Source organism: Aquarana catesbeiana, linkage group LG10, assembly GCF_042186555.1.
Source record: "Aquarana catesbeiana isolate 2022-GZ linkage group LG10, ASM4218655v1, whole genome shotgun sequence".
Lineage (NCBI taxonomy): Eukaryota > Metazoa > Chordata > Amphibia > Anura > Ranidae > Aquarana > Aquarana catesbeiana.
The window spans coordinates 141,403,386-141,547,564 of record NC_133333.1 but is presented as its reverse complement, the minus strand read 5'-3'; the positions used below and the strand labels follow the sequence as shown (position 1 = coordinate 141,547,564).

The 144,179-nt window shown below is 43.6% G+C and overlaps 1 pseudogene; it reads right to left on the bottom strand.

The window, feature by feature from the left end:
• Positions 1–38,828: 38,828 nt before the first annotated feature.
• LOC141109862 (uncharacterized) lies at positions 38,829–99,644 on the bottom strand (annotated as a pseudogene).
• Between the last annotated feature and the right edge of the window lie 44,535 nt (positions 99,645–144,179).

Here is a 144,179-nt window from a genome sequence, read left to right as displayed (position 1 = left end):
TCCCATATCTTCCAAGCCAATGGCCCATCTAAAAAGAGAGGAGTAGCAATTGCTTTTAAGAACTCTATTCAATTTAAACACCTGGATATGCATTTGGACATATCAGGCAGGTATATAGTCCTAGTCTGTGAACTTAACAATATCAAATACACATTAGTTAATATATACCTCCCCAATACAAAGCAACTATCATTTTTGAAAAAGATTTGGAAAAAAGTATCCTTAATGTGGCAAAGAAATGTGATCCTATGCAGTGACTTTAATGCAATCCCCGATAAGGAGCAGGACTTATTCAATGTCACACGTCACCAACAGCGAAGAGTGACCTTGGCTCAATTCATCTCCTCCACGGGATGATGTATGGAGATGTTAACACTCATCAGAAAGGGACTTTACGTTCTTCTCTAATGTGCATCATACATATTCTCGTATAGATCTATTTTTGGTAGACAAATTTCTGTTACAAAAGGTTGTTAAGTCAGAATTACACTATATCACGTGGTCAGACCACGCTCTGATTTCCATTAGTGTGTGGGAGCATCACACCGAAGCCAGGGAAAATAGATGGCAAAACGACATCTACACCATATCCCAACCCGAAAATTCAAATCACATACTTAATGCTCTTAAAGAATTCTTTGATCTTAATACGCCCTCAGTTGATGATCCCTTCATGCTGTGGAATACCCACAAAGTCTACATTAGGGGACTTCTTATGCAAATGAGTGCTAAAATAAAAAGGCAACAGACAAAGCGGCTTAACGACTTGCTAGCCAAAATACAATATCTAGAAAACCTTAACAAACAAAACACTATGCAAAAAATTCGGGAACAACTGTTCACTACTAGACAGTACTTACGATCCCACTTAATAGCCCAACCCGACAACCAGCTATGCTCCTTAAAAGCCCACTCATACCGCTGTGGGAATAAAGCGGGGAAACTATTGGCCAATCAACTAACAGAAAAAATAGTCAAGCAAAAAATTTCTTACATCACAAACCCCAAAACGAAACAAAAAGTCACAAACCCGAAAATAATAGCAGACGCTTTTAGCGACTACTATGAAGCACGCTATAATCTCAAAAATGATCCAGAAACGTACCAGCCAAACTACAACATCATATTAGACTTCCTAGCTTCGTTAGACTTGCCCACACTCTCACGAACTGATTTATTCCAACTGAACCAACCTTTCACTATACCAGAAATAGAAAAAATAATCAATAATTTACCCCACAACAAATCTCCAGGACCAGATGGATATTCCCCTGAATATTACCAACTATTCAGCTCCACCCTGTCCCTACATTTGTTGAGTCTTTGATGCAGCTATGTCCACTGCCAGCTTTCCACCTGAAATGCAGCCACGATAATTACCCTACCCAAACCAGGCAAGGAACCCAATACACCACAGAATTTTAAGCCGATATCACTGTTAAATGTGTATGTGATTGTACGCCAAATTAATTGCAAATAGACTGATGAACCTGCTACCAAAACTGATCAACTATGACCAAGTAGGATTTGTGCCAGGTCGCCAGACAAGAACGGGGGGGGGGGGGCATTCTCTGCTTCTAACATTGGACGCAGAGAAGGCTTTCAATAGGGTACACAGGGGATATTTCAACAGAGTTCTGGAGAAATTTGGACTGTTAGGGCCAATTCAAAAAGCAATCCTAGCATTATACTCATCTCCCTCAGCATATGTATTTTCTAAACAATTCCAAATTACTAATGGGACTAGACAGGGTTGCCCCCTGTCCCCATAGATTTTTGCCCTAATTATGGAACCCCTGGCGGAAAAAATTAGATCGAATCCAAACATACAAGGCATCTCATCCCATGATACCCAACATAAAATATCACTATTTGCAGATGATGTCAAACTTTCATTATCTAACCCGGCCACCTCCTTACCTACAGCCCACAGAATACTTAGATTATTTAGCAAGGTGGCCTATTACAAGGTTAATGCTACCAAGTCAAATATTTTAGGCATAGCAATGAATAGAAATCCTAAAATGTCCTTGCAACAAAAATTACCATATCCATGGACCACAAACTCTATAACCTATTTAGGAATCCAACTCACCTCACCTCTTTCAAATCTATATAGCGCCAACTACATTCCCCTCATTAAAATTTTACAACAAGAAATATCTAGAATTCAAAAACACTTCCTAACCTGGTCAGGCTGCCTAGCAGCATACAAAATGCTTCTACTGCCAAAGTTGCTCTACTACTTTAGAGCACTCCCAATTCACATACCCACCTCTTTCTTTACAACGATGCAAAAACAACTATCACAATTCGTATGGGCAGGACATAGTGCTAGATGCTCACCCTGAATACAAAGCAAACACAAATCGTCAGGGGGGATGGGCATGCCAGTCCTAAAAGACTACTTCACAGCAGTTGTCATAGACCAACTTAAATATTGGTTTACCAGACCCATTATTAAACCCTGGTGCCAACTAGAACTGGCATGGTTACACTCCAAATCCCCACTCTCTCTTCGTATGGCATCCAGTCTACCCAGTACTAGCAACATAATGGATCATCCCACCATGCAAGCAGCAATCTTAGCTTGGTCTGAACTAAGATCAACAAAGTACGATTATTCTCCGTTTGTCAATATTCCCATTCCCTTAGAAACCCCTAAATGGGTAATTCCCAAGATAGCACTACATAAATCGATAGGTAAAAACATCTGATCCTTAGCGGACATGGTCGTAAGGGGCGAACTAAGGGCCTTTGCAGATATCCAAAATAAATTCCAAATCCCAGCTACAGAAAACTTCACATATACCCAAATATCTTCATTCTATCAACGCACAAAACTCTCCTACATACCTGTTCCAGAAAAGGTGTGGAAATTTCTCCATTCTAATATCCCAAAAGTTAAAGGTATAATTCTAATCTACAATGTACTCAAATCAAAAGGATACCTTCATTAAGTACAACCTCCTAATCAAATGGGAAAAGGAATTGGGCAAACATTCTTAAACCAGCAATGGCTAAATGCAATCAAATGTAATTGTCAGTTCTCCAGATGCTCAAACTATGAAGAACTAGCGCAAAAACTCATACTGAGGTGGTACTTCACTCCATACCTAGTAGCCAAATTCTCAAAGACAACTCCAATCTATGTTGGGGGGATGCGGGCAGGTGGGGACCTTAACTCATGTGGTCTGGACCTGCCTCCATCTTCGCAGCTTCTGGTTAGAAATTTTCAAATTGATATCAAAAGTAACAGGAGTCTTTGTAAGACCAAACATCGAACAGGCCATCCTTAGCATAAATATGACAAACTTCCCAATCTCGGTCAGATCAATAGCCACACATATACTACTTGCTGCACGCGCAGCAATAATGTGCAGATGGAAAATCAACGAAATTTCTAGCATAAGAGAAATCACAACAAAAATAACCACGATAGCTGAATATGAAAAATATTCTTGCATACAGAGATGGGAACATTTCTAAATATGAATCCAACTGGTCTATCTGGAAAACCTTTTCACCTATATTTAGATATTAGCACATCTTTGTGTAAAATTACAACTGTTATCTTTGTTAAACGTTAAAATTTATCTATAACATCTTCTCAGATGACCATCTTGAGTAAATAGATGAAAGACAACACCACGCGATACGTTATATTGTTTCGGTGTAAACAAATATGTTTCTCAACTAAAGTAAGATATTCAACAATGTCTCATTGCACCCAAGGTATTGGCAAACATACATCATTGGTACATAGGAATAAGTAAAAATTGTTCTTACATACCAAATTGTATCTGCATTGCTTTAAACTATGACATGTATTCAAATTCCAGGAGTACTGAAGAGGTGAGTGCTGCCCCCCCCCAGGGCACAGTTTGTCCTCCCCATTGGGGTGTCCGGGGGAGATACCAGCACCCTCTACAACACTTATCATATCATCCTAATAGGAACTCCGATATACATTATCATTCATGTATACATGACCTTTATACCTTGTAATTTGCAGATAACAGAAGCACTGTATTAAAATGTTAAATTGTATGGAATTCATAATATGTTGTTTACACCCCATGTAAGATTTTCAATAAAAACCACTGAAATTAAAAAAAAAAACAGCCTTCAGAATAATGGAGGAAAAATACTTAATATCAAATATATATTTTAACTTAGATATTTACTATTTTTGTGTAAAAGCATAGTGTGGGCAAGGGCAACTCCTCTCCTTAACATCACAGAAACAATAAATAGGATCACCAGAGCCATTGTTAATGCCAAAGTGGAAGCAGTCTTATTAGACAGGGTCAAAAAATGTGAACGCTTGTGGAAACAATGGGTGGATCACTATCTCCCTGCTGACTTTGATGAAACATTACTATCCCCTTAATAAAGGTAAATAAAGTTGCGCTGATAAAAGTGTAGTGGAAACTGCAGAATTGAGTGCCTCAAATGATAATGACATAGAATATCTCAATATTGAATACCAAAATAGCAAACATTTAAATCAAAAACGTGAAAACATAAATTCATTGAAAAAATATATCCATACAATGAACACACAAAGAAGTGAAGTGGTGATGATTTTAAATAAAAGAGTCCATAAAGTGAAAAATGAATTCCAGAGTGATGAGTGATATAAATTCTCATTAAAGTGCCAAGTGCATTGATGGGACCTCCACCTTAGAAAACACTGCCGCTTACCAGAGAGCGATGGTCCCTTGTTACAGGGGACCACGCTAAGCAGATGGCTGTAACCCCAGCCCGGGATCTCACAGGCAGGCACTAGATACCGCAGCGTCCGTGGGGATCCTCACCATCAATCACAGCAAGATGATGTGGTTACCAAGAAATAAAACACATAGAGTGCTCCACATAGCGTAAATCCTTTTTATATTTATTAAATTGATAAAAGTCAAATGGACACTTACATGTCGAAGAAATAAAAACAGCAAAACAGAATGGAAAAGCCGGCCGGCTCCGAATCAGCCCGTAGCTTCCGGGACTGGATGGCTCCTCCTCCCTACGTTACATAGTTACATAGTAGGTGAGGTTGAAAAAAGACACAAGTCCATCAAGTCCAACCTATGTGTGTGATTATGTGTCAGTATTACATTACATATCCCTGTATATTGCGGTCATTCAGGTGATTATCTAATAGTTTCTTGAAGTTATCAATGCTCCCCGCTGAGACCACCGCCTGTGGAAGGGAATTCCACATCCTTGCCGCTCTTACAGTAAAGAACCCTCTACGTAGTTTAAGGTTAAACCTCTTTTCTTCTAATTGTAATGAGTGGCCACGAGTCTTAATAAACTCTCTTCTGCGAAAAAGTTTTATCCCTATTGTGGGGTCACCAGTACAGTATTTGTAAATTGAAATCATATCCCCTCTCAAGCGTCTCTTCTCCAGAGAGAATAAGTTCAGTGCTCGCAACCTTTCCTCATAACTAAGATCCTCCAGACCCTTTATTAGCTTTGTTGCCCTTCTTTGTACTCGCTCCATTTCCAGTACGTCCCTCCTGAGGACTGGTGCCCAGAACTGGACAGCATACTCCAGGTGCGGGCGGACCAGAGTCTTGTAGAGCGGGAGAATTATCGTTTTATCTCTGCAGTTGATCCCCTTTTAATGCATGCCAATATTCTGTTTGCTTTATTAGCAGCAGCTTGGCATTGCATGCCATTGCTGAGCCTATCATCTACTAGGACCCCAAGGTCCTTTTCCATCCTAGATTCCCCCAGAGGTTCTCCCCCCAGTGTATAGATTGCATTCATATTTTTGCCACCCAAATGCATTATTTTACATTTTTCTACATTGAACCTCATTTGCCATGTAGTCGCCCACCCCATTAATTTGTTCAGGTCTTTTTGCAAGATTTCCACATCCTGCGGAGAAGTTATTGCCCTGCTTAGCTTAGTATCGTCTGCAAATACAGAGATTGAACTGTTTATCCCATCCTCCAGGTCGTTTATGAACAAATTAAATAGGATTGGTCCCAGCACAGAACCCTGGGGAACCCCACTACCCAGCCCTGACCATTCTGAGTACTGCCCATTTATCACCACCCTCTGAACACGCCCTTGTAGGCAGTTTTCAATCCATGTACTCACCCTATGGCCCATGCCAACGCACCTTATTTTGTACAGTAAACGTTTATGGGGAACTGTGTCAAATGCTTTTGCAAAATCCAGATACACCACGTCTACGGCCTTCCTTTATCTAGATGGCAACTCACCTCCTCATAGAAGGTTAATAGATTGGTTTGGCAAGAACGATTCTTCATGAATCCATGCTGATTACTGCTAATGATATCATTCTTATTACTAAAATCTTGTATATAGTCCCTTATCATCCCCTCCAAGAGTTTACATACTATTGATGTTAGGCTAACTGGTCTGTAATTCCCAGGGATGTTTTTTGGGCCCTTTTTAAATATTGGTGCTACATTGGCTTTTCTCCAATCAGCTGGTACCATTCCAGTCAATAGACTGTCTGTAAAAATTAGGAACAACGGTCTGGCAATCACCTGACTGAGTTCCCTAAGTACCCTCGGATGCAAGCCATCTGGTCCCGGTGATTTATTAATGTTAAGTTTCTCAAGTCTAATTTTAATTCCGTCCTCTGTTAACCATGTAGGTGCTTCCTGTGTTGTGTCATGAGGATAAACACTGCAGTTTTGGTTACTGAAGCCCCCCGATTCACTCGTGAAGACTGAGGAGAAGAATAAATTCAATACCTTTGCCATCTCCCCATCCTTTGTAACCAGATGTCCTTCCTCATTCTTTATGGGGCAAATATGGTCTGTCCTCCCTTTTTTACTGTTTACATACTTAAAGAATTTCTTGGGATTTTTTTTGCTCTCCTCCGCTATGTGTCTTTCATGTTCTATCTTAGCCATCCTAATTGCACCCTTACATTTCTTATTGCATTCTTTATAAATTCTGAATGCTGAGGATGATCCCTCAACCTTGTATTTTTTGAAGGCCTTCTCCTTTGCTTTTATATGCATTTTTACATTGGAGTTAAGCCATCCAGGATGTTTGTTCGCTCTTTTAAATTTATTACCCAATGGGATACATTGGCTAATGCCCTTATTTAATATGCTCTTAAAGCAAACCCATCTCTCCTCCGTATTCTTTGTTCCTAATATTTTATCCCAATTTATGCCTTTTAGCAAGGTTTGTAGTTTAGGGAAGTTGGCTCTTTTGAAATTCAGTGTCTTTGTTTTCCCTTCATGTTTCCTATTTGTGTGATTTATACTGAAACTAATTGACCTGTGATCGCTGTTACCTAAATTGCCACGTATTTCCACATCTGTTATCAGGTCTGTATTGTTGGTAATCAGTAGATCTAGTAATGTTTTATTTCTAGTTGGTGCGTCTACCATCTGACCCATTAAATTGTCCTGCAAGACACTAAGGAACTGGCGAGCCTTAAATGAATGCGCGGTTCCCTCCGCCCAGTCTATGTCTGGATAATTAAAATCCCCCATTATGATAACACTTCCCATCCTTGCTGCTAATCCAATTTGTGATAGGAGATCCGTCTCCACTTCCTCCCTCAGGTTAGGGGGCCTATAGCATACTCCCAGTATTATTTTCCCCTTAGCTTCATCCCTTTGGAGCTCTACCCATAACGATTCCACCTCCTCCCTAGCCCCCTCAGTGATGTCATCTCTCACATTCACTTGTACATTATTCTTGATATATAGGCATACCCCTCCCCCTTTTTTACCCTCTCTATCCTTGCGGTATAGGGTATACCCTTGAATGTTTGCCAGCCAATCATGAGAGCTGTTGAACCAGGTCTCTGAAATTCCCACAAAATCCAAATCCTCCTTGTACAACAGTATCTCTAGTTCACCCATCTTGTCCGCCAGGCTCCTGGCATTGGTGAACATGCCACATAGTTTAGACCGGTCGCATATTGTCCTCGTATTGGGTGTTTCAAGATTGCAACTAGGACTTGCTACTATACTCACCTTGTGTTTTTGTGCTTTGGTTAACCTACCACTAATGCCCCCAATACTACCCTCTGGAATATCTTCCGCGCTGGCTATCACTGTCTCTGGACCCTCCCCCCCATCGCCTAGTTTAAAAACCCCTCTAACTTTTTGGCCATCTTCATTCCCAGCAGATCTGCACCCTCCTCATTTAGGTGCAGTCCGTCCCTTCTATAGTACCGGTTTCCGACTGAGAAGTCGGCCCAGTCCTCCAGGAACCCAAACCCCTCCTTACTACACCAGCTCTTCAGCCACTTGTTTACTTCCCTAATCTCCCTCTGCCTTTCTGGTGTGGCTCGATGTACCGGTAGTATTCCTGAGAACACTACCTTGGAGGTCCTTTTCCTCAATTTAGCTCCTAAGTCCCTAAAATCGTTCTTTAGGACACTCCATCTGCCTCTGACTTTGTCATTGGTGCCAACGTGCACCATGACAGCCGGGTCTTCCCCAGCCCCTCCCAGTAATCTGTCCACAAGATCCGTGATGTGCCGGACCCGAGCGCCCGGTAGACAACATATTGTTCGGCGCTTCAGGTCTTGGTTACAGAGTGCCCTCTCTGTCCTTCTAAGAATTGAGTCCCCTACCACCAGAATCTGTCTTTCCTTTCCCTTTGCTGCCCCCCCACTCTCACTGGAGGAGTTCTTCCTCTGGCAGCTAGGAGAGTCCCTCATCTCCAGCAGTGCTGGTCCCTGACTGGTTTCACCAATGTCACTCAATGGAGCGTACTTATTGGGATGCTCCAGTCCTGGATCGGCCTCTCTGGCACTTCCCCCTCTACCCCTCCTGACTGTCACCCATCTACTCTTTGCTAGTGCCTGCACCTCTTTGTCTCCACCCGCCTCTGTGCTGGCCCCTGCCGGCACCTACCGTGTATGTTCCTGGCTCACCTTTATTATGGAGGGACTTCTCAGTGCTGACAGTTGCTTCCCCAGATTCAGAACCTGGGCTTCCAGGGAAACAATGTGCTTAAATTTTGCACAGCAGTATTCGCCCTCGATCGGATGATCAAGGAACGCATACATGCGGCAAGATGTACAAAGAGTCGCCTCTCCACACCCGCCGGGCATCGTACCTATTAAATTTAGTGAGGATTTGGGGATTTTCCCCTGTCCAAATTACCTAACAGCTAGCTTCCTGGCACTAATACTCAAGACAATACACAGGTACACGACAATACACAGGTACACAACAAGACAATACACAGGTACTCACAGACCTACGTGCACTCGCAATACACAAGTACACAATACACAAGTACTAACGATCCACACACACTACTCAGACAACACTCAGATACTCACACTACACAGGTACTATGACCCCTGTTATAACCTCCTGTTTTAAACTCTGGTTTTTAACTCCCACTTATTCCAGCTCCACAGCTTCAGACTGAGCACGCTCAGACTGAGTCCTACAACCAGTTAAATAGGCACCTGTGAGCAATTAACCACACCCCTTAATTGATAGACTGATGAAACCAGAAAAAAAAAAAAAAAAGCTATTTAAAAAGTGACAGCAAAAGGCAAATTAAAAACTAAAAGGAAAAGCCCCAAAAATGCAACCCAGCAAACAGACAGCAAACAGCAAACAGACAGCAAACAGACAGCAAACAACAAACAGACAGCAAACAGCAAACAGACAGCAAACAGACAACAAACAGCAAACAGATAGCAAACAGCAAACAGACAGCAAGACTTGTATACTCTAACTCTGGTTTTTAACTCCTACTTATTCCAGCTCCACTTACACCAAGCTCCACAGCTTCAGACTGAGCACGCTCAGACTGAGTCCTACAACCAGTTAAATAGGCACCTGTGAGCAATTAACCACACCCCTTAATTGATAGACTGATGAAACCAGAAAAAAAAAAAAAAAAAAAAGCTATTTAAAAAGTGACAGCAAAAGGCAAATTAAAAACTAAAAGGAAAAGCCCCAAAAATGCAACCCAGCAAACAGACAGCAAACAGCAAACAGACAGCAAACAGCAAACAGACAGCAAACAGACAGCAAACAGCAAACAGACAGCAAACAGCAGACAGCAAACAGACAGCAAACAGACAGCAAGACTTGTATACTCTAACTCTGGTTTTTAACTCCCACTTATTCCAGCTCCACTTACACCAAGCTCCACAGCTTCAGACTGAGCACGCTCAGACTGAGTCCTACAACCAGTTAAATAGGCACCTGTGAGCAATTAACCACACTCCTTAATTGATAGACTGATGAAACCAGAAAAAAAAAAAGCTATTTAAAAATTGACAGCAAAAGGCAAATTAAAAACTAAAAGGAAAAGCCCCAAAAATGCAACCCAGCAAACAGACAGCAAACAGACAGCAAACAGCAAACAGACAGCAAACAACAAACAGACAGCAAACAGACAGCAAACAGCAAACAGACAGCAAACAGACAGCAAACAGACAACAAACAGACAGCAAACAGCAAACAGACAGCAAACAGCAGACAGCAAACAGACAGCAAACAGCAAACAGACAGCAAACAACAAACAGACAGCAAACAGCAAACAGACAGCAAACAGCAAGCAAACAGCAAACAGACAGCAAACAGCAGACAGCAAACAAACAGCAAACAGCAAACAGATAGCAAGACTTGTATACTCTAACTCTGGTTTTTAACTCCCACTTATTCCAGCTCCACTTACACCAAGCTCCATAGCTTCAGACTGAGCACGTTGTTTCGTCACTAGCGGACGTGGTCATGTCATTATCATTTGAGGCACTCAATTCTGCAGTTTCCACTACACTTTTATCAGCGCAACTTTATTTACCTTTATTACTTTGGTGTCGTATAACACTTTTTAGTTGCAGCTATTTTTTATTTTTGAGTGTTAGCGCAGTATTCTTCTTACAATTACTATCCCCTTGATCACCTCGCATGTGTGTCATGAGAGATCCTTTGCAGAAGATCTCTGATCCTCTCCTACCCCCCCTCCCGGGACCTGTTCTTGCCCTTTTTGTCCTCCCCTCCCCCTATGTTTTTCTGGTCTTCTCTCTTTTCCCCTCCTCATTCTTTCTGGTTCACCCTTTTCTTCTTAACTTTCTGTCTTCCCCCTCCTTTTTTTTCTTTTATCTTTTCTTTTCTCTTCCTGGTTGATTAGCCCCTTTTACCCACTGACTCTCCTGTGCAAGGGTAGCCCATCTAGGTGATATAATTTGACAGGACGTCATCCACACTCGATTATGTGCAAAACCAACGAAACCCTCACAACCCAAGGAGCAGTTTATTCAGTTTCCCTAATTTGCTATCCTCTAAACCAGTGGTTCTCAACCTGGGGGTCGAATGACGATTTGCCAGGGCTCACCAAATCCTGGGCTGTTCCTGAAGCCTGCACTGCTGTCCCAGCCTTTTCGTGCCCGCCCAGCAGGGCTGTCCCTGGAGCCTGTGGCCGCCCAGCTGGGCTGTTCCTGGAGCCTGCGGCCCCCCATTCAGCCTCTTCGCAGCCACCCATTCAGCTCCCGGCATGGCTGGGGGACAGAGACTAGAGGTCAGCTGACTGGTGAGGAATGTGAAGTGGGAGGGGCTGGAGGAGACCCTATCTCCTGATTTCAGCATAGGTGTCACTGCTACGAGACACCACAAAGTCGGAGACACAGTGAAACCGGAGACACAGTGAGTAACACTACCTGTGATTATAGTTGCCATTAAAAGTCCCCACTACAGTTCTTCGATCAGCAGATGACCTTGATCAAGGGCACCTATGTAGGCTGATCAGAACCCCCCCCAGCACTGCCACTGATCCCATCCCCCCCCCCCCCACCAAAGAGTAAGAGAAGGAATAAAAATAGAAAATACATGGAAGGGAGAGGAAAAGAGGGGGAGGAACAAAGAAAAAGGAAGAGGAAAAAATAAGAGAAAGAAAAAGAAAGATGGCTAGAGAGAGGGATGGGGAAAAAAACAAAATTAGGATAGAGAGACATAAAAGGGAAAGAAATGAGAACAAAGAGAAAGAGTGGTACATCCTAAAGTGTACCATAAGGGGTTATAATACTGTATAAGTGTAAGGGACTCAGGGGCCCAAATTACTTGTCTTGCCTTGGGTGCTGACAATCCACTCTACGAAAATAATTTTACTGTTAGAGGCCCCCACAAATTGGGAAATTTTATTGAGGAGTCACAGCACTAGAAGGGTTGAGAACCACTGCTCTAAACCCTTTAAAACCTATGGCTGTGAAAGTTGGACCATAAGAAAGACTGAATGTCGAAGAATTGTTGCTTTTGAACTATGGTGTTGGAGAAGACTCTTGAAAGTGTCTTGGACGGCAAGAAGATCAAACCAGTCAATCCTGAAGGGGGTCAACCCTGAATATTCACTGGAAGGACAGATCCTGAAGTTGAAACTCGAATACTTTGGCCACCTAATGCAAAGAAAGGACTCATTAAAAAAGACCCTGATGCTAGGAAACATGGAAGGGAAAAAAAGAAGAGGACGACAAAACAAAAGAGCATCATCAAAACAATGAACATGAAATTAATTAAGCTCCAGGAGGCAGTGGAGGAAAGAAAAGCCTAGCATGCTATGGTCCATGAGGTCACGAAGAGTCGGACACGACTAAATGACTTAACAACAACAACAAACTCTTAGTTCCTCATTCCATATGATAACTGCTGCCCCTCGAATGCTACATCACAAGATATTACTCGTAGGTTTGGCTGCTGAGAAGGGCTGCCCTTCTCCTCTTTCCTTCCTCCACACACCACCTAGTCTGGGAAAAGAGGTTAACTACATTTCTATATATAGTGCTGTGCTGTCATTAAATGTTTTATATAATGGTTTTTGATGTTTTTCCTAACATGCTAAAGGATAAGGATAAGGATAGAAGGATTTCGCGCATAAAATCTATCATATAAATAAATAAAATTCACATTTAGCACTAATGATAAGTGAGTGTGGAAAAAAATTATTTATTTATTTATTTATTTATTTATTTCCTAACATGCTGTTGTGGGCTGTGTCCCAGTTCATTGAGTGCATTTTATTGCACCCTGTTTTACCCCCTTTTTTCCTTGGGGTTAATCTGTAAGAGTTGCTATTCTTGGTATGTTACCCTTTTTTGTACCAATAAATTATTTGAACAAGAGAAACACGGTGTGGGCTATCTAGGGCAAGGTTCTGCCAATTACAGCCTGTTTCACACCCCTCCAGCCTGTGTCTATTGTTTGCATGTGCTTAGGATTACAGGAAGGTGATGCCTCCATTGGTTTCTTGTCCCCATAGTGTAGAACTGCTTAGTGGGCATGAAGGAAGTGGGAGAGAGTGGTCTGTCAGTTATCCATAGTGTATACGCCCCCACATGTTTGACTCTATAGTCATGTGGGCTGCATAGATAAGAAAAGGGAAGAAATGAACAGCTTATAAGGGAACTGAAACTGGAGCATGCTTATTAGATGTGACATTGGCTAGTCTACGCAATCTCAGACTGCAGCGGGGACTCAGACATGGAGGGAGGGACAGTGAACAGCAGGATCAACCAGGTATTTTGTATTATACAGAAAATGAATCCCATAGTGACTGAGTATGAACATAATGTAATACAGCATTGTACTGCCAGTTTTTAATGATACTTCAAGGCATTTGATGTTGCATATTTTAATTATTTCTTCTCATACAGATTAGTTTATTCACCATCTACAGGTCATCTATAAATGAGGGAATCTTATCAACATTTTGGAGGATTACCTTCAGCTTTCCAGGAACTGAATAGTCCATAGAAATCTGCCACCCTTAGTTTTAGTCCCCTTGAAGCTGGGGGATCCCTCTAATAGAAACTGCAGTGGAGAGATCAATTTAAACCAGCATAGTTACTTTTAAGCGTCTACCGCATGAGTGATCCTGTGGCTGGCAATAACTCGCCAATAACAGGACCTCTAACTTACCACTTACCTGTTTTGATGAAGTGGCTGCCACGTCAGCCAGACTAGTGAAGTATTGCTCTCTTGATCCGCTATTCGTATGGTATAAATATACAATTTCAGGTCAGCGATCGGGCGATTCAATAGTGATAAGGGAAAGCCTCTACTAGGTGATTCTGCTGCTGGCGACATCAGAATAAAATAATTTTTTGATTAATTTCTACTTTCATTTTGATCATTAGGCTTCTACTAATCTTGGAAATGATGACAGATTGCTGAGGATAATGCAATCATTTTTTCAAGCTTACAAAACTGCCACAAATTTGTCATGTGTATGACTAGTGTTAGAGTACCCATAGTCAAGAAGTGAAAACTGTTCAATCCATCTGTTTCATTACTGTACCGTCCACAATTTCTTGTCTATGGGAGGACACTGACAGCTGGTTACTGTGGGGGGCTTAAACAAACAGCAAAAAAAACCTCTCCCTCTCACTTATAAAATGGCATTGATAGGATCCCCTATTATGCACCCTTCCCCTCCTTACTCCTTCCTTTCTAACCTTAAACATGACAGAGCAAAAAATGTACATTTAAGAAGCGCCCTCACATGGTTTGAGAGTTAATATGCTTGAGGGATCTGGAAGGTGTCAATACATCTGGCAGCTCTTTACATAGACTTGCATAAGAAGAAATGAGCAGTAAAACATGGTCATTGTATACTACTACTACTAGTAAAAACTATAATTAAAGTGACAACCCCTTTAAGGCTTTCTGGGCCTCACTCTTTTAGCAAATAGTAACTTATTTAAACCCATAAGTAACTTTCAGTAATATGGCGTTGCTCTCTCCAATATTCTGTCCGTTATTGCTATGCTGCTATAGTTATGCATCACTTAGTTCTCTTTTCTAGACATCTGGCACTGTTTTTGATGTTTGCATGGAATCTTTGAGGTATGAAAAATCAAGGAAAGCCAAACTTGTCATTAAAATAATGGCATTTTATGCAAATTCTGCACAGAGTCTCTGAAACTCTACAATAAAGAATTAACAATACAGCAGGCACACACATCACTTGGCAGTACCATCTGTCATCATCAGACACAGTCTTATCTGAAATGGAAAGAATTGTGCACACACTCAATACTGTGCCCCTCTGCTCCAACCCAAGGGACCTAAATCTCTTAAAAAGTGTCTGGTACAAACTAGACTTCCATAAAAGTTTACAATAATCTGAGCTTCAAAATAGGCATTTATGTACACTGAGATGCAATAAACTATTTACAGTGATGTCTGATGTTTCTAAGCATACACTGTAGTCAACACGGAAAATTATTAATTGGAATGCATACAAGGAGCACAGATTATGTGCTTGGCCTTTCAGTTTTTCGTCCAAGCATTGAGGTACATAATCAGGCCAGGCCCTTTCATTTTTCATCCAAGTATTGCTGTAGTTAACCTGGTCAAGCCACCCCAACACAGGCCCCTATGTTGGTAATCAAGCATCCTGTGTACATCTTCTTGGGATGCCAGAACATCCCCGCTACAGGTGCTTTGCTGCCACAGAAAATTTGATGTAAAAAGTATCATTATCAAACACTTTTTAGAGCCACCAATCATATTCATACTCACCTTTGAAGTTTACAGTGCCTTGAAAAAGTATTCACACCCCTTGTAACATTCCACATTTCATCATGTTACAACCAAAAACGTAAATGTATTTTTTTGGGATATTATGTGATAGACCAACACAATGTGGCACATAATTGTGAAGTGGAAGGAAAATGATAAATGGTTTTTAAAATTGATTACAAATAAATATGTGAAAAGTGTGGTGTGCATTTGTATTCAGCCCACTTTACTCTGATACTTCTAACTAAAATCTAGTAGAACCCATTGCCTCAGAAGTCACCAAATTAGTAAATAGTAAAAAATAAATGTCAGAACTAGTACCAAGTAGTCCTGAACCCAGCGCTCAATCAAAAAAAGTTATCTGCACTTTCAGCCGCTAGTATAACATACAAATCTATATAAAAATATGCCCAATTTTAAAAAACAAGCATTAACAGCACTTCATATGAATAAGAAGTATTCACCAATATAATATCTCATATAGTGCAATAGTCAAATACTCTCATATTTTGCTATTTACAACCAAAATTAAGAGATCCAACATCTACTAAAACTGTCCATCAATCCATTAGAAAACTCATAATGATAGGTGTAGAGTAGTATAAAAAATCATCTCCTCCTAATGACAGTTCAGTGCAGTGGAATACATGAAAACAAGGCTTCTGATCCCAAAGTGATCTAAGTGCATGAACCATAAGCTGCTACACCTTCACCAATCCACCTCATGTACACCCATTTGTGTATCTGCTTACCGGAGGTACATGTTAACAGGGCCTGTAAGATCCTTCACAGTGTGAGTCTGCAGCTCTCTTGCTGGAAACTTCAGTGTTAAACCGTTTATTGAAAACAACAATCCCCCCTAATACAAGTTAAGCTTACTAGAATGATGTGAATAATCAGCATGTCACAGTGTTAGCATCAAGCTCACTGCTGATCGGCGTTCCAAACGAACCACCCGCCGCGATGAGTCCTGGGATGACGCTTGCTGTGTGGAGCTTGTAATTCACATGGTCACGCTCTGATGCGTTTCGTGATTCCGTCTTCAGAGGGCGCCCTCTTTCAGGAGCTGTGATTTTAATAATGCTTAAAGTGAAACAATAAAAATGAAATATTCCTTTAAATATTATGTCTTCGAGGTGTCTATAGTATGCCTGTAAAGTGGCACAGTTTTCCCATGTTTGGAACAGTGCCACGGTAAAATGACATTTCTAAAGGAAAAAATGTAATTTAATACTGATCGTGGATGTAATGAATTGCCTGATCCCTTCAATATAGATAAAACTCATTGAAAAAAAGGGCATGGTTTCCCTACCAGTCCATTACCAAGCCCTTTGGTTCTGGTATGAATATTAAGGGGAACCCAGAACCAAAATTAAAAAAAAAAACTGTGTGGCATTCCCCCCAAAATCCATACCAGGCTCTTCAGGTCTGGTATGCATTGCAAGGGAAACCCTGCGCCAAATTTTTTTTAAAAATGGCGTAGTGGTCCCCCGCAAAATCCATACCAGACCCTTATCAGAGCACACAACCTCGCAGGCAGCAGGAAAAGAGGGGGGGGACGAGAGAGAGCGCCCCCCCTCACATGCCCTCAACATGGGGAGGATTCTTTGGAGTAGCCCCCCCAAAGCACCTTGTCCCCATGTTGATGGGGACAAGGACCTCATCCCCACAACCCTTGCCCAGTGGTTGTGGGGGTCTGCGGACGGGGGGCTTATCAGAATCTGGAAGCCCCCTTTAACAAGGGGACCCCCAGATCTCGGCTCCCCCCTATGTGAATTGCTAATGGGTACATTGTACCCCTACCAAGTCCTTTATTAAAAAATAAAAATGTCCCGCAATGGAAATCCATCTCACTCCGCCTTATGAACCGAAAAAAGAAAGGTGACCCTCGTCATGTGGTGTCAGAGGGGGGTAGGGTCACCTGTTTACCTCACTGGGTGGCCTCGCCCTCAGCTAAATAACAGCTGTCATCGAGAAGAAGCGTGCAGTGTGAGAGAGCCTCCCATGGAGGCAGGAACTGTTGCGTTTTTTTTCGGTTCGTTGGGCGGCGTGAGATGGATTTACATCGCAGGACATTTTTATTTTTTAATAAAGGACTTGCCCCAAAGTGTCTCCTGTCATTTTTGCTATTTTTGACACTTTTTTGTGAATTAGTAGTGGTACAATTTACCCGTTATCAATTCACATGGGAGGGGGCGGGATCTGGGGGTCCCCTTGTTAAAGGGGGCTTCCAGATTCCGATAAGCCCCCACCCGCACACCCCCACAACCACCGGACAAGGTGCTTTGGGAGGCTACTCCAAAGCATCCTCCCCATATTGAAGGCATATGGCCTGGTACGGTTCAGGAGGGGGGGACGCTCTCTCAACCCCCCTCTTTTCCTGTGGTCTGCCAGGTTGCATGCTCGGATAAGGGTCTGGTATGAATTTTTGGGGAGACCCCTACGCCTTTTTTTGGGGGGGCGCAGAGTTCCCCTTAAATTTTGGTCGGGGTTCCCCTTAATATTCATACCAGACCCAAAGGGCCTGGTAATGGACTGGGGGGACCCATGTCATTTTTTTCAATGATTTTCATCTGTATTGCCGTGACCCGACAATTTATTACAGCCGCAATCAGTTTTTATTACATTTATTCCTTTAGAAATGTAATTTTGCTGTGGTACTGTTCTAAACAGGGGAAAGATGCGCTACTTTACAGGTATCTATAGACACCCCCCAGGCATGTCCATTTTTAGAACTTTTTTTTGCATTGATACATGTCCCCTAGGGCAGGACCCGGGTCCCCAAACACTTTTTATGGCAATAACTTGCATATAAGCCTTTAAATTTAGCACTTTTGATTTTTCATGTTCGTGTCCAATAGACTTTACCGGAGTTCACACGTTCGTCCAAATTTTTTGCCTGTTTGCTGGTGCGAACTGAACTGGGAGTTCTGGTGCAAACTGAATCGGGAGGTGTTCGGCTCATCCCTATTGGTGATACTCCAAATAAAAAAGTTAGGCAGAGCAAGCTACAGATAGTGCAGTTCTACTGCGCCTGTTAGGTGGTATGTGCACCGCAGAGGGCTGAGATAAGGTAAATTGAGTCAATTTGATTTTAAGACAGTGTGTTTTTGTTTCATAATATTAACTGCTTATGAATTGCTTCTATATATGCTGCCTGGAATGGCTTTTTAACATTAATACAGAAAACTTTTCCTAAGAGAAATAATAAGGCTGTAACTGACTTATTATGCAAATAATTGCCTGGTTGTTACACTTTAGGGGTTATTTACTAAAGGCAACTCCTCTTTGCACTACAAGTGCACTTGGAAGTGCAGTCGCTGTAGATCTGAGGGGGCCATGCAAGGAAAATAAAAAAACAGCATTTTTGCTTGTACATGATTGGATGATAAAATTAGCAGAGCTTCCCCTCATTTCAGAGCTTCCCCTCAGATCTACAGCGATTTAAATAACCCCCTTTGTGTCATTAGCCAAGAAAAGTGTGCAATTAGGGGCCCTATTTAGAATAAACCAGATTACACACCACCATACCTCAAATCCTCTCCGTACAATAGAGGTACCTCAAAAGATTTGGAATATTATTATATATAATTATATGGTACCAGTCAAAGGCTTCTCCTTCTTCTATAGTTATTGCAATCATCACCCTATACATAACAAAACTTTCACCCATGCTAAAATGGGAGACGGAACTAAATAAAATATTTTATTTAGCACAATGGAAGCAAGCCATAAAGGTTAATAGCAGGTCTTCAGCCTGTGTAGACCATTGGGACAATGCACAGAAGATTTTTCATAAGTGTATACAGGGCTTTTTTTCAGCAGGAACTAGGGGGAACTCAGTTCCACCACCTCTGGCTCAGGTATTCTGCTCCCTGCTCACCACTATCACTTGGTAACACTGAAGACCAGCTTCTGCGTTTACAAGTAATAGCTTATCTCCCAGTAGCTCCCACAGGTCAGATCTCCTGCGCAGATCTCACTGAGTGCCGGACAGGGACAAGGGTGATACAGAACAGGTGCCCAGGGTTCAGTGCAGTCATGGGCAGGAGAGGGTGCCTGGTAGGCTGCACCCTCTGTGGTCTCCATTATTTTCCCTGGTGACCAGTTGTTGATGCTCCTACTGCATGATCTCCCTTGCAAGTGACTGTAGTATAGTATAGTATGCTGGGAGGTACTACAAACGGATAGGTGCTTCAGCTTAATATTGCAACAAAGGTAAGACTTATGACAGATGGTGGAGCTTTTAAGGAGGGGAAAAGATGAGGGCATTGGAGGGAGGGGGTTGTATGCAGAGGGAAGAGCTACTATTTGATGCCATTTCACAGGTATGTGTGTGTGGCGGACATGGTTGAGTTCCTGCACCTATTCTCTGATAAAAAAAGCCCTGAGTGTATACATAACATAAGTGTATACATAACAGGCACACGCTGGCATATTGTTTTTAATTGTGCCACACTGCAATTAATTTTTTGCCGTTGTTATTGTGTGGTCTTTAAATCTTTTTTTTTTTTCTTTTTTTTTTCTTTTTTTTTAATGGTATGCTATGTGCTGCAGCATATTCTTCTAAGGTAGTTTAACACATCCTGGAGGTATGTTTTGGGTCATTATCTTGCTGTAGGATGAACCCCTGACCAACTAGGCATTTCCAGAGTGTATTGCATGGTGCTGCAAAATGCTGTGGTAGTAGATTTGGTTCCAAGTGCCACTCACTCTGTGCAAGTCACCAACTCTGGATCTAGTAAATGAGCACTAGACCATTATGTTGCCTCCTCAAGGATTGACAGTTTATGATACTTGACTGAAAGTATCCCTGCTCGCTATCCCTGATAACAAAGTATCGGTGCAACTCTAGTCCAGTGTTTCGCAACTCCAGTCCTCAAGGCGCCCCAGCAGGTCATGTTTTCAGGATTTCCCTCAGATGAAACAGCTGTGGTAATTAGGCAGTGAAACTGATCAAATCACCTGCGTAAAATAATGGGGAGCCTGAAAACATGTCTTGTTGGGGCACCTTGAGGACTAGAGTTGAGAAACACTGCCTTAGTCAGTAGTATGTAACATACAGAGTACATAGTTGCCAACATTGTAAAAAAAAAATGTGGGACACTTTTGTGGCTGTAGGCGGGGCCGTACAATAATTAGGGGGCGGGGCATTTGTTTGTAGGCGTGGTTTTAAAATACACAAGTGCGGCGCGCGAAGCGCGGTGAAAAATGGGCGTGGTTTACGCGACATAGTGGGCGTGGCTTAAATGGGACAGCAGCCCCAGATCCTACACAATAAAAATATGTGTATTCTAGAAAGTTTAACAATCAGCAGATAAAGATACTCCAAGCACCTGGTGTTAGCACTTCAATCATCCTGGCACCATGGTTGTTATGGTGTCAGGATGATTGAAGTGCATTATTTCTATTATTACATTGTAATATAAAATGAAATCATTCAATTCACCATAATGCTGAATCAGGAAATGAATGGCCTATGTTATACTAACAGTTTTTTAAGTAGGTACAAGTACCATCATCCCAAAATAATATAATCAAGGAAGGTAAGAGGGTAGAGCGATAGCCGCAGTTGCTGCTACTGCCAGCTAGCGTCTCACCCCCAACAAAAGAAAGAGAGGAGACTATTACGGTACTCAATATCAGTATACAGTAATGGGTATGGAACAGAGAAACATATAAAATTTATTGGTAAAAGTTCACTTTTAATAGAAAAAACTCATAAAAAATGCAATTCCGCATACAGTTGCGATTATGAACAACAACACTACATACAACCATAAAAAGGGAGATACCACATAGTCTGAGCCAGTGGATTCCACACAGTTTTGGATGGCACATGCCCCCCCCCCCCCTCTTTTTCTCTCTTTTTTCCATCCCCCCCCATCCCCCTTTCCTGTCTTTAATGATCTCCACGTTCCCCTCTATACCGGCCTCCTTCCCCACCCCTTATTCCTTTTTCCTTGTTTCCCTGCCCTGTCACTCCCTCACCGGGTTCCACACAATTTTTCCTCCCGACACCACTACTTCGGGTTATCTCAAATTGCATGGCAATGGCACACCTTTTTTGATATCACAGTATGGTGATGTTCATAATCAGTTAATCAAATATTTATCCATCAGAGGCTGTCTGTTATCCCCTGTGTCCGCCGCAGGGGGATCTATATGGGGTCCTGCATGCCCACAGAAATCTCCTGAGTGGGTGAGCTTGTCCTTAATTTTACTCTTTTGTATGGAGTGTTTTGATATATGGTGTCAATGTTGCTGCAATAATTCTATATACATATATTTATATGCTTGCATATGTTAAAACTACGTTATGTCATATTGTAGATATGGTTCTCCTGAAGAAGCGGTGCTAACCGCGAAACCGGTCGAGAATTAAAGTTTTACATACATGTGCCATCCAAAACTGTGCGGAATCCACTGGCTCAGACTATGTGGTATCTCCCTTTTTATGGTTGTATGTAGTGTTGTTGTGCATAATCGCAACTGTATGCGGAATTGCATTTTTATGAGTTTTTTCTATTAAAAGTGAACTTTTACCAATAAATTTTATATGTTTCTCTGTTCCATACCCATTACTGTATGCTGATATTGAGTACCGTAATAGTCTCCTCTCTTTCTTTTGTTGGGGGTGAGACGCTAGCTGGCAGTAGCAGCAAATGCGGCTATCGCTCTACCCTCTTACCTTCCTTGATTATAATGCAGAATCAGTGGGATCCCTGAGCGTGTCACTAGCCACGTCGCCTGCCACCAGCCGTCCGTCCTTGCATCAGATGTCCCAGCAGAGTCCGTCCTTGCATCAGGTGTCCCAGCAGAGTCCGTCCTTGCATCAGGTGTCCCAGCAGAGTCCGTCCTTGCATCAGGTGCCCCCAGCGGAGCACCCCTTACATCAGATGTCCCCGGCGGAGCCCCCCTCACACCAGGAGTCCCCAGTGGAGCCCCCCTCACACCAGGAGTCCCCGGCGGAGCCCCCCCTCACACCAGGAGTCCCCGGCGGAGCTCCCCCTGACATCAGGTGTCCCCGGCGGAGCTCCCCTTCACATCAGGAGTCCCCGGCGGAGCCCCCCCTCACATCAGGTGTCCCCGGCGGAGCCCCCCCTCACATCAGGTGTCCCCGGTGGAGCCCCCCTCACATCAGGTGCCCCCGGTGGAGCCACCCCTCACATCAGGAGTCCCCGGTGGAGCCCCCCTCACATCAGGAGTCCCCAGCAGAGCCCCCCCTCACATCAGGTGTCCCCGGCAGAGCCCCCCCTCACATCAGGTGTCCCCGGCAGAGCCCCCCCTCACATTAGGTGTCCTCAGTGGAGCCCCCCCTCACATTAGGTGTCCCCAGTGGAGCCCCCCCTCACACTAGGTGTCCCAAGTGGAGCCCCCCCCCTCACACTAGGTGTCCCCAGTGGAGCCCCCCTCACATCAGGTGTCCCCGGCGGAGCCCCCCCTTACATCAGGTGTCCCCAGTGGAGCCCCCCTTACATCAGGTGTCCCCAGTGGAGCCCCCCTTACATCAGATTCCCACAGCGGTGCGGTGCGCCCCCCCCACCTCAGAGGTGTCCTAATGTGTCCGCCGGCCGCATGGCTAAAACCCCCGCCCCTTTCCATAACAGACTGGCAGCGGGGCGGGGGTAGGTGGGGCGAGGCGGAGCGGCGACGCAGGAGCTCCGTCTAGCCCCCCCCCAGCCGTCTTCCTGAACTTCTTTAAGATGGCGGACCTCTAGCGGCGGCGAAAATCGAGAACCGGATTTCTCGGGACATTTCCCGGGACACCACAAATTGGGGAATGGAGTCTAAGTCCCGGGAATGTCCCGGGAAATCCGGGGCTGTTGGTAACTATGTGAGTACAGGGGTCATGTGTGTATTTTACATAACAGTGCAGGTGTATGTAATGCACATAGTGCGGGAGTCAGTTGTATAATGTACATAGTGCAGGTGTATGTAACGTACATAGTGCATGGGGTCAAGTGTATGTAATGTACATAGTTTAGATGTGCACACTATTTTCTTGTCACTGTTAGCCTCTGAGGTACTGAAAACTGCACTGTTCTTGCTTTTAGGTACTATCCCCAATGTGTGCAATGAGTGCACGCTGGGCCCTATTCTCCTTGGTGCCCGTGTTCACCACACATTCTGCAGAAATTATAGATATGCCACTGGTATGCTTTGTAATTGAGTGGTCATTTAAAGTCTTACATAGTAAAGAAATAACGAGACAAGACACACTGGAGTCGATTTAAATCTGGTGCAGCTGTGCATGACTGCTGAGGCACAATGGGCCTAGGTAGGAATGAACTGTACATAATGGGATAAACTCGCCCCCCCCCCCCCCCCCCCATATCCTTGCCCCCTCACCCCATTTAATAAAATAAAACACACTTACAACCATTAAGTTGGAAAGGGCAAGGCCACAGCTTTATTTAAATTCCAACACATAACATATTAACACTTTAAACCAGTGCCAGTCACACCATAAGTGCTGGACAGACAGCCTACTTCCAATTTTCCATCAAGGGCTTAGCCCATTACAGCAACTTTACTGCTGGCAAGGTCAAGAAAACGCAGCAAGCTGTGACATACCAAGAAAAAAGGGGCGTGAAGGTGGGCAGCTTTTCCAGCCACGTTCTTCTAAAAGGCCCATAGGACAATAACTTTTCTGAGCTCTGTCCCAGCCCATCCCTCATAGTTTGATCAATCCCGACCATACACCTAAATTGTCCAGCACCTGGCCATGCCCCCATCAGTCAAGGCTCTCTTTCCCTATAGGGGAGTCAAGAGGCCTTCATAGTAACCAATCAGCTTCTAACTTCAGCTAGCTCAATTAATCTTTAACAATAAAACCTAGAAGCTGATTGATTACTATGCACAGCTGCACTTGATTCTGAGTGCAACAGTTTTAGTAAATCTCCCCTACTGTTGTAAAGCTTTAATTGTGTTAAGCCAGCAGAGTTTTGTGTTCCGCAGTTCTGTATGCATGTTGTGAAGAGATAGCTGCAGCGTCACATTGGACCCGTCTTGCAGCTGACAAGGCAAGAAGTGATGTCATGTATGTGCCATAGGAAACCCTTGTTTGAGCCAGCACTGTCTTTTATCTTGATGACTGAATACATCTGTGGGGGAAGCCTGCAGGCTCATCAGCTGCTTGTACTAGGTCATCATTAGCAGGTGTTGCCCTGGCAATGGAAAAAAAATTGTGTGGGATTTAGGAATATTTAAATGCTTTAGAAATGCGGGGGAAACAGCACCTCCATTGGCTGTGACACAGCAGCCATCTAGTGGCAAAAACAGATACATCACCTATTTTACAGATATTTGGCATTGCACAAGCAAAGCCATGTTACAAAATGAGAAAGATAAAAGTTGTCCTTGGATAACAGGTTCTTGAGGCAGATATTAAGTGCACATCAAGTTTTCAGCCCCACCTATTTGAAATTCGGTAGCTTATAATACAAATGAGCACAAATTAAACCCAGACTACATTAACCCATAAAGTCAAAACCTATTCAGGGCCCATGTACACGGGGCAGTTGAAAACCTTTTCCGAGCGCTGGAAATTGATGGTGAAAAATGTTGATTTTTACAGCTTTTATGTAGCACCCTTTACCTTAGGTGGGTAGGTGCTAGTGTAGTGTTTGTGTTTTTACTGCCAGTGCAGGTAAATTTAGGCAGGCCTAGCTGTGAGCTAGACCTGTTTGTTTTTGATCTGGGGGCAGGGGAGTGGTTTAGTGTAGCAGTAGGCATAGTTGCCAACAGTCCCGATTTTCCCAGGACAATCCCAGTTTTGGGACCCTAGTCCCGATCGGAGGCATGTCCCGATTCGGGATTTTGCCCAGGGAAATCGGGAATGTTTGCTTTTTCATTTTTAGAGCATCTGGCTTCAGTAAAATGGCTGCCGGCGCCGCCGCTAGATCGTTCCCCCTTGTGTTCAGTGGAGAGAGGAAGGGGGCTCGATCCGTGCAGCCAATGAATCGGCTTCTCCTCTCACAATACTGAAGCCGGTGTTAGCGTCACGGATCGGCCCCTCCCCTTTCCACTGAACACATGGCGCCCACGCTCCTTCTGCTCTTGTCTCAGTGCAGCAATTTAACTTTAATGTACAGAAGGGGGGGGTTAAGTATATACGGGAGGAGGGGGGTTAAGTATATACAGGAGGGGGGCTTAAGTTTATACAGGAGGAGGGGGGTTAAGTATATACAGGAGGAGGGGGGTTAACTATATACAGGAGGGGGGTTAAGTATATACAGGGGGGTTAAGTGTATACAGGAGGAGGGGGGTTAGCTATATACAGGAGGAGGGGGGTTAGCTATATACAGGGGGGGTTAGCTATATACAGGAGGAGGGGGGTTAGCTATATACAGGTGGAGGGGGGTTAGCTATATACAGGTGGAGGGGGGTTAGCTATATACAGGTGGAGGGGGGTTAGCTATATACAGGTGGAGGGGGGGTTAGCTATATACAGGTGGAGGGGGGGTTAGCTATATACAGGTGGAGGGGGGTTAGCTATATACAGGTGGAGGGGGGTTAGCTATATACAGGTGGAGGGGGGTTAGCTATATACAGGTGGAGGGGGGGTTAGCTATATACAGGTGGAGGGGGGTTAGCTATATACAGGAGGAGGGGGGTTAGCTATATACAGGAGGAGGGGGGTTAGCTATATACTGGAGGAGGGGGGTTAGCTATATACAGGAGGGGGGGTAGCTATATACAGGAGGAGGGGGGTTAACTATCTACAGTAGGGGGGTTAACTATATACAGGAGGGGGGTTAACTATGTACAGATGGGGTGAGGGTTAACTATGTACAGGAGGGGGGTTAACTATATATAGGGGGGGTTAACTATTTTCAGGAGGGGGGTTAACTATGTACAGGAGGATACTATGTACGGGGGGGGGGTAAGGGGGGTGTAACTATGCACAAGGGGGTAACTATGTGCAGGGGGGTAACTAGGGGGAGAGGGGAAACTATGTACAAGGGGAGGGGTAACTATGTACAGGGGGGATAACCATGGCTCTGCCTGGGACACGGATGTAAGGACTGATGCTGGGAACACTGGTGTAAGGACTGACTCTGCTGGGGGCACCTGATGCAAGGAGGGACTCTGCTGGGGGCACCTGATGCAAGGAGGGACTCTGCTGGGGGCACCTGATGCAAGGAGGGACTCTGCTGGGGGCACCTGATGCAAGGAGGGACTCTGCTGGGGGCACCTGATGCAAGGAGGGACTCTGCTGGGGGCACCTGATGCAAGGAGGGACTCTGCTGGGGGCACCTGATGCAAGGAGGGACTCTGCTGGGGGCACCTGATGCAAGGAGGGACTCTGCTGGGGGCACCTGATGCAAGGACGGGCTCTGCTTGTGGCACCAGATGCAAGGACGGACTCTGCTGGGGACACCTGATGCAAGGACGGACTCTGCTGGGGATACCTGATGCAAGGACGGACTCTGCTGGGGACACTTGATGCAAGGACGGACCCTGCTGGGGACACCTGATGCAAGGACGGACCCTGCTGGGGACACCTGATGCAAGGACGGACCCTGCTGGGGACACCTGATGCAAGGACGGACTCTGCTGGGGGCACCTGATGCAAGGACGGACTCTGCTGGGGGCAGCTGATGCAAAGAAGGACTCTGCTGGTGGCAGGCAACGTGGCTAGTGACACGCTCAGGGATCCCACTGATTCGGCATTATGGTGAGTTGAATGATTTCATTTTATATTACAATGTAATAATAGAAATAATGCACTTCAATCATCCTGACACCATAACAATCTGGTGCCGGGATGATTGAAGGGCTAATGCCAGGTGTTATCTTTATCTGCTGATTGTTAAACTTTCTAGAATACACATATTTCTATTATTGTGTAGGATCTGGGGCTGCTGTCCCTTCATTCCTCTCTCTCTCTTTCCCTCTCCGTCCCTCATTCATCTCAGACTCTAACCACACCCCCTTTGAGCCACGCCCATTTAAGCCACGCCCACTATTTCACTAAACCACGCCCATTTTCGCCACAGCGCACCTTGCGCGCCGCAGTTCTTATTTGTTCCCTATGCCACACCTACAAACGCATGCCCCGCCACCTAATTATTATACAGCTCTGCCTACAGCCAAAAAAGTGTCCCACAAATTTTTTTTGCAATGTTGGCAACTATGGCAGTAGGTGACTGACGTGCTTCAGCTCTCTGGCGTCTCCTCCTCTGAAACACGCAATGACCCCACAGGTGCACCGCTACATTTACATACCACGTTTATGCGAGTTTGGCAGCGGTTATGAGCGTTTGAGGTTAGAAGCGTTTTATAAAGATGACCCTCCCAAATGCCCACAATGCATGAAAAACAACGGAAAATTTCCTATCAAATACTTACCTTAATTTTCCTTTCCTGATAGACTCCATGGCAGCATATGTTAGGTTAACCCTGCCTGCACTCCTCTCCTATAGGACCCCTCTCCCAAATCTTTGCTCCAAGCCAGGAGCTGTGTTCCGTAACTAGCCTACTCCAGACATTTGTGAGAGAAATCCTGCTGCCATGGAGTCTATCAGGAAAGGAAAATTACGGTAAGTATTCGATATGAAATTTTCAGTTTTCCTGACAGACTCCATGGCAGCATACGCGTGGGAAATAAATCGCCGTACACACCAGGGTGGGCAAAATGCTGAGCAAAGTAAGTTTAACACCATCAACCAACAGTAATTCCTGTAAACCAAAATTAACTGAAGATAGGGCAGCTGGTGCAACACAGTAATGGGACAAAACGTGTTCATAGAAGACCAGGAAGCCACCCTGCAAATTACTTTGGGAGCTACATGACACAAAGCTGCCCAAGATGTAGACACACTCCTGGTCGAGTGAGCAGACACTACCTCAAAAGGAGCCAAGCCCTTGGCTCTGTGAGCCTGTTGGATGACCTAAGCAATCCGTGTTTGATGTGATGTAAGTAAAGACAGCACAAGCCATTACTGTACAGAGGCCATGTTCAGCACAAGCCATTACTGTACAGAAGCCATGTTCGTTGAATAATAACCAGCAGGAACAGGAAACACCACACAGGAAGTTAGTACAACAGAGATGCACCATAGAGTTGCATTTAAAGAAACACAACATCCATGACAATCCATGCCACAATCGCCCTAGATGAGGCATGTTTCTCTGTCCTTTCTGGCAAAAGAATGAACAGGCATTCTGAAGCCTGAGGAAGCTGTAGCTTGTAGATATGACTTTACAATATCTGAGGGATTCCCTAAAATGTAAGGAAGGCACTGCTGGAAGTCAAATCAGGCACTTTAACCAACTAAACCACAGTGCGAGTTCTCCCATGCAAGTTAGAACTCTAAGGTTTGCAGAACAATTGCTTGGCTCCCACGAAGACTGATGCACCCTTGGGAATTGAGTCAAGCATAGGTAACAGCACCGCTTGACTGGAAAGAACGTAAGAAAGTTCTCCATGACCAGTGAACCAATCTCTAAGGGTTTTTATGCCAACTTGATAACTGGGAAAAGGCGAACTTGACCAAGAGGGCTCAGAGACAGCCCTAGATCACTCCACTCCAATTCCCAAGGGGGAGTTGAGAACAAGAGGGAGACTCCATTGGAAAACCTCTGCTTACTCTGAGGTATGAGCCTAGCTGCTTCCTTGAAGAATTGTTGGACAGGAAAGATGCCTAGACAGGAAAACATCAGTGAAGGCTGATAAAGCTGACACTTGTACCCTGAGGGAGCTGAACTAGAACTAAATCCAACTGGAGGAAGCTTAGAATATCTAAAACTTCTAGATCACCACATGATCTGTCAGCAGCAGACATGTATTGAACAACTTTGACCAGATACTCTCGTCAACTTTGTCAACGTTCATTCTTCTAGTATTCAAGAGACCAGAGATGACTCTGGAAGAGCAGCCAAGGACCTCCAGTCTCGAGAACTAGACTGTCAGACGCAATTTGACATGGATGAAGAATTGTACTCAGTGACAGAAGGCCTGGCCTGAGGAGAAGGTGAACTGGGTTCCAGAAGCTGAACTGTGCTAGCAAGGGGAACCATGACCTAATTGGCCGATAAGGCATCATTGCCACTAACACCCCAACCTCTGTTTGGAGTCTTCGTAGAAAACCTGAGGTTGACCAGGACTGGAAGAAATGCATAGGTCCTACCGCATTTCCAATGATCCATCAGGGCATCTGCACCTGAAAAGGTAAGTATCTTAAGTATATTGGAAACAAGCCAGTCACCTGGCTGGACCCCCATATGAATCAGGGACGATGTTTCCACAGTGAACTTCTCTTTTACTGAAAATTGTCTCAGGTGTGCAAGGTCTAAAACTGGACTCCGCAAGCTGTTCCTCTTCATGACCATAAGAGGGGTGAGCACCTGCCCTAAAATCTCCCGCATTCAGAGACTGGCACAGCAGCACTTTGCGACACCCGTGACTTACGTAAAGCATGAGTATATGCTTTCTTTACCTCAGCGTGAGTCAAAATCCATGGAAATGAATCAGAGAAGATGGAGGAAATCTGATGGACCATTCATGTCCCGAAAAGGACCACTTCGACATCCCAATAGTCTGAAGCCCAACTCTGTAGCTTCTTAGATTCCGAGTTCAAGCTTTAGCATGCTTCTGAGGGGATATTAGGTCCCCTCACCACCTCTTCCTAAAATCCCGACCTGGTTTGTAAAAATGTGCGACCCTCACATGCTCTGAACTTTGTTCTCTAGACTGTCCTCTTCTGGCCTAGCCAGTACTGGTCCTGAGGTAGGACCTAAACTTTCCAACTGTGGCCTGGGTTACGGTGCTATCCAGCTTGCCAAAAGATGAAGCTCCCTAAAAGGCAATGCTACACTATGCCTATTAAAGGCAGGAACAGCAATCCCAGGCCCCAGCCATAGCACTCACTTTGCCGTAACTGACGAGAGCATAACCTGTGGCACTATGCGGCTGATGTCATTTGGAGCCTTATCATGGAAACCGACACCAGCTCCGAAACTGAACTACAGATTTTCTGAAAACGCTCATGAATACTGTGTCCACATTCTCCATCCGCATTTCCATCCTTTTCGATATGGCCACAAGAGCCCATGCCGACTTTCGGGTTATTCACTGCATCTTCCAAGGAAGAGCGACATGCTTGCTCACCTCATCAATGCCTCAGCCATTTAGAGAGGCAGCTTTTAGATGCTTCACATCCTTATCTCTGAATAGAGCTTGGCCATCTTGCTCAGAAGGGGGGGGATATCTTGCGACCTTGCTCCACTTATCCAAAATGATGTCCCCTAGTTCTGTTAAGAATGAGAATTTAGAACACTCTTCTCTATAGCTATGTCTCCAAGTCGTACGATTCAGAGTGCGACCCTGATCCGACTCCGAGTGCAGCCCTTATCCAACTTTACAGTCTCTGGATCAAAGTTGCATCAAAAGTTGCATCAAAGTAGCGCAGGGACCCCTCAAAGTCGCTGCAACTCTAAGTTGCATAGATTGGAACGGGTGTCAGAACTTAATGGACTATGACCAGCCATGCGACCCCATGTGTCCAAAGTCGCATGATTTGGAAAGTGGAAACGCAGCCCAAAAGGTGCTTACAGAACTTCCTCTTGCTTTGCAGGAGACTCTACCTTGGTTGGGAGAGTTCCAGTTCTTCCTGGTCATCCTAGTGGGAGAGCACGCCAAAATGGCTGTTGGACTTCGTGTGTGGTTTGTATGCCACTCTTTAAGGTATTCTTGCACCACGTGCCTCACTAGGGATTCCATTTGCTGGAAAACACCACTGCCTGGGCTTAGCATGGCTCACACAGAGACTTGTCCTATGGGACCGGAGTCCCGCATCCCCAGCAGGCTACCTACTTGGAGCAGCTGACATAGCGGTGGGTGCGTAGAGGAGGATTTAGAGCTTCTGCTATGAAGGCTGGACCTTGACGGTGACTTATGACAAATCCATCTGAAGGAAAATGTTGTGACCTAATGATGTCTTTATCATCTGTATTGTCAACCTGACCTAGAAAGACTCACTAAAGCAAAAAAAAGATAGAAAGGAAATGGTAAAAGAACTCAAAGTGTACCCAGGTCAGCAAGAAAAGGGTTAAACCCACCCTCTCATACCTGCTACACCAGGGCTAGCCACATGGGGGCAGTGATACATCCACAGTGTGAAACTGCAAATGTGATCAAATCATAGCAGAAACACACAGAGGCAGCATTCCAGGGTGTTAGTGCAGAGCATACCCTGTGAAGATTGCACACAGCACTTTGGAAAACTGCTGCAAGCTGTCTACAGAGAAATCCCTACATCAACCGTACTGACCGCCAATTGAATTTATCCACTGAAATGATGCCACCACCACCCATGCACTGGGCCCCTTGGGTGGGAGCAACCCAGGGATGCCCGGCTGGAAGAGAAAGCAGCGGCTTTGTCGTAGACTGGAAGACACTAGAGCCAAAGAGGAAACAGAAACACACAAACTGCTGCCATGGAATATGTAATATAAAAGTATACATCACCGCTAAGGATTTGCTCCGGCATGTTCACATGCTGCATGGGCCGAGCCTGCACAGCGCTAATTACAGGCAGTGAGACATTTCCCGATGTGCGGCTGCAGCGATCAGGAAATGTCTCACTGCCTGTGATTAGAGCAGCGCATTGCCGTCTTCCTGGCGGGCTCGGCACGTGCAGCCTGCGAACACGCCAGAGCTCATCCTTAATCACCGCACACGGCAACTTCAATTCTGCTTCCACGATCAGACTGGGCCAGGTAAGTTGATCACACCGGCTTGGGGCATATAGCCCAGCTATTAGCGGGTGGCCCTATCTGACCATTGCGCCGCTTGCCTGCCAATAGCCAGGCTTTAGCTCTTCTAGCGCCTCCTTCGCTTGCCCTCTCTATACCCTGCTAACAGCCAAAGCTTATCGGAGTATCTTCCATTTAGCTTGCTCCATACCCTGCTAATTAAGGATGAGCTCCGGCGTGTTCGCACACCCCACGTGCAGAGCCCACCAGGAAGTCGGCACTGCGCTAATCACAGGCAGTGAGACATTGTCCCGATGCGCGGCTGCAGAGAACGGGAAATGTCTCACTGCCTGTGATTAGCGCAGCGCAGTGCCAACTTCCTGGCAGGCTCTGCACGTGGGGTGTGCGAACACGCCTGAACTCATCCTTACTGCTAATAGCCAGGGCTTATTGGAGTATCGCGACCTGTCTTCCCAGTGCTCGCCACCGGTCTTGATCGCGGAGAGAAAAACTGCAGGTAGATGAATAACCAAAATGGTCGTTAGGAGGAGGACAAAAAAGGAACATGGCAGCTGGCTTGGAGCAAAGATTTATAAGATAGGGGGTCCTATAGCGGAGGAGTGGAGGCGGGGTTAACCCACACGTATGCTGCCATGGAGTCTGTCAGGAAAAGTAAATTATTAACTATTTTAGCCATTCTGTGAGAGAAGAGAGAGCAGCAGCAGAGAGAGTGGTGTGCTTGTAGATAGCTTGCTAATGTTTTGTGTTTTCACTATGGATGCCATCATGAGCATGCGTGAGGATGTTGCTGAGAGTCTGAAGACGTGGAAAATTACATGACCAGAGGTCGTCACTACTGGACTCATCTATTGATACAAGCAACAGCATGTGGTGAAATTTGTGTTTTTACATCATTTTTATATGTTCAAAAATCCTAAGAAATTTTTTCCCCTTTAAAAATTATTCTAAAGCAAATGCGCATGAACGCAGTTCACAGCGGTTACAAGTATTTGGCATTTTAAATGCAAGTAAACTACAATTCAGAACGCAATATTCTGTTTTAAAAAAAATGCCTGTAACCTCAACTGCCCTTAAACTACTATAAACGACTGCGTGTACATGTACCCATAAGATAACATAGAGGAGAGTTTAAAAAAAAAATGCTCAACTGCTCTTAAACTTCAGCTTAGCAGCTGTAGAGTACATGAGGCCTTATTGTATTTACATATTCGTTTTGGCTGCAGCTCTGAGAAAGGAAAATTAGTCCTCTCAAATATTTGTGGTCTGCAGTATGAAGCCTTTGTTTCCTTCTTTTTTTTTTTTTTTTTTTTCTTTCTTCGGAATAGGATAGAATTGAGTAGTCTTTATTGTCATTGTTTAATGATACAACAAAATTTAGGTGGCACCCCTATAAAACAAATGCCATAGAACCACATAACCCAACATCACACCCACAAAACCCACTCGCTCACAACAACTCTCTTTATTAAAACAAATTGCTACATAATATAATATTATTAAAATAATAAAATAATAAAAATAATAATACTATATACTGTGAACGTAGCCTCACACCACTGCACTAGTCCAACATATTTTACATTCTAAAAACACAAGCAAATGCGATATTCAATATTTGAATGCGTTTATATATGCTAATTGCCATAGGATAGAATCTATCCCGATATCTATTGGTCCAGGCTTTAATGGGTTACATCCACTCTTGGGCCTTCAAACCCCTTACCAGTTCAGAATCTAGGGCAGGGGTCAGCAACCTTTTTCCACTTAAGGGCCAGATTCAATGTATGTAAATGCATGGAGGGCCGCATTCACCTACTAATAAATGAAGATAATATCCTAACATAGTAATAATAACAGTACAGGTTTACCTCACTTTAAGATGCTTCACTAACAGTGGCGTTGCTGGGGGGGGGGGGGGGGGGGTGTGCGGTCTGCTGGTGGGATGAAACATTCCCGAGGCTGACAAAAGCCCTGGCTCCCTTTTAGGCAGTTATTTTTTTCGGCTGGCCCAGAACACACCTCCAGCACCGCAGCCTGTGTCTTCCTCCTCCTCTCTTCACTCCTGCGCTGATGCCTGAACCTGTGTCACTATCTATTCTCCGCCCGGGAGACACAGCTGCACACTGTTTGTCCTCTCCAGCTGCCGCCCAGGCGTTCTGTGTACCTGAGCCCCGAGCTGGTGCGATAACAGGCGGGTGGGATGTCCTGTCCTCCACCGCCGCCTGAGCCGAGGTGTTGTGATGGGTGGGTTGAGCCGCTCAAGGTTGGTCGGATAAGAGCAGACTCCGGCATCCTGTTCTGGTTTGTTAGTGTGGGGTGGGAGGGATGCTGGTGGCTTGATGATGAGATGGTGGGGTGGGCAGGTCAGTCAGCTACTATAACTATATATATATATATAATACAGATGTGTCCAGCAGCATCCCAACCCCCCCCCCGCCAGTTATCAGATCGTCTGTTAAAAGGAGGGGGGGTGGGGTGCTGCTGGACACAGCTATATTATATATAGTTATAGTAGTTGACTGAGCTGCCCACCCTGAGCTGGTCTGATAACCAGGAATGGGAGGGGTACTGCTGCATCCGCCACCCATGTATAGTAGCTGAGCCACCCTAAGCTGGTCTGTTAAGGGGGGATGGTGTGGCTCAGGTGTAGATAGACAGTGACCTTTACCCACATCAGATCCGTCCAGCGAGCAGAAGGTCACAGCAGCATCTGGCCGCAGTCATCAGATACCATCCACCATGCCCACAGTCCAGCAAGCAACTCACCTTGTTGTCGGCAGGTCACTGCATCTTGCCATCTTCCCTGCGTCCTTCAGATCCCATCCAGCAAGCAACACACTGTGTCAGCAGGTCAATTTTCAAATCATCATTGCCAAGGATGCCATTGTCTGCTGCCCCAGGGCAGTGTTATATGGGAAAAAAAGTATTGGGGGGGTGACACAATGTTTTACCGCACCAGGTGACACCGACCCTAGTGACGCCACTGTTCACTAATACAAAGCCAGTTCACCCTGAGGGAGCGTGTGGCTGGGGATTCGGATTTTACTGCCCCATCCTGGCCCCCAAGGGTGGCTGACGCCAGCCAGCATGGTCTGGAGATGGTGTTCCTGTCCCCAGGGGTGATGGGGTCCCTGTCCCCAGGGGACAAGATATACCTGTCCCCAGGTGTCCCTGCCCCAAGGGTGATGGGGTCCTTGTCCCCAGGGGTAATGTGGTCCCTGTCCCCAGGTGAGAAGGGGTCCTTGTCCCCAGGTGAGAAGGGGTCCTTGTCCCCAGGTGGGAAGGGGTCCTTGTCCCCAGGGGTGATGGGGTCCCTGTCCCCAGAGTTGATGTGGTGCCTGTCTCCAGGGGAGAAGGGGCGATGTGGTCCCTGTCCCCAGATGAGAAGGGGTCCTTGTCCCCAGGTGAGAAGTGGACCCCCTATTGCAGTGTCCTCTGTATCCCTATAGCAGTGTCCTCTGTCCCCCTTAACATCACTCCCATATCGTCCTCTGCTCCCCTCCCCCCATAGCAAGTTTCCTGTGCCCCAAAAGCAGTGTCATCTGCTCCCTGCACCCCCCCACTGTAGTGTCCTCTGTACCCCAATAGTGTCCTGTCCCCTGCCCCCCCCCCTCACTGTAGTGTCCTCTATATCCCCATAGTGTCCTCTGTCCCCTGCACCACCACCCCCCCACTGTAGTGTCCTCTGTACCCCAATAGTGTCCTCTGTCCCCTGCATCACCCCCCACACCCACTGTAGTGTCCTCTGCCCCCCCTCCTGTAATGAAAAAGTTAACTCCAGTGGTTCCCACCCCCATCCAGTTCTGTGATACCGGCCGCTCACCACTGTCCAGTGAAGAGGACAGCGACTAAAATGTCCGCGGGGTGGCTGCCCGTGATTTCATCATAGGCACCGATGGGCCGGACGTCTCGCAGTGGTGGGCCGCAGGTTGCCGACCCCTGGTCTAGGGTAACTTCACATCAAGGTATCAAATCGATACATCTTTGCTAGTCTGCAATGAGCATTTTTCGATAATAATGTATCGAAGGCCCCTTTCACACTGAGGCAGTTTTAAAAATAGCAGCTGTAAAGCGCCTCAAAACTGTCTCTCATGCCTCCCCAGTGTGAAAGCCCGAGTGCTTTCACAGTGGGGCGGTGCACTAAGCCCTGCAAACAGCATTTTTGGAGAGGTGTGGGAGCAGTGTATACAGCGTCCTACACCGCCCCTGCCCATTGGCATTAATTAGCAGCACTTCCGAAGTGCCTGAAAAGCGCTTTGGAAGCACAGCAACACAGGTGGTTTTACCTCTTCGTCAGCTAGCGGGGGTTAAAAGTGCCCAGCTAGCGGCCGAAAAGCGCTGCTTAAACAGCAGTAAATCGCCACTAAAACTAGTGGTGCTTTACCACTAATGGACCTGCTGCGCCAGTGAAAGCACTCTAAATATACACTCACCGGACACTTTATTAGGTACACCTGTTCAACTGCTTGGTAACACAAACTGCTAATCAGCCAATCACATGGCAGCAACTCAATGCATTTAGGCATCTAGACATGGTGAAGATGACTTGCTGAAGTTCAAACCGAGCATCAGAATGGTTATTGGTGCCAGAGCGGCTGGTCTGAGTATTTAAAAAACTGATGATCTACTGAAATGTTCTCTATCTCTAGGGTTTACAGAGAATGGCCCAAAAAAGAGAAAATATCCAGTGAGCTACAGTTGTGTGGACTAAAATGCCTTGCTGATGTCAGAGGAGAATGGGCAGATTGGTTTGAGATTATAGAAAGGCAACAGTAACTCAAATAACCACTCGTTACAACCAAGGTATGCAGAATACCATCTCTGAATGCACAACACATCGAACCTTGAAGCAGATGGGCTACTGTAGCAGAAGACCACACTGGGTGCCACTCCTGTCAGAGAACAGAAAACAGGAGGCTACAATTCGCACAGGCTCACATAAATTGGGCAATAGAAGATTGGAAAAACATTGCCTGGTCTGATGAGTCTCGATTTCAGCTGGTAGGGTCAGAAATTGGTGTAAACATCATGAAAGTATGGATCCATCCTGCCTGGTATCATAGGTTCCGGCTGGTGGTGTAAAGGTGTAGGAGACATTTTCTTGGCACACTTTTGGCCCATTAGTACCAATCGAGCATTGTTTAAACGCCACAGCCTACCCGGAGTATTGTCTCTGACCACGTCCATCCCTTTATGACTACAGTACAGTGTACACATCTGATGGCAACTTCCAGCAGGATAATGCACCATGTCACAAAGATCAAATCATCTCAAAGTGGTTTCTTGAACATGACAATGAGTTCACTGTACTCCAATGGCCTCCACAGTCACCAGATCTCAATCCAATAGAGCACCTTTGGGATGTGGTGGAATGGGAGATTCACATCATGGATGTGCAGCCAACAAATCTGCAGAAACTACGTGATGCTATCATGTCAATAAGGACCAAAATCTCTGAGGAATGTTTCCAACACCTAGTTGAATCTATGCCACAAAGAATTAAGGCAGTTCTGATAGCAAAAGGGGTCCAACCCGGTACTAGCAAGATGTACCTAATAAAGTGGCTGCTGAGCGTAAATATCAAACAACATTAATTGCACATCAATACTACAATAACTATGTCCCCAATTGAAGACCATTTTTGGTACAAAAACTATATACCATGGTAAATCAATTTTGGCATTGCCACCCACCCCGTCTCCCTAGAAGAGCACGCTAATGTATAAATTTAACCATGCTGCAACTTTAATTTTCCAGAATAAATGGAGTCCAGGAAAGCGAAAGGTGAGGGAAAGGGCATGAGGTCGCTTAGACACAGAAGACCCAGCACGGTCAAACACACATGAATCATGATGCCCTATAAACCAGAGACATATGTTATAAGATACAGTGTTTCTCATAAATATCCCAATCCAAAAATATGACAATAAAATGTGTGTCCTATGACATCAAACAATAAATATCATGGATTGCACATTGCCAGCAAAAAAAATAAAAAATTATCTCTACCACTGCAGCATCATTAACCATTATGCTTTATGAGGCTATCAAAGTTTTTAAGGGAGTATTCATGAACCTTCTTAAGATATGTACTTCAAAAGGGTCCTCCCGTTAATGGAAAGTAGTGACAGATAGAAGATCATGATCATATTTAAGATGGTGGTATAAATTCAGCAATTTAGGAAGTGAGACAAGCCAGCTGTTTCCACGCAGTAAATATTGCATACTTCCAAGGGAATTAAAGAAAACCACCTCAAATTTTCTTTATTATATTCACGATATAACGCAATTGTTAACATGCCAAAATGTATCGCGGGGGTGCTTGCAACATATCCAAATTACTGTAAGCATTCATTGGGAAAAGATGTCCATGTTCACTAAGCATAGAAGCTTAGATGGGTTCATCAGGGGCTATCCTCCACCAAGTCCCTTATATAAGATGGTGAAATCTACCTAGGTGTTCAAGGATATTTAGGGTCGTCTCTACATTTTGGACTTGAGCGACAGAAGTAATGTAACAGACCACCCACAGGGACATTATCATCATTTGTATATAAAGGATTTGGTGGGGGATAGTCCCTATTAACTGTTACATTTTTTGAGTCAGGGAAAACACTGGAAAAAAGAAAGCAAATCAAAAACAGAATAAAAACTATTAAAAATGAGGAAATCAGAAACAAATCCAATTATTTTGATCCATGTTTATAAAGAAAGGGCGATGTTGGTTGTACTGCCTATGTGAGTGCAAACACAGTGAACTAATCAGGCAGAACTTTCTTGAAACATAGTTTATTCTGTTAATTAGTTCTGGTATTTTCAAAAAGGCTTATTTGCATATAAATGAAGCCAAGTGAATCTGCTTTCTCTAAGTCTACTACTGTGCCCAGCCATTAGGTAATTCCTTCATTAACAGCCTCCGTAACGATACCAGTTTACTTCTTTACTCTGTGTTTTAGAGAATAAACAGTGAATTAAGGGGAACCATCTTTAAAAAAAACAAAAAAATGGGACTCAGCCCTTGCATTTAGTATAGTGTTAAAGAAGAATTGAATTGACTAGCACACTGTGTTGCTGTGTGATATAGAGTACATTCTAATGACTCATATCTACCACCTTAAGCCCTCATTCACATTGGAGCGATTTGACATGTCGCAGCCTATTGCCGGCAATGGTACCGTCCCAATCGGTGTGACGCCGACTTTGTGGCACCGCACCAATTTGCAAAAGTAGTCCTTGCACTACTTTTGGCAACTTCGGGTGCGACTTCAATAGACATCTGTGCATGAAGCCACGCAGATGTCTTTCAAGTCACACCCAACGTCGCATTGAAATGTAGCTTTGAAATTGTGGGATTTCAAATGACGTTGCGCAATGTGAACAAGGGCTAAATCCTTCAAAACATTTGATGGAATACTGTAATGTAGCACTCACCCCCAAAGGGGCTGCAGGAAATTCAGAGGTTTCCCTTACCTGTTCAAAGGCTACCAACCCTGCTACCTGCTCCGGAACCAGACAGACAAAGTTCAGGCTCAGTCTAGGAGTGTCTTTTGAAGTTTTAATGCAGATCTTGAACATGGGCAGGAAGGAGGGATGAGGGTGCAGGATACTTAAAGCAGAACTCCAGGATTGTCAAAAAATCCCCCATTATTCCCCCCCACACACACACACACACACACAACACTAAACAGTTATTACATTTGTGAAATTCCTTACCATTGAAGAGAAAAGTCTAATTGAATTTTCAGGAAGTCAGCTCTCTAATTCAAAAAATGCAGCATCTATTCTGCCAAGGAGGAGCTGTTAGGCTCCATTCACACTAGCGCGTTTTTGGTGCATTTTGCGTTTTGCAGAAATGCATGGGAATTTTTTAACATGGGATCCTATGGAACATGTTCACATCAATGCCTTTTTGTACCTCTGCGTTTTTGGAAAGGGTCAGGGACTTTTTTTCATGCAAAATGCAGCGTTTTGCATGTAATAGAATTCAATGGGCATGCAAGAAAAACGCAAGTCCATAATTTTAGATGCGTTTTTGATGCGTTTTGCATTTTGCTTTTTTTGAATCACCATGTGATCAAACACCTGCCCTTTAAAAATAAACTAACCAGGATGCCTTGAGAACCAGCAAATCCCAGTTTGGACTATAGCAAAAATGGTGAGAACTGAACATCTTATCAGCCTGGTGAGGCCAAGAACATATCTGTATACTCCTTCTGATCCCCAATACAAGGATAGTAGAAAACGGGACCAGGGGTGGCTTGAAATTGCCAAGGAGCTTTATCCACAATGGGATCTTTTCTCCAAGAAACAAGCAGACCTCAAATGTAAGTAATATAGAAAAAGTTTACACACACTTGTTAAACTTTGAGTTTTCAGTGATGTTGAAAAATTAGACAAAGAGAAATCATTGCTAGAACTTTTTAAACCTTAATGTGACCTATAAACTGTACAAACTCAACAGAAAACTTACTAAAATCTTTTATTGGGTAGTCAATATAAGAAACTCAAATAATGTTGTTTTATAAGTGTGCACATCCTCTTCTAACTGGGGATGCACCTGTGTTCAGAATTAAGCTATCACATTCAAAATCATGTTAAGGAGTCAGTCCACACCTGCCATCATGTGCCTCTGACTAACCCCAAACAAACTTCTGCATTAATTAAAGATGGAACAAGTTCATCAATTATATATGTTTGTTTCATTTTTAAACATCACATAAACCTGACATTTTACCAGGGGTCTGTAGACTATTAGATCCACTGTAATTATGTATGTGTTCATGTGCATGATCCAAACATTTTTGACAGTTTATGTTTTTAAAATTATTTAGTTACCTAAATACATGTATTTAAATTGGCTACATTTTTAGGATGGAGTTAGTGGAGTTCTGCTTTAGATTTTGGCCAATATCCCTAAAATTGTGCCAATTTCCCTCAAATTGGGTAAAATTTCCCTCAAATTGGGTAAAATTTCCATAAAATTGGGTTAAATTTCCCTCAAATTGGGTAAAATTTCCCTCAAATTGGGTAAAATTTCCATAAAATTGGGTTAAATTTCCCTCAAATTGGGTAAAATTTCCCTCAAATTGGGTAAAATTTCTATAAAATTGGGTTAAATTTCCATAAAATTGGGTTAAATTTCCCTCAAAATGGGTAAAATTTCTATAAAATTGGGTTAAATTTCCATAAAATTGGGTTAAATTTCCATAAAATTGGGTTAAATTTCCCTCAAATTGGGTAAAATTTCTATAATATTGGGTTAAATTTCCATAAAATTGGGTTAAATTTCCATAAAATTGGGTAAAATTTCTATAAAATTGGGTAAAATTTCCATAAAATTGGGTTAAATTTCCCTAAAATTGGGTAAAATTTCTATAAAATTGGATTAAATTTCCATAAAATTGGGTTAAATTTCCCTCAAATTGGGTAAAATTTCCCTCAAATTGGGTAAAATTTCTATAAAATTGGGTTAAATTTCCATAAAATTGGGTAAAATTTCTATAAAATTGTGTTAAATTTCCATAAAATTGGGTTAAATTTCCCTCAAATTGGGTAAAATTTCTATAAAATTGGGTTAAATTTCCATAAAATTGGGTTAAATTTCCATAAAATTGGGTAAAATTTCTATAAAATTGGGTTAAATTTCCATAAAATTGTGTAAAATTTCCCTCAAATTGGGTAAAATTTTTATAAAATTGGGTTAAATTTCCATAAAATTGGGTTAAATTTCCATAAAATTGGGTAAAATTTCTATAAAATTGGGTTAAATTTCCATAAAATTGGGTTAAATTTCCCTCAAATTGGGTTAAATTTCCCTCAAATTGGGTTAAATTTCCCTCAAATTGGGTAAAATTTCTATAAAATTGGGTTAAATTTCCCTCAAATTGGGTAAAATTTCCCTCAAATTGGGTAAAATTTCTATAAAATTGGGTTAAATTTCCATAAAATTGGTCCAATTCTTCCAAATTTGTTTGGAATTATTCTGAAATTTTTTTTCTTATTCTCAATTTCATTAAACTGCCTAATTTATAAAAAATAAAAATAGAAAAGAATAGCAAATAAATTAACTGAGAATGTAATAAAATATAAAGCCTATAACCGTTATTATCTTTCTATTTATTTTTTCTGCGTTTATTAGCGTTTTACTGCGTTTGCGTCTAGAAGCGTCTGTAGAACACAGAATGGAATTTAGCAACTCAACTTTGGGGACCCGAGATATTGGTCCACAAAGTCGGATTGCAAAATGTCAAGCACTTCTGCAGCAGAGAATGACATTTTCCGACCTGACTTTGGGGCCCCATATCTCAGGGTCACTTGGGGCTAGGAACCCCAACTTTGGATATGTTGTAGTGTTATTTCCACTGTGTTAGCAAACCAAATTTGTGATTCCTCGAACCAAGTGGCCCCGAGATATAGGGCCTCAAAATGGGGTCGTAAAATTTCATTCTCTGCTGCAGTTTAGCATCATATTTCTGTTTTCTGGTATAAAAAATAGTGTTCTTTCAAGGCCTCATGCACACAGGATGTTAAATTAACGTTATGAAAACGCCAGTAGCTTAGCATGTTTTATTTTTTTGCAACGTTTTAGCAATAGCGTTTCCTAGCATTTATTCGCGTTTTTAGCATTTTTGCAGTTATTTTTTTGTGAGCGTTTTAAGCGTTTGTGAACGTTTGTGGGCGTTTATGAACGTTTGCGAGCGTTTTGAGCGTTTGTGAACGTTGTGAGCGTTTGTGAACGTTGTGAACGTTTTGAGCGTTTTATACGTTTGTAAGCGTTTCTAAGCGTTCCTGACCGTTTTGAGCGTTGTATGCGTTTGTGAGAGTTTCAAAGCGTTTGTGAGCGTTTGTGAGCGTTTGAAGAGTTTTTTTCTGTTTTTTTGTCCGTTTTGAGCGTTTGTGAGCGTTTTTGTATGTTTGAACGTTTATGGTCCAGGTTTTTTTTACACCTTAAAAACGCCTATGCCATTTGCATCTCAAAAATGCCTAGGTAGGCATAAAGCCATAGACTAACATAGACAGGCGTTTTAAAGCTGGCCAAAAGGCAAGAAAAACATTGTGTACATGGACACATAGGATAATATTGAATTAGTTCAGGGGCAGTTGGAAAAACTGTGCAACTGCCTCTGAATGCACGTTTATCAGCGCCTCATGGGCATGAGGCCTAATGTTCATTTAATACAATTATTACACAAACAATTTGACAAATTAGGATATTTGTTTTTAATAGTATCTTAATGTCAGATACACATTTTTCAATGCCTAAAAAAAAGTACAGCATAGGTTGCAAAATTTGACAAACATAAGCTTCAAAAAAACACACATTCACAATGTTTAGAAGATCTGTTAAATTTGGTCTATCTAGGCTATTGCATCTGCATCCTTCTGGAGACATGAAATATGAACAGAAAGTTTCACGTAAAGCAGCACCACTCCTGCTGCCCCGAGTGGATGTCATTTCAGCTCTTGTCATGGCCTGATTGGCAAGGGTGTCCTCTAATTGGAAACCGTCATGCTCTCGAATAAAATTATGGAGAGCACAAATAGCTTTCACTGCCTGTATAGCGTGTTGCATCTTTAGATATATTGGTGTGTGCAACAAACGCCATTTGTTGGCCAGTATGCCAAAAGCACATTCAACAACTCTCCTGGCCCGAGTGAGTCTGTAATTGAACACTCTTTTTTCTTGGCTCAAAGAGTGGCTTGAATAGGGTCTGAGAAGGTGTTCCCCTAGCGCAAAAGCTTCATCAGCCACAAACACATACGGCATTGCAGGCACAATCGTTCCAGGGAGTGGTGTATTGGCTGGTAGTCCCAGCCTATTTTCTTGCAGAAGATGCCCTAAGGTTGAGTGGGTAAATATACTAGAGTCTGACCTTCTGCCATAGGACCCTATATCAACATATATAAAACGGTAATTGGCATCTGCCATTGCAAAAAGCACAAAAGAAAAATATTTTTTATAGTTATAAAAGCTGCTGCCACTGCCTACTGGCTTCTGGATGCGTATATGTTTTCCGTCAATAGCACCCACGCAATTTGGGAAATTGCACTGCTACCAGAAGATATCTGCTATCTTTGCCCATTCATCAGTTGTAGGTTTCGGGAAGACAACCTCTTTAAGAACGTCCCAAATGATGGAGCACGTGTCCCGGATTAGGTAGCTAGCAGTTGATTTCCCAATCAAGAACTGAAAATGTAAACTAGAAATGGAGTGTCCAGTTGCCAGGTATCTGAAATTAAAACAAAAATATGTTTTCATTGTTTTGCAGTAAAAGCTTTGCAAACCAGATGGCGGAGCGCAAAGGATAGTTTTAATAGTCATTTGAAAAAGGAACGGAGTATGAGAAGTGGTTCAGCTGCAATGTCTTTCACACCATACTCCTATGCCAAAGACCTTGAGTTTTTGAGACCCATTCTAGAGATGCGAAGGTAATTATTTTAAAAAGGGTATTATGATTCTGTGTTTCTGTGCAATTATTACCCACACACCCTAAAAACAATGGTCTGTTTTGTTGTGATTTGCAGCACAGACACCTGCTGGGAGGATGAACCTGCAGAAGAAGAATCATCAGCGAAAACACAGGAGCCTACAAACCCACAATCTCCAAATCAGGAAATGGCTGAGATAGCTGGAGAAGAGGAACAGGAGGAGGGGGCTGCTGCACCATTGCGCACTACTAAGAGGGGGGGTGCCACCAAACGGCAAAATCAGAAAGAGTCAGAGAAAATGTACAGTTTATTAAAGGATCTGTCAGATCGTTTTACAGGGCAATTGTCTCTATCACAACAATTTGCCAATACCCTGGTGCCCTATTTTGATCAGGTGCCTGATGCAATGAAAATGGATATGCAAATTTCTGTCATGCAGACCATCAAATCATATATCCCCAGTCCCCAAAATATTTACCAGACAGACAGAAGTCTTCCAATGCAACCAACACAGACAACCAATTATGCTTCTTTCCAAAATCACCCTTTATATTACCAGATGCCTAGGCAACAAAGTTACAGAGCAGAAAATCCTTACCCATCTAGACCAACAATTCGACGGCTTGACCACCACCAACCTCCTCTACCTCTACCATCTGCACTTGGGCCACCAGGATCAGGTTTTGGAGCACCAGATGTGGGCAATAGGGGTCCACCTTACCATTTCCAAAATGCCCCAAGTCTTGCTCAGGACCAGCAGTATGGAGAAAGTGCTCCTTGTTTGTCATCCCAGCAACCTGAATCATGCCAAGACCCATTTACTTATCATACTTTATAATTTGAAATGCTAGTTATGTTTTTGTTATATTTTTAAAAAAACATATGGTGGAAACCTAACTGAACTCATTTGTATATTGAAATTGGGATGAGCCTAATACTTCGTTACTTATTTTGTTATCTGAACATTGTTATTTTGAAAGAATGAAGCAATTCTACACATTATATGTTTTGTGTTCAAAATTACAATTAAAATCATTATTAAATTATTTTGCGGAAATATAAACTTTGTGTGCCTGTTCATTTGATTAACACTTTGTGTGTTAAAGTCTAAAAGCAAAAAGTTAACATTTACCTTAATGTAATAATTAGCCTTTCAACTGGTGGAATACAGTCCCTGAAAGATGTGTTCTGACGTTGCAGCTTGCTGCTGAGTAAACCAAGCAAAGCATCAAAACTGTGTGGGCAAAAAAGGACATTGAGAAAACCACAAGCACAATGTCACCTAGACAAGCACCTACATTGAGCCTATTTAGTCATTAGATTTCACTTAAAAAATTTGTTTAGGGGTTAAGACTAACCCTAACCCTACTTTAAATCCTAACCCTAACCCTAGTTTAAATCCTAACCCTAACCCGACTTTAAATCCTAACCCTAACCCGACTTTAAATCCTAACCCTAAATATACTTTAAATCCTAACCCTAAATATACTTTAAATCCTAACCCTAAATATACTTTAAATCCTAACCCTAACCCGACTTTAAATCCTAACCCTAACCCTAGTTTAAATCCTAACCCTAAATATACTTTAAATCCTAACCCTAAATATACTTTAAATCCTAACCCTAACCCGACTTTAAATCCTAACCCTAACCCGACTTTAAATCCTAACCCTAAATATACTTTAAATCCTAACCCTAAATATACTTTAAATCCTAACCCTAAATAGACTTTAAATCCTAACCCTAACCTGACTTTAAATCCTAACCCTAACCTGACTTTAAATCCTAACCCTAAATATACTTTAAATCCTAACCCTAAATATACTTTAAATCCTAACCCTAACCCGACTTTAAATCCTAACCCTAACCCGACTTTAAATCCTAACCCTAATCCGACTTTGAAACCTAACCTAACTCTAAACCAGAGTAGGGCTAGCTAATGGTACTAAATCAAGAACTCACCTTTTAATAGACATCCGTGTGTAATCCATAAACTTGTCTTCATGGGCTCGGAAGTCGTTGTAAATTATCCAGAATTGCCCTCTCTGCTCCCTATTGGCAATCACTGGATGCACCCAAAATCTTCGTTTTCTCCTTTGTTCTTCTTCTTCAGCTTCCTCTTCAAGCAAAACTGCAGCAGTAGCTGTGGCTACTGCTAGAAAAAAGGACATTGAAGCCAGGATAATCTAAGCACCAAAAGACAGCAAGACTAGGGAGGAAGCAGGAAGTACTAATGTCAGCTGACATTCTGTGATATAAGCAGTGATGTTTTCCAATTGGTTCTTTATAAAACGCATAATGAAAACCGCAAAACGCGGCAAAAACGCGTCAAAAACGCGGCAAAAACGCGTCATAAACGCCGCAAAACGCGTCAAAAACGCATGTTAAAAAACACGGCAAGCATGACAAAAAACCTCCAAAAACGCTCAAAAGCAACATGCATAGGTGTGAATCGAGCCTTAGAACAGTGATTGCATCACATCCTCTCCCTTCTCTCGCTCTACACTGTAATCAAACTACATTTTGCTTGAATCTTTGGGCCTGTACATGTAAAATGTGAATAAGGCCACTTCAGCATAAATCACACCCCTCATTCTGCAGCCAGCCAGTCACACTACTCAGTAACACACAGCAGGATAGGTACGTTACAGCCTTATAAATGCAAGTATGTTTGTGCTCTCCCCCTCCAGCCAAAAGAGTAGATAAACATATTGCCCTTACCTGCCTTATGTAATCATGAACTGTAGACACATTTCCATAATTATATACACTGTACTCTGCTGTAATTCAGTATTAGAATTATTTCTCCTCCTGCTGTAGCTTTGATATCTTTCTAGCAGCAATCAGTGCTTGTATGGTGTATGTGAGAACATCCCTATATGCACCACAGAAAGAAAGAGCCGGGGCATGCTGCTTTACTTCGGCTGTGGCATGTGGCACAAGTAAATGTCAGCATGAGAAAGATACAAAAAAAAGTGCAGCGATAACTTACTAATCAATAACACAATAATGGTGGAACCCTCTAATGTATGGAAATCTCAATAATCTTCAATATTACCACAATACCGGTCTCTGTGATCTGTAACGTCACATATAATACACATCAAACTAAAAATAAGACAAAAAATGACTGCAAACTTTGCAGGGATGGTGGAAACCCCTTCTACAGATATTTGGCAGTGGACAGTGTCAGTAAAGCAGTGGATGGTGTCCACAGCTTATCAGTGAAGCCTATCAGTGCTCATATGTGTAGCCTCATCAGTGCTGCCTTATCAGTGCAGCTTTTCAGTGCCCATAAGTGCATCCTTAGTTTCCATTAGTTCAGTTTATCAGTGCAGCTTCATCAGCGCTGTCTCAGTGCAGTTTATCAGTGCAGCCTCAGTGCAGTTTATCATTGCAGTCTCATCAGTGCCGCCTCAGTGCAGTTTATCAGTGCCCATAAGTGTGGTCTCATCTGTGCCCACTAGTGCAGCTTATCAGTGCCCATCAGTGCGGTCTCATCTATGACCATCAGTGTGGTCTCATCTATGCCCAACAGTGCGGTCTCATCAGTGTCCACCAGTGCAGCTTATCAGTGCCCATCAGTGCGGTCTCATCTATGCCCACCAGTGCAGCTTATAAGTGCGGTCTCATCTATGCCCATCAGTGTGGTCTCATCAGTGTCCACCAGTGCGGTCTCATCTATGCCCATCAGTGCGTTCTCTTCTATGCCCATCAGTGCGGTCTTATCAGTGCCCATCAGTGCAGCTTATCAATGCGGTCTTATCAGTGCCCACCAGTGCATTCTCATCAGTGTCCACCATTGCGGTCTCATCTATGCCCACCAGTGCGGTCTCCTCAGTGCCCATCAGTGCTGTCTCATCTATGCCCATCAGTGTGGTCTTATCAGTACCCACCAGTGCAGCTTATCAGTGTGGTCTCATCAGTGCCCACCAGTGCAGCTTATTAGAGCCCATCAGTGCGGTCTCATCATTGCCCACCAGTGCAGCTTATTAGAGCCCATCAGTGCGGTCTCATTAGTGCCCACCAGTGCAGCTTATTAGTGACCATATGTGCAGAGCAGGGATCATTACCAGAAATCATCCGAATGACAGAGTGGGGATCACCAGCTGTGACAGGTCTTGTATCTGAAAACACTGATCGCTGTAACATCCAGCCTCCTGGACCGACATTGTGATAGACAATGCACTGTTCCAATGCCAGTACAGGAGGCGGGACATTACAGCGATCAGCATCCCTAGATCTGTCACAGCCCGAGATCTCCACTCTGTCATCCGGATGATTTCTGGTAATGATCCCGCTCCGCAGTGAGAGATGGTGGGCGGGGGCTGAGTGGGGGCAGTGCTGGCAGGGAGCAAAGGAGGAGGAGGGAGGAGAAGGAGGACACCACCTCCATTGGTGGCACAGACCAGGGGCTGTGAGACCCCTACGCCCACTACAGAGAGCAGGGAGGAAATAGAAATCCCTGCTCGCGTTAGAGAACTACAACTGGGAAGTGATAGGACTGCTGGCTGAGGATACGGGAGGAATAGCAGCCAGAGGTCTTACAAACAGGATATCACAAGGCAGTAACGGTTTTTCAGCAAGATCAGCAGGCTATTGCAGAGGAACTACAAAGCTCAGAAGAAGATGGATGGCATAGTTGGTGAATGTAGGAGATCAGCAACAAGGACATGTAAAAACGTTTTTCCCAGAGTTCCGCTTTAAAAGCACACGCAGGTCTTGGAGGTCAGATTCTAAAATATAGTCCTGTTACACAGTATTGGGCCCTACAGTAGCAGCCCACAGTTATACTGGAAGTAGAAGGAACAGCCAGTAAGCCTGAGACGCTATATGAGCAATCACAGTCCTTGCAGCAGCCTCTGATGTCTCACCCCCAAAGCACTTTTATACCTGGAGCTTTAGGTGAAAGGTTCTACTCACAATGTCCAGAGGCAGTCCTCAACTAGCACTCCTGCAACACTCTTCAATGAAAGGTTTCCCTCTCCAGCCCAGCTTCTACAGGTAGTGTCCTCCAGGAAATTTCCTTATAGCGGAGTTCCAGCCTGTAAAAAAAATAAAAGTCAGCAGCTACAAATGCTGTAGCTGCTAACTTTTCATATAAAGTACACTTACCTGTCCAGGGATCCCACGATGTCGGCACCCCAAGCTGATTCGTCCATCAGCTTTGGGTGCAGGCGCTGACATTGCAAGTAGGGGAAACCAGCAATGAAGCCTTCAGGCTTCTCAGCTGGTTTCCTACTGCGCCTGTGCAAGTCACGTCGTCTTCTGGGACACACACAGGTCCAAGAAGGCAGCGAGGAGAAGGAGGAGGGGCCATGCATGACGCAGATCGCTGTTCGGCGATCTTACCAGGAAGTGGGAGCGGGTACCTGTCAAAACCAGGGAGGGTGTGAACAAGCGGTGCTCCACCCAAAAGGGAAAGCTCCGCTTGTTCACTCCCTTGTTTTGATAGGTACTAGCTCCCACTTTCTGGTAAGATCGCTGCACAGCAATCTGCGTCATGCCTGGCCCCTCCACCTTCTCCTTGCTGCCTTCTTGGACCTGTGTGTGTTCCAGAAGAGGACGGGACCATTCAGAAAGCACAGCGTGACCAGCACATGCGCCGTTGGAAACCAGCTGTGAAACCTAAAGGCTTCACTGCTTTATGTCCAGCTTCCTTCAAGCCCTCAGCCATAGCTTATTCTGAGGCTAGCAGCTGTAGCTCTTATGTATCACACACAAGCTGCCTCCCAGGGAAGGAGACCGCAGGAGAGAAAGCTCTAATCAGACCCTCACAAACATTCATATTACCCCCAGCCACACCTTCTGGGCCTCCCTCCTAAGAATTGGCCAATGTCTGATAAATACTTGTAATCCAGTGACTGACCCTCCTGCACTATTTCTGGAACATTCTTCCTGAGGCAAGCAAAGGCAATCAACCACCAGGTTTAGGGATGAAACTAATCAGATCTAACAAGCAAAAGTCAGCTCAGCTGGCTACAGCAGCGTTATTTACTAAATTAGGCAGCTCAGTGCAGGGGAACTACTTTAATAAATACTTAACTAGCCACAGTTTCCTCTTTCTGGGTTCATATGGTGGTCTTGGTTGCCAGGAATTGGTCTGTTATATTGGAGCCTTGTGGAACAGTGGTGGGAGAGCTGGTGTTACACTGGTAAGAAAAAACACATATTTTCCACAAAATGCAAGTCATTTCATGAAAACTAAAGACACACAGTTTTTAAACGTTAATCGGGAGTATCAAAGGCTAGTTTGGGTCCTCCTTAAAAACTTTTTATGGCAGACACTTGGAGGATGAAATTACCGCTAGTGGTACTGCAGCTTGCATACAATAGGTGTATGTGCAGAATGGCCTGTCTGCAATACCAGCCACAATTCCTTTGGGCCTCCCTGGCAGGTTCTGTTGGCATTTGTCATTTCAAGATTTCATCCCATTAACGCCATATGTGAGTTGCTAGAGTCCAAAGTGTTGTGCAGGTACTACTTTAAATTGCATATCTTTGTATACCAGCCTGAATACTGCATATTTATTGTTTAAATGTTGTCTAAATTTGTAGTCATATAGTAGTGGAATGATACTATATGACTACAACATTTCTGCCCATAACTATACTTACTAAGAATTAAGCCTCGTACACACGGTTGGATTGTTGGCCAACAGAGCGTCAGACTTTTGTTCAAAGGGCGTGTGCCAGGAACTTGTCTTGCATACTAATGGCACATAATTGTCAGCCAACAAACACAAACGTAGTGGCGTACTACGTGGAATTTCAGCTCTTGAGCACCACCCTTTGGGCACCTTCTGCTAATGTCGTGTTTAGTGAGCATTGATTCCAAGCATGCGTGTTTGTACTTTCGACTTTTGTGTGACGGACTTGTGTAGACATGATACGAAACCTGACAACAGACCATTGTCCGCCGAAAATTTACTAGCCTGCCATCCAACATTTGTTGGCCGAAAGTTGGACAACAATTGTCCGATGGAGCATACTAATGGGGGAGGGTCCAGAGGTAGAGATCAGCGTGGAACATATTCCAGAGGGCAGTATTGGGGGCATTAGTGGTAGGTTGATCAAAGCACATAGACTCAAGGTAAGTATAGTAGCAAGTCCTAGTTGCAATCTCGGAACACCCAATAAGAGGATAATATGCGACCGGTCTAAACTACGTGGCATGCTCACCAATGCCAGGAGCCTGGTGGACAAGATGGGTGAACCAGAGATACTGTTGTACAAGGAGGATTTGGATTTTGTGGGAATTTCAGAGACCTGGTTCAACAGCTCTCATGATTGGCTGGCAAACATTCAAGGGTATACCCTTTATCGCAAGGATAGAGAGGGTAAAAAAGAGGGAGGGGAATGCCTATATATCAAGAATAATGTACAAGTGAATGTGAGAGATGACATCACTAAGGGAGCTAGGGAGGAGGTGGAATCCTTATGGGTAGAGCTCCAAAGGGATGAAACTAAGGGGAAAATAATACTGGCAGTATGCTATAGGCCCCCTAACCTGAGGGAGGAAGGGGAGACAGATCTCCTATCACAAGTTGGATTAGCAGCAAGGGTGGGAAGTGTTATCATAATGGGGGATTTTAACTATCCAGACATAGACTGGGCGGAGGGAACCGCGCATTCATCTAAGGCTCCCCAGTTTCTAAACGTCTTGCAGGACAATTTTATGGGTCAGATGGTAGACGCACTAGAAATAAAGCGTTACTGGATCTACTGATTACCAACAATACAGACCTGATCACGGATGTGGAAATACGGAGAAATTTAGGTAACAGCGATCACAGGTCAATTGGCTTCAGTATAAATCACACAAATAAGAAACGTAAGAGGAATACACAGACACTTCTATATGTATGCTTTCTATACGTTTGCCTCCGAGCTTTGCAGTCCCACCCATGCCTCCCTCACCTCCCATGCCTCCTGGTACCGAGTCGGTCAGTGAAGATGAACCCATGCACTTGGGCTTCACGCGTCTCTCTGTGGATGAGAGAGCCTTTAGGAGGAGGGAGAGATTGTGCCTTTATTGTGGCCAGGCAGGTCACTTTTTGAAGTCTTGTCCTACCTGTCCAGGGAACGCCCGAACCTTGAGGTCCTGTCATGGACAGACCTTAGGTGGCGTTGTTTTGTCCCCAGTTATCCAGAAGGATAAGCCCCTGGTTTAGGTCACCCTTTCTTGGGCTGAGTCGTCCATCGAGATACAGGCTCTAATCGACTCTGGGGCTGCAGACCTGTTCATTGATGTCATTGTATTCCAACACTCGATTCCGCTGCAACTGCGTGACACTCCACTTGCCATTGAGGCTCTTGATGGGAGACCTCTACAGCCTGCCCATGTGACTCATGAGACGGTTCCATTGTCTATGGCCGTAAGGGCTCTTCACAATGAGATAATCCAATTCCAAATTATTTCCTCACCTAGGTTTCCGCTGGTTATTGGTTATCCTTGGTTACAGAGGCACAACCCCTCTTTTGATTGTCTCCGTGCTGAGGTTCTCTTCTGGTCACCACAATGCAGTGAGACATGTTTCCAGAAGGTAGCCAAGGTCCTGTGCACCTCTTCACTCTCCTCCCTGCCTACACACCGGCCTTATGATTGCTCAATTGACCTTCAACCTGGTGCGGGGTTTGTTGGTCTTGGAGGATAAGGCCATGGAGGAGTATGTTGCAGACGCACTTTATTGAGGTTTCATCCCCAAATCCTCGTCTCCTGCTGGTGCTGGTTTCTTCTTTGTGAAGAAGAAGAGTGGTGAACTGAGACCTTGTATTGATTATAGGGGTCTCAATCGTTTCACGATTAAGAATGCCTACCCGATTCCATTGATTACAGAGTTATTTGAGCGCCTCAAGGGAGCAACAGTTTTCACTAAGCTTGATTTGAGAGGGGCATACAATCTCGTGCGGATTAAGGAGGGCGACGAGTGGAAAACTGTGTTTAATACCAGAACAGGCCATTATGAGTACCTCGTAATGCCTTTCGGCCTTGTAACGCCCCAGCAGTTTTCCAGGAATTTATTAACGATGTCCTCCGAGATTTGTTGCAGTTATGTGTGGTGGTTTATCTCGACGATATCCTCATACTTTCCAAGTCCCTGGAGAGCCACCACACAGATGTCTGTCGTGTGCTTCAGCAACTAAGAGAAAACAATCTCTATTGTAAAATGGAGAATTGCGAGTTCCATCGTGAACAGGTTAAATTCCTGGGCTATGTCATTTCCACTGCTGGTTTTTCGATAGACCCAGAGAAACTTTCGGCAGTCCTACAGTGGCCCCGACCCATGGGTTTACGTCCTCTGCAGCATTTCCTGGGCTTTGCCAACTATTATAGGAAGTTTATTTCTAACTTCTCGTCTCTGGTCAAGCCCCTGACTGATATGACCAGAAAGGACGGTAACCCACAGAGTTGGTCTCCGGAGTCCATTAAGGCCTTTGAGAGTCTCAAGGCTGCCTTTGTTTCTGCTCCTGTGTTGGCACATCCTGATCCAACGTTGCCTTTTATCCTAGAAGTTGATGCTTCTGAGACTGGAGTTGGCGCCCTTCTGTCTCAACGTCCTAACTCTGAGAGCGCTATGCATCCGTGTGGCTACTTTTCCAAGAAATTGTCACCTTCAGAGTGCAATTACGAGATTGGTGACAGAGAGCTGTTGGCGATCATTTTAGCCCTGAAAGAATGGAGACATCTTCTTGAAGATACCACTGAGCCGGTTCTCATTCTTACTGACCATAAGAATCTCACATTCTTGTCTGAGGCTAAGCACCTCTCTCCCAGAAGGGCGCGATGGGCTCTTTTCTTGTCGAGTTTAAATTACATTGTCTCATTCTTACCCGGTACTAAGAATGTAAGGGCTGACGCCTTGTCATGACAATTTTTCTCCACTTTCTCAAGTTGGAGTCGGTTCCAGACCCTGTGATTGCTCCTAACCGTATTCTGGCTACGGGTCGCACCAGTCTTACTTCTCCTTTGGGTGAAAAAAGTAAGATTCGACGACACCTTCCAGTGGGCCTCCTACAACCCATACCCAATGGAGAGAGGCCCTGGACCCACCCGTCTATGGATTTCATTGTGGAGTTACCCAACTCCCAAGGCAACATTGTGTTCCTTATGTTGGTTGACCGGTTCTCAATGATGTGTCATTGTATTCCACTTAAGAAGCTGCCCACTTCTAAGGAACTGGCTTCCATTTTTGCTTGGGAGATCTTTCGCTTACATGGGCTACCCAAGATGATTGTCTCAGACAGGGGTAGTCAGTTTGTCTCCCGGTTCTGGTGAGCCTTTTGTGTACGGTTGGGAATTCTTCTCTGCGTATCACCCGCAGTCTAATGGGGCCGCAGAATGAGCCAACCAGTCCTTGGAGCAATTCTTACATTGCTATATTTCTGACCATCATAACAACTGGTCAGACCTCTTACCATGGGCAGAGTTTGCTCACAACAGTATAGAATTCTGCTTCCCGATTGTCCCCGTTTATGGCGAATTATGGTTTCCAACCTTCCATGTTGCCTGACTCGTTTGTTCCGCAGAGTATTCCTGCGTTAGAAGAGCATCTCCGTGGTCTTTGTTCTACTTGGGCACAAGTTCAGGAGGCTTTGCAGCATGCTAACGATAGGTACAGACTCCATGCTGACCGCAGGCGTCTGCCTGCAACTTCCTACCAGGTTGGGGACAGAGTCTGACTGTCGTCTCACAACCTCCGACTTCGTGTTCCTTCCTTGAAGTTCGCACCTCCGTTTATCGGGACTTACAGTATCCTTCGCAGGATTAACCCAGTGGCTTATGCCTTGGACCTTCCTCCTAGTATGCGATCTCAAATGTGTCTCATGTCTCCTTATTGAAACCTTTGGTCTGCAATCGTTTTACCACCTTGGTGCCACGTCCTCACCCTATACAGGTTGAGAACCATGAGGAGTATGAAGTACAGTCTATTGTTGACTTCCATAGGTTCCGTGGGTGCACCTGGTGCATTGGAAGGGGTACGGTCCAGAGGAACGCTCTTGGATCTCATCCTTGGACATACATGCCCCTGTCCTCCTCCGTGATTTCCATAGAGGGGGAGGGGTCATTGAGAAGAGGGTACTGTCAGGGCTGGGCTCAGCCCTTCCTTCTCTGAGCTAGCCGCTCTGCTGTCGACTAATTGCCAGCTCCCTCTCTCTCCACAGTTACCCAGCTGTTGTTGATTCTGCTCATCAGTCCTGCCTACTTAAAGTCATCCAGCTCACTTGATCTCTGTCTTCGCTTTTGTCAACATCACAGAGACTTTCTCCTGCATTCCTGTTGAAGACTTGCTCAGCTGATGTCCCTTCTGGCTCCTGATCCTGCTTGCTGTACTGCTACTTTTATCTCTGGCTCTCTGACATTGGCTTGGCTGACTAACCGATGCGGTTACTGAACTCTGGCTTGTCTTGACCACGCTTACTCTGTTTACCTTTTTATTATTATTATTATTATTATTAAACAAGTGTGATTTAACTATACTTCTGTCTTGATCTGATTTATGGTTCCTGATAGAATGCAACAAGAAATGTAAGGGTGCAATAAGGACAGCTAAGATCGAACATGAAAGACACATAGCAGAGGAGAGCAAAAAAATTCCAAGAAATTCTTTAAGTATGTAAACAGTAAAAAAGGGAGGACAGACCATATTAGCCCCATAAAGACTGATGAAGGACATCTGATTACAAAGGATGGGAAGATGGTGAAGGTATTGAAATTATTCTTCTCCTCAGTCTTCACGAGGGAATCAGGGAGGGCTTCAGTAACCAAAACTGCAGTGTTTATCCTCATGACACATCATAGGAAGCACCTCCATGGTTAAGAGGACAAAATTAAAATTAGACTTGGGAAACTTAACATTAATAAATCACCGGGACCAGATGGCTTGCACCCGAGGGTACTTAGGGAACTCAGTCAAGTAATTGCCAGACCATTGTTCCTAATTTTTACTGACAGTGTACTGACTGAAATGGTACCAGCTGATTGGAGAAAAGCCAATGTAGCACCAATATTTAAAAAGGGCCCAAAATACATCCCTGGGAAATACAGACCAGTTAGCCTAACATCAATAGTATGTAAACTCTTGACGGGGATGATAAGGGACTATATACAAGATTTTAGTAATGAGAACGGTATTATTAGCAGTAATCAGCATGGATTCATGAGGAATCTTTCTTGCCAAACCAAGTTATTAACCTTCTATGAGGAGGTGAGTTGCCATCTAGATAAAGGAAGGCCCGTGGACGTGGTATATCTGGATTTTGCAAAAGCATTTGACACAGTTCCCCATAAATGTTTACTGTACAAAATAAGGTCCGTTGGAATGGATCATAGGGTGAGTACATGGATTGAAAACTGGCTACAAGGGCGAGTTCAGAGGGTGGTGATAAATGGGGAGTACTCAGAATGGTCAGGGGTTAGTAGTGGAGTCCCACAGGGTTCTGTGCTGGGACCAATCCTATTTAATTTGTTCCTAAACGACCTGGAGGATGGGGTAAACAGTTCAATCTCTGTATTTGCAGATGATACTAAGCTAAGCAGGGCAATAACTTCTCCGCAGGATGTGGAAACCTTGAAAAAAGATCTGAACAAATTAATAGTGTGGGCAACTACATGGCAAATGAGGTTCAATGTAGAAAAATGTAAAATAATGCATTTGGGTGGCAAAAATATGAATGCAATCTATACACTGGGGGGAGAACCTCTGGGGGAATCTAGGATGGAAAAGGACCTGGGGGTCCTAGTAGATGATAGGCTCAGCATCAGCAATGGCATGCAATGCCAAGCTGCTGCTAACAAAGCAAACAGAATATTGGCATGCATCAAAAAGGGGATCAACTCCAGAGATAAAACGATAATACTCCCGCTCTACAAGACTCTGATCCGGCGGCGCACCTAGAGTATGCTGTCCAGTTCTGGGCACTGGTCCTCAGGAAGGATGTACTGGAAATGGAGCGAGTACAAAGAAGGGCAACAAAGCTAATAAAGGGTCTGGAGGATATTAGTTATGAGGAAAGGTTGCGAGCACTGAATTTATTCTCACTGGAGAAGAGACGCTTGAGAGGGGATATGATTTCAATATACAAATACCATACTGGTGACCCCACAATAGGGATAAAACTTTTTTTGCAGAAGGGAGTTTAACAAGACTCGTGGCCACTCATTAAATTAGAAGAAAAAGAGGTTTAACCTTAAACTACGTAGAGGGTTCTTTACTGTAAGACCTGCAAGGATGTGCAATTCCCTTCCACAGGTGGTGGTCTCAGCGGGGAGCATCGATAGTTTAAAGAAATTATTAGATAAGCACCTGAACGACCGCAACATACAGGGATATACAATGTAATACTGACATTTAATCATACACATGGGTTGGACTTGATGGACTTGTGTCTTTTTTCAACCTCACTTACTATGTAACTATGTAACTATGTAACGGTCGGATTTTAAGCAAACAGTCTGTCATCACACAATTAACGGCCGAAAATCCGATCATCTTCCGAAATTCAAATTTTATATAGACTGAAATCAAATTTGAATAGAAAAGATTAGAATAGAAAATAATAGAAAATGTTATATATACCGTATTTATCGGCGTATAACACGCGCCGGCGTATAACACGCACCCAAGTTAAGGAGGGAATTTTAAGGAAAAAAACTTTTAGGAGTAAAGTTTAAGGAAGAAAAACTTACATTAAAATGCCCATCAATGCAGCGTTATCAGTGTCCATCTGCAGCCTTGTCAGTGTCAGTGCAGCCTTGCCCCAGTGTCCATTGCAGCCTTGTCAGTGCAGCCTTGTCAGTGCAGCTTTGCCCCAGTGCAGAATTGTCAGTGCAGCCTTGCCCCAGTGTCCATTGCAGCCTTGTCAGTGCAGCTTTGCCCCAGTGCAGCCTTGTCAGTGCAGCCATGTCAGTGCAGCCATGTCAGTGCAGCCTTGTCAGTGCAGCAATGTCAGTGCAGCTTTTCTCCAGTGCAGCCTTGCCCCAGTGCAGCTTTGCCCCCATGCAGCCTTGCCCCAGTGCAGCCTTGCCCCCCCGTGCAGCCTTGCCCCCGTGCAGCTTTGTGGGATCGCCGCGATCCCTGCCGTCATACACAGCCCTGTGTAAATTTAAATATGGCGCCGAGACTGCAGGGACTCTGCGGAGCGCTGATACACATAGCCGAGAGTCCTCGGGTTTTCTCGGCGCCGCTTACAGTCCCGCCCAGTTCCGCCCTATGGGCGGGACTGTAAGCAGCGCCGAGAAAACCCGAGGACTCTCGGCTATGTGTAGCTCCGCTCCGCCGAGTCCCTGCAGTCTCGGAGCCGTATTTGAATTTCCACACGGCTGTGTATGTCGGCGGCGATCGCGGCAATTGCCGCGATCGCTCCGATCACACACAGTTGGGGGGGGATCGGCCTATAACACGCACCCAAGATTTTCCCCTGATTTTCAGGGGAAAAAAGTGCGTGTTATATGCCGATAAATACGGTATATATTATTCTATTGTTTTTCTAGTCTATTCTTTTCTATTATTTTCTATTGGATTCTAATTTGATTTCATTCTATATGAAATATTGAATTTCGTATAGAATGATTGAATTTGAATAGAAAATAATAGAAAAGAATAGAATAGAAAAACAATAGAACAGAATAGAATTAAATACAATATATGTTTTTATAGTTTATTCTTTTCTATTCTATTCTAATCTTTTCTATTCAAATTCGAATTCATTCTATACAAAATTCGAATTTCAGAAGATGGATGTATATATGTATATATATATATATATATATATATATATATATATATATATGTATGTATATTATATATATTATATTTTTTTTCTGTTCGATTGTTTTTTTATGCTATTCCTTTCTATTCTATTGTAATGTTTTCTATTCAAACTCGATTTCATTCTATACGAAATTCAAATTTCAGAAGGTGTTTATATATATATATATATATATATATATATATAAAATATATTTTTCTATTCTGTTCTATTGTTTTCTATGCTATTTTTTTCTATTCTTTTCTAATTCGATTTAATTCTATATGATATTCAAATTTTAGAAGATGTATGTGTGTGTGTATATATGAATATTTATATATATATATATATATATATATATATATATATATATATATATATATATACAGTATATATATATATATATATATATATATATATATATATATATATATATATATATATATATAATATTTTTCTATTCTGTTCTATCGTTTTTCTAGTCTATTCTTCTCTATTCTTTTCTATTCAAATCTTTTCTATTCAAATTCATTCTATACGAAATTCAAACTTCAGAAGCCATGTTCCGAAATTTAAATTTCGTATAGAATGAATTCGAATTTGAATAGAAAAGACTATTATAGAATAGAAATTGATAGAAAAGAAAAGCGTAGAAAAACAATAGAACAGAATAAAAAAAATTATATATATATATATATAATTTCTGAATAATGAAAAATGTGTCCGAATTTTGATTCGGAATGAAACAATGCACATGTCTACTCACGCCAAGGTGCCAAGTGTGCTCTTATGTGCGTTTACAACATATATATTTCCTCTTGCATTGACATTTCTTAAAACTTCTTAAAACCTCTAAAAGCTTGTTAACAAGTAACATCTGCAGTTTCTCAGTTTTCTGTCTAATTTATCAGCTTCTAAGCTGCCGTGTATCCTGGCTTCACAGGAAAGGAGGGGAGGAAGGGGGGTTAGATGCAAGTGTTTGGAACTTCTTAATGGTCTGCTAGTCACACTTACATCTCTAAAAGCTTACTTAGAGCTTTTACAAGTAAAAACATTTTATCAGAAGCAACCATTTTGTTCAAATTCAGCCATGTTAGCCGCTTCCACGTTCCCCCCTTTGATGCTATCGTAGCAAAAACTTGAGCGGAGACAAAGCATCATATAGCTTCATTATGTACACAAGTGCCAGTTACTATGCCTTTGCATTGGAAATGAGAATGCCATAGTAACATTTTGGTGGACATGGGCCCTACTCAAGTTGTTTTGATACATAGGTCACATGATTTACTCTCCCCCTTATGGGTCTAGCCAATATCTTAACTATGGCTACCAGTAATCTTATTAAAACATTTTTGGTAAACGTCATATCACTGAATATCCTCAAGCTTCAGCTGTGCGTCCAGTCAGCTTCCAAGAGTGTGACTGGAGCAGAGCTGCAGATATCAGATGCATCCCTTTCTTCTGCTGTGCGTTGACCCAGCAGTGCTGGGAGCAGGGCTGCAGTCCTTCCCTCTGATTTCTCTGATCAGTTTTAACTTTAAGGGGTCTTGAGGGTCTACTGTACTCTGCCAGGAGTCTGTGTGGTCAGCAGCTCGCTTTGCCCTGGAGTGGTGTATCCAGGGGTCATCTCGGCCACCTTATTGGCTGTGGGGATAGACAGCAGAACAGTGTAAGGACCTCTCCATCTGGGCCCTAAAGGGGTTAGGTTCCACTCTTTTACTCACACTGCATCTCCTGGTGCAACGGGTTGGACTGGGTTGGACTGGATTGGACAGACTTCTGGGGAGTTTCTCCTGAATCCATTTCATTTCGGTTTCCTAACAGAGTTTGGCCAATTGCAGTTTTAGGGTTTCTTTCCACTTTTCCAGAGCTTTGAGGCCTGTATGCGGTATGTAGTTTCCAAGTAATCTTGAGTGCTGTTGCCAATTCTTTGAGCCACTTATGAACAAAGGCAGGGCTATTGTCTGAGCCTATGGCGGAGGGGATTCTATAACTGGATATAATTTCCTGGATCAGGTATTGACCATTTCCTTTGTAGTCTCATGTCTCAGTCCGCGTAGGCCAGGCTTCTACCCAGCCTGAATAGGTACAGACGGCCACCAACAAATATTTGAATCCTCCTGAGGGGGGCATGACAGTGAAGTCAACTAGTAATTCTTCCATTGGTGAGGCTCCTACAGCTTGTACTGCAGAAGTAGGTACAGGCCCTTGTCTTGGATTGTTTCAGGCAGATTCTACACATTTGCTGGCTGCAGTTTGTGCCAGTATAGGTAGCCAGGGGACGAAAAAATGTCTCTCATAGGGCCTTTTCAATGGATGTTTTTACCCATGTGTGTTCCCTTTTTGGAATTGTGTGACTAATTTGGTTGCTACAACAGCTGGGATGACAATTCTCCCCTGTACTTTCCAGGTTCAATCTCTATTCATTCTTGTTCTGCCTTTTTATAGACCGGATCCCATTCAGAGAGTGGTACTGAGAATAGGGGGGCCATTATAAGTGGTGGGGGCCGCTGGAGTGCTGCATACCTGGTACCTGGATGCTTGATCTTCTTTTCTATTTCCTCTAGCCACTTGGGAGTCTCCCATCTGATGGCCTCTAAAGTGGATCACTGCAACTTCAGAGGGGGCCCATACTGCTTTCAAAAGCTCCAATATTTCTGTCCCATATTTGATGCTCTTCCCTCCAGATGTAACGAGACCTCTTTCCTTATACAGGGCTCCATGAGCATGGAGAGTAAGAAAGGCATACTTATGCCGCGTACATACGACCGGACTTTTCAGCATCAAAGGTCCAACGGAACGAATCCGTCTGACAATTCGATCGTGTGTGGGCTTCATCGGACCTTTTCTGTCTAAAAATCTGACGAACCTTAGCAATAGAACAAGTTTCATATCTTTCCGATGGACTTGATTCCTATCGAAAAATCAGTTCATCTGTATGCTAGTCCGACGGACCAAAAACAACGCAAGGGCAGCCATTGGCTACTGGCTATGAACTTCCTTGTTCTAGTCCGGTCGTACGTCATCACGTTCAAAACGATCTGACTTTGGTGTGATCGTGTGTAGGCAAGTCGTTTTGTTGGAACTCCGTCGGAACTCCGTCGAAAAGTCCTTCGGAGTTCAGTCCGACGAGAAGTCCGCTCATGTGTATGCGGCATTAGAGTCTACATAAACATTCAGTCTTAGTCCTGCAGCCAGCTGTAAGACTGGTTAGTACAATCAGTTCCGTTTTCTGCGTGGTAAGGCTCCTGCCTCTATCACTATATCCTGTGTAACCACTGCATAGCCAGCATAGTGGACCCCATCTTTTACAAAGCTGCTACCATCAATGAAGAACTCTACATCTGGCTTTCCCAAGGGACTGCCTTTCAATATGGCCGGCTTGCATAGACTTCATCCATTACCTGGAGGCAGTAATATGCTAGGGGTTCTTGTGAGGTGGGAAGCAATGTGGCTGGATTTAGGGTCTTAACAGTCTCTAAATTGATATGAAGATTACCACACAGCATGGCCTGGTATTTGACCATTCAGCTGTCAGTGAACCAGTGACTTCCTTTGTAATCCATCAGTGCATGTATCTGGTGGGAGACTCAAACATACGTCTCCTGATACAGTGAATACACCCTCTCCCTGCAACATGCACATAAACTTCTTTCCAGTTTCAACACATACTTTTCACCTCCTCTCCCTCTAGCCTTGGTCTGAGCGTTCTCTACTTCTCTGAACTTTTTCCGACAGGGCTTCTGCCAGTAAATCAACCTTCTTTTTTTTTCATTCTCCGATCTTCTTCCCGTTTTTGTTTATCCCCTCCTGCTTCTGTAATTTCCTTTTGATGTCTCTTGCAGACTGACTGACAAGGGCCGTATTTATCAAATTCTTATTATCATTTGCCTCTGGATCGAGGAGGGTATACAATCTGAAAGCTTCACATAGTTTCTCATAAAGCAGTCATGGACTTTCATTGGCCTGTTGAAGGATTTCTGCCATCTTACTAAGGTTTGTGGGTCTCTTGCCAGCTGATTTCATACCCTCTATAATAGCAGTCCGGTACATTCTAAGACTGTCCATATCTTCCTTAATGTTTGGATCCCAATGAGGTTCTGTCTTTGGATAATGATCTTCAACCCACACCAGGGGGTCTCAATCATATTCTCCTAACTTCTCAATATGCTTTGAAGCTGTCTGGCTTATCCTTTGTCTCTTTTCCAATTCAGTAGGTCCCTTGTGATAAAGGGGGTGTAGACTAGAGTCCGGTATCCCCTCACAGTCAGTTTCCTTAGAGGCATTTGCATAGCTAAGTTGAAGGACGGGGCAACAGTCTGGTTACTGGCATTGGATTCTTTGGGGTGGAAGTGGACACTTAACCTGTGCGCCTATTGCTTGCTTCCGTTATCAGAGCTTCCATCCTATTTATAATGAGAGTATCACAACTGGGGGTACCTATTGGAGTGTGTTTGCTGAGATTAGGCATTGACAGAGTCTGAATATCCGACTGGGGGGAGTAACAGCCTGAGCTTGATTCCCCATTTTACAGGGTGGGGCATTAGGACCTGTATTTTGTCTTTACCCGCCCGGGACCTGTCCTCCCATGTATTGGGGGGGGCTGTGTATGGGATCTGATCATGCTTCTGTGAGTCAGACCTAACATGTTCATAAAGTCGGTCAATAATCTCTAAGTCAAATGTTACCTGTGAGGGCCACCGTGTTCCATAACGAGGCCAATCTTCTTTTCACACAATATTACTAGCCTTTTAGGACTAAGTTTCAGCTTGCAACCTTTGCAGAAACCCTTCCTAAAATTAGCAATCAAACACTGTAAGGGGGACACCACTAATGACTGCAACCCACCCATTATGTAGCCTACAGACACCAAGATAGACACAGAGGGTAGGGTAAGGTTTTGAGAATCCAGTAATGGGGCCGAATCCTCAACACAAGTAGGGTTAATAGACAACACTTCCCCCTATCAGCGACTCAAATGCGGTCTCCCAGCTGAGAAATGCGCTTACATGGGGTCCACACTCACTTTGTTGCTGAGCAACGTCTCATACAGACACAATTCTCACCAAACTCTACCACCCAGTTATTACTGACTAGAACTAAACGAGGGTGCGCTTCCTTACACACCAAAAGGCCACTTAACTAAAGCTTAACCTTTATTGTAAATCATAAAAAGTATGTAAATTACCATAACAGGTATACTTATAGGATGAGGTCAATGTCATTATATATAAAAATAAATGTTCTATTTCTATATGGTAATATTAACATCTACCAAGTTTAAATGGTGAAAACTTCTCTTGAAAATATACATATAGACAACATAAGGGTTTAAATTTCCTCCTATATTCAAAATAAAGGCTCCAGGGTGTATTAGAGGATATGTAAATTGAAGGTCTACTCACCAACACCACCTGGTATCAAGAGATGGGGGTATATCTGTCTCTGCTCCCATCTATTGGCCACATATAACAATGAGATGAACAGAAAAAAGAGGTATGCTAGTAAATACTGTCTTACTGAAGATATGGGCTATCTGTCTTCTGCCCTATGAAATTATCTATCTCTCAGATATGCAATACGGCTACACTCATCTATGTGGACACAAATAATTACTGATGGATGAACCCCATATATCAAGTCCACAAAAAAGCTTCTTTCTTAATCAAGACTACATTGACACAAGACCTATCTCACCCCCACAAAAAAAAAAAAAAAAAAATAGAGGGGAGGGGGTAAGGAATATGTCAGGACAAAAATTAAATCATGTGAACCTAAATTAAAATAAAGTCAGAAGGTGCTCCCAAAATCAAATCACCCAAACCTAACATGTTTCACTCTTCAAATAGAGCTTCGTCGGAGGCGAAAAAAATTAAGAGGGAAGAAAATGAGCAAGCAAGAATAGCAGAGTGTCATCTTGGTGAAAAGAAAATAATTTTTACTAACAATTATTTAATATTATTACTGACAATTACAATTATTGCTGACTGAATGAGGTCTGCCTGAGATGCGCAATGATCCAGTGGGTTTTTCTCAGGAGATGATCAGGCTCCCCTTCACTTAAATATCGTTGAGAGGCCCTGTCTGACGGATATCCCAAATCAAAAAGCAGAAATCTCACCTGTTCTTGAAATTGGAGTTCCAGTTGTTTGGTTCCTGAGTCCAGGTTCGAGATGCCGACAAGGTGGTTCTGGAGCAGATGGCCGATTTGTAGCGCAGTCTCCCAGACAAATGTGGTCCAGTGGCGCCTGAGATAGCGCAACAATCCAAGAGTTCTGGGAAGCCAGTGATGGACTCCGGACAACAGACTTTCAGGAAAACAAACCATTTACTTTGATAGCAAGAGACATTCAGCCCCGACTCACGCCAAGATGCCAAGTGTGCTCCTATGGGCGTTTACAACATATATATTTACTCTTGCATAGACATTCCTTAAAACTTCAAACCTCTAAAAGCTTGTTAGCGAGTAACATCTGCAGTTTGTCAGTTATCTGTCTAATTTATCAGCTTCTAAGCTGTCGTGTATCCTGGCTTCACAGGAAAGAAGGGGGAGGAAGGGGGGTTAGATGCAAGTGTTTGGAACGTCTTAATGGTCTGCTAGTCACACTTATATGTCTAAAATCGTACTTAGAACTTTTACAAGTAAAAACATTTTATCAGAAGCAATCATTTTGTTCAAATTCAGCCATCTTAGCCGCTGCCACAAACTTACCTGTAAATTCCATATCCTGGAGTACAGGACATAGACTGAGGATTCATAGACCTTGGGATGTCCCCAAGGAATGAATGAGAAGGGTGGGTAACAGCTAGACAAACAGAACTGTGCCATCAGGCCCAACAATGAAAAAGTGTCAACAGACCCAAATTAGAGTGTCTTTGCAAGCATCCTTTGAAGATTTTATAGCTACCTGGTAACAGAGATGGGTCGAACACCCCCTGCATGCACTGGTTGGTGACATCACAAGATGACAGAGCCACCAGGTGATGGCCCCAGGTTGCTCCGCCCCTTACCTATATAAGAAATGGCCTGCAGTAGGTGGCCAGCCTTTATTGACAAGGGAGTGCTTTTGTTTTTTTCGGGTCCGGCGGTGGCAGCTGGCGTCGGATCTAAATCGGGGGACATTGTTTTTTTATTTTATTTTTTAATAAAGGAATTGTCAAAAACCAGTCTACTGTTTTTTATTTTTGCACTTTTTTTGGTGAATGAGTAGGGGTACAATGTACCCAACACTCATTCACATGCGGGGGGGGGATCTGGGGGCCCCCTTGTTAAAGGGAGTTTCCAGATTCTGATAAGCGTTCTGCCCACAGACCCCCACAACAACAGCTTAGTGTTGTGGGGAAGAGACCCTTGTCCCCATCAACATGCGAACAAGGTGCTTTGGGGTGGGGGGCATGTGGCCTGGAATGATTCAGGAGGGGGGGTTTGCTCACCCCCCCTTTCTGGCATGCCAAGCTGCATATTTTTTATTAACCACTTCAGCCCCGTACCATTTGGCACTGCGTCGCTTTAACTGCTAATTGCGCGGTCATGCAATGCTGTACCCAAACGAAATTTGCGTCCTTTTCTTCCCACAAATAGAGCTTTCTTTTGAAGGTATTTGACCACCTCTGCGGTTTTTATTTTTTGCGCTATAAACGGAAAAAAAATTAAAATTTTGAAAAAAAATATTTTCTATTTTTTGTTATTAAAAAAATCCAATAAACTCAATTTTAGTCATACATTTAGGCCAAAATGTATTCAGCCACATGTCTTTGGTAAAAAAATGTCAATAAGTGTATATTTATTGGTTTGCGCAAAAGTTATAGCGCCTACAAACTAGGGTACATTTTCTGGAATTTACACAGCCTTTAATTTATGACTGCCTATGTCATTTCTTGAGGTGCTAAAATGGCAGGGCAGTACAAAACCCCCACAAATGACCCCATTTTGGAAAGTAGACACCCCAAGGAAATTGCTGAGAGGCATGTTGAGCCCATTGAATATTAATTTTTTTTGTCCCAAGTGATTGAATAATGACAAAGAAAAAAAATTACAAAAAGTTGTCACTAAATGATATATTGCTCACACAGGCCATGGGCATATGTGAAATTGCACCCCAAAATATATTCAGCTGCTTCTCCTGAGTACGGGGATACCACATGTGTGGGACTTTTTGGGAGCCTAGCCGCGTACGGGGCCCCGAAAACCAATCACTGCCTTCAGGATTTCTAAGGGCGTACATTTTTGATTTTACTCCTCACTACCTATCACAGTTTTGAAGGCCATGAAATGCCCAGATGGCATAAACCCCCCCCCCAAATGACCCCATTTTGGAAAGTAGACACCCCAAGCTATTTGCTTTGAGGCATGTTGAGTCCATGGAATATTTTATATTTTAACACAAAATGCGGGAAAGTGACACATTTTTTTTTTTTTTGTCACTAAATGATATATTGCTCACACAGGCCATGGGCATATGTGGAATTGCACCCCAAAATACACTTAGCTGCTTCTCCTGAGTATGGAGATACCACATGTGTGGGACTTTTTAGGAGCCTAGCCACGTACGGGGCCTCGAAAACCAATCACCGCCTTCAGGATTTCTAAGGGTGTAAATTTTTGATTTCAGTCTTCACTGCCTATCACAGTTTCGGAGGCCATGGAATGCCCAGGTGGCACAAACCCCCCCCCCCCCAAATGACCCCATTTTGGAAAGTAAACACCCCAAGCTATTTGCTGAGAGGCATGATGAGTATTTTGCAGCTCTCATTTGTTTTTGAAAATGAAGAAAGACAAGAATAAAAATTTTTTTTTTCTTTTTCAATTTTCAAAACTTTGTGACAAAAAGTGAGGTCTGAGTGCTTTTTTATCTTATTTTTAAACTGTTCCTTTCATTTTTTTTTTAATCATTTTTATTGTTATCTCAGGGAATGTAAATATCCCCTATGATAGCAATAGGTAGTGACAGGTACTCTTTTTTGAAAAAATTGGGGTCTATTAGACCCTAGATTTCTCCTCTGCCCTCAAAGCATCTGACCACACCAAGATCGGTGTGATAAAATGCTTCCCCAATTTCCCAATGGCGCTGTTTAGATCCGGCGAAATCTAAGTCATAAAATGCTCGTAGCTTCCGGTTTCTTAGGCCATAGAGATGTTTGGAGCCACTCTGGTCTCTGATCAGCTCTATGGTCAGCTGGCTGAATCACCAGCTGCATTCTCAGGTTCCCTGTTGAGACAGGAGAGCCAGAGAAAAACACGGAAGACGGTGGGGGAGGGGGGGCATTCCCTCCCACTGCTTGTAAAAGCAGTCTAGAGGCTAATTAGCTGCTAGGATTGCTTTTACATGAAAGCCGACCGCTGGCTGAAAAGAAGGATACCAAGATGATACCTAAACCTGCAGGCATCATTCTGGTATAACCACTCAAAGTCGTGAATGGCGTACCTGAAGACAAAAAAATGGTTAACAATAAAGCACAGTAAACGGTAAAGTATAAAAAAATTGCATACCTGAAAAGCAAACATGATAAAACATAATAACAATAAAACATTGCAGAATAGAATACAGTAAAAAAGAGCAGAACAATAGAGAGAGAATAGAGAGAGAGAACAATAAAACGACAACTATTTTTTTTTATTTTAAATTTTTGTTTGTGTTTTTTTTTTTTTTTTACACTTTTTTTTGTAACTAACTTTTATAACTGTAACCGGTTCCAGGTTCGGGTCTCTCAAAATGCGATGGCATCTTGGGAGACCCTGTGAAAGTGTGATCGATTGATACTGCACTTGGGTGGGCTGGGCCGGGCAGAGGGGCAAAATGCAGGGGCTAGCAGGTATCTGGGCTGATCCCCCTAACACTGCGTTTTTGGGAACCCTAAACTGCTGGGGACGCTAGTATAAATCTGATCGGATCAGATATTGATCCGTTCAGATACTATACCACTAAGGGAGGCGTATGCTGCGTGCGTGGGTGTTAGCGGTACTGGCGCTAACCTGACGCTGCCTGGGGTTGGTGCTTGCCAGTTCACCAAAATGCTACCAAAAAAACTGTTAGCGATCGCAGGGATCAGGCCTGACTCTGCGAACGCTGCAGTTATGCGTTTAGTGTTTTGGTGTTAGCGGTACTGACGCTAATCTGACGCTGCCTGGGGCGACGCATATCACCGCCGGGTGATCAGGGGGCTAAACCTTTATTCGGTAATAAACGACGGGTGCCCTGACACTATAAAAAATAAACGAACTAACCAGCGTCACCCATAACAGTTATATGGTGATCAGTGGTGAAAGGGTTAACTAGGGGGCAATCAAGGGGTTAAAACATTTATTAGATAGTATATGGGGGTCCCTGTCGCTATAAAATGCTGACGGCGAACCTAAATATTTAGCTCCCTAACTAGCGTCACCAGCGACACTAATACAGCGATCAGAAAAATGATCGCTTAGCGACACTGGCGACGGGGGGGTGATCAAGGGGTTAAACCTTTGTTAGGGGGGTACCCTAGACCTAAAGAGGGCTAACAATAACTGTCCTACCACACTAACTGTCACAAACTGACACCACGCAGTAATCAGAAAAAAAAACAAAACTGCTTGGTGTCAGTGTGACGGGGGGGTGATTGGGAGTGATCGGGGGGCGATCGGGGGGGGATCGGGGGTGTAATGTGTGGCTGGCATGTTCTACTGTGTGTGTATGTGTTGCGCACTCACAGTGATGTCTTCTCTCCTCGGCGCCGGAACGGAAAATACCGAGCCGAGGAGAGATGACATCATTTCCTTTGCTGCTGTTTAGCATACAGCAGCAAAGGAAGATTCTCATTGGCTGGGAGCGATCGCGAGGGGGGGCCACGAACGGATGGTCTCCCCCTCACCTCTCATCGCTCCCAGTCACAAGGCGACCGCCTCGGGCACGGGAGGATCCGATAGGACCTCCGCGCGTGGGAGGCAGATCACGTATATATACGTGATTCTGCCTGCCCGTGCTATTCTGCCGACGTATATCGGCGTGAGGCGGTCGTCAAGTGGTTAAGCTGTCAGTGGGGAAGCCCATTGACAGCTGATGACTCATCGGTTGTTAGGACGCCACAGCCAGCTTTCAGGTCTCGCTTCTTAACAACCAGCTATTCGCTGCACCCTGATTGGATAAAGCTTTGCCCAGTCAGGGCTTACAATGCACTGTGCAGCATGCAGTGCATTACAGGGCGTACAGAGAACCGCTCGCCCAACTCTACCTGGTAAAACTTTGAAAAGGTAGGAACAGAAGACCAAGTGGTAGCCTTACAGTGCTGGGCTACAGAGGCCTGTAGCACAGACCCCAGACAAGGCTAGGCTAACATGAAGCTTTGCACACTCATGGAGTATCTCAATGCCAGATGTTTCTTTGACCTCAATTCCAAAGCATGAGTTCTGAGAAAGAATTTTCTTTTCTGGAAGGAAAAACTTTGCTTAGGATATATCCAGGATCAGACAATGAGAAGGCTGGAGAGGTTTGTGGAAATGAATCAACCAGCCTAACACCTGGAGCATCTGACTTGCCCTGTGGATGTTGGCAGATAGCTGGGAAATTAATCTTTCAGGAGAAGGTTGGTCAGAAAACTCGTATTTGGTCAGGTCTGAGTCCTTACATGAGTAAGGGTAAATCTGGTAAAGTCTCTGGAAATCGTAGACACTTGGCACTGTGGACTAGTAATGAAACTGCAGCCATTAACTGTATCAGGTCTATATCAGACCTGATATAGTTTGTGTCTGCAGTTTTATGTATAACCCACAATGCCAAGTGTCTATGTTGGACTTTACCAGGTTTATTAGTTTTGCCCTTCCTTATTGTGGAAATAAATGACAGTCCTGTTCTGTGAGATTCTTCATATGTTGATATCAGTGTGTCAAATGGCAGATCACCCAGAGGCCGTCCACTAGAGACAAATCGCTAGTGAGCCACTGCAGCAGAATTTCTAAGAGGCTGCCCAGTAGAAGTCTGTTTTTGTCCTATCCCTGGATGCCCTAGCTCCAATGGATACCCCACCACCTGTATGCCACTGGCTGCAATTTTCATTTCTGTCTATGATTTCCAGGGACTTTACCATGTTTATAATTTTTGCCCTTACTCATTGTTGAAGCAATGGTTCTGTTCTCCAGGTTCTGGTCCGTCAAACTCAGACCTGATACAGTTCATAGCTGAAGTTCCATTTCTAACCCACAGTGCTAGGTGTCTATTTCCAGGCAGAGACTTTACCAGTTTTTATAAGATTTATAAGTAAGGTCTGGAGAATAGGACTGTCATTTCCACACAATGAGTAAGGGCAAAACTTTTAAAATCTGGTAAAGTCTCCGCCTGTAAATTACACTTGGTACCACACAGGTTAGATATGAAACTCCCCCTCCTGGCGAGGGGGATTCCCCCATCCACCTCATTTGTGTGGATGAAGGAATCTGTAAGTTTTTTTGTTTTTTTTGTTCAGCCCACTGGCTTAAAATGTCCTGCTGCTAGCCAGTTTCACACTGCTGTATCATTTGCTGCCTCTCAAATCTTATAGTAAAACATTTCTTGTACTCCCCGTCTCTAGTACATTTTGGCTATTTCTCCCTCAATACAAATGTCCTGTAGCTGGCAAATTTCACCCAGCTGTATCATCTGCAGTCTCTCAGTTCTTGTAGTTACAAAGTTACATAGTAAAGCCTCGTGCACATGATCCGATTGTTGGCCAACAGAGCATCAGACTTTTGTCCGAAGGGCGTGTGCCAGGAACTTGTCTTGCATACTAATGGTACACAATTGTCGAAAATAAACATAAAGATTGCCTGGATCTACCTAAATTAAGTACCAGGTAATATAAGAGGTAATAGCAAGTGTGTAAGTAACCTTTATCCAAACAATCCTCGTAGGATGCAGTTCTGGTTGCCCCTAAAGCATACAAAAAAGACTAAGAGAATAAAGTTCCCTTAAGAGGGCCAAGACAGAATCACTATGGTAAATACAAACTTGCTTTATTAATACAAAAATTCCACAACAAACTAATTAAACAAAAGGTGGGCACAGATAAGTGGCTGACAGAGACCATTTAAAAGACCATTTTTTTTTTTTAAATGGTCTCTGTCACCCACTTACCTGTGCCCACCTTTTGTTTAATTAGTTTGTTGTGGAATTTTTGTATTGATAAAGCAAGTTTGTATTTACCATAGTGATTCTGTCTTGGCCCTCTTAGGAGAACTTTATTCTCTTCTATAGTCCTTTTTGGTACACAATTGTCGGCCAACAAACACAAACGTAATAACGTACTAGATGTACGAGCCGATAAAGAGGAAGTTCAATTGTCAGGCACCACCCTTTGGGCTCCTTCTGCTAATTTCGTGTTAGTATAAGTTTGGTGATTGTTGATTCACGCTTTTCAGTTCATGCTTTTCAGTTAGTTTCTGAACGGCCGTTCATCAACCAACCATGTTGCGGAATCGGAGGAGAGAACGTGCTATTATTGGCCTTGGAGTTATTGCTTTGACCAGTCCAGTCCAGGAACAGGAGGAGGAGGATTTCTTGGACCAAAAATTGGTTGCTTAATCGTGACCAATTATGTCATATGCCTTTGCTGCGGGAGCTCCAGGAATAATCCGGATGATTTTTGGAATTATGTCCGGATGATGGACCCCTGCTTTCACCAACTCTTGGCATTGTTGACCCCCTATATTAAGAAGCAGGACACATGCATGAGGCTTGCCATTACTCCTGAGCAAAGGCTCATAGCCACCTTGTGGTACTTGGCAACGGGGAGAAGTCTCCAGGACCTCAAGTTTACCATTGGGATCTCCCCCAGCCTCTGGGACTTATTATTCCAGAGACCTGCTCAGCCCTTATTCAAGTCCTGCAGAAAGACTATATTCGGGTAGGTTTTTTCCTTTAACATCACATTCTATGTATTTAATACTTGCTAATGTTTTGTATTAATTTCTTTATTCCATAATTAACATTATTGTAATATGCTGTGATGTCCTCTTTGTCCTCATGCATGCTGTAAGATATTCCTGCACCTTTTCTGCCCTACATGCATATTTTCCTTCACTAACCTCCTCAGCATGCTATCCTGGGCCCATACACACCCTAGCTTAGTAACTTAACAATGTTTTTTGTCAGCTACATTTTTGTGCTTACCCTAAACACCCCCTAAAATGTGTCAAAATGTTATTGTTGTCTTCCCATTCCTCACACAGTGCAAGAGACCATTTTTTGGGGCCCAAACTCATTTGTAACCCTCCCCCCCAAAATGCTAAGTCAACAGATATAAATTCTCTATCTGCTGTCTTTGCAAAACCCATACACACTATCCCTCTTTTGTGGTCATGTTTCTGGATGAATTTGCCAAAGCATGTAGTGCAAAGACTTGCCTGATTACCTTTAAATTGTAATATAGAAAGTTTTTGTCTCCTATTATCTTGATAGTTTATTTCTGAATGTCAAAATGTGCTGCAATTTGGACAGTGTGTATCCATATTTTTTGATTATGACACATCTTAACTGCCCACTGGGCTGCCAATAGTGTAAGTAAGGAGGGGCTGGCCAAAGTATCACACATTATATATGCAAACAGCTAACATGGAAGTGGGGAGGGTTACCTGTCCAAAACATCTACCCATTACCTCCCCTCACCATAACATTTTTAGAATGGACCACCAGAGGGGGTGAGGAATCAGATAAGTTGACCTTACACTTTTGTCTTTAAATACTCATTTAAGTTTTATACTTATGTTGGACAAGCATGTTTGTGTCAAATCTGCTTGCAATGTTATGTGCAGAAGTAGTAATTTCTTTTTCCTTTTTTTAATCCACAGATTCCTTCCAACCCACAGCAATGGCAGGATGTTGCAGCCCAGTTCCCTCATCAGTGGGATTTTCCCAACTGTGGTGGTCCTATTGATGGAAAACATGTCCGGATTGTCTTACCACCCAACTCTGGCTCATATTATTTCAATTATAAGGGCTTTTGCAGCATGGTCCTGCAAGCTGTAGTGTCTGCCACATATGAGTTCTTGTTTCTTGATGTTGGGAAGAACGGCTGCAACTCTGATGGAGAAGTCATTTTGCAGACAGAGTTCTACAAGCAGCTCCAGAATGGCACCTTAACCTTGCCACCTGCTAAGGAGAATGTTGAGGGCCTCAATTTTGTTTTTGTTGCAGATGAGGCCTTTGCTCTGGGGGAACATCTTATGAAGCCATTTCCTATGAGGAACCTCACCCCAGAGCAGAGAACATTTAATTACAGGCTCTCTTGTGCCAGAAGGGTGGTTGAAAATGCCTTTGGCATCCTCTCCAGTTAGTTCAGGCTGTTTTTAACACCAATTAAGCTAGCACTATACAAAATCAACCATGTGGTATTGTGCTGCTGTATACTCCATAATTTTTTTATGGAGGAATGCTAGCAGCTACCTTGCCTCAGTGCCAACTGATACGGACCCTGCAGTGGCAGGCCCAGCTGAAGAGGTTGCAGCTCGGCCATCTGTGGGGTTGATGGCAGCTCTAGAAACTGGCCATGCTGGATTACCCTCCCAAAATGCCAGAGATATACCTCAAAAATACCTTGATTTTTTTTTTGGGTAGAGGGCCAGTGTCTTGGCAGCAAATTTGAGCTGATCCTGAATAATATTTTTAAACTACTGTTGTCTGTGTTTCTTATCTGTATAATATGTTCTCAAATGGCCTTTATTTTGGCCACTTGTTACAATAGTGCAAACGTACCTTATTTGCTACATGAGGTGACAATCTCTTCATCAGCTAACTATTATGGTGTTCTGTGGGTCTGCTACACACACAATGTTTTTGTCCTTAATGGATCTAATGCATGAATTTCAAAAACATTATGGCTTTTCAACTCCTTTAATTTTTTGGAGGCCGAAAAATTGCCGGAGTTGGCCACATTTAAGAGCACATTGTCACTGTAACTACAACAACTTAACAAATACACTGGTATTAAGCATTGAAATAAAAAGCCACACATTGATTAGTAAAAAACATTTTACTCAAAGCACATTCACATGTGCGTTTTAAGGTTTTAAAACAAACCAACATCTTGGTGTATAACATGTATGTTTTGCATTATTTACCCTTTTTTGGGGTTAAACAGGCATATTCAAAAACATTAGATACACAACCCAAACTCAGGAACTTACAATGTTCGATTTTGGTAAAGTGAAGGCCAAATGAGACATTAGTATCCCAAGATCTTGCCTTCCTCATATGGGGTGATCTCACCCCTTTAAAAGCGAAAATTTGAAGCCACGTACACGTAAACAGCATAGTAATTAAATTACCCTTATGATCTCATGCTGCAAATGTGTGTAGACAATGTTTTTCCTAAACCCACAAGACACACAGTGTGTCAACATGTGCTAGCTCCCATCACAGGGTATCAATGGACGTGCAAATCCTTCCTCTGAGCTTCTATAGTTATGAGGAAGGGGTTGCACCCCCAAAATGCGTCCATTGTGTTGCCTTATGAGTTTATGCAAAATCTCCATTAACCACTTAACAACCGGCCCATAGCCGAATGACAGCTACAGGGTGGTTGCTTAACGCTGGGAGGGCGTACAGTGACGTCCTCCCAGAATCCCGCTCTCGCATGCCCCCTGGGGCGTGCACCCAATAACATCCTTGACCGCTGGGTCCAGAGGACCCGGCCCATCACGGATCACGGTAAACAGCCAGTGATCGCAGCCGTTTACCATGTGATCGCTCCGTCAAGTGATGGAGTGATCACATGTAAACAAACCGGCATCTGCAATACCCTGCCATACTCTGCAATACCTCTGTATGTGGCCAGGCTGTGGAAGTCTCACACATGTGATATCGCCGTACTCAGGAGGAGTAAGAGAATCTATTTTAGGGTGTCATTTTTGGTATGTACATGCTATGTGTTAGAAATATTGTATAAATGGACAACTTTGTGTTAAAAAAAATGCGTTTTAACCACTTCCCGCCCGCCGGCCGTCATACGACGTCCTTGACTTTGTGCGGGGATATCTGAATGATGCCTGCAGCTACAGGCATCATTCAGATATCAGCTTTTTCAGCCGGCGATTCCCCACACCATAAGAATGATCATAGCAGCTGTTCCACTGCTTGATCGTTCTTACGGGAGGCGAGAGGGGACGACCCCCCTCCTGCCGCCCTCACCGCTACGATCAAAGCCAGGATCTTTTTTTTTTTATTTATTTTAGGCTTCCCAGCCTAGAGGTGAGATGTGGGGTCTTATTGATCCCATATTTCACTGTAAAGAGGGCCTGTCATGCCATATTCCTCTTACAAGGGATGTTTACATTCCTTGTAATAGGAATAAAAGTGATCAAAAAATGTATTTTTTGGAAAAAAGCGTCAAACCAAAATAAATAAAGTAAAATGAACAATAAAAAAAAAAAAAATTTTAAAGCGCCCCTGTCCCTGTGTGCTCGCATGCAGAAGTGAACGCATACGTAAGTGCCGCCCACATATGAAAACGGTGTTCAAACCACACATGTGAGGTATTGCTGCGATCGGTAGAGCCCTAGCCCTCCTCTGTAACTCAAAACATGTAACCAGTAAAAAATTTTAAAGCGTCACCTATGGGGATTTTTAAGTAGCGAAGTTTGGCGCCATTCCACAAGCGTGTGCAATTTTAAAGGGTGACATGTTAGGTATCTATTTACTCGGTATAACTTCATCTTTCACATTATGCAAAAACATTTGGCTAACTTTACTATTTTGTTTTTTTTTTAAAGCACAAAACTGTTTTTTTTTTTTTTTTAAAGTGTTAGAAAAATTGCTGCGCAAATACCGTGCGAGATAAAAAGTTGCAATGACCGCCACTGTACTCTCTAGGGTCTTTGCTAAAAAAAATATATAATGTTTTGGGGTTCTATGTAATTTTCTAGCAAATAAATGATGATTTTTACAAGTAGGAGAGAAATGTCAGAATTGCCTGGGTGTTCCAGAACGCCTGAAGGTGCTCCGTGCATATTAGGCCTCTGTATGTGGCCATGCTGTGTAAAAGTCTCACACATGTGGTATTGCCATACTCGGGAGTAATAGCAGAATGTGTTTTGGGGTGTAATTTGTGATATGCATATGCTGTGTGTGAGAAATAACCTGCTAATATGACAGTTTTGTAGGAAAAAAAAAAAGAAAAAAAAAATCTTGATTTTGCAAAGGATTGTGGGAAAAAATGACAACTTCAAAAAACTCATCATGCATCTTTCTAAATACCTTGGAATGTCTTCTTTCCAAAAAGGGGTCATTTGGGGGGTATTTGTACTTTTCTGGCACATTAGGGTCTCAAGAAATTAGATAGGCCGTCAGTACTTCAGGTGTGATCAATTTTCAGATATTGGCACAATAGCTTTTGGACTCTATAACTTTCACAAAGACCAAATAATATACACCGATTTGGGTTATTTTTACTAAAGATATGTAGCGGTATAAATATACTCTGTATTCCTTCATGTAATTCTCTTATTTTAACCTAATATTTTCTTCCTTGGTATAGACTATACATAGATGGATAGATTTTCTGTGTATTAGATAGACTTTCTACTACTTACCAATAAATATTGTTATTGTGTTTCACTCTTGGTGAACTCTCATTTAACCCACATCATATCTTTGAGATATTAAATCTTAAATATAATAAACGGGTAACAATTGATACCCAGTGATGGTAGATAGCACACTGTGTTTTGTGGCTTTTGGCAAACTATATGTATGGAAATACACACATTTTAGGCATGGGATCATGAGGGAAATAAGAATGTTAAGGCACAATTTGGGATCACCTTCAAATTTTGAGTTTTATATTATTAAAAACACTGGAAAATTACAATTCACATTAGTTAGGGCAGTGTTTCCCAACTCTCCTCCTCAAGATGCAAACCCAGGTCATGTTTTCTATACTTGTAGAATTTGGCACAGGTGATGTTGTCATGTTCAGTGTTAGTAATTCGTCGTTTTTTAACTGAGGAAAATACAGAAAACATGATCTGGTGGTGCACCTAGAAGAGTGGGGTGGAGAAACACTGAGTTCTGTCCCTAAACTTTAACATTTACAAGTCCAAAAAACATGGTAAATCATAAAAGGGCAAACAGGAGCCAACAAGTGTTATAAAAAAACTTCATACCAGGCAAGAGGAAATTAAAATTTGGCAAGCATGTTCACACAAATCTCTGATTCTTTGCTGTAAAGCAGTGGCAGCCTCCTTGATTTTCTCCAGATCGTTCTTGATTTGTTGTAGCCGTATTAGTGCAATTGTGACAGAGAAAATTGAGTACTGTCCGTGATACTTTTTTTATTTGCACTAACATACAATTTTTCAGGACAAGCTTTCGGGGTATGTCCCCTTCTTCAAGGTCCAAGCAGTACTGATTCACACATTTTTAAGCAGAATGTTAAAGAAAAAAAGGAAAAAAAAAAAAAAAAAAAAAAAAAAAAAGAAAACAAAACACATACAAATCAATGGTAATAAAGATAGCAGCAGAGTTAGTGAGATAAGACAGAGGGAGAGCTAGGAGGGAATGCAAGGGGGGGAAATACTAATCACAGAGCGGTCGTAAAACTTTAGCATAATGTGTAAGGAAACCAATGTCTAAATTCAGGCCATTATTCTTTGTGTCAAAAAGAAGTATCATTCTTAGTTCAAACGTTTTCCTTTCCTGGATAGTTCTGAAATTCCCTTTAAGAACTAAGACATTGAGGTCTTCTATAGTGTGGTTCGATTGTGAGAAATGATGTCCCACAGGGGTGCATAAACTGTCTTCTTTATGTTCTTTGATGGTATGTCTGTGCAAATTCATCCTCACTTGCAACTTCTGTCCTGTTTCACCAACATAAGATCCTTTGCTGCACCTTTTGCATTGGATGAGGTACACAACATTACTTGAGGTACAGCTGTAAGATCCCATGATATAGAAGGTCCCATTTGTGTGTGTAACACTTTTGGATAAATTTATCTGGTTGCATAGTTTGCAGCGTTTTTTATTGCAGGGTTTGCAGCCATTATTTTTGACTTCATAATCAGAGTGAAGTTTCCTGCTGATTAGTTTGTGTCTGAGGTTGGGTGGTTGTCTGAAAGCCAATAATGGGGGTTGTTGGAATATTCCTTTCAGAGTTTCATCCTCTGTTATAATGGGTTGTAAATCTTTAATTATCTTTTTGATCCCTTCAAGTGCTGGATTGTATGTGGTCACTAGAGGTACTCGGTTATTTGTTTTTTTCTCTGTGTATTGGAGGAGATTTTCTCTTCGGGTTTTCAAGGCTGTGTTTATGCTGTTGTTTATGGTTTTGTCTTTGTAACCTTTCTTATGGAAGGAGTCTGCCAGTGTTCTGAGATGTTTATCTCTGTCTTCTGGGTCTGAACAAATTCGGTGGTATCTGATGGCCTGGCTGTGTATGATGGCCCGTTTGGTGTGTTGGGGGTGAAAACTGGAACTATGAAGATAGCTGCATCGGTCAGTCGGTTTTCTGTATATTGACGTGTGTAGCTTGTCATCCCTGATGTATACTGTAGTGTCCAGGAAGTTGACATGTGTGTTCGAATAGTCCATTTTTAGTTTGATAGATGGGTGAAAAGTGTTGATCAATGAAAAGAATTGGTTTAGATTTTCTTCACCTTCAGTCCATATCATGAATATATCATCAATATAGCGATAATATCTGTATGGCTATCTGCAAGTTTCCTGCAAGACACCACTGATTTTCTGAACAAGCTTAACAATATACAACAATTACCACCTAATACTCTTCTAGTCACTATGGATGTAGAATCTCTGTACAGTAACATCCCTCACAAGGATGGGTTGGCGGCATGTCACAGATTCTTATCATCCTCACCAGACCACAAATACACTGCTGAGGATGTGACACGGCTCATTGAATTCATTCTTACACACAACTACTTCACTTTCAATAATGACATCTATCTCCAGTGTATGGGTACTGCTATGGGAAGCAAAATGGCACCCCAATATGCAAATTTATTTATGGCTGACCTGGAGGACAAATTTCTGAACAGCATACAACAAAAGCCATACAGATATTATCGCTATATTGATGATATATTCATGATATGGACTGAAGGTGAAGAAAATCTAAACCAATTCTTTTCATTGATCAACACTTTTCACCCATCTATCAAACTAAAAATGGACTATTCGAACACACATGTCAACTTCCTGGACACTACAGTATACATCAGGGATGACAAGCTACACACGTCAATATACAGAAAACCGACTGACCGATGCAGCTATCTTCATAGTTCCAGTTTTCACCCCCAACACACCAAACGGGCCATCATACACAGCCAGGCCATCAGATACCACCGAATTTGTTCAGACCCAGAAGACAGAGATAAACATCTCAGAACACTGGCAGACTCCTTCCATAAGAAAGGTTACAAAGACAAAACCATAAACAACAGCATAAACACAGCCTTGAAAACCCGAAGAGAAAATCTCCTCCAATACACAGAGAAAAAAACAAATAACCGAGTACCTCTAGTGACCACATACAACCCAGCACTTGAAGGGATCAAAAAGATAATTAAAGATTTACAACCCATTATAACAGAGGATGAAACTCTGAAAGGAATATTCCAACAACCCCCATTATTGGCTTTCAGACAACCACCCAACCTCAGACACAAACTAATCAGCAGGAAACTTCACTCTGATTATGAAGTCAAAAATAATGGTTGCAAACCCTGCAATAAAAAACGCTGCAAACTATGCAACCAGATAAATCTATCCAAAAGTGTTACACACACAAATGGGACCTTCTATATCATGGGATCTTACAGCTGTACCTCAAGTAATGTTGTGTACCTCATCCAATGCAAAAGGTGCAGCAAAGGATCTTATGTTGGTGAAACAGGACAGAAGTTGCAAGTGAGGATGAATTTGCACAGACATACCATCAAAGAACATAAAGAAGACAGTTTATGCACACCTGTGGGACATCATTTCTCACAATCGAACCACACTATAGAAGACCTCAATGTCTTAGTTCTTAAAGGGAATTTCAGAACTATCCAGGAAAGGAAAACGTTTGAACTAAGAATGATACTTCTTTTTGACACAAAGAATAATGGCCTGAATTTAGACATTGGTTTCCTTACACATTATGCTAAAGTTTTACGACCACTCTGTGATTAGTATTTCCCCCCCTTGCATTCCCTCCTAGCTCTCCCTCTGTCTTATCTCACTAACTCTGCTGCTATCTTTATTACCATTGATTTGTATGTGTTTTGTTTTCTTTTTTTTTTTTTTTTTTTTTTTTCCTTTTTTTCTTTAACATTCTGCTTAAAAATGTGTGAATCAGTACTGCTTGGACCTTGAAGAAGGGGACATACCCCGAAAGCTTGTCCTGAAAAATTGTATGTTAGTGCAAATAAAAAAAGTATCACGGACAGTACTCAATTTTCTCCAGATCGTTCAAACAATGCAACATATCTGCACTCATTCTGCCAATACTGCATCGTGGAAGTTCATGACCTAGTAATAAGAGTAAAAAGTATTAAGGTAACGATGGTCAAAAGGGGTGAGGCCCTACATAGTGAGTTATGGTCAAATTCAGTTAATACTTACCTACCCAGTCTATTGTTGCTTGCAACCTGCTTGCCCTTCAGACACCTACACTACTAGGAATGTACACACTGCAACTACTCTTTAATCTTGGCCCTGGTGCCTGGGTCTCCAAAACTCGGGTACCTAGCAACACTGCCAGCTCCTTCCACCTCTTCCTTCTCCATGCTAATGTGTGGAGTGGGTGTTTGGCTTCAAATGTGTATACATGTCGAGTGTTTTGATGTCCACACAAGAGTCCAACAATACTTACTTGCACAAACAAGCGGCTCCCAAATACTTTCTTCCTCTTCTGGGTCGCTTTGGTCCTCAGTGTGACTCGCATAAGGGTATTGTACATCTGTAATGGGTCCAGGAGTCAGATCCTATGCCTCCAAGACAACATCCTGGGTGACCTCACCACACACTCTTTCCTCTAAAAAGAAACAATACACCATTCATTAAGCCACTCATCTGTTTTTAGCATCCATTTTACTACATTAGTTGACCAACCTTGCACTTGGTCTGATGTCAATATTTGCTCCTGACTTGTTGACTCCACCATGCTGCACTGGTTGTTTTCCTGTGAAAAATGCATAGAAAAGGGATGGTGATGTCATTTTACAGAGGGCAAATACTGGGCAAGTGCCAACATTTAAAAAGTCCAGCAGTTGCCCCCCACCCCTCTTGTCTCCTATGGGAAAGGCGATATATGATGATCATCCTAGCAGGCGTGTGTTACTGTGATCCCCGGGGCCTCTCCCCTACCCATGTCTACACTGGCAAGGCTACATTAATGGGCACTGATGAGGCAGGCAGCAACCAGAAAGTGTTCTTTACCCCTTAAGTTCTAACCTAAGCCCATGGCCTTTGATCCACCTAAAAGCACCCCTGTCGGTGGGGGAAGATGCCCTTGTTGCCTCCCTTCTTGCATTGTGGTGGCTTTGCATGTGCCTCCTTTTTTGTGCCTCCCTGTTGAAAGAGGATTAATAAAATAGTTACAAAAATCAAGAAATGCCCAAAAACATGACCAAATAAGAATGTTCATATCTGCTTTATATTTACCTTCATCTTTTGAATACCGAGTCATACAAAGATTTTAGATAGCCTTATATATAATTCTCTAGCGCTACTTGGAGAAAGAACATATACAGGCAGCTAATTTACAAATATTCATATTGGTTAGATACAATACTTCGTTTTCTGATTTGGTCCTTTGATTGTTCCACCGAAAAATCACTCTGCAAAACGGTGATGACCTTCTCCAAAATGCTGTCCTTTTGGCTGTTGGGCCTTTCGTAATTGCGCAGCTTGTAGTCGTAGTTGTGCTTCTATATAATGTGCACCATCTCCACCATCTCATCCTTGCTCATGGGGGTTGCTTTATGCCTCCTATGAGCTCCACCACTGCAGGGCTGCCTGGAATCTGCGGAATCCACCACGTTGTCCCTCTCGAATGTTCCGCCGTGTGTGTCACATGCAGAAGAGATATGGTCACGCCCCAGCGTCATGGCACTCTGAGAGCAGAGTTTCACGCATGTGCAGTGTATGTAAAGCCATAACGCACGGTCGATGGAACGGCCGTAGGAACGATCTTGGAGTGGAGGACGAACGATCGCCATCGCCAACACACGAAAGGAGCCAGAAAACAAAGGGACAATTGAAAATTGGGGCATAGGTGTTTAGTGGCCTATACTGCTTGAATTGAGGCCTAGATTGGGAGCAGGTTAAGAGTTAAGCCAGACATTATGTTTTGTCTTGTGTTCTGTCTTGCAGGCATCATATCATTTATCATGACGGAAAAATTTACTGTTTCTGATTTTTTTGCCCCATTTCATTGACCTGTACCGGGAGCTGCCCTGTCTCTGGAAGGTCAAGAGTCGAGACTACTCAAATAAAATCTTGAGGAAGGCAGCATTGGAGAAACTGCTTGAGTTGGTGAAGCCAGTGTACCCCAGGGCAGACATCAACTATGTCAAGACAAAAATATCAAACCCGAGGAGTACTTTTAAAAGGGAGCTCAACAAGATGATGGACTCACAGAGATCTGGAGCATCAACAGATGAAATATATATGTTCCTAGGCTGTGGTATTACCACAGCCTGCGGTTTTTGTCCGACCAGACAGAACCCAGGCCATCCCTGTCTACACTCCCTTCAACATCTGCTGAGGCCACAGCTCTAGAGGTCCACACGGGTCCTGCTGCACAGGATGAAGATGTGGAGGAGCCCAGCTTGACCCAGGTATAGCATTGTTGAACATATTTGTATCCAAAAATACAATGATGATAACTAGACGTTATTATTAAAATATTTCTACCTTAACAAAGTAGTTTACATATCAATAGACAGTAGTGACCAAAAATTATTTGTACAAGAATAAAAAATGCTGGGGTCAGAATGATAGTCTTTTCTATTTGTCCACATTCAATCTGCAACAGTGAGGAGATCAAAATTGTGTGTGATTGATAACCAAACCCTAAAAAAGATTCTAGTTATGTCCCATTTTCATACACAGGAAAGTGTCAGTCAGGAGGAGCCCGTGGCCAGCAGCCAGAGTCCCAGATCCCTCCCCTACTCCCTCTTGCTAAAAGGGCCAGGAAGAGCAGGAATCTCGACGAGGCCACAGCTGCCTTCCTCAGCCAGGCCACTACTGCCATACGGACAGACCCAGATGAGGCTGAGGGATTTGCCGTGCTGACTGCCAATAAATTAAGGCAGATGGATGGTGAGCAAAGGAGCAGGTGTGAGGAACTCATCCTGCAGCTCCTCAACAAGGGGGTGAGGGGCCAAATTGCCGAAAACACACACCTGTGTGATTTTGTGGCCCCACATCCACCACCTTCACAATCAACTCACACACCACAACCACCCCACCCACCCCACCCAACACAGCAGCATGGCGGTCAGTGACAATACCAGCCACAAGACCACCAACAAGGCTGCTGGTCTGGGGATTTGCACCCCTACCCCCTTTACTAATTTTTTTTGTTTTGCTGAATAATGATTTTATTTGTTATATTTTCTATATTTTTGTATGCATAGAATGCACTTTTTGTTTAATTGCTTTATATTTGGATGGCAGATAGCATCTCTAATTTAATTTTTTTGCTTTTTTTAATGCACAATAAAAAAAAGCTGTGTAGAATAATACTTGGCTATGTGTTTTACTTCAAATGACAGTTTGGGAGTAGGCAGTTACATTTAAAACAAAAACAAGGCAAAATTAACAAGGGACACCAACATAGTTGTATCTTTGATCTTAAAAACTACGGGATAATAGTGTTGTGGTAACTTGCCCAAAAAAAAAAAAAAAAAAAACAAGCATAATAATATTATTCTTGATATCACTAGAAAAAAAAGGCTTTGAAAATATGTTTGGCAGAACTCCGTCAGTATCATCAGCAAAGCAGCTTCATTATTATCCCATTAAAGAAAAAGAGAATGTGCGCTGCATTTCGAGATTTCATATTTTGTCGCGTCACGAATATAATGTTAATTCTCCATTACGAACGCTAGTTTACAAGACCGACCGCTTCCAGCTCGTCCTTACTTCCGAGCATGCGTGTTTGTACTTTGGACTTTTGTGTGACAGACATGTCTACAAATGAGACGAAAATCTGACAACAGACCATTGTCCGCCTAAAAATTTACTAGCCTGCCATACAACGTTTGTCGGCGGAAAGTTGGACAACAATTGTCTGATTAACGGTCGGATTTTAGGCAGTCTGTCATCACACAATTAACTGCCGAAAATCCGATCGTGTGTGCGAGGCTTAAGTCTGGCTGAAAAAAAGACACAGTTCAACCAATAAACAAATAGTAAAACACTTGCCTGTACTTTGTATCTTAGTATGTTTCAGCTAAATTTCCCTTATTAAAAATTACTTGTTGCTGGTAAGTTTTGTCTCTTAGTTCTTGTGGTAAAACAAGGTTTAAGGCACGGTGGTGAGAAGAGGGTTGCTGGTGCAGTGGTGCTGAGGGAACTGCTTGTAGACATGGTGGTGAGTGGTGCTTCCCTAGGGAACTGTTAAGCCCCGTACACACGTACACATGTCGGGAGACAATGGCCAGTTCAAAAACAAATGGCCGACATTCAGCCCTTGTGTATGTCAGTCTGTCCAACAGAAGCTGGACGTTTGTATGAAAAAGTATCCTGTTATCTTTGTATTGCTTCCTTTGTGTGAAATCCTTGGTGCTCCTGCCAGTCCCTCTGCTTTCCTTTTAAACACTGACCACACTAAACAAGAGAACAAACTGGGGTCAGTTCCCAAGCTATGCTAGTTACTCTCCTCCAATGATCAGACTTGTCCTGACACACCCTCCTTGCACAGGCTTTCACAGGGAAGACAAGTGTACTGTTTCTTCTCCTCCCCCAGTTCTTATGTAGCTGAGAACAGAGGGAACAGAATGAATGTGATCACTTACAAAAAAGGGGAAAAAAAATGAAAATTTATTATCAAATACTTACCATAATTTTCCTTTCCTGATGGACTCTATGGCAGCCTACGTTTGGGTTAACCCCGCCTCCTCTCCGATGCTATAGGACCCTACTCCCATAAATTTGATCTTATCGCTAAAGACTGTGTTCCCTAATTAGCCAACTCTTGACCAATGGGTGGGACCTCCGTCTGCCATGGAGTCCATCAGGAAAGGAAACGGTAAGTATTTGATAATAAAATTGGCTTTTTCCTGACAGACTCCATGGCAGCCTACGTGTGGGAAAAAACTAGCCAGTCCCTATGGGTGGGTATGCTGATCAAAGAAAAAAATTAATTTAACCCGTCAATTGACAGGACTCTTAAACCAAAGTTCACAGAAGATAGAGATGCAGGCTCTATACAGTAATGTGACATAAAGGTATTAATGGAGGCCCATGAGGCTGCTTTGCAGATGACATCTGGAGCCACATGCTGCTGCCCACGAAGCCGTCTTACCCCTGGTGGAATGTGCTGTCACCCCCTCTGGAGGAGCCAAGCCCTATAAGCCTGCTGAATAGACTGGATGATCCAAGCTGCAATCATTCTGGTCAAAGCTCGCTTCCCTTTGTTACCGCCAGAGTGCAAGACAAACAGGTAGTTAAAGCGTCTAAAGGAGGAAGTAACTTGCAGGTATTCCCTCAGTAATTCGCCTACATCCAGAGGATGGGCTTCAGTGGACCCCTGGGCCCTAAATGTAGGTAAGACAATCTCTCGGTTTTCATGGAACACTGAGGTAACTTTAGGGTTTGAGCCGAGCATAGGGATGAGGACCACCCGCTCCGGGAAGAAAGTCAGAAATGGTTCTTCATAACTTAAGGACCCAATCTCGAAGATCCTTTTGGCCGAAGTGATGGCCACTAGGAAGGCAACTTTTGCGGAAATATTCTTGACAGAAAGTACTGGAGTCAGACAGCGAGTCAAGAACAAGGGGAAGATCCCATTTGGGGAATCTTGGTCTTCTTTGGGGCCTGAGTCTTGTTGCCCCATGGAAGAACTGCCAGATTAGAGGATGAACGGCGCATTATGTTCCGGAGAAGGCCGACAAGGCCGAGACTTGGATCCTGAAGTCTCCGAAAAAACTTGAAGATGATCAGAAGTGGGGGAAAGGCATATGCCCTGTTGAATTTCCACTTATCCGACAGAGCATCCACTCCAAAGGCCTGGCTGCAACAGTCCTGAGTGTAATACTTCTTGATCTTGAAGTAGCAGGGGGATGCAAATAGATCCACTTGGGGATTGACTCCCAAGGACAGAATCCATTTGAACAGTGTGGAGATAACTTGCTCCCTGTGGATCAACAGCCGCTCTTTGTCTTGGGACAGTAACAGGAGGTCGTCGGGATACTGGTACAAGCGTATCCCTTTTGTTCTGATGAGGGCCACCACGGCCAGAAGAACTTTCGAAAAGACTCAGGGTGAGGTTGTCAGTCCAAAAGGGGGGCAAATGAACTGTAGATGTTCTTGCCCGACCCTGAACCAGAGGTATTTGTAGAAATCTTCCGCCACAGGCACATGAAAATAGGCATCCTTCAAATCAATTGAGATTAGCCAATCGCCTGGCTGCACTGCTTGTTGGATGGTAGACAAAGTCTCCATTTTGAACCTTTCGGATATTATAAACTTGTTTAGGTAAGTTAGATCTATCACGGGGCGCCATGAACTGTTTTTCCTCTGTACAAGAAAGAGAGGTGAGTACACCCCCTGAAACTCTTTGTTTTTTTGGAATAGGCACCGCGGCTCCCTGTACTATCAGTGAATCCACGTAAGACAGTAACACCTGCTTCTTTTCTTCTGACCGTGGAAGCAGGGTAAAAATAGATCTTGGGGGAGGAGTACTGATGAAGGACCATGTGTGGCCTGTGGAGACTGTCTTGGTGGTCCAGTAGTCCGAGACTGAGGCCACCCAGATGTGCCGAAAAAGAAGCTGGCGCACCCCCACCCGACCCACCTGGGCGGGCCCAATCTCAAAATGACTTAGCCTGCTCTCGTCCACTGGATGCCTGGCTTTTAGCAGATTTTTGGAAGGATGTCTGACCTCTACTCTAATTTCTTCTGAAATCCCGGCCGGACCTGTAGGAGCATGCTTCCCTTGAACGCTCAGTACTGCGTCTTCTTCTTCTTCTATCCTGGGGTAGGAAGCCATGGGCTATAGTGCTATCCAGCCTGTTACCAAACAACGAGGGCCCTTCAAAGGGAATCCTACACCAGGCTTGCTTAGATGCTGGATCAGCGAGCCAAGGGCGCAACCATAAGGCCCACTTAGCGTGAACGGGGATAACATAGTCTGAGCTAACAGGCGGATAAGATCGATCAAAGCCTCCCCCCAGGAAGGCCATTGCCAGCTTCAATTCCTGGATTGCCGAGCCTCTGGCCAGCTCTTCTGAGACGCCTCTGAGTACAGAATTCACATTCTCTGTCCAGGCTTCCATAGCATTGGACATGGCTGCGAGGGCCAAGGCGAGTTTGCAAGCCATACCAGCTAGCCTGTAAATTCTCTTGAAATCTTTATCTATTCTCCTCTCAAGCCCATCCTTGAAGGATACAGCATCCTCTGAGGGAAGAGTGACGTGTTTAGCTAGTCGCATCAGTGCTGCGTCTATGAGGGGATCGTTTTCCAGATGTTTCACTTTTTCTGCCTTGAAAGGGTAGAATCCGGAAGTTTTGCTTGACATAGAAGTCTCCTTATCTACCTTGCTCCACTCTTCATCAATGATGTCCTTCAACTCAGAAAGGAGCGGAAAATTGGAGCGTTCCTTTCCCAGAACTTCTTCTGCTTAGCCGGGGGAATGGAAGGATTTTCCCACTTAAGAGCATCTTTGACTGCCTTAATCAGTGAAGAAACCAGGGTGAAGTAGAAGGCACCGACAAATTCATCTCCCTCCAAATCACTGTCTGAAGATCCGAGGGAGGCATTGTAAGGCTGGTATGGGCCCGGATCCTCCTGGGCCTCATCAGCCAGGGAGCCAGATAGAGTGGTGGACTGGCTCTGCGTGTGGGATGTACCCCACTACTTTAGGGATTGCTGCACCTCAGCTTAACAAGAGACTCCACCTGCTGGTTTTCCATCTCTTTCTCCCCAAACGCCCGGGCATAGCATTGATCGCACATCGATTTGCCCTACGGGACTCCTGTCCCACATCCCCAGCAGGCTCTGCGATCAGAGCGACGGTGGGTGTGGTGTCTGGAGAAGGAATGGGAAAATCTCCTCTGTTGATGGGTGCTAGACGGAGAGTCACGTCTAGACCTAGATAGGAAGGTTGACATTGCAGCCTGTTGTCTTGGACAATAAACTGGTGATCCAACCTGGAAGGGCAGGAAAACACATCATGTTAGGGGATACGATCATCCAACGTGAACCTGGCCCCCTCCCACACTCCACATAAATAGAGTGTGAGGGCTGGCTGCACAGAGGTGGTGACTTTTCCATGGCACTCTGGCGGACGATGGGTGACGATCCCGCAGCTTGTAGGAACACACAAACATCCTGGGAGAAGGAGAGTAAATAGCATGTAGCTTGCCCTTTAAGAGCCATCTCCTCACCCTGGACTATAACCCCCAGGCCGGGCTTACCTTAACCTGAGAACCCTGGTGCATGGAGGAGCTGTCTCAAGGTGCCCACAGTGATCCCCGGTGTGACAGGGGCTCACAGTGATTCAAATATCTCCGCCGTAATGACATCACTGCCATGTCTTGCGTGGTTTCGTGGGTACCGAGACCTCAGCCATACCGCTCATGCGCGAAACCAAGCCTCGGTTTCAACCGAGGTTTGCGCATGCGCAGAAGTGCGCCGGAGCCGTGACTCGGAAGAGGGAGCCGTGTCCTGGAACACACCTGTGTTCCAGGCACCATAGAGAAGAAAGAGGGGAGAGGGAGGGAAGGCACACAAGGGAAGACACTGCACACACAAAAACTAGCTGCCATGGAAGAAATCTTCAGACCTGCCAGACGACCCGTGCCTTGGCATAGAGAGGCCATCCCCACCACTGGACACAGAGGCCTGAAGCCACGCACCCACCCATGGCTAGGCCCTGGGCTATCCTGACACGGTTAGAAGGTATGCCTGGCATCGACCTTGATCGATTGGACATCCGTAAACATAAGTGCACTGTTTGTAGGTCCAAAAAAGGAATGCAGTCTCTAGCAGTAAGCTCAAATTTATGGGAGTGGGGTCCTATAGCATTGGAGAGGAGGCAGGGTTAACCCACACGTAGGCTCTCATGGAGTCTGTCAGGAAAAGGTATTTATAATGTTTTTTTTTTTTTATATCTATACACACAAGTTTTGCCGTTATTAATATTTTGCCCATTATTTTAAACTGAATAGGCTGCTTTACGAGGTGATTATTTACAATCACTTTAAATGTTATACATAATACCTGTATTTGTGTGATGTCTCTTTGCACATCTCAATACAACCCCAAAAAAACATAAACCATCGCATAACCATGATAAAACAAAAGGGTGGCACGGACCCCCTATTCCCTAGCTATTAGAATATCAGCCCATGTGCTTACTTTGCTGAAGAACCTCTTAGGTGTGGAGCACTGTGAAAAAATTGGAACGTGACATTAAATGCCAAACCTTAAATTTTATCTAAACATGTAACATTTAAACATCTAATCTAACATCTAGTTTTTTCTTTTTTTTTAAAACCTTGATGTGACTTTTAATACTTGGTGATCCTTTAAGTTCCCTATTCAGCCTGGAAACATTATTGCGTCCTATCTACCTTCTTCTGGGTTGCCACTCGTTCTCCAGATTCTGTGTGAGGAAGCTGTAAACGTCCTCTTTCCTTCACACACCTTCATGTCACATGTAGGGGGGGGGGGGGGGCTGAAAGATCTTGATTGACAGCAGAGCATTTCTACCTTGTTCCGGTGTTTATCATTGCAGTCTGTGTAAATATGTAGACAGAGTTCCAGCGGTCACATGATTGTTTTTAACCACTTCCTGTCCGCCATAGCATAATGACGTGCGCAAAGTGGTTAAGTTATCCTAGCTGGACGTCATATGATGTTCAGCAGGATAAGCCACGATTGAGCGGCGATCATTGGTGTGGTGTGTCAGCCTGACGCACCGCATCACCAATCTCGGTAAAGAGCCTCTGATGTAGGCTCTTTACCATGTGATCAGCTGAGTCCATTCACAGCTGATCACAACGTAAACAGGAAGAGCCGTTTATCGGCTTTTCCTCCACTCGCAATGACAGAGCAGAGTAGAGGAGAGCCAATTGGCTGCTCTCCTGACAGGGGGGGTCTGATTGATTATCGGTGCAGCCCCTCCCCCCCCCCAAGGAAGCCCACAAGTACCCACCAGGGATGCCCACCCAGGACCACCAGGTATGCCCACCCATGACCACCAGGGTTGCCAATCAGTGCCCATTAGAGGTGCCAATCAGTGCCAATCAGTAATTCCTGCCAGTGCTTCCTCATCAGTGCTGCCTATCAGAGCCATCAGTGCCCATCTGTGCTGCTTGTAAGTGTCCATCAGTGCGGCCTTTCAGTGCCCATTAGTGTAGCCTATCAGTACCCATCAGTGCTACCTATGAGTGCCCATCAGTGCCGCATATCAATGCTTATCAGTGCTGCATATCAGTGCCCATCAGTGAAGGAGAAAACGTACTTATTTACAAAATTGTATAACAGAAACAAAGAAAAACTTTTTTTTTTTTTTCAAAATTTTCGGTCTTTTTAAAAAAAAATAAAAGCCCCAGTGGTGATCAAATAAAAGCTCTATTTGTGGGAACAAAATGATAAAAATTTTGCTTGGGTACAGTGTTGCATGACCGCGCAATTGCCATTTAAAATGCGACAGCTGAAAATTGGCCTGGGCAGGAAGGGAGAAAACTGCCCAGTATTGAAATGGTTAAAGCGTTAGTAAACCCCGCTTGGTCATTTTTACCTACAGGTAAGCCTATAATAAGACTTACCTGTAGGTAAAATTAATATCTTCTAAATGTGCACCGTTTAAGAGATATGCACCCTGGATGCAGCCATACGTGACCGGCGCATGCGCTCTGAAGGTCCAGCATACCTTGCTGGACCTTCAGAGCTTCATGCCAAAATCGAGGGCTCCCGTGTGCATGCACGGGAGTGACGTCATTGCGGCTTCGGCCAATTACATAGCCTGAGCGTGCGAACCCGGATGAAAGACCGGGGGAAGATGTCAGCCATCTCAGCAGTGACAGCACTGAAGGGCTTTGTTATAAGGTGAATGTTTAATTTATTAAGATGCATACTAACACATTATGCCATTGCCTTGCAGTTGTTTTGTATTTTTACAACAGCCGCAGTTTACTAACGCTTTAAAACAAGCAATCTAAATGTAAATAACATCATGTGAAATGAACCCATAAAAGCAATGCTTTTTTACATCAATCATATGACCAAAAGAGCTCCACCCACGTGTTGCACAGAGACTTAGTGCAGATACAGAGAAGGATCCCGTGATGACTCAAAGCTCAAAGCTACTCAAAAAAGGTTTTTTACAAGCCTTCTAATTCATCAATGGACCTGCCTTGATTTTAATAATGACATGTACTACATACATATACTGTATATTAAAGCATGTGCACAAGGATTTAATGCCACTTTAATGGATTATACATTACTCTCACAAATAAACATTTCAGACAACAGCAATGCAACATCCAAAAATATTATTGCTAAACAATGTAGTAGGGCATTTGATTTGACACATAGCTTGTGCTGTATGAGTTCCTGCAGTTTAGTGATTCAAAGCTTATATAGTCTAGCATATGAAAAAATAGGAAAAACCTATAAGCCGCGCACCCTGGACAATAATTAACGTGAATAAGTGTGTCAGGTCACCTTGAGGCTAGGTGACAGATGCACACCGGTGGGATCAGGAGTGCACTGCAAGGTAGTGGACCCTACGGTTGACTGCTGCGGATGGGAGTCAGGATGGTAAGGAGGGCAGGGCCGCTGGAACACCAACACGGATCCACCGGGGGCTAGAGCATAGATTCCCCAGGGCGCTGAGTCTAAGAGCCAGCAGGTGTTTACCAGAGCCTCTAGTGGTGAGGATGGACTGAGCTGCAGTCTGGCTCCAGGTCGCGGCCCCCAGGGTCTCACAGCTCACGCTCACGGTAGACTACAGGAGAAGAGGAAGGAGGCAGCAGACTGTAACAACATGTAAAGTAAGAGATAAGCTAAATGTCAGGGCGACTAGTAGACAAGGATAAACATAACACGCCAAAGGTCAGGGTCACAAGGAGACAGGGAAAGTCGATAACAGGCCAAAGTCGGTAACTGGAATCAGACGTAGGAAACACAGCAAGTACACACGAAAGCTAACACACAATTGTTGATCAGCACTGCTGGCTTGCAGTGCACAGGTTAATATAGGGTGCCCTGATAGGGCCTGGGGTGGGGCCATGCTTAGAGGAGAGGTTATAAAACCAGCCAGGTGTGAGTGGCTGGCCTCTTAGTCTGAACACATGAGAAGAAAGTAAGCTGACAGAGAAAGATTACTGCATAACCATGACAGTACCCCCCCTCTTATGAGGCCTCCCCGTCCCCCACCTGGGTCCTGGCTTAAAGGGAAACTCCAGATGAGACCTCCTCAACAGACGAGGTGCAAAGATCTCAGATGCAGTGATCCAAGACCTCTCCTCAGGACCAAACCCTTCCCAATGTACGAGGTACTGAAGAATGCCTCTACGGCACCAGGAATCCAAAACTTGACTAACCTCATACTTAAGATTATCCTCAGAGACTGAAACCGAGGTAGGGAGAGGATGAAAGGACTTATTGAGGGCTAAAGGCTTCTTAGGAATGAGTAAAGGCATAAGAAGACCATCAGGAGTCTGAGCAGGGTCCCCCAGACCCTTAAAGATGAGCTGGACATCCAGCACATGATCATCAGACTGGGCAGAAGTCAGTGGATCCCTGAGACCAGGTTGGTTAGAAAGTGATGTGTCACAGAAGTCAAGCTGGATTGCTTCACTGGGCATAGGCTGAACTGGTGCAGAGGCCGACCGAACAGCATTGCCAGGTGCAGCGACCACCAAAATCGCATCACAGGGCGTAGCGACTGTGGAACTGGTGGAAGAGTCAGTCTGGGTGTGCGTCCAAGGGGGTCCGGGAACAGGCAAAGGTAAATGACCATGCAAACTGGAGTGAATGATCGGCTCAAGTTCACAGGTGGGCTCCTCATCCAGAGTGCCACATGACCCAGAGAGTGCCTCAGCCCGACTACTTCAGGAGACATTCCAGAAATCGCTATATGCAGTGGGAAGAGCAGAAGATACTGGGATGGTGGCAACAGGAAGTTTCTCTTTTGGGGTAACCTTGAGTAGGCAGGAAGAGGAACAGGAGGAACCCCAAGCCAGGATCCGTCCAGCAGTCCAGTCAATGTATGGAAAATGGAACCGTAACCAAGGAAGACCTAATATGATAGGAGATGAAGCCTTAGGTAAGACAAGGAAGGATATCCACTCCTGGTGGAGTGTCCCTACCGACATCGTAACATGGAGGGTCTGGAAGCGGATAGGGCCCCCTGGGAGAACAGTGCCATCAATCGCCAAGATCACCAATGGCATTGAAAGGGGCAAAGGGGTAAGCCTTATGGAAGATGCAGTTTCCCAATCCATGAAATTGCCAGCGGCTCCGGAATCCAGATGCGCCGACATGAAGGAACACAGAAAGAAGAAGACGAGAAGGTGAAGGTGATATTTCAGGGTCTAATACTCCACTTTCCAGATGTATTAGCCCCAAGCGTTTTTCCGGACGAAGAGAACAAGTGTCACAAAAATGACCTTTGGCCCCCACAATAGAGGCACAGACCCAGAGTTTTGCGCCTAGCGCGTTCTTCAGGAGACAACTTGGTCCAGCCCAGCTGCATAGGTTCCTCAGCGGGCAGGGGGTGCTCCTCAGATCGAAGAGAAGGGACTTGGAGCTCAGGCTGCCTAAAGAACGGGGAGTGCTAGCGTCTTTTTTCCAGGGCCCTCTCCTGAAAGCGAATATCGATCTGGTTACACAAGGTGATGACACCGTCCAGATCAGCAGGAAGGGATCTTCCTGCTAATTCATCCTTCACTCTATCAGGGAGGCCATGTAAAAAGGTTGCAACTAGGGCCTCATTATTTCAGCTCAATTCAGCTGTGAGGATACGGAACTGAAGAGCATACTGTCCCACAGAAGCGGACTCTTGATGGAGACGTAAAACAGCACTAGCCGCTGAGGAGACACGACCCGGTTACTCGAAGATATTCTGAAAAAGTTTCAAGAAATAAGACAGGCTAGAAACCACTGGATCATTCAGTTCCCACAGAGGGTCAGCCCAAGCTAGCGCCTCGTCGGACAGGAGGGATATAATATGGGCTACTTTCGCCCAATCGGACAGGAAGTTTTGGGGCTGAAGTTCAAAATGAATTGTGCATTGGCTGAGGAAGCCCCTGCAGGCCTTGGAGTCCCCAGAGAAACGGGATGGAGTTGGCAGTAAATATGAATGTGTGGCTGCGACTGGTGCGATAGGTGCAGCTGCTGATTGTACTTGAGGCTACAGGTTCGGGTTTCCCAAGTAGGCCTGGAGCTGCTTGAAGCGGGAAGCCAGATCTTGAAGGAATCGCATCACCTGAGTCTGATTAGATTCCTGGGTCTCGAGTCTGCGAACTATGCCCTGCAATGGATCGGCTGCAGGAAGCGGCACGTCAGCCGGGTCCATGGCTGATCAAACTGTCAGGTCACCTTGAGGCTAGGTGACAGATGCACACCGTTGGGATCAGGAGTGCACCGCAAGGTAGTGGACCCTACGGCTGACTGCTGTGGATGGTAGTCAGAATGGTAAGGAAGGCAGGGCCGCTGGAACACCAACACGGATCCCACCAGGAGTTAGAGCATAGATTCCCCAGGGCGCTGAGTCTAAGAGCCAGCAGGTGTTCACCAGAGCCTCTAGTGGTGAGGATGGACTGAGCTGCAGTCTGGCTCCAGGTCCCAGCCCCCCAGGGTCTCACAGCTCACGCTCACGGTAGACTACAGGAGAAGAGGAAGGAGGCAGCAGGCTGGAACAACAAGCAAAGTAAGGGATAAGCTAAATGTCAGGGCAACTAGTAGACAAGGATAAACATAACACGCCAAAGGTCAGGGTCACAAGGAGACAGGGAAAGTCGAGAACAGGTCAAAGTCGATAACTGGAATCAGACGTAGGAAACACAGCAAGTACACATGAAAGCTAACACACAATGGTTGATCAGCACTGCTGGCTTGCAGTGCACAGGTTAATATAGGGTTCCCTGATAGGGCCTGGGGTGGGGCCATGTTTAGAGGATAGGTTATAAAACCAGCCAGGTGTGAGTGGCTGGCCTCTTAGTCGGAACACATGAGGAGAGGGTAAGCTGACAGAGAAAGATTACTGCATAACCATGACAAAGTGTGTTCAATAACTTTTTGGGAGCAGCTGGTAGTGAGACCAAAAGTCTAATAATGTGTTAAAGAAATCAAATAAATTTCATACTGAGCTCTGAGAACTCAAATATACTTACAAAAAAAAAGCAAACAAATCATAAGTGAAATTCATAAGAAACATATATGCTTAAACACTAAAATAAATGTCCATATAATTTCCAAAGAAATTTTAAATCAAATTAAGTGTCTGTGAACCACCACCATGAATCTTCTATCAATCTGGGTGATGAGAATCCCTGCGATCTGGGTGAGAAAACGTTTTCCACCACCACCAGGCAAACAATCTACTCACCAGAGGGAGTTGACACCCAATACAGGTAGTCAAACTAAGCGCAGATACCAATGGAAGTATGCCTTATGAAGGGAGATTGGTCCACAGCCTGATATGCTCCAGTGATCGATCAGAGAAGATTGGCACCCATTACAGGTGGGCAGATCAAGCGCAGATACCAATGGAAGTGTGCCTTCTAAAGGGAGACTGGTCTACGGCCCGATATACTCCAACGATTGGTCGTATGTTTAAAAGATAACAAGAAGAAGGGGCTCCTCATTGCTTAGTTTCATCAGTAACGTCTGAAGTCATCAGGAGTCATGTAGTCGGATGCGTCGTTTCCTTTATATATACACAGCCACATATTGGATATCCAATCCACTTCCATCCTTAGTAATCGTTTTAAATATTGTACCAAAAAGTTAATACATGGTTCTAGAACCAAAAGAACTAAATTTTGGCACTTATATTGAATCAAAAAGTATATTATATAAAATGTATTGAAATCAATAAAAAAAATATCGTAACAAGTGCACCCTCTAATGGTGGACTCGGTTACTACATCAAAGAATGCTGTAACAAGTACACCATCTGGTGGTGGACTCAATTACTACATCAAAAAGAACCAACTTGCCTATTGTAGACACCATCTTGTGAATTCATAAAGTATTGCTATCTGCAATTACTCATTGTAAAAAACTCCATCTTGTGGATGGACATATTATAACTATCAGAAATGGCTCTAATTAAAAACGTGGTATCAGGAGAGGAGTAATTACTCATTATTAAGGGACGCCATCTTGTGGGTATATATAGTATGACTATCGAAAAAAATTAGCTATAATTAAAAAGCATAAAGTAAGGGGAGAAATTAATTGAAACACCACAACACAACTTAGTAATTGGAAATATAGCAATTTAAGTAACTGTCTACATTGATACCAGCAGGCTTTAAGGTATTGAGTTTATAAATCCATTCTGTTTCATTTTTTGAGATCTTTTGTTTCATATTATCTCCCCGCCAGTGCGGTACAACTCTGTCAATTCCACAAAAAGAAGCCACACTAGGATCCTGATTGTGGTGGGTTCTGAAATGGTTAGACAGACTGTGTTTTGGAAACCCAATGTTAATTTTGTTGAGGTGTTCATTCATTCTAATTCTCAACATCCTAGTCGTGCACCCCACGTATTGAAGCCCGCATGGACAAGAGATCAGGTAGGTGACAAAGGTAGAATCAAAAGAGATGAACTTGTCTATATCATATTGTCTCCCAGTGCTCAAGGAGGTAAAGGACTCTATCTTGTTCTTTGTTACCTTAGTTGGCCTACAAGCCTTACACCTCTTGCAGTGGAAAAAACAGTTGAATCCAGGAAAGTGCTAACCCTCTTTGGAGGATTGTAAATATTAGGTGAGATTCTGTTTCTCAAAATAGGACCTCGGCGATAAATTAAAGTAGGTTGTTTTGGGAGAAGATCTACCAAAGTGTCAGACTTCCACATACCTGACCCATGAGCCCGATAGAGCAGAGGAAGGCCTTCCTTACGTGTCTGACTCACGGCTCCTGGTAGTATGGACAGGAGGCACAGGAATACAGAGTGGTATGAGAGCCTGGCGGGTGGTAGTAGAAGAGCTGGCTCTAGATCCATGTGCAGAAGGTTTGGTGATCGCTTGACAACAAACAAGCAGACCGGTACACAGGCAGCAGATGCAGAGCAGGAGTGGAGCAGGCAGGTGGGGTCACAGGCAGGGTTGGCAACAGGCGGGCAACGAAGTACAGAGGAGCAGGCAGGTCCAGAGTCAAGGCAGGCCGAGGTTAGGTGCAGGCAGAAGACAAAGGATAATCCAAGGGGTAAGCCTGTTAGTGAGGAGATCAAGAATTCAAATAGAGTAACAGGAACAAGGACACAGGAAGCTGCAGATCAGACAGCACCGAGTAAATTGAACTGACAGTTCAAATAGACACGTGCACACGCACACGCCTCTACACCAGAGCGCCCAGCACTGCATCCATTATGGCAACTTCTCTGACAGTGCCCCCTCTTCAGGGGCAGACTCCGGATGCCCAGTTGGGCCACTCTGGTAACTCTTGGGAACTCTTGAAGGCCCGTAAAAGCTCCTCGGCATGTAAATTACTTTCAGGCTCCCAGGAATTATCTTCCGGTCCATACCCCTTCCGTTTAATTAGATACTGGATTTGGTTGTGCCTTTTCCTGCAATCTAGGATTGCTTCCACCTCAAATTCTTCTTAGTTGTTGATTATTATAGAATCTGGTGGACCGGTACTTCGGCCAGCAAAGGGATTAGGAATAACAGTCTTCAACAACGTCACATGAAAGACCGGGTGGACTTCCAAAGTATCGGGTAAGTCAAGCTCATAAGTGACATCATTAATTTTCCTCTTCACTGAGAAAGGACCCATGTTCCTTGAAGGACAAGCCATTTTTAAGTTAGCCTTGGACAACCGTACCTGGTTGTCGGGTTCCAGAATAAGTTCTCCTTGCTTCTTCTTGTCAAACATCCTTTTGTTGTACTCCTAAGTCTTAGGTTTTCTGTAAGAGTTTATTGTTAGTGAGGAAGACATCCATTATTTTGGAGACTGCGGGGATGGCACACTCAGGTATAGAACTGAGCAGGAACAACTCATGCAGGGAGTTGTTGTAGGAAAACTCAGCAATAGGCAGTAAAAAAAAAAAAGCAGAGAAACAGCAGAGTATTGCTCCAAAGTCTGGTTCTCTCCGTCTGCCCGTTCGTCTGGGGATGATAGGCAGAAGAAAATGAGAACTCAATTTCAAGAGAACCACAGAGAGCCTTCCAAAACCTGGAGGTAAACTGGACACCTCGATCAGACACAATACTTGCCGGGACTCCATGCAGCCTCACTATTTCTTTTATAAAAATCTTTGCCGTCTCCATAGCCGAAGGTGTACCTTTCATTGGCAAAAAGTGAGCCATTTTGGACAATCTATCCACTACAGCAAAGATAGTAGAAAAACCCTCTGCCTGAGGGAGCTCCACGATGAAATCCATCAAAATCATTTTCCAAGGTCTTTCTGGGACGGGTAAGGGCTTCAGTAGGTCCCAGGCTCCCGCCTGGCTATTCTTGCTTCGGGCACAATTATTGTATGACTCCACGTAACTCTTGCAGTCACTTAGTAGCTGATGCCACCAGAACATGCGCTGTACCAGCTCAGCCGTTTTCAGAGCACTGAAATGTCCAGCTAGCTTATAGTGCTCCTGGCAGAGCTCCAGTACTGCTACCCTTAGGCTCTCTGGGACCACAATTTTGCCCTTGTGCCAAAACCAGCCATCTTGTGCCCTCACGTTGTTTTCAGCAGACGGAGTCAATTCCATAGAGGCTTGTCTTATTCGGGATATGAGATCCCCTTGGAGTAACAGAAGGTTTCCTGAAGGGAAAATGGTGTCTGGAGGTAAGGATTTCCAATGGCTGTGGAACATGCGGGAGAGTGCATCTGGTTTGATGTTTTTGGAGCCAGGTCTGTATGTGATGTGGAACTGAAATCTGGAGAAGAAAAGTGCCCACCTTGCCTGCCGTGGTTTCAATCTCTTGGCCGTTCTTAAGAACTCCAAGTTTTTGTTGTCTGTGTAGACCAAAATAGGATGTGCAGCACCCTCCAGTAGGTAACGCCACTCCTCTAGAGCGGCCTTGATGGCCAGAAGCTCCCGATCTCCCACATCATAATTCTTCTCCGCTGTGGAGAGCTTGCGCGAGAAGAAGGCCACTGGGTAAAGAAGGGCCTTGGCGCCTTGCCACTGGGATAACACAGCTCCTACTGCAATTTCCGAGGCATCAACTTCAAGGACAAATGGTAAAGCAGGATCCGGGTGTTTCAGAATGGAAGCAGAGGTGAATAATGCCTTAAGTTTTTCGAAGGCAGATTGCGCCTTGGAAGACCAACAGAATCAGGTCCCTTGCTTGGTCAGCTCAGTGATGGGAGCAATTATAGCAGAAAAGCCCTTGATGACCTTCCGATAAAAATTGGAAAAGCCAATAAAACGCTGTACCCCTTACCAGGCCAGTCCAGGATGACAGACACCTTTTGGGGATCCCTTTTGATGCCTTCAACAGAGATGACTAAGCCTAAGAACTGAATGCACTGAAGTTCGCACTTTTCTGGCTTAGCATAAAGTCCATGCTGCCTGAACCGGGTTAAAACATTTCGGACGTGCCTGTGGTGATCAGTTACTGAAGAGGAGAAGATTATGATGTCGTCTAAATATACTATAACATACAAGTCCAGATAGTCACTGAAAATGTCGTTGACAAAGTGCTGGAATGTTGCTGGTGCAATACCTAGGCCAAAAGGCCTGACAAGGTACTCGAAGTGCCCGAATCGGGTACGGAAGGCCATTTTCCACTCGTTTCCCTCTCGAATACGGATTAAATTATAGGCTCCAACGGAGATCTAGTTTAGTGAAAATGACTGCAGATCCCAGCCTTCGGGCACAAGAGGCAGTGGATAATGGTTCTTAATGGTTATTTTGTTCAATTCCCGATAATCGATGCAAGGATGTAGGGAATGGTCTTTTTTTCCTACAAAGAAAATGCCAGCACTGGCCAGGGAGGTGGACGGGTGGATAAAACCCTTCTTTAGGTTCTCGTCTATGTAGTCTTTTAGAGTATCCAGCTCCTGCTCAGTTAATGGGAAGAAACTTCCGGAAGGGACTTCAGTTTCCGGTAAGAGTTCTATCGGGCAGTCATAAGGACTGTGAGGAGGAAGAGTCTCTGCCCCCTTCTTACTGAACACGTCCAGAAAGTCCTGGTAAGGTACAGGAATTGACTGCCGCAATTCAGTGTCACTGTCCAGGCAGAGAAGTTGAGTGGGTTTAACAGAAGTTCCTTGTAAACAGTGCTGTTGGCATTATTTGGAGAACAATTTGATTTCCCCGTTTGTCTAGTCAATACTGGGATTGTGGGCTTGCAGCCAGGGCATCCCCAGGATGATGGGGAAAAGAGGAGAGGAGATAGCATCCAGGCGTAGAAGTTCCTGATGATGGATGCCCATGGTGGCCAGCAAAGGGACGGTCACCTGCGTGACAGGACCGGATCTAAGGGTGGAGCCATCAGCAAGATGTACAGCAAGTCCCTAAATCTTCGATTGGAGAGGAATGCAGTGGTTGGAAGCAAAAGTCAGGTCAATGAAGCAGCTGCATGCACCGGAGTCATGACTGAGACTGGGATATTCCTTCCTGAAAGCTGTAATATGATGGAGAGAGCAAGGTGAGTAGCAGGATTAGGCAAGACAGGTGCACACGACGGAGAAGTTGGAAGGAACTTATGCATCTTGTTAGGGCAAGACCTCAAAAAGTGTCCGGGTTCTCCACAGTACATGCAAAGGTTGTTGACTCGTCTGTGCTGCCGTTCTTCCGGAGTGAGGGATGGATGAAGTAGACCTAGCTGCATAGGTTCAGGATTATCAAGGACCGGAGCGGTTGGAGTTGGGGGAAACTGGCCGGAGCTGGGAACCTTGGGAAGCATCCAGGTGGGGCCAAGTTGACTGGTGGATCTCTCGGAGCGGTGCTCCCTGAGGAGTCGGTCAATTTGGATTCACAGATTGATGAGCCCGTCCAAGGATTGGGGTATTCCGACCCGTGCCAACTCATCTTTAAGTGGGTCAGATAATCCCATTTGGAATTGATAATGCAGAACAGCGTCATTCCAGTCCGTGTCGGAACTCCAACGCCTGAATTCCACCACATAGTCTTCTGCCGCTCTGTGACCCTATTGTAAAGAATGTAAAGCAGCCTCGGCAGTCGCAGTTAATTGAGGGTCCTCGTACAGCTGAGACATAGCAGAAAAGAAGGCATCAAGAGTATCCAGGGATCCTGATTTTTGCTCCAGAAGGCGGTGGGCCCAGGTTTGTGGTTCACCGGACAATAGGGAGATTACTAAGCCCACCTTAGTTGCTTGTAAGGAGAAGGTGCGGGGTTGCAGAGCGAAGAAGAGTTTGCAGGCGTTGTGAATGGTCCGGTATTTACTGTGTTCTCCCGAAAATTTTTTGGGTGTGGGTGCCCTAGGCTCAAGAGGTAGCATCACTACTGAGGGTGCAGGTGAGAATGCGGCAGACGAAGCACCTTGAGGTTGGAAGGAGAAGACAGAACCTAAACTCTTTCTTCCAGCCTTGTGTTGCCTTCTTGAAGGCTCTTCACAGCTTGCGTGAGACCCGCCAGGTGTCTACACAGCTCCTCCATAGGGGAGGTTACCCGCTTGGGCTCGGACATGTCTGTCTGATACTGTCAGACTTCCATGTACCTGACCGATTAGCCCGATAGAGCAGAGGAAGGCTTCCCTTATGTATCTGACTCACGGCCCCTGGTAGTATGGACAGGAGGCACAGGAGTGCAGAGTGGTATGAGAGCCTGGAGGGTGGTGGTAGAAGAGCCGGCTCTGGATCCAGGTGCAGGAGGTTTGGTGATCACTTGACAACAGGCAGGCAGACCGGTACACAGGCAGCAGATGTGGAGCAGGCAGGTCGGGTCACAGGCAGGGTTGGCAACAGGTGGGCAACGAAGTACAGAGGAGCAGGCAGGTTCAGAGTCAAGGCAGGCCGAGGTCAGGTGCAGGCAGAAGACAAAGGATAATCCAAGGGGCAAGCCGGGTAGTCAGGAGATCAAGCGTTCAAGGAGCAAGGACACAGGAAGCTGTAGATCAGACAGTACTGAGTAAAGTGCACTGACTGTTCAAATAGGCCGATTGGCACCAAGCGCCGCGTGCACACCTGTGCATCCACTTGCACGCACCCGCACACCGGCTTACACAACAGTGCGCACAGGAACGCACGCACCAGAGCGCCCAAAACTGCGTCCATTATGGGAATTTCTCTGACACAAAGTCTTATCCCTCAAAAGGATAGGCCAATGCTTTCTAACAATCTTTTCCAAAGATCTATAATCTCTATTAAATTCTGTCAGGAACGCCATATTGTTCCTATTCAGATTGGATTTTTTTGGTTTATCAATTAACAGATCCTGTTGATTCATATTTAATACTTGTGTTTGAACAGGCACCTATTGATCAGCATTCAGACTGTTCTACATAATCCTCTATTTTGGCACAATTACGACGAATGTGCATTAATTGTCCCTTTGGAATTGCTCCCAACCACTTAGGGTGGTGGCAACTAGGCGTAGGGATATAACCGTTCCTGACGGTCTCTTTGAAGAATGTTTTTGTAGTAATATACCCATCTGCCTTAGTTAATACCAGGTCTAAAAAACTGATATGATATAAATCACCAGTAGTAGTAAATTTTAGCCCAAATTGGTTGATATACATTTTTTGTGAGCAAATCTAACAGTTTCTCCATATTGCCATTCCATTAAACAACAATGTCATCAATGTATCGTTAATACAAAATTTCTTCCAGGATAGGTTCTTTATAGATAACCTGTTCCTCCCAATGACTGAGAAGAAGGTCAGCAACACTGGGGGCATATTTGCCCCCCATGGCTACACCTTTAATCTGTTTATAATAGGAACCTTTGTGCCAAAAATAATTATTGGTCATGGTCAAATCAAGTAAGGACATGATAAATTTTTTCAGTCTTAAGATCAGTATAGACATCTAAGGCTAAACCAGTAGTAGAAATGACATCCAAATGGCCAAGGCATGTATATAGAGACTCCACATCTATGGTGACAAGAATAGTCTCATCCATGATGGGAGTCTCTTGTAATATATTAATGAGGTGCTTACTGTCCCTAAGGGAAGATGAGATGTACTCGCTTGGACTATCGGCTGTAGAAAGAAGTCTATATTAGGGATGAGCTTCGTGTTCGAGTCGAACCCATGTTCGACTTGAACATCGGCTGTTCGATCGTTCGCCGAATTGCGAACGATATGGGCCGTTCGCGCCAAATTCGTGTGGCGCGTCACGGCCCATAATTCACTGCGGCATCGCAGTGCATTGCTTGCTGATGATTGGCCAAGCATGCACTATGACCCGCATGCTTGGCCAATCACAGCGCCGCCTTAACAGAGAGCCATAATTGGCCAAAGCCAAGGAGGCTTTGGCCAATTATGGCTCAGGGGATTTAGTACACGCCCCACACTATATAAGGCCGCCTGCACGGCGGCCCTGTGCAGTGTGTTCCGGTGTGCTTAGAGAGAGAGAGAGACAGTGTCATTTCATTTGAGTTAGCTAGATTAGGCAGGACAGTCAGTCAGTTAGCTGCACTTAAAGTGTATTGTGTATATATATGCATCCCAGGTGTTGCATATATATATATATATACACTGTATTCAGTTCAGCTAGATCCGTTCCTGTTATATTCCTACTGACAGGCAGGCTTGTCTTGTTACAGTATTTTAAAGAAAATTACTGGTGTTCTTTTGATCCTATTAGTACCACAGTCAGGCAGCTAGACTATTTACAGTTAGTGCAGTGCGTCCTGCCCACAGTGTTCTGCTAAACCTACAAGTAAGTGGGGTGTGCGTCCTGCTCACAGTGTTCAGCTAAACCTACAAGTTAGTGGGGTGCGTCCACCTCACAGTGTTCAGCTAAACCTACAAGCTAGTGGGGTGCGTCCTGCTCACAGTGTTCAGCTAGATCCGTTTCTGTTATCTTCTTACTGACAGGCAGGCTTGTCTTGTTACAGTAAATACAGCTACCTGAAGAAAATTGCTGGTGTTCTTTTGATCCTATTAGTACCACAGTCAGGCAGCTAGACTATTTACAGTTAGTGCAGTGCGTCCTGCTCACAGTGTTCTGCTAAACCTACAAGTTAGTGGGGTGCGTCCTGCTCACAGTGTTCAGCTAAACCTACAAGTTAGTGGGGTGCGTCCACCTCACAGTGTTCAGCTAAACCTACAAGTTAGTGGGGTGCGTCCACCTCACAGTGTTCAGCTAAACCTACAAGCTAGTGGGGTGCGTCCTGCTCACAGTGTTCAGCTAGATCCGTTTCTGTTATCTTCTTACTGACAGGCAGGCTTGTCTTGTTACAGTAAATACAGCTACCTGAAGAAAATTGCTGGTGTTCTTTTGATCCTATTAGTACCACAGTCAGGCAGCTAGACTATTTACAGTTAGTACAGTGCGTCCTGCTCACAGTGTTCTGCTAAACCTACAAGTTAGTGGGGTGCGTCCTGCTCACAGTGTTCAGCTAAACCTACAAGTTAGTGGGGTGCGTCCACCTCACAGTGTTCAGCTAAACCTACAAGCTAGTGGGGTGCGTCCTGCTCACAGTGTTCAGCTAGATCCGTTTCTGTTATCTTCTTACTGACAGGCAGGCTTGTCTTGTTACAGTAAATACAGCTACCTGAAGAAAATTGCTGGTGTTCTTTTGATCCTATTAGTACCACAGTCAGGCAGCTAGACTATTTACAGTTAGTGCAGTGCGTCCTGCTCACAGTGTTCTGCTAAACCTACAAGTTAGTGGGGTGCGTCCTGCTCACAGTGTTCAGCTAAACCTACAAGTTAGTGGGGTGCGTCCACCTCACAGTGTTCAGCTAAACCTACAAGCTAGTGGGGTGCGTCCTGCTCACAGTGTTCAGCTAGATCCGTTCCTGTTATCTTCTTACTGACAGGCAGGCTTGTCTTGTTACAGTATTTTAAAGAAAATTACTGATGTTCTTTTGATCCTATTAGTACCACAGTCAGACAGCTAGACTATTTACAGTTAGTGCAGTGCGTCCTGCTCACAGTGTTCTGCTAAACCTACAAGTTAGTGGGGTGCGTCCTGCTCACAGTGTTCAGCTAAACCTACAAGTTAGTGGGGTGCGTCCACCTCACAGTGTTCAGCTAAACCTACAAGCTAGTGGGGTGTGTCCTGCTCACAGTGTTCAGCTAGATCCGTTTCTGTTATCTTCTTACTGACAGGCAGGCTTGTCTTGTTACAGTATATACAGCTACCTGAAGAAAATTGCTGGTGTTCTTTTGATCCTATTAGTACCACAGTCAGGCAGCTAGACTATTTACAGTTAGTGCAGTGCGTCCTGCTCACAGTGTTCTGCTAAACCTACAAGTTAGTGGGGTGCGTCCACCTCACAGTGTTCAGCTAAAGCTACCTGTAGAAGGTTGGTGGTGTTCTCATACTACAGGCAGGCAGTTGATTTTGCTAGCTGCAGTATCAGTATATATATATATATATATATATATATATATATATCCCAGCTTAGTGCAGCTACAGGCCATTAGTATGTCTGGAAGGCCAAGAAGGAGAGGCAGACAGTCACAAGCCAATAAGAGAGGGCAAGCAGGCTCTGTGTCTAGTGCTGGTCGTGGAGACGGTGCAGCCTCATCAGCACGTGGCCATGGGACACGCTTGGCCTTTTTTTCGGCAGCTGGCCATGTTGAGCCGCAACATGCGGAAGACTTGGTCGAGTGGATGACCAATCCGTCCTCATCCTTCTCATCCTCTCTCACCCATGCCCAGGGTACTTTGTCTGGCAAAGCAGCGGCCTCTTCCCTTGGCTCAATGTCATCAGTGACTCCTTCCCTAGCCCCACCATGTCCTCCTGAGGAGTCCCTCGAACTGTTTGACCACAGTGTTGGGTACATGCTCCAGGAGGATGCCCAGCGTTTGGAAGGCTCTGATGATGATACTGAGCTCGATGAAGGCAGTAACACGAGCACGGACAGAGGGGGTGCCCAAGAAGGACAGCAATCTGGCAGTCATGCTCCCCCTGCTGCAGCATACTGCCAGGTTTGCTCCAGTGATGAGGAGGGAGGGGATGATGAGGTCACTGACTCAACGTGGGTGCCTGATAGGAGAGAGGAGGAGGAGGAGGAGGAGGAGGTGGCACATCACCAACGAGGCAGGATGCCCTCCAGGGGCCAGCCTAAGGGCAGCACATTGACTGCATCACACCCCAAAGCTCCACATGTGCAGGGCGCTGCAGTCTCTGCGCGTTATTCAAAAAGTTCTTTGGTGTGGGCCTTTTTTGAGACGAGTGCATCAGATCGCACCGCTGCTATTTGCAACATATGTCTCAAGCGTATCTCGCGTGGCCAAAACATCTCCCGCTTGGGTACCACATGCTTGACCAGACATATGTTGACCTGCCATGCAGTTCGTTGGCAAGCGTATCTAAAAGACCCACACCAAAGAACAAAGAGGACCTCTGCTTGCTCCTCATCAGCTGAGATTTCCAACCCCACTAGACCTTCAGTCCTCTCTGAGACCTGCACTGAGAGGAATGAAGGTGTAGAATTAGGTGTGTCACAGCCACGTACTTGTGGGCAATCTGATTTTGGTACACCGACGTCAGATTGTACCAGGCAAATTTCCCTGCCCCAGCTGCTGCACCGCCGAAAGAAGTTTGCTCCCAGCCATCCACATGCCCAACGGTTGAATGCTAGCTTGGCAAAATTGCTAGCACTTCAACTGCTGCCTTTTCAGTTGGTAGACTCTGCCCCCTTCCGTGAGTTTGTGGAATGTGCGGTTCCTCAGTGGCAGGTACCCAAACGCCACTTTTTCTCACGGAAGGCGATTCCGGCTCTCTACCAGCATGTGGAAGGCAATGTCCATGCCTCGCTGGACAGGGCGGTCAGCGGTAAGGTGCATATTACCGCTGACTCATGGTCCAGCAGGCATGGACAGGGACGTTACCTAAGTTTCACGGCGCATTGGGTGACTCTGCTGGCAGCTGGGAAGGATGCAGGACAAGGTGCAGTAGTGTTGGAGGTTGTTCCGCCACCACGCCTCCAAAATGCTAATGATTGTGACACACCTCTCTCCTCCACCCCCTCCTCTTCTTCTTCCTCCATGGCCTCTTCCTCGGAACCAGCGGTGCTCCGTAGTCGTTCAAGGGGCTACGTAAGTACGCAGGCCAAAAGATGCCATGCGGTGCTTGAGCTGGTGTGCTTGGGGGACAGGAGCCACACTGGGGCAGAGGTTCTGTCAGCTCTGCAGGGGCAGGTTCAGAGGTGGTTGAAGCCACGCCAACTTAAGGCAGGAATGGTGGTTTGCGACAATGGCACCAACCTCCTCTCTGCCCTCCGACAGGGACAAATGACCCATGTGCCCTGTTTGGCTCACGTCCTTAACTTGGTGGTGCAGCGGTTCTTGGGCAGGTACCCGGGCTTACAGGATGTCCTGAGGCAGGCCAGGAAAGTCTGTGTGCATTTCCGCCGGTCATATAATGCCAGTGCTCGGCTGACGGACCTCCAAAAGGAGTTTAACCTGCCCAAGAACCGCCTAATCTGTGACATGCCCACCAGGTGGAACTCAACGTTGGCCATGCTGCAGCGGCTTCACACGCATCAGAGGGCCATCAATGAGTACCTGTGCGGCTATGGCACCAGGACAGGGTCAGGGGAGCTTGTTTTTTTTTCCCCACGCCAGTGGGCCATGATCAGGGATGCATGCACTGTCCTGTCACCATTTGAGGAGGCCACGAGGATGGTGAGCAGTGACAGTGCATGCATCAGTGACACTGTCCCCCTTGTCCACCTGTCGGAGCACACGCTGCGTGGAATAATGGACAGGGCACTTGAGGCAGAACAGAGGCAGGAAGAGGAGGACTTCCTTAGCTCTCAAGGCCCCCTTTATCCAGACAGTGTTCCTGCGTGCCCGCCGATCACACAGGAAGAGGACGAGGAGGAAGAGGAGGAGGAGGAGGAGGAAGATTGTGTCAGTATGGAGGTGGAGCCTGGCACTCAGCATCAGCAGCAGTCTTTAAGGGATCAGTCCCAAGAAACACATGGACTTGTACGTGGCTGGGAGGAGGTGGCTGCGGACCATGTCGTCCTTAGTGACCCAGAGGACTCCGGACCGAATGCCTCAGCAAACCTACGCTGCATGGCCTCCCTGATCCTGCAAAGCCTGCGTAAGGATCCTCGTATTCGTGGTATCAAGGAGAAGGACCAATACTGGCTGGCAACCCTCCTTGATCCACGTTACAAGGGTAAGGTTGCGGACCTTATCTTGCCATCGCAGAGGAAGCAGAGGATGAAACATCTTTGGGAGGCCTTGCAGAAAGGTCTGTGCAACGCGTTCCCAGAGACTGGGAGGTTACAAACTCCTGTTTCTGGACAACATGTTGCTGAGGCTTCGGTCAGTCAAAGAAGGAGCGGTGGAGAAGGTGGCCGTCTGACCGATGCGTTCAGACAATTTTTTGGTCCGCAGCCCCAAGGTATGATCGGTTCCAGCAACCATCGCCAGCGTCTGTTTTACATGGTGCAGGAATACCTAGGGGCAAGATCAGACTTGGACACCTTTCCCACCGAAAATCCTCTGGGTTACTGGGTCTTGAGGATGGATCACTGGCCAGAGCTTGCACAGTATGCAATTGAGCTACTGGCCTGTCCTGCATCCAGCAATCTTTCGGAACGCACATTCAGTGCTGCTGGAGGCGTGGTAACCGATCACAGGGTGCGTCTGTCCACTGACTCGGTCGATCGACTGACCTTCATAAAAATGAATGAGTCTTGGATCACCACCAGCTACCAAGCACCTGATGCTGATGTAACCGAATAATTTTTTTTGAAATCTCAGATCCCTTCAAAGACTGCCTATGCTGATGCTGAGTGACTATCCCTGAGTAATTATCCTCTTCCTCCTCAATCATCATGCTGATAGCTTGTAAGAACATTTTTGGTTCTGGGTGCCACCACCAGTGCCTAAGGCACAATTTTTCAGCCCCTGTTTAACAGGGGCGTGTAATTACGATTTTTGACGTAATACTTTGCAGCAGGGCTCGTTCCTGCATTCCAACTAGAGTGTCTGTGAGGGGTTGCAGTGTTGTGGCACCAGCACCAGTGCCTAAGGCCCAATTTTTCAGCCCTTGTTTAACAGGGGCGTGTAATTACAATTTTTGATGCAATACTTTGCAGCAGGGCTCGTTCCTGCATTCCAACTAGAGTGTTTGTGAGGGGTTGCATTGTTGTGGCACCAGCACCAGTACCTAAGGCCTAATTTTTCAGCTCCTGTTCAACAGGGGCATGTAATTACAATTCTTGATCTAATATTTCACAGCAGAGCCCTGTGAGGGCTTACAGTGTTGTGGCCACAGCAACACCTAAGGCCCAAATTTCTGCTGAGTATATAGGGCAGGACCCTACTTTCAAACAACTAACTTACAAACAACTCCTACTTGCAAACGGAAGGAGACAACAGGAAGTGAGAATAAATCTACCCCTAGGAAGGGAAATTCTCTCCTGTAAGAGTTAATATGGGAAAAACATTTCTCCTTTCCACTGATGCTTTCCAATCCATTGGGACAAAAAGTGAGGTGAAATCTTCTGAAGAGGAGGAAAGACAGCAAAACAAATGTCACAGGGGTGATAACCCTTCCCTATGTTTTCCAAAAAGCTTAAAAAAGATTTTTTGGCTGGAGCTAAACACGTTAAAAATGTACCCGTTCAAAATTACAAAGAGATTCTACTTAACAACAAACCTACAGCCTGTATACTGCTGTTCAGAGTATATAGGGCCTGGTGGCCCCACACCTTTCCTTATTTTAATTTGGGTGCGGGGTTCCCCTTAATATCCATACAAGACCCAAAGGGCCTGGTAATGGACTGGGGGTACCCATGCCGTTTGTCTCACTGATTTTCATCCATATTGCCAGGACCCGACATTACATTAAACCCGCAAGCAGTTTTAAATGAGATTTTTTCCTTTAAAAATGACATTTGGTGCAGGGACTGTTCTAAACACGGGAAACACGCGTCACTTTACAGGCATACTATAGACACCCCTCAGGTACGATATTTAAAGGAATATTTCACTTTTTTTTTTTTACTTTAAGCATCATTAAAATCACTGCTCCCGAAAAAACGGCCGTTTTTAAAAGTTTTTTTTGCATTGATACATGTCCCCTGGGGTAGGACCCGGGTCCCCAAACCCTTTTTAGGACAATACCATGCAAATTAGCCTTTAAAATGAGCACTTTTGATTTCGAACGTTCGAGTCCCATAGACGTCAATGGGGTTCTAACGTTCGTGCGAACTTTCGGTCCGTTCGCAGGTTCTGGTGCGAACCGAACTGGGGGGTGTTTGGCTCATCCCTAGTCTATATACTCTCCTACTCTGGAGAAGATAGAGTCTGTGCCACTAAGTATAGGTCTACCAGGTGGGGTTAAAGGTAGAAGAATTCTTTAATCTACTATCCTGGTATTCATCGGGTTCCCTAGCCAAGGTGTCAGTATTAGGACTCTTTCCATAGAATTTTTTAATATTCAGCTTCCTAATGAACCTTTCGGTATCAATAAAAGCATTGAACCTAAACCTTTGTCTGGAGCATGCTTGAGTCCAAGCTCCAAAACCCTCAACTCATTCGTAGTAAAGGTCTCCTCACTTAAATGAAAAATTCCTTTTCCTAATTGTGCCTCTTTTTTTTGTTCTTTCTCCCCCCTCTGCATAGTCTAGCATAGATAGATGACAAAACTCCACCTGCCTTTACTGTCAGATAATTATGGATAATTGTGTTAGTTTTGTTCTGAAATTAGAATGTTACCATGGTTCTAATAAAGGTTCTAATGCCATTCAAACTTTTCTGGTCTCAACATCTACCTTCTGAGAATCATGTTCTTTTTCTTTATATTCACAGCCATATCGGAGGCATAGTGCTTTGTTCTACAAAAGGTTGTGATCAATTATTTTCATTAAGCGAAACAACCCTGGTAATTGTATAGGCTAGTTAATTACATTATGTTACTAAGGCATATTTGTATGTCATATATTCCCTAGTTACCTGTTTTGGTCCCAGAATCTTTGTCATTTTATTAATTTTATGCTGGTTGGTTGAGGTCTAGATAACTGTGTTTTTGTATTTAAAGTAAATCTGTACTCCTGCTGATCCAGTAGTTCTGATCATTGATTTGCAGATCCAGGACAAGTATACAGGTAAAAAAATTCAGACTTTACTTGGGTATATTTGTTTTCTGCTACTGATTTTTCAAAAGGAGACATGATAGCAGCTTCCATATTACTGTAGCACTACCCCCCGAGGAGCCGTTTGAATTTTTGTTTGCCCGGGTCTCCCACTGTTTAATCTGCAGCCAGTCACATACTTCTGCTCATTGTCTCCAATATCCAGTCTAGGGGAGGAGTTTTTTTTTTTTTTTTTTTTTTTTTTTTTTTTTATTTGAAGAACTTGGCTAGGAGAAGGGATTTAGTAGGATACTCTAAATTAACTATTTACAAGCGAGGACAGCTTTCTTAGTGTAGCAGACTGTCAGTAGCATATGCAGCAGGCTGAACAGAATAAAGCAAGTTGCTTTGTAGTAAGAAGAATTTAGTGGACCTTGCTTCTTCAAGACACTAGCCTGTGTCCCCTTTAGCTTACACCCAGCAATTGACTTTTAGCATCCAGAGGGGGGTTTTAGCAGCACCAATCTCTAGGAACCCTTTAGGGGGGTTTGTGGGCACAAGGCCCTGGCTGCCTTTCACCTTCCTCTGTGATACCAAACAGGATTCGTGGAATCCTCCCTCAGTTAGCTTTTAGGAGAACCATGGGTTTCAGCATCAGTGTTTCAGGCCCTCAGGTCGCCCATATAACAAAAAAAGGAGAAGAGGGAGCCCAAAAAAATGGTACATGGGTGTACCAACCGGTATTACATGTTACATAGTAGGTGTGGTTGATAAAAGACACAAGTCCATCAAGTCCAACCTATGTGTGTGATTATATGTCAGTATTACATTGTATATCCCTGTATGTTGCGGTTGTTCAGGTGCTTATCTAATAGTTTCTTGAAACTATCAATGCCCCCTGCTGAGACCACCGCCTGTGGCAGGGAATTCCACGTCCTTGCCACTCTTACACTAAAGAACCCTCTACGTAGTTTAAGGTTAAACCTCTTTTCTTCTAATTTTATTGAGTGGCCACGAGTCTTGTTAAACTCCCTTCTGTGAAAAAGTTTTATTCCTATTGTGGGATCACCAGTATGGTATTTGTATATTAAAATCATATCCCCTCTCAAGCGTCTATTCTCCAGAGAGAATAAGTTCAGTGCTCGCAACCTTTCCTCATAACTAGGGATGGGCTTTATGTTCGGGTCAAACATGAGTTCGACTCAAACATTGGCTGTTCGCCAGTTCTCCGAACAGCGAACAATTTGGGGTGTTCGCGGCAAATTCGAAAGCCGCAGAACACCCCTTAAAAGTCTATGGGAGAAATCAAAAGTGATAATTGCAAAGGCTTATATGCATTGTATTGTCATAAAAAGTCCTGCCCCAGGGGACATGTATCAATGCAAAAAAAATTTTAAAAACAGCCGTTTTTCCGGGAGCAGTGATTTTAATAACGCTTACAGTGAAACAATAAAAGTGAAATATTCCTTTAAATTTCATGCCTGGGGGGTGTCTATAGTATGCCTGTAAAGTGGCGCTATTTTCCCGTGTTTAGAATAGTCTGGCAGCAAAATGACATTTCTAAAGGGAAAAAAAAGTCATGAAGTACCGTATTTATCGGCGTATAACACGCACTTTTTTACCCTTAAAATCAGGGGAAAATCGCGGGTGTGTGTTATACGCCGATCCCCGCTGATCCCCCACTGATTGTGAGCGGAGGGAGCGCCGGCCGCCGATATACATAGATAGCCGAGTGTACCCGGCTAGGTTCGGCTAGCTCCGTTCACAGTCACGTCCAGTCCCGCCCTATGATGGACACAGGGACTGGGCGTGACTGTGAGTGGAGCTAGCCGAACCTAGCCGAGTACACTCCCGGGCGGGACTACGAGAGGAGCTGAAAGCGTTCGAGAGCCGCCGAGATACACAGGATCGGCTCTGTGTGTCTCAGCGGCGCCATTTTCAAACTGCAGCCTGGGCAGGCACTAACAAAGCTGTAGATGGGCACTGACAAGGCTGCAAATGGACACTGATAAGGCTGCAAATGACACCAAGGCTGCAAATGACACCAAGGCTGCAAGGCTGCAAATGACACCAAGGCTGCAAATGACACCAAGGCTGCAAAGCTGCAAATGACACCAAGGCTGCAAATGACACCAAGGCTGCAAATGACGCTGGACAAGCATGCAGATGGACGCTGTGCAAGGCTGCAGATGGACACTGATAAGGCTGCATTGATAGGCATTTAAATGTAAGTTTTTTTCCTTAAAACTTTTTTCTCCTTAAAATTCCCTCCTAAACTTGGGGTGCGTGTTATACGCCGACACATGTTATACGCCGATAAATACGGTAATAGCGGTGACGGCTATAGTGAATTGTCTATGGGTGAAATCAAAAGTGCTAATTTTAAGGGTTAATATGCAAGTTATTGTCATAAAAGTTTTTGGGGACCTGGGTCCTGCCCCAGGGGACATGTATCGATGCAAAAAAAAGTTTTAAAAACGTCTGTTTTTTCGGAAGCAAAATGACATTTCTAAAGGGAAAAAAAAGTCATGAAGTAATAGTGGTGTCGGTTATAGCGAATTGTCTATGGGAGAAATCAAAAGTGCTAATTTTAAGGGTTAATATGCAAGTTATTGTCATAAAAGTTTTTGGGGACCTGGGTCCTGCCCCAGGGGACATGCAGTGATTTTAATAATGCTTAAAGTGAAACAATAAAAGTGTAATATTCCTTTAAATTTCATACCTGGGGGGTGTCTATAGTATGCCTGTAAAGGGGCGCATGTTTCCTGTATTTAGAACAGTCTGACAGCAAAATGACATTTGTAAAGGAAAAAAGTCATATAAAACTACTCGCGGCTATAATGAATTGTCAGTCCGACAATACACATAAAAGGTCATTGATAAAAATGGCATGTGATTTCCCCACAGGTGAACCCCCGAACCAAAATTAAAAAAAAAATGTGTGGGGGTCCCCCTAAATTCCATACCAGGCCCTTCAGGTCTGGTATAGATATTAAGGGGAACCCTCCACCAAAATTTAAAAAAAATGGCATGGGGGTCCCCCTAAATTCCATATCAGGCCCTTCAGGACTGGTATGGATATTAAGGGGAACCCCGCGCCAAAATTTTTTTAAAAATGGTGTGGGGCCCCCCCAAAATCCATACCAGACCCTTTTCCGAGCACGCAACCTGTCAGGCCGCAGGAAAAGAGGGGGGGACGAGAGAGCGCCTTCAACATTGGGAGGGTGCTTTGGGGTAGCCCCCCAAAGCACTTTGTTGATGGGGACAAGGGCCTCATCCCCACAACCCTTGCCTGGTGGTTGTGGGGGTCTGCGGGTGGGCGGGGGACTTATTGGAATCTTTAACAAGGGGACCCCCAGATCCCACCCCCCGTGTGAATTGGTAATGGGGTACAAATGTGCCCCTACCATTGTCAAAAAGGTTAAATTAAACACAAGACGATTTTTGACAAGTCCTTTATTAATTTCTTCTTCTTTACACTTCTTCTTACATCTTCTTTCTTCTGGTCTTTCTTCGGTGTTCTTCTTCTTCCTCCATCTCCATCTGTCAGAAGAACCAAAGCGTCACACAGCGGAAGACTCCCACTAAGGCGGATCGTGCGGACGGAGCGGAGAAGAAGCAGGAGGAAGATGCGGGACAAGAAGAGCGGAGGAAGAAGAAGATGGAGAAGAAGAAGATGGAGGAAGAAGAAGAACATCGAAGGAAGATCAGAAGAAAGAAGATGAAAGAAGAAGAAATTAATAAAGGACTTGTCAAAAACCAGTCTGATAAGCCCCGCGCCCGCAGACCCCCACAACCACCGGGCAAGGGTTGTGGGGATGAGGCCCTTCTCCCCATCAACATGGGGACAAGGTGCTTTGGGGGGCTACCCCAAAGCACCCTCCCAATGTTGAGGGCATGTGGTCTGGTACGGTTCAGAAGGGGGGGGCAGCTCTATCATCCCCCCTCTTTTCCTGCGGCCTGCCAGGTTGCGTGCTCGAATAAGGGTCTGGTATGGATTTTTGGGGGGAACCCATGCCATTTTTTTTTAAATTTTGGCTCGGGGTTCCCCTTAAAATCCATACCAGACCTGAAGGGTCTGGTAAGGATTTTGAGGGGGACCCCCTCACTCCATTTTTTTTTAAATTTTGGCGCGGGGTTCCCCTTAATATCTATACAGGTCTGGTATGGAATTTAGGGGGACCCCCAAGCCATTTTTTTTATTTTGGCACAGGATTCCCCTTAATATCCATACCAGACCTGAAGGGCCTGGTATGGAATTTAGGGGGACCCCCACGCATTTTTTTTTTAAATTTTGGTTCGGGGTTCCCCTGTGGGGAAATCACATGCCCTTTTTATCAATGAACTTTTATGTGTATTGTCAGACCGACAATTCATTATAGCCGCGAGTAGTTTTAAATTACTTTTTTTCCTTTACAAATGTCATTTTGCTGTCAGACTGTTCTAAATACGGGAAACATGCGCCCCTTTACAGGCATACTATAGACCCCCCCAGGTATGAAAATTTAAAGGAATATTACACTTATTGTTTCACTTTAAGCATTATTAAAATCACTGCTCCTGAAAAAACTGCCGTTTTTAAAACTTTTTTTGCACTGATACATGTCCCCTGGGGCAGGACCCAGGTCCCCAAACACTTTTTATGACAATAACTTGCATATTAACCCTTAAAATTAGCACTTTTGGCTTCTCCCATAGACAATTCACTATAGCTGACACTGCTATTACTTCATGACTTTTTTTCCCTTTAGAAATGTCATTTTGGTCCCGAAAAAACAGCCTTTTTTAAAACTTTTCTTTTTGCATTGATACATGTCCCCTGGGGCAGGACCCGGGTCCCCAAACAATTTTTATGACAATAACTTGCATATTAACCCTTAAAATTAGCACTTTTGATTTCTCCCATAGACAATTCACTATAGCCGACACCGCTATTACTTCATGACTTTATTTTCCCTTTGGAAATGTCTAAACACTGGAAAAAAGCACCACTTTACAGGCATACTATAGACACCCCTCAGGTACGAAATTTAAAGGAATATTTCACTTTTATTGTTTCACTTTAAGCTTTATTAAAATCACTGCTCCCGAAAAAACAGCCGTTTTTAAAACTGATACATGTCCCCTGGGGCAGGACCCAGGTCCCCAAACACTTTTTATGACAATAACTTGCATATAAGCCTTTAAAATGAGCACTTTTGATTATTCATGTTCATGTCCCATAGATTTTAACGGTGTTTGCGCGTTTAAACGTATTTTTTGCCTGTTCGCATGTTCTGGATGGGGTGTTCGGCTCATCCCTACTCATAACTAATATCCTCCAGACCCTTTATTAGCTTTGTTGCCCTTCTTTGTATTCACTCCATTTCCAGTACATCCTTCCTGAGGACTGGTGCCCAGAACTGGACAGCATACTCTAGCTGCGGCCGGACAAGAGTCTTGTAGATCGGCAGAATTATCATTTTTTTCTCTGGAGTTGATCCCTTTTTTAATGCATGCCAATATTCTGTTTGCCTTGTTAGCAGCAGCTTGGCATTGCATGCCATTGCTGAGCCTATCATCTACTAGGACCCCCAGGTCCTTTTCCATCCTAGATTCCCCCAGAGGTTCTCCCCCCACAGCTTGCAGCTTCACAGCCAGATGCCCACTGCACATGTGCGAGCAGCGCTGCACATTGTGAATGGTTCCGCAGTCTTCTATGACCTGTCATGTGTCCCAAAAGACTGCTGGGAGGGAGGGAGCAGAACTTCCGCTTCCGATTGCCTAGGCAGTTGGAGTGGAAGTAGGAGCAGGTACCCGCTACCCCCCCTCCCCTGCTCCTCCTTAAAAGTGACAATTCTCCAAGAGGAGCGGGGAATGAGTCCTTTAAGCGAAACTTCCCCTTTGGGTTGAGCTTTGCTTTAAGATCGATTACTGATAAGTTTTTGTAGCAATTGGGTTATGGTGTGAAAGGAAAAAAAGCTTCTGAGTGCTTAGGACAACTTCACAGAAATCCACATTTCCAACTATGATCAGGAATAGAGGGTGAATATGTGTGGAGCTGGCCTGGGGTTCTATACCACATCATGATGGTTTTGCAATTGAAGAAGATTAGAGCAGATCAACATTTTTAGAGCAATGTAATATATTTTTGAAGTTGTTTCAGAGAGAAGGTAATATTTAGGTCACGTTCCAATACAGTAATGAAGTGTGGTCAGTCTTCAGTGTCTGGAGTTGCTAAAGAAGTATAAACAAGAGAAAGGGAGTGCCTAAGATTCCCCTCTCAGAACACAGAGGCTCAAAACTCGTAGGTTTATGGCAAAATTCTGCTGGGGCAAGTTTATAGGAAGTGACACAATCAAAAAGGGTCATTATCTGTCATTATGGGCCGTCTTAAATCTGCGATTAAGCGAGAGGAGTGGTGTCAGGGTATTTATACTGAAATATTAAACAGTTTTATATTTATGGAAATAAGCAAAAATCTATGATTTAGGGGATTTCCACGTATTTCCACAAATCACCCAATTGACTCAAATTTGTTTATCTGTGCTAAGTTGAGACAAAGGAATAAAATATTGTGCAAAAATGTATATGTTTATTACTAAAATCAGTGCATAATAATATCAAAATATAACTGGTGATAAACACAAAATATGAATTAAAATATCAACGATATGGGTATCACAGATGATGAGGCAACAACCATAAACTCTCTAGTTTTAAAATGTCAATATCTTAAAACATGGCAAAAGCTTTGTAAATGGTTAACAGTTTCTCAATGACACCGCAACTTAAGAAAGCAAACAAGTGTTGAAATTAACAGGTGAGTCCTCTCAAACAAACAGATCTGGAAGCTCAAACTTTAAAAACACACAGACAAAAAGCACTTGGTGATTTAACCAAGACTTATTTTAAGGTAAAGATTGATCTCTCATGCATTTTCTGTTAAAACATACCTCATAACTAGGGATGAGCTTCGCGTTCGAGTCGAACCCATGTTCGACTCGAACATCGTCTGTTCGACCATTGAATTGCGAATGATATGGGCCGTTTGCGCCAAATTCGTGTGGCGCGTCACGGCCCATAATTCACTGTGGCATCGCAGTGCATTGCTGGCTGATGATTGGCCAAGCATGCACTATGACCCGCATGCTTGGCCAATCACAGCGCCGTCAGTAGAGAGAGCTGTAATTGGCCAAAGCGAGGGTGGCTTTGGCCAATTATGGCTCAGGGGGTTTAGAACACGCCCCACACTATATAAGTCCGCCTGCACGGCGGCCCTGTGTAGTGTGTTCCGGCGTGCTTAGAGAGAGGGAAAGACAGTGTCATTTCATTTGAGTTAGCTAGATTAGGCAGGACAGTCAGTGAGTTAGCTGCACTTACAGTGTATTGTGTATATATATGCATCCCAGGTGTTGTATATATATATATATATATATATATATATATATATATATATATATATATATATATACACTGTATTCAGTTTAGCTAGATCCGTTCCTGTTATCTTCCTACTGACAGGCAGGCTTGTCTTGTTACAATATTTACAGCTACCTGAAGAAAATTGCTAATGTTCTTTTGATCCTATTAGTACCACAGTCAGGCAGCTAGACTATTTACAGTTAGTGTAGTGCGTCCTCCTCACGGTGTTCAGCTAAAGCTACAAGTTAGTTTAGTGTGACCTCTGCACAGTGTTCAGCTAAAGCTACAAGTTAGGGTAGTGCGTCCTCCTCACGGTGTTCAGCTAAAGCTACAAGTTAGTTTAGTGTGACCTCTGCATAGTGTTCAGCTAAAGCTACAAGTTAGGGTAATGCGTCCTCCTCACAGTGTTCAGCTAAAGCTACAAGTTAGTGTAATGCGTCCTCTGAACAGTGTTCAGCTAAAACTACAAGTTAGTATAGTGCGACCTCTGCACAGTGTTCAGCTAAAGCTACAAGTTAGTGTAGTGCGTCCTTCTCACAGTGTTCAGCTAAAACTACAAGTTAGTGTAGTGCGACCTCTGCACAGTGTTCAGCTAAAGCTACAAGTTAGTGTAGTGCGTCCTCCTCACAGTGTTCAGCTAAAACTACAAGTTAGTGTAGTGCAACCTCTGCACAGTGTTCAGCTAAAGCTACAAGTTAGTGTAGTGCGCCCTCCTCACAGTGTTCAGCTAAAGCTACAAGTTAGTTTAGTGTGACCTCTGCACAGTGTTCAGTTAAAGCTACAAGTTAGTGTAGTGCATCCTCCTCACAGTGTTCAGCTAAAGCTACAAGTTAGTTTAGTGTGACCTCTGCACAGTGTTCAGCTAAAGCTACAAGTTAGGGTAGTGCGTCCTCCTCACAGTGTTCAGCTAAAGCTACAAGTTAGTGTAGTGTCTCCTCTGAACAGTGTTCAGCTAAAACTACAAGTTAGTGTAATGCGACCTCTGCACAGTGTTCAGCTAAAGCTACAAGTTAGTGTAGTGCGTCCTCTGCACAGTGTTCAGCTAAAGCTACAAGTTAATGTAGTGCATCCTCTGAACAGTGTTCAGCTAAAGCTACAAGTTAGTTTTTTGCGAGCTCTGCACAGTGTTCACCTAAAGCTACCTGTAGAAGGTTGGTGGTGTTTTCCTGATCCTATCACTACCACAGACAGCTAAATAAGCTACAAGTTATTTTTTTGCGAGCTCTGCACAGTGTTCACCTAAAGCTACCTGTAGAAGGTTGGTGGTGTTTTCCTGATCCTATCACTACCGCAGGCAGCTAAAAAAGCTACAAGTTAGTTTTTTGCGAGCTCTGCATAGTGTTCAGCTAAAACTACAAGTTAGTGTAGTGCGAGCTCTGCACAGTGTTCAGCTAAAGCTACCTGTAGAAGGTTGGTGGTGTTTTTCTGATCCTATCACTACCGCAGGCAGCTAAATAAGCTACAAGTTCGTTTTTTGCGAGCTCTGCACAGTGTTCACCTAAAGCTACCTGTAGAAGGTTGGTGGTGTTTTCCTGATCCTATCACTACCGCAGGCAGCTAAAAAAGCTACAAGTTAGTTTTTTGCGAGCTCTGCATAGTGTTCAGCTAAAACTACAAGTTAGTGTAGTGTGAGCTCTGCACAGTGTTCAGCTAAAGCTACCTGTAGAAGGTTGGTGGTGTTCTCGTACTACAGGCAGGCAGTTGATTTTGCTAGCTGCAGTATCAGTATATATATATATATATATATATATATATATATATCCCAGCTTAGTGCAGCTACAGGCCATTAGTATGTCTGGAAGGCCAACAAGGAGAGGCAGACAGTCACAAGCCAATAAAAGAGGGCAAGCAGGCTCTGTGTCTAGAGGCAACAGTGCTGGTCGTGGAGACAGGGCATTCTCATCAGCACGTGGCCGTGGGACACGCTTGGCCTTTTTTTCGGCAGCTGGCTGTGTTGAGCCGCAACATGCGGAAGACTTGGTCGAGTGGATGACCAAGCCGTCCTCATCCTCCTCATCCTCTCTCACCCATGCTCAGGGTACTTTGTCTGGCAAAGCAGCTGCCAACGCGGCCTCTTCTCTCGGCTCAATGGCATCAGTGACTCCTTCCCTAGCCCCACCATGTCCTCCTGAGGAGTCCCTCGAACTGTTTGACCACAGTGTTGGGTACATGCTCCAGGAGGATGCCCAGCATTTAGAAGGCTCTGATGATGATACTGAGCTAGATGAAGGCAGTAACGTGAGCATGGACAGAGGGGGTGCCCAAGAAGGACAGCAATCTGGCAGTCATGCTCCCCCTGCTGCAGCATACTGCCAGGTTTGCTCCAGTGATGAGGAGGGGGGGGATGATGAGGTCACTGACTCAATGTGGGTGCCTGATAGGAGAGAGGAGGAGGAGGCACATCACCAACGAGGCAGGATGCCCTCCAGGGGCCAGCCTAAGGGCAGCACACTGACTGCATCACACCCCAAAGCTCCGCATGTGCAGGGCGCTGCTGTCTCTGCGCGTTATTCCAAAAGTTCTTTGGTGTGGGCCTTTTTTGAGACGAGTGCATCAGATCGCACCGCTGCTAATTGCAACATATGTCTCAAGCGTATCTCACGTGGCCAAAACATCTCCTGCTTGGGCACCACATGCTTGACCAGACATATGTTGACCTGCCATGCAGTTCGTTGGCAAGCTTATCTAAAAGACCCACCCCAAAGAACAAAGAGGACCTCTCCTTGCTCCTCATCAGCTGAGATCTCCAACCCCACTATACCTTCAGTCCTCTCTGAGACCTGCACTGAGAAGAATGAAGGTGTAGAATTAGGTGTGTCACAGCCAAGTACTTGTGGGCAATCTGCTTTTGGTACACCGACGTCAGATTGTACCAGGCAAATTTCCCTGCCCCAGCTGCTACACCGCCAAAAGAAGTTCGCTCCCAGCCATCCACATGCCCAGTGGTTGAATGCTAGCTTTGCAAAATTGCTAGCACTTCAACTGCTGCCTTTTCAGTTGGTAGACTCTGCCCCCTTCCGTGAGTTTGTGGAATGTGCGGTTCCTCAGTGGCAGGTAAAAAGAGGAAAAGGGTTTCCCCAGGTGGGGTTTTTAGGCAGCGGGGTTAAGATATTAGACCAATGTTATATAAAAAGAATTATATTTTATTGTACAAAAAATAATTTAACATAAAGGTTAAAAAATGAGCTCTGATATAGAGTGTTTACAAGTTTAGTGAAGCCAGACACACATTATACAGACATATTTTCATAACAACATTGTATAAATATTGTCAATATCAGAAAAATGGATCTGACGCGTTTCAACCTATGAAAGGTCTTCTTCAGAGATCAGTCTGTTAGAAAATATACAACAGGGATACACATATAAGGACTTAATTACATATACTGGAAAGAGTGTACCATATTCTATATAACATAATTACCCAATTATGCGTGTCCTAAGAGCGAAAAACTCCCCATAAGAGAGTCCCCTTTTAAAATCAAAAAGCCTGCTCACTTTCCCCAAGAGGTCCTGTAACACCTCCACTGGCACAGCCACCGGCACCAGGGCAGAAACCAGCAATGTGGTTTACGAGAGGTCACACTGAAAAATCGCCCCCCCACCCAGACAGCACGGTCGGTCAGGGAGAAGGCAGCACCTGCAGCAAAAACCCAAAAGAAACACATTTTTAGTGATCATACTTATGATGTGTATCAGAGCATTGTATTAGGGAGTGTTTACTTAGTGGAATAGTAAAGTAGAGGCATCAGTCTGCATGCATACCTCATATGCAGGCTGTAGCCTTGTAATATTAAGAATGTAGATATAAAGAAAAACAATAAGTAGATCGTGCATAAAAGTGAATTAAGGACCGAGTAAAAGAAGAAAAAGCCAAGTGATGTTCCTCAGCTAATTTAAATAGTATAATTAGAGGTGGATAGAAAAACCATGATATATAAATGGTGATTGGTGCCACCACTAGGACGACATGTAGTGACAGTACACAACTACAAGATGCCCAAAATATCCTTCACCGCACTCGATCGGATACATATACCGAATCGAGGCAGTGATTGGAACAAAATTCTGTTACAACACGAACAGAGGTGGATATTTAAATTGAATGCCACCTCGTTCCCGGGATTGAACGAGGCCATCTCGTTCGCCCCATTTTTAAAAGGTTTCGTGTCTGAAAAGACCCAATAGAGCCTTTCTGGTCTTTTTTGATTAATCAAGAACTTTCTTGTTCACTATAGGCCCTCTCTTGTTCTTCCCTTTAATATCCATTCCCCTTCCCTTCCAGATATGCTTATGATTTAGAATTATTGTGTTTGTATATATTTTTTGCATATTAATTGATATACATATGTATATTTTTTTCATCTCTCCTTTCCCCTCTCTCCCAGCACTCCGTCTTCAATTTACCAAGATATGTGGGGGGGGGGGGGGCGATTTTTCAGTGTGACCTCTCGTAAGCCACATATGTCTGTATAATGCGTGTCTGGCTTCACTAGACTTGTAAACACTCTATATCAGAGTTCATTTTTTAACCTTTATGTGAATTTATTTTTTGTACAATAAAATATAATTCTTTTTATATAACATTGGTCTAATATCTTAACCCACCTGGGGAAACCCTTTTCCTCTTTTTGCTTTATTACCAGGGGTGAGCAGCATTTCCCTACTCCTCCCTCATTTGTGTCTCTTCTTTACCTCAGTGGCAGGTACCCAAACGCCACTTTTTCTCACGGAAGGCGATTCCGGCTCTCTACCGGCATGTGGAAGGCAATGTCCATGCCTCGCTGGACAGGGCGGTCAGTGGTAAGGTGCATATTACCGCTGACTCATGGTCCAGCAGGCATGGACAGGGACGTTACCTAAATTTCACTGTGCATTGGGTGACTCTGCTGGCAGCTGGGAAGGATGCAGGACAAGGTGCAATAGTGTTGGAGGTTGTTCTGAAACCACGCCCCCAAAATGCTACTAATGATTGTGACACACCTCTCTCCTCCACCCCCTTCTCTTCTTCTTCCTCCATGGCCTCTTCCTGTGCTTTGTCCTCGGAACCAGCGGTGCTCCGTAGCCGTTCAAGGGGCTACGCAAGTATGCAGGCCAAAAGATGGCATGCGGTGCTTGAGCTGGTGTGCTTGGGGGACAGGAGCCACACTGGGGCAGAGGTTCTGTCAGCTCTGCAGGGGCAAGTTCAGAGGTGGTTGACGCCACGCCAACTTAAGGCAGGAATGGTGGTTTGCGACAATGGCACCAACCTCCTCTCTGTCCTCTGACAGGGACAAATGACCCATGTGCCCCGTTTGGCTCACGTCCTTAACTTGGTGGTGCAGCGGTTCTTGGGCAGGTACCCGGGCTTACAGGATGTCCTGAGGCAGGCCAGGAGAGTCTGTGTGTATTTCCGCCGGTCATATAATGCCAGTGCTCGGCTGGCAGACCTCCAAAAGGAGTTTAACCTGCCCAAGATTCGCCTAATCTGTGACATGCCCACCAGGTGGAACTCAATGTTGGCCATGCTGCAGCGGCTGCACACGCAGCAGAGGGCCATCAATGAGTACCTATGCGACTATGGCACCAGGACAGGGTCAGGGGAGCTTGGTTTTTTTCCCCACGCCAGTGGGCCACTATCAGGGATGCATGCACTGTCCTGTCACCATTTGAGGAGGCCACGAGGATGGTGAGCAGTGACAGTGCATGCATCAGTGACACTGTCCCCCTTGTCCACCTGTTGGAGCACACGCTGCGTGGAATAATGGACAGGGCACTTGAGGCAGAACAGATGCAGGAAGAGGAGGACTTCCTTAGCTCTCAAGGCCCCCTTTATCCAGACAGTGTTCCTGTGTGCCTGCCGATCACACAGGAAGAGGACGAGGAGGAGGAGGATTGTGTCAGTATGGAGGTGGAGCCTGGCACTCAGCATCAGCAGCAGTCTTTAAGGGATCAGTCCCAAGAAACACGTGGACTTGTACGTGGCTGGGAGGAGGTGGCTGAGGACCATGTCGTCCTTAGTGACCCAGAGGACTCCGGACCGAATGCCTCAGCAAACCTACGCTGCATGGCCTCCCTGATCCTGCAAAGCCTGTGTAAAGCTCCTTGTATTCGTGGTATCAAGGAGAAGGACCAATTCTGGCTGGCAACCCTCCTTGATCCAAGTTACAAGGGTAAGGTTGCGGACCTTATTTTGCCATCGCAGAGGGAGAAGAGGATGAAACATCTTCGGGAGGCCTTGCAGAGACTGGGAGGTTACAAACTCCTGTTTCTGGACAACGTGTTGCTGAGGCTTCGGTCAGTCAAAGAAGGAGCGGTGGAGAAGGTGGCCGTCTGACCGATGTGTTCAGACAATTTTTTAGTCTGCAGAGTAATTATCCTCTTCCTCCTTAATGATCACGCTGATAGCTTGTAAGAACATTTTTGGTTCTGGGCGCCGCCACCAGTGCCTAAGGCCCAATTTTTCAGCCCCTGTTTAACAGGGGCATGTAATTACAATTTTTGATGCAATACTTTGCAGCAGGGCTCGTTCCTGTGTTCCAACTAGAGTATCTGTGAGGGGTTGCAGTGTTGTGGCACCACCACCAGTGCCTAAGGCCCAATTTTTCAGCCCCTGTTCAACATGGGCATGTAATTACAATTCTTGATCTAATATTTCACAGCAGGGCCCGTTTCCGCACCCACCAAGAGCGAGTGAGGACTTACAGTGTTGTGGCACCAGCACCACCACCACCACCACCACCACCAAAGGCCCAATTTTTCTGCCCCTGTTCAACAGGGGCATGTAATTACAATTCTTGATCTAATATTTCACAGCAGGGCCCTGTGAGGGCTTACAGTGTTGTGGCCACAACAACACCTAAGGCCCAAATTTCTGTTGAGTATATAGGGCAGGCCCCTACTTTCAAACATCCAACTTACAAACGACTCCTACCTGCAAAACGGAAGGAGACAACAGGAAGTGAGATGAAATCTACCCCTAGGAAAGGAAATTCTCTCCTGTAAGAGTTAATATGGGAAAAACATTTCTCCTTTCCACTGATGCTTTATCACCTATCCTTGTTTCACAAAAAAAACCCAGATTTTCAAAAAACATTTGTCATTGGGACAAAAAGTGAGGTGAAATCTTCTGAAGAGGAGCACAGACAGCAAAACAAATGTCACAGGGGTGATAACCCTTCCCTATGTTTTCCAAAAAGCTTAAAATAGATTTTTTGGCTGGAGCTAAACACGTTAAATGTACCAGCACCAGGTTCCCCTTAATATCCATACAAGACCCAAAGAGCCTGGTAATGGACTGGGGGGTACCCATGCCGTTTGTCTCACTGATTTTCATCCATATTGTCAGGACCCGACATTACATCAAAGCCGCAAGTAGTTTTAAATGACTTTTTTTCCTTTAAAAATGACATTTTGTGCAGGGACTGTTCTAAGCACGGGAAACACGCGCCACTTTACAGGCATACTATAGACACCCCCCAGGTACGATATTTAAAGGAATATTTCACTTTTTTTTTTTTTTTTACTTTAAGCATCATTAAAATCACTGCTCCCGAAAAAAATGTCAATACCATGCAAATTAGCCTTTAAAATGAGCACTTTTGATTTCAAACGTTCGAGTCCCATAGACGTCAATGGGGTTCTAACGTTCGTGCAAATTTTCGGTCCATTCACAGGTTCTGGTGCGAACCGAACCGGGGGGTGTTCGCCTCATCCCTACTCATAACTAAGCCATTCATTAAAACTGAAATTAGTCTCGTGATATATATATATATATATATATATATATATATATATATATATATATATATATATATATATATATATATATTTATATATTTTTTTCTCTCTAATTGAACCAGACAAATTTAAAATTGCAGACAGAAATATCTCAAATCCAGTCAATACTACCAAGATTGAATGGCCCAATTAGATATATGCTCAAACAATCTATTGTATACAGAAAAACGAGATCTATACTTTACCAAAAACTTTTGAGCTCTTTTGTCTGAGAGATGCCAGCTATGTATTCCAATGACACCTTTTTCCTTCATAGAACCTTCCGTCCTCTTTTTCCTTCTTTTCTTTCTTGCTATGTGTATCACACTTTTATCCCACCCAAAAAGAGGGTGTGTATTTGCTTTACACGTAACTAATGATGTCAATTGATGTGTTATTTATCATGTAACCATGACAACATGGTCTAGGAGGCCATTTTAGATTTTTAACATAATTATCAACAGGGGGCAGTGTTGTATAAAAAATGTTCTTAAAATGTTTCTTAACATGGCAAAAATCTAATCAAATAACCTTTTGACTTTAGCTTTAAGGAACACATAGACTATGATAAGATGTCATTTATATGTCAGGCTTCTCCAGAAATCTGTCTGCTCATGGTATATATGGCCTTAGTGAGTCTAAGCAAAGCAATTAACGTTCCCTCTACATACCTTGAAAATGAGATAATTTGTGACTGGATATATTTTAGCCATTATATACGTAATTTCATACGTATAATTCCTATTCATTTAAACTATAATATACTAATACATTTTTAGGAATATATCCAAACAATATATCATGAATATCTAAAAAAAAATTATCATAAAAACACATAACCCAAAGATATATGTAAAATGATTCACTCAATGATTCACTCAAGTAGCATATAATCTCTACAATATAATGTAATTAGAATATAATAGGATTTATTGCTAATACAATCACTTGTAATGAATAAGGTTTGGTTATAAGACAATTTTTGAATAAGCCTTTTTTATTTTCTGAGAAGAAAAAATATATGCATATATATATCATTGTTCACTTGAAACCTGAGTCATTTGTCTCCCTATAGGACACCCACTAGCCATGGTCTTATCTCATCTGGCTGTCAGGAATATATAATTTACGATCTGAGAGAAAGATAAGACTCTTATGGCGCGTACACACGATTGGACTTCTCGTCAGAAAAAGATATGATGGCTTTTCCGACGGGATTCCGCTCAAGTTTGCCTTGCATACACACAGTCACACAAGAACAAGAACACAGTGACAGCACTACGATGAGCCGAGAAAATGAAGTTCAATGCTTCGAGCATGTGTTTGGATTGTGCCTGCTCAAGGTGTACCTAGACCCAGCCCTCGAATTTTCCACTTGCCTACTTGCATTTTGCGAGTGGAAAATGAGGGCTTGCGAACTGGGCTGCCTGCCTGGAAGAGGGGGGGGAGCACTGCCGGCGGGGCTGATCGGGAGTCTTTCTCCCAGCGATTGCCCCGGGGAGGAAGAGGAGAGCCACGGGATAGCACACTGTTACCGGCGCTTACATTATAATTGTCTCCGCTCTGCTCGACACAGTCCCGCCTCCTCCTGACCTGCGCCTGTGATAGACGGAACGCTGGTCTAATGCTGGGATGCGTTCTGTCTATCACAGGCACGGGTCAGGAGGAGGCGGGGCTGTGTCGAGCAGAGCGGAGACAATTATAATGTAAGTGCCGGTAACAGCATGCTATCCCGCGCCTCTCTTCTTCCTCCAGCCATACATTCCTCTGCCCAGGCGAGGCTGCAATGGACACAGTGAGACTGCATTGGGCACAGTAAGGCTGATATGGGCACAGTGTGGTTGCAATGGGCACAGTGTGGCTGCAATGGGCACAGTGAGACTGCAATGGGCACAGTGAGACTGCAGTGGGCACAGTACAGTAAAAAAAAAACAGAAAAGAAAAGCGCCTCTGAGTGCAGGTATTTAATGAGTACAATAACATATAATCCACACTTACATGAAATCCCTTACTTTCATGTAAGTGTGGATTATATGTTATTGTACTCATTAAATACCTGCATTTAGAGGCGCTTTTCTTTTCTGATTTTTCTCCTGCTTCAACCATTAGAGCTGACTTTGCTCATATGAAAAGCCTTGCCCTCAGCGCTGGTCACACCACAGAGATGCTATAGTCATCAAAACTGCAAAGACTACTTTGTTATGGACAATTTTTAACTCAATATTCACTGACATTTTATTTATATTATCAGTATTATGCCTATTATCTTGTTATTTCCATGTCCTGTGCGCTAGCATATGTATATATATATTCGCAATGGGCACAGTGAGGCTGCAATGGGCACAGTGAGACTGCAGTGGGCACAGTACAGTAAAAAAAAACAGAAAAGAAAAGCGCCTCTGAGTGCAGGTATTTAATGAGTACGATAACATATAATCCACACTTACATGAAATCCCTTACTTTCATGTAAGTGTGGATTATATGTTATTGTACTCATTAAATACCTGCATTTAGAGGCGCTTTTCTTTTCTGATTTTTCTCCTGCTTCAACCATTAGAGCTGACTTTGCTCATATGAAAAGCCTTGCCCTCAGCGCTGGTCACACCACAGAGATGCTATAGTCATCAAAACTGCAAAGACTACTTTGTTATGGACAATTTTTAACTCAATATTCACTGACATTTTATTTATATTATCATTATTATGCCTATTATCTTGTTATTTCCATGTCCTGTGCGCTAGCATATGTATATATATTCGCAATGGGCACAGTGAGGCTGCAATGGGCACAGTAAGGCTGATATGGGCACAGTGAGGCTGATGGGCACAGTGTAGTTTCAATGGGCACAGTGAGGCTGCAATGGGCACAGTGAGGCTGCAATGGGCAAAGCGTGGTTGCAATGGGCACAGTGTGGTTGCAATGGGCAGAGGCTGCAACGGACACAGTGTGGCTGCAATGGTGGGCACAGTGAGGCTGCAATAGTGGGCACAGTGAGGCTGCAATAGTGGGCACAGTGAGGCTGCAATAGTGGGCACAGGTGAGGCTGCAAAGGTGGGCACAGGTGAGGCTGCATTGATGAGCACAGGTGAGGCTGCATTGATGAGCATAGGTGAGGCTGCATTGATGAGCACAGGTGAGGCTGCATTGATGAGCACAGGTGAGGCTGCATTGATGAGCACAGGTGAGGCTGCATTGATGAGCACAGGTGAGGCTGCATTGATAAGCACAGGTGAGGCTGCACTGATAAAGTTGTTGTTAATATTTATTTTTGTAACTTATTTTTGCATAAAACATTTAAGTGTCATTTCATGAGATAACTTATGAGAGCGTGTTTAGGGGCGGGGCAGGGTAGGAATTGAGTGGGGCACTGGTGGCGAGTAACCCTTGAAGCCTGGCTAGTAGTTTAGGACTTGAAATTTTGAGCCCTGCCTAGACCTATCCTGGGTTCATGTCTTTCCAAGCTATTAAATGCACTAAGTGGCAAACCGTATAGTAAAGAATTAAATCAGCCATCGCACAGCCTCCATGGGATTTGGGTGTTTAAGTACTCATAAGTTTAACCTAGGGTGTTTATTAGCCCAGGCAAATATGAAAAAAAGTCTGAAAGTGGTCTGGAAAAAGGAGTGTGGAATATGAATGGGGCAAGCAATAAACAAATATAAGAATTTTGGTAAAACTGACATTTTTAAAATATTGCAGAATATCAGCCGAACTAGGAATCTGTGTAATCAATTTGTCCCCCTGTAAAGATTGTCATTCTCTTGAAAAGGATAGATACCAGAGTGTGGTTGTAAATGGGGTTCATTCTCGACATGTGCATGACAAAAACATTTGTTTTGTATTGTTTCATTTAGATTTGTTAATCTAGTTATTTAATTTAGTTAAATTCATTCAATTCATATTTGGGATTCATATTTGAAGTTCGTTTTATGTCTTTTTCAAATTTTCTTCGAATTTACAGATTTTTTTTATTCGAAATGTTAGAATCGATACATTTTGAATCGGTCCAATCGAAAACTTTAGATTTTTTTTTTTTTTTTCAAAATGTGGCAAAATAAACAAACAAAAAAAAAATCTTCATCAAATGATTAGAATGACTCTTTAAATCACCTTTGGCTTAACAAAAACAGCATTATTTTGAAATGATACTCTAATAACACACACAGTATTTGATTTCAGAAGTATGTTTACAGTTAGAATTTGACTGGAGTTCGATGTAAAATTCGATTCAAATTATTCGCATATAGGCTTGCTATTTCTTTTAATGTAATGCTTTTTATTATTATTTTTCATACAAAAGTTCACAGCATATAACTTCTTAAATTAACTTATTATTTCACATAATACAAAACATTATTCATTTTATATAATCTCCCACCCTCCCTCCCTCTCAACCTAATCCTACCTACATACCACACATCATCCAATCTATCTATCTACCTATCTACCCATGTCTTCATACCTGTTGTCTATTTATATAGACAATGAGATCGAGGGGGTCCACTTTATAGGAAAATAGAGAACATCGAAGAGAAGCCTCGGAGGGAAGAGAAAGGAGTTGGAGGCGAGGACATGGTGGTAAACCGAGGCAAATTCACCTCAGCTCCCCCCCATCGCCCTCCACGGGGTACCTCATCCCCTCCAACCAAGGTCTCCACATTCTTTCAAACTTTTTAAGATTATTTTGTCTAATATATGTCACTCTTTCACTCCAGACCGATGAGTTAATGGTTTCCATCCAGTTCTCCACTCTCGGGGGGGGTCTGTGCCTGCCATTTCTGTGCAATTAATTTTCTTGCTTGGAACAGACATCTTAACACTACTTCAGTGGTACTGGACAAGACTCTTTGTATTGTATTTATCTTATCAATTATTTCCACCCAGTATCTAAAAAGCTTTGGACACCTCCATATCATGTGAATAAGGTCTCCTGTTGCTTTACACCTGGGACACTCGTCGTTTTGTTTCCATCCAAGTTTAAACATTTTTTGTGGGGTATAATAAACTCTGTGGATTAGGAACAAATGCAAGACCTTCTGCGAAGGGGAGATCGAGACCAAGGGGCCTTGTTCTAATATCTTGTCCCATGGTTCCATAGTTATTGGCCCTACGTCTCTCTCCCATCCCTCTCTACTCTTAAGAGGTCTCACTCCACTTATAGTTCTATCTCCCAGACTAACATACAGCTTAGAAATTAGGCCCTTAGTTGAAACTGCATTAATTATCTTTAGGAGTACGGGGATCTGGGTCCATATCATTAACTGAGACCTAAACTGTGCTTGAATAGCATGCCTGATCTGCAAGAATTTATAAAACGCTTGATTTGATATGTTAAATTCCCGTCTTAAGTCTAGAAATGACTTCATGTAGTTACCCACATATAACTGAATTAAACGGCTGATATTTTGCCTTTCCCATTCTCTAGGTCTCTCTATACTCTTCATCTCGGTCAAGTTTTTGTTATACCATAAAGGGGTATATTCTGTTACCCCTTTATACCCCATTAGTGCCTTTGTTATCTGCCACACTTTACTAACTAGTTTTATCATCGGGTGTCTATGGAAGAAGGAGTCTGCTTCTAATGCCTCCACTAGTGTATTGTGTGGGGCCCCCATTATCATCATTCTATTACTGGAATTCCCACCCCTTAGGGTACCGCAACCTGCAAGATGTTGCAGCTGGGATGACAAAAAGTATAGTCTCGGGTGCGGGATCGCCATACCTCCTTTTTTAATCGGTAGTTGCAGAGTTTGCAAGCTAATCCTAGACTGGCCCTTTTTCCAAATTAGTACCCTAAAAAGGGTTTCTATTCTCTTAAACCACTTTTGATCTATCCAGATCGGAGAATTGTGAAGCAGATACAATATCTGTGGTAGCCATATCATCTTTATTATGTTGCAATGACCTGCAAACAGATAGGGGAAATCGGCACCAGGTATCTCCCTTTTGTTTTAATTTCAATAGTAATGGGGCTGTTATTGTTAACATACTGGTTTATATCAGTCGTAATCCAAACACCCAAATATTTCAGCTTGGCCACTACTTTCAAATGGGAGGTTCCTGGTAGTATCTGGTCGTCAGGTGGGTCAATTAGTAATAAAGCCGACTTGTCCCAATTGATAACTTAACCGGAAATGGAGCCGAACTCACTCACCATTTGTATCACTGTGTTTAGTGAGGTTTCAACCCCCTAGGAAGAACAGGACGTCATCTGCAAACAGTGCTATCGAAGGCCTTAGCGGCGTCCAAGGCCAAAATGGCCCTAGGGCCTAGATTGTCAGTGGGGATCTGCAAGTTCAAAAAGACTCTTCTGATGTTGATGCTAGTTGATCTGTTGGGGATAAAACCCGGACGAATTTTGTTTCGTTATTTGGAGCATTTGGTAAATTTAGTTTATACTGTAATTCGTAGATTCAGATGTATCCAAATCTTCGAAAAGGGAAAAACTCATCCAAATATTTATTCGAAATGAACCACACATCTAGTTCATTCAGAACTGAGACCAGTCACTAACAGTGCACTACAAGGCTCTATACTAGGTCCTGTTCTATTTAATCTATATGTAAGAGATATAACTAAAGGTTTCTTGGGCAAGTTATGTAATTTTGCTGACAACACAAATGTGTGCAATAGGGTTGGTATCTCTGGAGGTGTCTGTAACATGGAACATGATTTAGCATTGCTGGAAGATTGGTCAAAACAGTGCAAACTGCAGTTCAATGTGTCTAAATGCAAAATAATGCATCTAGGGAAAAAGAATCCCTTGAGAGATTACAACACGGGGGGTACAGTGTTGTCCAGCACTACAAAGGAAAAGGATTTATCAGTACTTATCTCATTTGTGAGGCTGTTGGAACTCTGTCCAAGTGGAACTGGTCTAAGTGGTGACTTAAAACCAGAGGGGGGACCTTGAGTGGAGAGTGAACAAGTCTTGTTTTTTGTTTGCCGGGTTGCATTTTTGGGGCTTTTCCCTTTAGCTTTTCAATCACCTTTTTCTGTCACTTTTTAAACAGCTTTTTTTTTTTCTTTGGTTCCTTCAGACTACCAATTAAGGGGAGTGATTAATTGCTCACAGGTGCTTGAGGCCTATATAACCTTGTGTAGAACTCATACTGAGCCTGCTCATTTGTGAGGCTGTTGGAACTCTGTCCAAGTGGAATTGGTCTAAGTGGTGAGTTCAAACCAGAGGGGGGACCTTGAGTGGAGAGTGAACAAGTCTTGCTTTTTGATTGCTGGGTTGCATTTTTGGGGCTTTTCCTTTTAGCTTTTCAATCACTTTTTTCTGTCACTTTTTAAACAGCTTTTTTTTTTTCTTTTTTTTTTTCTTTGGTTCCTTCATACTACCAATTAAGGGAAGTGGTTAATTGCTCACAGGTGCTTGAGGCCTATATAACCTTGTGTAGAACTCATAGTGAGCCTCTGCTCATTTGTGAGGCTGTTGGAACTCTGTCCAAGTGGAACTGGTCTAAGTGGTGAGTTCAAACTAGAGGGGGGACCTTGAGTGGAGAGTGAACAAGTCTTGCTTTTTGATTGCTGGTGTCAGGGGATCTAATTGACCAGACCGTGTGGACTACACAGAGGAGACCAGAAACACATGTAAGTGAAAAAATAATGGTGTTTAATAAACAAGTGACAAGTAAGAGGAATATAAACAGTGCAAAACCAACCACAGACCCACAAACAACAAATAGTATATATAAGTAAATGGAGATACCGGAATCGTAAACAAAGCCAGGCCAAGGTCATACACAGGGAGGTCAGCAGATGGGAAAGGATGGGAAACCAGCAGGACAGGGAGAGGATGGATGGTTAGGCTGCAGGGCAGGGATCCAAGGGAATCAGAAGGGACAAGAACAGGATGGGATAGGGATCGGATCGGATCGGAGCAGGACAGAAACAGGTTCACGATCAGGATACAGGGCGCAGGGAGAAAGATACCAAGGCAAGCCTGTGAGGGTATTTATAAGGCTGTGGTAATTGACCTCATGTTACAGCTGAGCGCAGAGGGTGCTGCTCCACACTGCCGGAGTGCACCCGCTGGTGGACACCGGTACTACGGTCCAAGGATGCAACAGTTCCACCAGCAGGAGAGACCTCTTACTACGGGTCCCAGGTATTGGAAGACACCCGCTGGTGGACACTGGTACTGCGATCCAAGAGACCGATAGCGCCACCAACAGGTAAACCCTCTCATGACAGTACCCCCCCTCAAAGGAGCAGCCTCCGGACGCTCCAACAAGATGAAATTGTCCAAACTTTGTGGCCTCAAACCGAACAGATGAGGGTACATCAGGCTGGGCATCGGGTAAATCAAACTGGACAGTGGGTACATCCGAGCAGACAGTGGGCACATCCGAGCAGACAGCGGGCACATCCGAGCAGACAGCGGGCAGGAATACACCAAGCTGGGCAGCGGGCACTTCGAGCTGGGCAGCAGGCACGGGCACTTCAAGCTGGGCAGCAGGCACGGGCACTTCGAGCTGGGCAGCAGACACTTCGAGCTGGGCGCAGGCATGGGCACTTTAGGCTGGGCAGCAGGCATGGGCACTTCAGGCTGGGCAGCAGGCAGGGGCACTTCAGGCTGGGCAGCAGGCACATCAGGCTGGGCAGCAGGCACGGGCACTTCGAGCTGGGCAGCAGGCACATCAGGCTGGGCAACAGGCATGGGCACTTCAGGCTGGGCAGCAGGCATGGGCACTTCAGGCTGGGCAGCAGGCACATCAGTCTGGGAAGCTGGCACATCAGTCTGGGAAGCTGGCACTGAGACATCAGGCTGGAAGGCAGGCACTGGAACAATATTCACCATCCTCTTCTGCTAGCAGAGAATAATAAATTATTTCATTAAAATCCATATTAGCAGACCTGACAAACCAGGATGGTTATCTCAATGCAGCCACGTCTGGTCAGGGAGTAAAAAAGGGAGGACAGACCATATTGGCCCCATAAAGAATGAGGAAGGACATCTGGTTACAAAGAATGGGGAGATGGCGAAGGTATTGAATTTATTCTTCTCCTCAGTCTTCACGAGTGAATCGGGGGGGCTTCAGTAACCAAAACTGCAGTGTTTATCCTCATGACACAACACAGGAAGCACCTCCATGGTTAACAGAGGACAGAATTAAAATTAGACTAGACAAAACTTAACATTAATAAATCACCGGGACCAGATGGCTTGCATCTAAGGGTACTTAGGGAACTCACTCAAGTGATTGCCAGACCGTTGTTCCTAATTTTTACAGACAGTCTACTGACTGGAATGGTACCATCTGATTGGAAAAAAGCCAATATAGCCCCAATATTTAAAAAGGGCCCAAAATACATCCCTGGGAATTACAGACCAGTTAGCCTAACATCAATAGTATGTAAACTCTTGGAGGGGATGATAAGGGACTATATACAAGATTTTAGTAATGAGAACGGTATCATTAGCAGTAATCAGCATGGATACATGAAGAATCATTCTTGCCAAACCAATCTACTAACCTTCTATGAGGAGGTGAGTTGCCATCTAAATAAAGGAAGGCCCATAGACGTGGTGTATCTGGATTTTGCAAAAGCATGTGACACAGTTCCCCATAAACGTTTACTGTACAAAATAAGGTCCGTTGGCATGGACCATAGGGTGAGTACATGGATTGAAAACTGGCTACAAGGGCGAGTTCAGAGGGTGGTGATAAATGGGGAGTACTCGGAATGGTCATAGGTGGGTAGTGGGGTTCCCCAGGGTTCTGTGCTGGGACCAATCCTATTTAATTTGTTCATAAACGACCAGGAGGGTGGGATAAACAGTTCAATCTCTGTATTTGCAGACTATACTAAGCTAAGCAGGGCAATAACTTGTCCGCAGGATGTGGAAACCTTGCAAAAAGATCTGAACAAATTAATGGGGTGGGCAACTACATGGCAAATGAGGTTCAATGTAGAAAAATGTAAAATAATGCATTTGGGTGGCAAAAATATGAATGCAATCTGTACACTGGGGGGAGAACCTCTGAGGGAATCTAGGATGGAAAAGGACCTGGGGGTCCTAGTAGATGATAGGCTCAGCAATGGCATGCAATGCCAAGCTGCTGCTAACAAAGCAAACAGAATATTGGCATGCATTAAAAAGGGATCAACTCCAGAGATAAAATGATAATTCTCCCACTCGGCTGCACCTAGAGTATGCTGTCCAGATCTGGGCACCAGTCCTCAGGAAGGACGTACTGGAAATGGAGCAAGTACAAAGAAGGGCAACAAAGCTAATAAAGGGTCTGGAGGATCTTAGTTATGAGGAAAGGTTGCGAGCACTGAACTTATTCTCTCTGGAGAAGAGACGCTTGAGAGGGGATATGATTTCAATATACAAACACCGTACTGGTGACCCTACAATAGAAATAAAACTTTTTCGCAGAAGAGAGTTTAACAAGACTCGTGGCCATTCATTAAAACTAGAAGAAAAGAGGTTTAACCTTAAACTACGTAGAGGGTTCTTTACTGTAAGAGCGGCAAGGATGTGGAATTCCCTTCCACAGGCGGTGGTCTCAGCGGGGAGCATCGATAGCTTCGAGAAACTATTAGATAAGCACCTGAGTGACCGCGACATACAGGGATATACAATGTAATACTGACACATAATCACACATAGGTTGGACTTGATGGACTTGTGTCTTTTTTCAACCTCACCTACTATGTAACTATGTAAGATGATTGCAAAACGAGGAAACAGTTGGGCAGACGGTGGTAAAAGTGAAATCAATTTTAGGATGCATCACTAGAGGGTTCACCAGCAGGAGGAAGAAAGGCCTGATTCCGCTATATAGATCTTTGGTGAGACCTCATTTAGAATACTGTGTCCAGTTCTGCAGACCTCACATTATTGAAACCTTTAAATACATTAAGGGGGTGAACAGGGTTAAGGGGGCAGTATTTTTAATATGATTCCAAGATCAAGAACACAGAGACATGACCTCAAACTAGCAGTAAGAAAGTTCAAAACTAATCTTAGACAGTATTATTTTATCAAAAGGGTAATTGATGCTTTGAACAGACTTCCAGCAGAGGTAGTGAGTTGGTCAACAGTAAGTGGATTCAAACATGCTTGGGACAAACCTAGATCTATACTAAGACAAAAAATAATTAACAAAAAGAAAAAAAACAAATAAAATATAAAAATTAAATATAAATTTAAAAAATAGATAGACCACTTGGTAGACATGTGCAGGATGAAAAAATTTGTTTAGTTTAGTTTCGTTTCGATTCGTTATTTAACTTAATTCGTTTAGTTAAATTCGTTGCATTCATTACATTCGTTTTCGGAATTCGTTTCGTTTCGTATTCGAATTCGAAAAAATTCGACCGCATTCGAAAAAATTCGACCGCATTCGAAAAAAAAACTATCAAATTCGAAAAAATTCTAACACATTCGAAAAAAACTGTCAAATTCGAAAAAATTCTACCACATTCGAAAAAAACTATCAATTTCGAAAAAATTCTACCACATTCGAAAAAAACTGTCAAATTCGAAAAAATCTATCAAATTCGAAAAAATTCTACCACATTCGAAAAAAACTGTCAAATTCGAAAAAATTCTACCACATTCGAAAAAAACTATCAAATTCAAAAAAAACAATAACTGAATTTGAAAAAGTAAACTATATATAACCATTTTGCGAAATTTGAAATTCGTATAGAATGAAATCGAATTCCAATAGAAAAGATTAGGATAGAATAGAAAGTATAAAAGAATAGCATAGAAAAACAATAGATCAGAATAGAAAAAAAAATAATATATTGTATTCTAAGCTTTTCTATTTGAATTCGAATTCATTCTGTACCAAATTCCAATTTTGGAAGATGGTTAAATATATATATTATATTTTTTTCCTATTCTGTTCCATTGTTTTTCTATGCTATTCTTTTCTATTCTATTCTAAACTTTTCTATTCAAATTTGAATTAATTCTATGCGAAATTCGAATTTCGGAAGATGGCTTCTAAAATTAGAATTTCGTATAGAATGAATTCGAATTTGAATAGAAAAGATTAGAATAGAAATAGAATAGACTAGAAAAACAATAGAACAGAAGAGAATAAAATATAATATATATATTTTTTTCTATTCTGTTTCATTGTTTTTCTATGCTATTCTTTTTTATTCTATTCTAAACATTTCTATTCGAATTTGAATTCATTCTATACGAAATTCGAATTTCGGAAGATGGCTTCTGAAATTCGAATTTCGTATAGAATGAATTTGAATTTGAATAGAAAAGAATAGACTAGAAAAACAATAGAACAGAACAGAATAAAATATAATATATATATTATATCTTATTCTATTCTGTTCTATTGTTTTTCTAGTCTATTCTTTCTACTCTATTTTAATCTTTTCTATTCAAATTAATTTTATACGAAATTCGAATTTTATATATATATATATATATATATATATATATATATATATATATATATATATATATATATATATATATATATATATATATAAAATATTTTTTCTATTCTGTTCTATTGTTTTTCTATTATTTTCTATTATATTCTGATCTTTTCTATTTGAATTCAAATTCATTCTATACAAAATTCGAATTTCAGAAAATAGTTATATAGAAATAGAATGAAATCAAATTCTAATAGAAAAGAATAGAATAGAAAAACAATAGAACAGAATAGAAAGAAATATTTTATATATATATAAAAATAAATAAAACCATCTTCCGAAATTGGAATTTGGTACAGAATGAATTTGAATAGAAAAGATTAGAATAGAATATTTTATATTTTTTTCTATTCTGTTCTATTGTTTTTCTATGCTATTCTTTTATATTATTTTCTGTTCTATTCTAATCTTTTCTATTTGAATTCATTCTGTACCAAATTCCAATTTCGGAAGATGTGTGTGTGTATATATATATATATATATATATATATATATATATATATATATATATATATTTTTTTTTTTCTATTCTGTTCTATTGTTTTTCTGTTCTAGTCTTTTCTATTAGAATTCGATTTCATTCTGTTTCTGTATAACCATTTTCGGAAATTCAAATTTCGTATAGAATGATTTCGCATTCAAATAGAAAAGATTAGAATAAAATAGAAAAGAATAGAAAAGAATAGAAAAACAATAGACCAGCATAGAAAAAAAAATAAATAAATAAATAAATATATATACCTTATTTATCGGCATATAACACGCACTTTTTTCCCCTTAAAATCAGGGGAAAATCATGGGTGCGTGTTATACGCCGATCCCTTGCGATCCTGAGCTGACAGATCTTCAAAATCGCCGACCGCGATTTGAAAATGGCGCCGAAATACACAGAGCCGGTCCTCAGCTCTTCTCGGCCACTTTCGGCTTCACTCGAGTGCCGCCCGAACCTAGCCGAGTGTACTCGGCTAGGTTCGGATAGCTCCGCTCACAGTCACGCCCATCCCGGGCGGGACTACGAGTGGAGCCGAAAGTGAACGAGAGCCGCCGAGAAGAGCCGAGGACCGGCTCTGTGTATTTTGGCGCCGGCGGCACCATTTTCAAATCGCGGTCGGCGATTTTGAAGCTCAGGATCGCAGGGGATCACAGGATTTTCAAACTGCGAGCTACAAGGCTGCACTGGGGCAAGGCTGCACTGGGGCAAGGCTGCAATGGACACTGGGAAGGCTGCACTGACAAGGCTGCACTGACAAGGCTGCACTGACAAGGCTGCACTGGGGCAAGGCTGCACTGAGAAGGCTGCAATGATGGGCATTTAAATGTAAGTTTTTTTCCCTTAAACTTCCCTCCTAAAAGTTTTTTTTTCCTTAAAATTCCCTCCTAAACTTGGGGTGCGTGTTATACGCCAGTGCGTGTTATACGCCGATAAATACAGTAATTTTTTTGTATTATTCTCTTCTATTGTTTTTTTATGCTTTTCTTTTCTATTATTTTATATTCTATAATAGTCTTTTCAATTCAAATTCATTCTATACGGAATTCGAATTTCGGAACATGGCTTCTGAAGTTTGAATTTCTTATAGAATGAATTCGAATTAGAACAGAAAATAATAGAAAAGAATAGACTAGAAAAACAATAGAACAGAATAGAAGAATCTGTTCTATTGTTTTTCTAGTCTATTCTTTTCTATTATTTTCTATTCTATTCTAATCTTTTATATTCAAATTTGATTTCGGTCTATATGAAATTCGAATTTTGGAAGATGTTTTATATATATATATATATATATATATATATATATATATATATATATATATAAAACATCTTCCAAAATTCGAATTTCATATAGACCGAAATCAAATTTGAATATAAAAGATTAGAATAGAATAGAAAATAATAGAAAAGAATATATAATTTATTCTATTCTGTTCTATTGTTTTTCTAGTCTTTTCTCTTCTACTCTATTCTAATCTTTTCTATTCAAATTCAAATTCATATTATAAGAAATTCAAATTTCGGAAGATGGTTTTATATTTATATATATATATATATATATATATATATATATATATATATATATATATATATATATATATATATATATATAATACATATACATATATATATTATACATATACACACACGCACATATATATATATATATATATATATATATATATATATATATATATATATATATGTGCGTGTGTGTATATGTATAATATATATATGTATATGTATAATATATATATATATATATATATAAAACCATCTTCCGAAATTTGAATTTCTTATAATATGAATTCGAATTTGAATAGAAAAGATTAGAATAGAGTAGAAGAGAAAAGACTAGAAAAACAATAGAACAGAATAGAATAAATTATATATATTATATTTTCTTCTATTCTGTTCTATTGTTTTTATAGTCTATACTTTTCTATTATTTTCTGTTCTAATCTTTTCTATTCAAATTCGAATTCATTCTATATGAAATTCAAACTTCAGAAGCCATGTACCGAAATTCGAATTTCGTATAGAATAAATTTGAATTTGAATTGAAAATACTATTATAGAATATAAAATAATAGAAAAGAAAAGCATAAAAAAACATATTTATATATATATATATATATATATATATATATATATATATATATATATATATATATATATATATATATATATATATATATATACATATTCTATTGCTTTATTATTTTATATTCTACCTTATTGTTTTTTTTAGAAAAACGTTTTCTATTTTTTTTTAATTTGATTATGTTTTCGAATTCGATTCGAATATGTTTTCGAATTCGATTCGAATATGTTTTCGAATTCGATTCGATTATGTTTTCGAATTCGATTCGAATATGTTTTCGAATTCGATTCGAATATGTTTTCGAATTCGATTCGAATTCGTTCGTTTTTTTTCGGATTCGTTTAAATTCTTTACTTTTGTCATTCGGAAATTCGGATGCATCCGAATTTCCGAATAATGAAAAATTCGTCCGAATTTCGATTCGGAACGAAACGAAATGCACATGCCTACCACTTGGTCTTGCTCTTTTTCTTATTCACAGCATGGTTTATCTAATATCCCTCTCATCCCCTTCTAAAACCTTGTACGATTGTCTCTTCTCCCCTCCATTATCTGCCCCTATGCCTCCTATTTTAACTCTCCCTTGACCTCCATTATCTAATTGCAATGCCTTTCTTCTATTCCACACTAAGTTTTTCTACCTACCCCTTTTCCTTGATTTGGGTTCTTTTGCCATTTCAAGGGATTTAAAACGGTAGTAAACTCCGCATTTTGATTTTTACCTACAGGTATGCTTATAATAAAGCTTACCTGTAGGTAAAATGAATATCTCCTAAACATGCACCGTTTAGGAGATATTCCAGTAAACAGCAGTGGGTGACATCACCAGTGCATGCGCTCTAAGGGAATCGCATTCCCATGCTGTTCCTTCAGAGCTCTGTGCCATGGCCATAACTCGGCCACTTAAGCAGCCGCAGCCCACTATCCCGGAAGGAAGACAGGGTGAAGATGAAAGCCTATGCAACAGTGCCTGCACGCCACTGGAGGGTTTCCTTTCAAGGTAAGGCTTCATATACATGGACATTTTCACAACCTTTCCTGAACTATTTAACTTGACAGATAGTAACCGACGTAAACGTCCAT